This window comes from Diabrotica virgifera, chromosome 1 (assembly GCF_917563875.1).
Source record: "Diabrotica virgifera virgifera chromosome 1, PGI_DIABVI_V3a".
In the NCBI taxonomy this organism is placed as follows: Eukaryota; Metazoa; Arthropoda; class Insecta; order Coleoptera; family Chrysomelidae; genus Diabrotica; species Diabrotica virgifera.
In genome coordinates, this window is record NC_065443.1 from 118,796,214 (window position 1) to 118,898,661 (window position 102,448).

A 102,448-nucleotide genomic window follows, 5' to 3' on the forward strand; every position below is an offset into this window, starting at 1 on the left:
ATGATTAGAAAAATAAAATTTTGGGCAGCTCGGCATGCAAGTTCAAATGCTATCCCGACTGGACTAATAAACCTACTTTTGAGTCGGATATTATTGCTTGTCACTTTTTTGTTATTGTAATATAATTCAAATCCTTCTAACCACTTAAAGTGCTATGTTGGCTATCTGTGGGCAAATTTTCAGCACAATCGATTATGATGTATTTTGGGAATGTAAGAAAATTTAAAAACGGTATTTTACCGTTTTCTACAATATAAAAGTTGATCAAAAACTTGTTTTGAATCAAAATAACTTGCTATAATGCCATATATTAACATTTTTGAGTCCATTCCCTTTTTGCATCAATTTAGTGTTGAAAACACTATTTACTGATTAATATACTGATTTTGACAATGTTTATGCATTTGTGGATGCATTTTATGCACTTTAAAATGCCATTTTTCCTGGCGTCATCCAGAACACAATGCAAAAAAAGTCGATAAGTGCTGTATTTAAAAAATAAAATTATTACGGTGCTTTTTGTTCTAAATGCTCTGGTCTATTAATAAACACATTAAAATTCTAGTTTTATAATTTGATTTAATTTATTTAGCCTACGCTACTGAATTCTGTGAGGTCAGAGATAAGTACACGAAAGTTTTGTTATTGATGCTTACATTCAAACATTTTTTATTTTTATAAAAAACAATTAGGTATTAGGTATTTGTTAAAAGATAACGGATTTAGTGTGTGCACAGAAACCACATAAACAATGTCGTTAAGTGTAAGTAGATTTGAATAAATGTTTTGGTCACAATAATTTTAGGTTATGTTTTCAATACAGTTTTCGTATTTCATTATATATATTTGTTATTATTAATAATTTAAGATTGCAATTAAATAAAGATTGAACTTGTCAATGTTACTGCCTGTATGTTTACTGCCATTGTGCCATTAACCATTTGTTTTGACTTAATAAATCGATTTTTTCTACACTACAGTGTGGTCTGAACTACAGACAGAGACAGAATCTGTTCACCTTTACTATACCTTTTGAATTTTAGAGCAGTGGCGTATCTCTACTTGAGCTCGGAAGAATTTATTCAATCTTTCAATATAATGATAGCTCAGTTCCAAAGAGAAAAAAGTCAAAATTTAGAGTTTGAGAAACTCGCAATCAAAGATTTCATAAGTGTGTTAAAATTAGATTTAAATGATCAAAATTTTTTCTTTACCATACCATTATATTATACCTACCTACATAATAGAATATATACATTCATCTTCTTCAAGTGCCATCTCCGCGACGGAGGTTGGCAATCATCATAGCTATTCGGACTTTGGAGACGGCTGCTCTGAAAAGTTTATTTGATGTACATCCGTACCATTCTCTCAGGTTGCGCAGCCACGATATTCTGCGCCTTCCTATGCTTTTTCCTTCAATTCTCTGCATAATGAGTTGGAGCAAGTTATGCATTAAAAATGCATATTTTGTTTAAAATAAAAAGCTGTTCAACACACTTATAATTATTGTTTATTTTTAGTATACATATACTAAAATTACAATAAAAATGCACTGAAAATAAACAAACCAAGACATGTTAAATGTTACAAGGAGCTCCCAAATCATAATTTACAATATATAAATATTGTAAATCATGATTTCGGATTTACAATGTACATATTATTATGCTCTCTATTTTCTCTCTGTTAAGAGATTGATGCGAACAAAATGATATGAAAATCACAAACGGATTCTTCCAACACCGAGATATCCATAAATATACATGGACACAAAATACCCGAGGGCTGAAATCAATCATAGACTATACAATCATAAGACAAAAGACTAAATTGATTGTACAGGATGTGCGGGTATATAGAGGAGCCACTTGCGGCAGTGACCACCATCTATTAAAAACAAAGCTCACAATAGGAATAGATAGAGCAAGAGATTTAAAAGAAGCTGCAGCGGAAATAGAAAAATTAACAGAAAAGAAATACAACCTAAACAGCTTAGAACAAGAAAGCGTGAGGGATTTATACAGGAGTAGATTAGATAAAAAGTTAGAAACCATGCAATTTACCAGCAATGAAGAGCATTATCATTATATAAAAACATGTCTTCAGGAAGCAGCAACAGAGGCCCTCGGACTCCAAATAAAAAACCACAGAAAAACTCCGTATTGGTGGGACGAAGAAATAGAACAAGAGATTAAAAATAAAAGAGAGAAGTATAAAAAATTTCTGAACACAAGGACCGACGCCGATAAGGTAGAATACAAGAGGGTCCAAGCTAAAGTGCGAAAAATGATATGCCAAAAGAAGAATGAGGCTTGGGAGCAAAAGTGTAACATGATTAACACACATTTAGGAGGACGGAGAAGTACAGAAAGTTGGAAAGTATTAAAATCGCTACGACAGGAAAAGAAAAGAGATATAATATCAGCAATCACACCGGATCAATGGGACGAATATTTTGAAAAACTCCTAAATGAGGACAGAGCGGAATTTTTAAATAACAGTGATACCAGCAATGTAAATATCTTAGCCTCACCATTACGGGTAACAACAAAAGAAGTAGAAGAAGTATGTAAGTTTTTAAAAAATAACAAAGCACCAGGACCAGGGAACATACCAGCTGAACTAATAAAATATGGCACAACAAAATTATATGAAAACCTGGCTAAACTCTTTCAAAGATGCATCAACGGAGCGGAAATCCCAGAAGAATGGAAGATATCATGGATATCCACCATACATAAAAAAGGCAGACGGGATCAATGTGACAACTACAGAGGCATCGCTGTAACGAACTCGATCAGCCGAATATACGGAAAACTGATTAAAAATAAAATCGAAAACGAATATAAAGATATAGAAGCTGAAGAACAGGCAGGATTCAGGGCAGGGAGATCAACGGTTGACCATCTGTTTTGTATTACACAGATTATTGAGAAGAAACTGGCCGTCAACCAGGAGGTGCATCTGTTATATGTGGACTTAAGAAAAGCGTATGATAGCATCCCACAAAACAAACTATGGGAAGCATTAGAGAAAACCAATATAAGCGCAAATTTAATAACAGCGACGAAACAATTGTATACCAAAACTGCATCAAGGGTGAAAGTTGGAAGCAGGCTATCGAGAGGATTCCAAATTAGCAAAGGCCTAAAACAAGGGTGCTGCCTTTCACCGACATTATTTAAGATCTACCTCGAACAAACTCTAAAACTTTGGAAACGCAAATGCAAAAACATGGGATTACCGATCAGCAACAATACAATATACACTTTGTCATTTGCAGACGACCAACTTGTACTAGCGCAAGACTACGATGATATAGAATATATGACAAGGAAATTAATAGAGGAGTACAAAAAAGGTGGTTTGGAAATAAACATAAAGAAGACCGAATATATGTGTATCGGTGGGACACAGCAGGACCTTACACTGGGGAATGGCGAAATTATTAAACATTGCGACGCATATAAATACCTGGGTATGACCATCACCCAAGAAGGAAGCGTAGACCGGACGATAGAAGAAAGAAACAACCAGGGAAGAAAAGCAATTACCCTTCTCAATAGCATCCTGTGGGACCAGTCAATATCAAACAACAACAAACATAGAATATACAATACAATTGTTAAGAGTATAATCACTTACAGCAGTGAAGTATGGCAAATAAAAGAAAGATACAAGAGAAAACTTGAAGCAACAGAAATGGATTTCTGGAGGCGCTCAGCAGGAAAATCAAGATTAGAAAGGGTAACCAACAACAGAATTAGGGAAATAATGAATGTGAAACACACAATAGTAGATGACATTAGTACCAAACAGCTTAGATGGTATGGACACGTACAAAGAATGTCCGAAGAACGACTCCCGAAACAAATCCTAACGTGGACCCCTCATGGTAGACGAAAAAGAGGAAGACCCCGCCTTAGTTGGAGAGAAGGCATAAATCGAGAAATGAGAGAAAGAGAATTGGATGAAGACCTTTGGATGGACCGAAGTGAATGGCGACTAGGCATCGGAAGACGTAGGAGAACGTTTTAAAACCGATATATATATATATATATATATATATATATATATATATATATATATATATATATATATATATATATGTTATATCCGTTTTTACCAACTAACCTTAATAATGAAGTACCTACTTATTTCCCATCAGGATATATCAGGTGTCAGCCATCTGAATCGACGCATCCAGTTTCAATGCCAATGTCAGCGAGAACTACTACGTCCAGGCTTTCTCACAACCTCAGCATTTTGTAAATCATATAAAACCATTTGCCGGTGTTTAATGTTCGTTCGTAATAATTTAGATTTAGTACATGTAACTTTAATTCTTGTATTTTCAAAATAAAATATTTTTTAAAAAGTCAAAAAAGTTTTAAGTGATATAAAAATTGGCGCAGTCAGTAGGATCTGGAAACGTTGTTAGAACACGGAAAGGCCTAACTAACAACGGTGGATTCCAATCCTTTGATTCAGAAACGAACCATCCAAAAGGCAGAGCCGTCATCACTTTGCAGATATCTACGGATTAGGAACACCTGGTGAAGCCCCTGGTAGAGACGCTGTCGAGAACAAGACGACTAGATGTTTTTGGATTTAGTGTAAGTCTAATATTGAATCATCTCGTATATTATTATATTTTTATTATTATTACTGAATACTGTTCGATATTCCAATATTGATTATACTGAAAATCAATAAAGACAACTACATATTTATTCTCATTACTTGACGTTTATACTGTAAATCGTCAATTTTTTTTTATTTATTGTTGTTATAAACGCCTGAAACACGCACTTTTCGCTCATCGGGCGGTTATTATAAGAACATTTTTTTTTAAATATTAAATACAACCACTAAATATTTTTCTGATTATCTTTTAACTATTTGACGTTTATTCTGTTAATCGTCATTCCTTTATTTTCACTATTGTTCTTATATACACGTCTGAAACACGCACATTTCGCTAATCGGACAGTTGTTATAAAAACATTTTCTGGTATATTTTTTATTATTTCTGATTTTTATTTGATATTTAAATTGATTTATTTGACCATTTTTATTTTTACTATTTGATATATTTACTATTCCACATTTAAATTGTTTTATTTGACCATTTTTATTTTTACTATTTGATATATTGATTATTCCATATTTAAATTGTTTTATTTGACCATTTTTTTTTATATTTTTGATATATTGATTACCTATTTTATTTAAATTTATTTGATCATCATGACTGACAACAGTAACACTTCTCGCCCCGCAGTCCCCGTATCTCATATCGAGAATGAACCCGAAGTAGAACCTTATAAACTATCCGAAATATTTTCGATCGTACCCGAATTTGAAGGCGATCAAATATTTTTACAAACTTTTCTAAATGCCTGTGATTATGCCTATAATATGTCTACGCGTGATCAAAAACAGCTATTAGTAATTCACATAAAAAATAAACTTCGCGGAAGAGCAGCGCAGCTCATAAGCTCTAGAAATCCATTATCGTACCTTGAAATCAAACAACTTCTTAATTCCCACTTTGGAGACACTAGAGACCTATCTTCTCTCATACAAGATTTACAGAGAGTCAAACAACTTTTAAATGAATCGGCTCTTACATTCCTCAATCGTGTCCAAGTCCTTAATGCAAAAATGCATGCCAATATCCAGAAATCTGGCCTCACTCCTGAAGAGAAACAAGCCCAAATCATACTAATCGAATCAATGGCGCTCAATACATTATTGACCGGCCTCGATCCAAAAATTGCACATATTGTTCGTGCTAGTAATCCAAAAGACCTTCTTCAAGCTCAGATCCGCATCAGACGAGAGCTACAATTATCTTATTTCGAAATACAGAAAACCAATCGCCCCAATCCTCCAAGACCCAATCAAAATAATCAACCCATTAGAAGACCAAACTTTCAACCACCTAGATGCACCTTTTGTGGACGCATTGGCCACTCAAACAACGAATGTCGCTCTAGACAAAATTCCCAAAATAATTCCCAGAATTTTAACGATACTCGAAATTTCAGTAGCTATCAAAACTTCAATAATGCCCAAAACAATGGCTTTCAGAGGCAAAACTTCAGCCCAAATAATAATTACCAAAACACTAGACCTAATGAACAACAAAGATCTCAATTCACACCCAATCAAAATAATTCACAAATACGCCCTTCTGTAATCCATAAAAACCCCAATTATTCGAACGATAGACACAGAGCTCACTTCGTTAACTATGAACCTGACTATGTTAATGATTATACCTCAGATCCAATTAAAAACTATCACTATGATGATTTTTCCGATAATAATTATCCACCTCCTGATTATTACCCTTCATTCGATCAATCAACCGATTTAATTGATAGCCAAGACTATCAGGATTTTCTCACGGTTCCAAATCAAAACCACCCACCAGACAATGCCATTTCAATCAGCGAACCTTTGTCTCAAATAGAAAATCAGATCTAAACTCTAAATTTGGACGACATGAACCAGTCTCTGAATTTTCCAGAACAGAAATTTCTCTGAGCCCTCCTTTTGCTGTAAACTCCAAAAATCTCTATTATATAACAGACGCAACAAACAAATTTAAACTACTTATCGATACCGGTGCTGGTATCTCCATCTTTAAAGAAAATACCGCGAAAAATTTCAAACCGCGTTTTCCCGAAAGTATTACCATACGAGGTATTACAGACCAAAAACTTCTTGTCACCGAATCAATTTTAGTCCCGTTTCAAAAAGGAAACCCCCATAAGGTATTCATTTATGATTTAGATATTGATTTTGATGGAATCTTAGGCCTAGATTTTTTTGAACACTACGAATGTACCATAGACTTCAAGAACAAAAAATTAGTCACGAATTTTAAAACATTATCTCTTTACAAAGTAGAAACTGAAACTAATTCCCGTAGTAATGATTCCCCTAATCAAATAAAAAATCAAATTAAAATAGATCCTAGATCCGAGCAAATATCCAATTTAACATGTCATCTGTCGAATACAGATGCAATTTTGTATAAAAAAGAAAGTGATAAAGTCCATACCCCCAACGCGTTAGTAAACGTGAATAAAAAAGAAGAATTTCTGTCACCCATAGTAAACGGAAAAACAATTCCCAAAATTATCGATTTTTCCGATACTGAAATTAAATCCTCTTCGAATCACCCTATCCTAAATTTTCTGTCAAACGATAACTTAATAAATTATTGCTCTGATAAAATATACCGAAACGACAACATCAAGTCTCGACTTCCAATACAACATATTAGCAAGGAAGAACGAGAACTAGTAAAAAATCTTTGCTTAAAATATAAAAACAAAAGAGCCAATCAATCTGAAAATTTCGATGAACATCCTTTCAGTATCCTGCCTTATGCAATTATTTGTCCTAATAACACAAAAAACAAAACTAACGAATTTACAACGTACAAACCCATTTTTGGATATACTTCCATTAGACCACCCGAAATATTTTATAATGCTAAAACTCACGAATTTATGCCATACGAACTCAGTTTTGGATATACTTCCATTAGACCACCCGAAACATTTTATAATGCTAAAACTCACGGATTTATACCGTACGAACTCATGTTTGGGTATACCTCTGTTAGACCACCCGAAACACTTTATAATGAGAAAACTCTTTATCAAAGTACTTTAGGGACTTAAGTAATCCTAAAGCCAAAACCCAAAATAAGTTCATTCATTTTCCAGCCCTTTACGTCCACTAATGGACATAGGCCTTCCTCATTTTTGCCCATTGTGCCATATTTTGAGCACTTTGCATCCAACCCCAAAATAAGTTTATTAGCCCTTTCGAAACCCAAGAAACCCACGTAAATTTTGTTACTTTATTAAATAGCAAATCCAATAAAATAATTAAAGTAAATTTTGATAAATTATCTATCATGAATTCTCTTTCAAATTCCTTAGACTCATTTCAGTCATCCACTCCCAGTATATGTTAACCCCAATCAACATTGGAATTTTCTTTCATGAAGAATTTATTTTATTTATTAAGCTCCACAGCCCTTGAAGACATAGTGTTGAGAAATTTAACTTTCCCCACAATTAGTATTAAGTTATTAAGTACATAATAATATTACACTGTACTACTATAATATAGACTATAGACAATATTACATTTATTTTTATTAAACACTTAATATTAAATATTTACAATATACAAATTTTATATAGTCTTTCCATACATTTTTTCTTAACTACTTGTTTCCATTGTTTTCTGTCTAAAGCTTTTTCTTTCCAATTCTCGATATTTATTACTTTTTCGCAAGTCTTCATATACTGTGACATTTAATATCCTTCCTGGTCTATCTTTTCTTCTTGATGTACTGATTTTTGTGATAGTACCATTTTCAACATTCTTTCCTTTCCCATTCTTTCAATTTGTCCTAAATATCATATTCCATATGCTCTGATTGACATTATTATTATTGACTCATTATTTAAGTCTCTTATTCCATACAAAAAAAAAACAAATAGTCTGGCTAATTGACAAGCCAAAGCCAAAGCCATTATAAAATAAAAAAAGGTCTGTTATTATTCTTTCTACTTTATTAATAATTTATTTTCACACCTCTGTATATTGCTTTTGTATTTTCTCTCCCATCTCTCTAAAAAGTCTATTTCTGATTTTTGTACCCATGTTTCACATGCATATGTAGCTGTATGCCTGATAACTGTTTTGTAGATTATAATTTTTGTTTTTCTCGAGACATATTCGAATTTCACTAATGATCGCAACACTCCATACTTTTTGTTTCCTTTTGCTATTTTTGTCTTTATCTTTCCTTCCCCGTGTCCATTTTCACATAATTTCAAACTCACCTGAGTAAACTCTGAAACTCATTCGAACAGAAATTTTTTCATTGTATCTAAGGCGAAATTATCTTCTTTCTTTATCGCTTTTCCCATTATCATGCATTTTGTCTTTTCCTTATTTATTACTTATTTCCTTATTTATTAGAAGACTAAATCTTTTACCTCTTTTCTTTTCTATTATTATATTATTGTTCATTAATCCTTTTAGTTCTTTCTTACTTGTCATTAATAGTGTTAAATCTATACATTGCCATACTTAGATGGCCATGTTAAAAGAAAATATTTCCTGCATCTTTATTTTACTTTTTCTGATTATTCCTTCTAGTATTAGATTAAAAAAAGAGTCATTGATAATTTTTACCCTTACCGTAAAATTGCTTGGTTTATGCCCCTTGTTTGCTATTTCGTTTATTTTGTTATCCATAGGCATTTTTTTTCATCATGACGATTTTAATTAGTAGGCTTATCTCTTTCATTAGATCGTATATCTGTTGCCACTTTACCTTATCTTAGTCGTACTTGAAAAGTCAACGAACAGGACATAATACTGATGTTTATATTCGTAGCACGTAGTACGGATTCCTTTTAGCGCAAACTTTTGGTCTGCCGTCGACCTATTATTTTATTTCTAAATTCTGCCTGATATTCGACCAATATATTTTCCTTATATTGATTTAGCTTTTTCGTATGATTTGTGTCAAGATTGTCTAAACTAACTACTTATAACAGCGCGATATCTCTATTATAGTTGTCTCTACTATAATAGTTTTCACCTTTCATTTCGTCAAATTTTGTGTATAGGACATACCCCTGCTATCGCACACTCTGTTGACATTTTTCTGTTTCCCATGTGCTTTTATCAAGTTATGTATCTCTTTGGGTAGCCTTTTCTCTCCTACTTTTATCATTTCCGCCGATATTTCTGTTATTAGTTGAAAGACTGATAAATTTTCTGCTCTTTTATTTTCGTTCAAATTTCCTAGACTTTTATTGTTTTCTCCCTTTATATCATTTTCTATTTCTTCCTTTGTAGAAGTTTCTATCACTATAAGGTCGTATTCAATTTCATGGATTATTCTCCTTTCTTCTTCATTTTGGTATAGCAGTTGCATAAAGTAAATTTGATAATTTCTCATTAACTCCCTGGTTCATTTATTAATGTACCTACCTTCATCATTTTTCATAATATGTGATATTTTTCTTATATCCTCTTTCCATTGTTCTTGTTCCCTGGTAAAAGGATTTAATGCCTTTTGTTTGGAATCTTTCTTCGACCTCTTTTGAGTTCATCTTCATTGTATTTTTTTTTGCCTTGCACATTATTTTAATCATTGTCCTCAATTCTCTGTATTCTTTTCTACTACAGCCACTATTATTGATTACTTTTTATTCTTATTTTTCCAATTGCTTCTACCATTTTTAGCATTTCTCCATCACATCATTCTTTTGTTTTTTGTTTTCCATTTTTAACTATTAACTAATTAATTTAACTAAGATAACTTTACTAATGTTTAACGCTGCTTCCTGTATGTTTTCACTAAATATTTTCAATCTCAAAATTTCAAACGACAAATGGACCCTCCTGGTATACAAAGACATGCTTCAATATTCAATCAGAGATGTTATCGACAAAAACGACAGAATCTTAGACAATTTATTAGATAGCACTAAATAAAATATACCTCGAATCATTCAAATCTGAACTCCAAACTCACATAAGTCTCCTCAAACCTCTAGTTCCGTTAATCTTAAAAATACAGAAATAATGGCTGATACGAAAACAATACTCTTTCCGAGAAAAACTTGAACTTATTAACGGTATAGGTTCAATATAGAAATCAATAACAATAACCGGAAACTTAGATTCGTCAGATGGCGAATATTTCAATGAATGTATAAATTTAATAAGATACCCCGCGATGAGTATCAAATCGAAAACCTATTAAAAATTCAAATATCGGTTACCACTTCTTTCATTAATAGTTTCAACGCGACAATCCGAAAATTACAAATAGATGAGGAAACTTTCAACAATAATATTAAAGAAATTAGAAAATCAATAATGAATATCTCTGACCAATTCAAATTCTATAAATCTCAAATCGATATGCTGAACTTTTGTGAATTGCTAATGGAAAGTTATTCATTTATCAAAGATTCGTTAAATAATATAGTAAATGCTATAACTTTTGCTAGATTAAAAATATTACATAGTTCAATTATTACCCCGTTTGATTTAATTGAATCGCTTAGGCATATATCACAATCATTACAGAAAAATAATCTTCTCCCATCAATCTATACTTCAAATCTCCCTCAATATCTCGATATTATCGAATTACAGGCCTATCAATTAGACACAAGAATTGTGTTTGCCCTAAATATTCCTTTAACTGATACAGAACAATATACTTTATATAGTCTCTATCCAATACCAATACTGGATAATCGAACAGGTTTACATTCGATATTAAAAAGAACTCATAAATATATTGCGCGAAACGATGATTCTTTGTTATACCTTACAATAAATAGATAGCCTTGAGTTATGCAAAACACTTCGAGCCAGAACCAAGATCTGTTATCCAATCGACAGCGACGCCAAATGCTAAGCCCAACTTCTGAAGCGACAAGAACGCCTTCCTAGAATATGCCAGACTTCCGTAATATTTGCCAAAGACTACACCGTTCAGAAGATCAGCTTGAATTTTTGTAATGAGCCCATTACAATCAAATGCTAATTCAGAGAAGTCAAGTCAGAAATCATCAAAACTAACCACGTGCTCAATCTACAACCCACGTGCGATGCCCTTATTGGTAGTACAAGAGTACACTCCCAGAAATTGATCGACGCTTACGACCATGTTACATACTAAAGTCATCCAGTTCAAATACCATTCAGTTGCTGCAATCACTTCTCAGACAAAATCTTTCCAAGACAAAAACCCAGTATCCATCTAAGCGACTCCATAGACGAAGAAGAGCAAATCGCACTGAATACCAATAAACAGACACTCTGGAAGTTGCTGCCACGCGTCAACTTCCTTCTAACAAGGGGAGCTGTTATATCCGTTTTTACCAACTAACCTTAATAATGAAGTACCTACTTATTTCCCATCAGGATATATCAGGTGTCAGCCATCTGAATCGACGCATCCAGTTTCAATGCCAATGTCAGCGAGAACTACTACGTCCAGGCTTTCTCACAACCTCAGCATTTTGTAAATCATATAAAACCATTTGCCGGTGTTTAATGTTCGTTCGTAATAATTTAGATTTAGTACATGTAACTTTAATTCTTGTATTTTCAAAATAAAATATTTTTTAAAAAGTCAAAAAAGTTTTAAGTGATATAAAATATATATATATATATATATATATATATATATATATATATATATATATATATATATATATATATATATATATATATATATATATATATATATATATAAGAGATTGATGACCATCTTATTAATTTGATTAATTAATTAATTATTTTAATTACTACTCATGAAACAAAACCAAAATTTAATAAAACTTTCCAATAAAATGTATTCTCAGGGCTAATTGATTTTAAAATATCACCTTTAGTTTGTGGCTTCTAGTGTTTCTCGTTGCTCACTTCATCCAGGACAAAACAAGGAAAATAAATGTACTCAAAATCATGTAGATTCTACAAATATTATTTATTTATATCATTTTTTAAACAAATTTTCCTTTAAAAGATTCGGTAGACTGTTCTTATTATTATAAAAATAAAACAAATTTTAATTTTCACCTTTTTAAATAGATTACTTATATCTTCTATGAATTTATGAATTAATGAATTATGCTGCAAAATTAAAACAAATAGGGTATGTAATATAAAACAACTCTCTCCTTTTTACAAATGATCTGACTAACCTTTTTTATCTTCTATACTTCTTATCATGGATTGTGTTATCCTCGGTTCCCCCACACATGCTCCTTCGGATGCTGAGACTATCCTCCTCTTCCAACTGCTTCATCAACAAACAGCACTCGCTCGAAATCTCTCCTCGATTTAGTCTCTGACTCGATACAAACAATATCAATCTTTATACAGTCGAACCCGCTTAATAGAATACCTGTTATAGGAATATCTTTCTTTAAGGAATAGAAATTTGAGGTCCCGAAACGTTTCTACTAGCCACCAATGGTCGGTTATTAGAATATCCCGGTTATAAGAATACTTTTGCTTAGCACGAAGGCTATTCCAATAAGCGGGTTCGACTACTTCCAAGATTTTTTTCTCAGCTCGATATCTTGTGCAAAATTGATAAAGAACCGGCTACTCGTTCCAGACAGAAACTGGAATGTATTCGGATACGAGGAGATTTTACTTCTCGACTCGATCACGATTTCGTCTCTACAGAAATCTGCTTATACGGCCACCAACTTAACCACTTCACACAAAATCACTACTTTCTGAACTGGACTGCTCTCTTCAGATCTTAATTACACAGTAAAACTTTTTCCTTCATCCATCTGAAACTCAAACACTCTACTCCCCTTCATCAGTCTCCTCGCCAATCACAAGCATTATCTCTACACATTACATCCCTACTTTCCTTTCTTAAAAACAAATAGTCTTGTATCCAAAATTTCCCGTCTTGTCAAATTCCAGGAGATACCGAAATTAATTTTTGTCTTACATGCTAGAAAAAACCCTATTTTAAACCTAAACAATTTTATTTACCGTCTTTACTTTCTAGGACTCATTTATAATTGTTCTATTGTTCACGTCAAACGCAAATACATCCACTTTCTAAAACCGATCGTAAAATAGTTCCATTGTTCTTGAATTGTTAAGTCCGTTCCTAGAATCTTAACCACTAATGTTTTTCACTTTCCACGAAACACTGATTAACGACTAAAATATATTATTTACAAATTTTGGCCATATACATGGATGAAAAGTTACGATCTTGTGGTCTGGGATATAAAATGAGTTCGCTAAATTTTCCCCATAAAAATTATATAACAATATATTGTAAATTATTATTTGGGAGTGCTCCTCGTAACATTCAACGTGTCTTGGTTTTTTTATTTCTAGTGGATCTTTATTGTTATTTAGTATAGTGTAGAGTGTAAATGTAGATGGTGTAGTGTAGTATCATACAGAAACTCATAAATATCGACAATATCATACTAAAGTCATCTACATTAAAATGTATAACAAACCAAGACACGTTGAGTGTTACGAGGAACACTTCCAAATTATGATTTACAAATCATTATAAATCATTATTTGGTATTTACAATGTGTATACAGCGTGTCTACTTGAGTTGGAAACATATGGGAAACTTTTTTATTATTAATTTTACGAAAAAAAGTTATTCTTTATAAAAAGTTCTGCATGCCCAAAACCTAAGATTCAATTATCAGATATCAAATTTTCTCAATATTATACGAGGTATGTCAAAAAATATGAATTTCGGCTAGGGGTAAAGTACCTTTATTTCTCTCAATATCGAAAATTCTTATGATAAAAAGTTGTTTGGAATTAAAAACTAAGATGAAATATGCAATTACATGCTTCTTATTGAAAAAAAAATATTTTTCTCAAATTTATGGATACTCAACATCGTTTTTAATTATTACAAATATCATAACTCGTTTATTATTCATTTTACGAAAAAAAGTTATTCTTCATAAAAAACTTTGCATGGTCTAAAATCTAAGACACAACCATGATATATCAACTTTTATTAATTTTATACGAGGTGTGTCAAAAAATATGAAATTCGCTCAATATTAAAGCACCTTTATATTTCACAGTATTTCAATTAGAAGGATGTAATTGCATATTGACACATAGTTTTTAATTCTAAACAACTTTTTTAATAACCGTTTTCAATATTGTGAAAAATAAAGGTACTTTACTCTTGAGTGAAATTCATATTTTTTGACATAACTCGTATAAAATTAATAAAATGTCTGTTGGTTGAATCTTCGGTCTTAGGACATACAGAGATTTTTATAAGGAATACCTTTTTTTCGTAAAAGTAATAATAAAAGAGTTATCGTATGTGTAATGAATAAAAACGAAGTTAGTATCAATAAATTTGAGAAAAATTTGGAAAATATTTTTTTCCAATTAGAAGCATGAAATTACATATTTGAGCTTGGTTTTTATTTCCAAACAACTTTTCATAATAAGACTTTTCGATATTGAGAGAAATAAAGGTACTTTACCCTTAGCCGAAATTCATATTTTTTGACATACCTCGTATAATATTGAGAAAATTTGATATCTGATAATTGAATCTTAGGTTTTGGGGCATGCAGAACTTTTTATAAAGAATAACTTTTTTTCGTAAAATTAATAATAAAAAAGTTTCCCATATGTTTCCAACTCAAGTAGACACGCTGTATACATGATGTGGGAGTGCTCCTCGTAATATTCAACGTGTCTTGGTTTGTTTATTTCTGGTGCATCTTTATTGTGATTGTAGTATAGTTATTAACATTATCTAACTATCTAGTAACATATATACATTACTAAATCTAGTCAGTGAAGCAAGTTATCGGAGAGGCCTTAAAATCAACATTTCAAAAACAAAGTTGATGGTAGTTGGAAAGATTAATATAGATCAAGGTCAGCTTTCTCATGATGGAGAGGAGTTAGAACGGGTGAATCATTTCAAGTACCTTGGCAGCTGGTTAAATGTACCTTGTGACTCTGATGAAGAGATAATAACTATGATCGAAATATCACGGAAGGCTTTTATGAACTGAAAACCAGTTTTATGTAACAGAAACCTGTCGATGAATATTCGAAAGAAGGTCCTAAAATGTTATGTGTGGTCTATCTTATTGTACGGTTGTGAGACGTGGACGTTAAAAACCACAATGCTAAACAAAATAGAAGTATTCGAATTGTGGTGCTATCGACGAATCCTAAAGATATCGTGGGTTTCGCACACTTCCAATGAAGATGTTCTTCAAATGATGAATTCAGAACGTCTGCTCATAAGCATCATAAAGAAAAGAAAAACCGAATACTTCGACCATATAATTCGAGAACCTAAATACCATCTGCTTCGACTTATAATACAAGAAAAAGTGGAGGGAAAGAGATGGATTGGTCGAAAGAAACTTTCATGGCTGCGTAATATTAGACAATGGTGTGGTTGCACAGTAGAAGATTTATTTCGCGCAGCAGCCGATAGAGAGAGGTTTCAGGAAATTGTAAACATGATGACGGCCAACGTCTGAATACAGACACGGCACCTAAAGAAGAAGAAGAAGTATAGTTATTGTAGATAGAATCATACAGAATCTCATAAATATTGGCAATATCATTTTAAAGTCATCTTCTTTCAAATGTATAACATATGTCTGAATTGTCAGTATAAATGAGTCAGATAAAATTAAATTAATAGTTTTTTTCCAAGCAACAAAAACAATATTTGATTAATTTTTTAATGCTTTGTACTTTGATAACAATTTCCAAAGTGGAAATCGAAATGGGTAATAAATTTAATTTAAAACTTAAATTGTGGCTTATGTCCAACTAAAATAGTAAATTACATGAAATGCCATAAGAAAATAGAGAGATTTTGCACCTCTTCTTCTTCTTGTAGTTTCATGGCCTCCACCTCTTAGGTACTTGGCCAGTCCTCGTATTTAGACTAACTCGAAGGAAATCCTCTTTTCAAAGGGTCTGGATTTTTCCGTGTTCCCTTCTTTAAATTCATTGTGATATGATTTTCAAATAACTATTTTTATTTTATATTTTAATTTGAAATATTGTTAAAAATTGATTGATCTTTCTTAAGGTTTGGTCATTAATATTATGTAGGAGATTTTGTATTGAAATGGGGGTTGGACTTCCTATATTAACAAGTTCCTGATACAGGTCAAATTGATTTGTTTTATTAATTGGGCATTCAAGTAACATATGAGTTATACTTCCTATTTGTCCACATTCACAAAAAGGAGTATCACTACAATTAATTTTAAACAAATGGTCTGGTGTGTGACAATGGCCCGTTCGCATTCTAATAATTGATGTCTTCGATGATGATGAAGTGCTTTCGATCCACAAATGTGAATTTGTGGAACCAAGGGTTTATAGAGAAATCACTTTGGCATTATTGATACCATTTGCCTTTAGTTTTAAACTGCTTTGTCCATTCAACTTTAAACTCATTTACAATTTTTTGTTTAATAAAAGGCAAAAAGTCAAATTTATCTATTTTAATGTCTGCAGGAACATTTAAAGTCTTGCCTATATTTGCCAATTTATCAGCCTCTGTATTCCCCTTTATTCCAGTATCGCCTGGAATCCAAGCTAAGATTATATTAAATCCTGCTTCCATTGACTCAATAATGAGTCTTTTACTTAGGTTTACAATATGGTTGTTTGTCCCCCAGGTGGTGTTATGTAATTTTTGGATGGCACTTTTAGCATCTGAAAAAATTATTGCTTCTTTAATATTTTTTTCGATACAAACAGATACTGCCTTGTTAATTGCAATCATTTCTGCAGTGCATATTTGAGTGTGCTCATGTAATCTGGATGCATAGTTATAATTGATTGAAGGTATGTGTACCCCAAAACCTACTGTCCTCGACTCGGGATCTAAAGAACCATCTGTAAATACCCATATGTAATTTCCATATGAAGCTGAAAATTCATTAAGAAATTCCTGATGAGTATAGGTTTCCATTTTTTGTGGGTTGAGAAAATTGTCTGAAATGTTCCCGTAAGATAATTCAGTTCGATCTGAAAGCAGGATTTAATGTTCTCTTTATATAGATTAATAAGGTATTTGTCAAAATTATTTTTGATTTCAATCACATATGGTGGCTCTTGTGATTTCCAAAATCCTATTTTATAATTTACTTTGGTTCCCAAGTCTGACAGGATGTCGTTCAGTGGATTTTTCAGATCAGCTAGGATTTTTAGATAGAACTTAGCGCAAAGTATTTTTCTTCTTGCATCTATTGAAATTTCTCCACTTTCTGCTAACAAAGCATTAGTGGGGGTAGATCTCATACAGCCCGTGATGATTCGTAAAGCTTTAAACTGAATGTTATCTAATATTAAGAGTGGGGACTTACTACAGGGTTTTAATATTGCACATGAATAATCCAAATGGGGTCTTACGATTCCTTTATAAATTAATGAGAGTGTATGGGGGTTTGCTCCCCACCAGGTTCCACATATTGCCCTCATTATATTCAAACCTTTTTGAGCTTGTGTTTCGATACGTTTAATATTTTCAATCCAGTTAAGTCGATTATTGAATATTGTCCCTAAATATTTAATTGATTCTATAATAGGAATCATCTCTCCTTCTATTTTTAACGGAATATTATTGGTGATGTTTTTCTTTTTGTTAAAGATTACTGCAGAGGATTTACCATTGGACAAGGGTAGTTTATTTTCTGTTAACCATTGAGTTATGTGAGTAAGACATAATATATTAGTTAATCTTATAAGATTATTTATATCTTCACCAACTGTTATGAGGGCTAGATCATCTGCATATTGAATTAGCCTGAAATTAGATGGAATAATGTCATGTAGCGCTTTGGTATATATGTTGAATAGTAGTGGGCTCAGGGGCGATCCCTGTGCCAGCCCTTTATCAGTGATGTTGGGTCCAATTATTTGGTATTCCCTATCTCGGATATAAATATTTCTGTAACTTAAGAATTCAAAAATTAGGTTATTATATGTATGGTATTTTTAAATCCACCATTTTTCTATATAAAAGGTAAATATCTATATTATCATAAGCAGCTTTTAGATCAAGGAAGACTGTTAAAACCGCTTTACTCTCAGTAAAAGCATTAAGTACTATGTGGGAAAGCGCTACATGCGCATTACTACATCCACTTTCTTTGCGAAAGCCCAGCTGGTAGCTAGGTAAAACACTATTATGCTCTACGAACCATTCTATTCTATTTTTAATTATGTTTTCTAGAATTTTACCTACACATGACGTTAAAGCGATTGGTCGGTAACTTTCTGGACTGTTTGGACATTTAGTAGGTTTTAGGAAAGGTAAAATTACTGTTTGTTTCCACTGCCATGGTATCTTACTTGTTTTTAATATATTATTGAAAATTTTTATCAAATGGGATTCTGCTATTGTGGGTATGTTTTTTAACATCGAATAAGATACCTTATCCATACCAGTGGCCTTATCTTTTTTTGAGTATATTATATTAGTGTACTCAGTGTAGGTTATTTGCTCAACAGTTTCATTGCTAGAGCTCAGAAGTTTAAACCGGGGATCTACATTGCACGAAATTAAATTATTTAGAATTTTTATTGAGGTTTCGTTATTGAGAAAAGTTACATGGCTATTAGAAAAATGAGTTTTAAATTTTTTAATTGTGTTCTAAATTTTTTTAACTGGAGTTTCCCTCGTAAGTGATCCACAAAATCGTCTAAAGCTAGATTTTTTTTTAATTTGTAATTGTTTTTTAACGAAAGCTTTAATTCTATTACAGTTTATGTAATTTTCCACGGTTTTGCACCTCTTATTTTGCAATTCCGTTATGGTTATCGTTATACTACGTCTGCGCAGTAGCGAATATATGATCCGTTATCGTTATTAAACATAAGGGATTCCGTAATTTACGGAGGTTTAAAGTAGTGCTTATCGTTATCGTTATAGTAATGGTTAAATTGCTTTGTTGCCAGAATGTAAAAAAATCAGTAAAATTACATTTACATAGATTCTAATTTTGATGACCTATAAATTAAAATATCAAAAACTGTTCAAGTTTATGCTTAAAATTACAATAACGTTGTGAAGTGAGGTTATGTTTAAATAACGATAACGATGACACGAAGAACCTACTTGACAGGCTGCAAAAACTCTGCTTTTTAACGTTGCCGTAATCGTTATGCTTAATAAAGTTAACCATAGCGGAGCCAAAATCAGCGGTTATTTTAAGAGGTGCAAAATCTCTCTAATAGCTTCCGAACAAGATGAAACTGAGGTTTAGATTTATGTGTGCAACTGGCTTTACACTAGAGTACTAGAGAAATATGTGGAAATTTACAGAATAAAAATTTAGTTATCTTTTATATTTCAATAATTTTGTTTATTTAGCTTTCACTATATTTTCCGTTTTTATTTTCTTTATATAGTTGTATAACAATTAGTTCTTTTTAATGTATTGGTAAATTTAGTACCATACAAGTACGAATACATTGTTATTTTCGTACTGTTGATGCTTTGACTGGGATTTAATCCCTTTAGTGCACAGTAAAACGTGTCAACCACAACGCAACGTCACTCTGAAATAGTCTATCACTATCAACATTATAACACTTGGTTAAAGATTTGAACAAAAATTTAAAAAAGACGAATACGTGATCATTTGTTTTATTACATATAATGTGTACTTAGCAATGAAGTGATTAGCAAGTACAATTGCGTGCATTCAAAGGTGGCGAAAAGTACAAAGGGCGAAAAAATTGTGAAGAATACAAATCATGGTATGTAGGCAAATTTAACACTAGGAATGGAACAGACCGTGATAGTCGTGACGTCAAATCAATGTTGGCTACTCTGGAAAGGTTTCCAAACAAAACAAAGATCTGTCAAAAATAACACGTGGTGTTTGCCAATTTTTATTTTCGTTTATAATTATTATTATATTGCTTGTAGGTAATTTAATTTTTAAGTACAAAATTACGAAGTTACGATTTTAACTAATGCTCATAGAGGAGAACTAAGTTTTTTAAGTTTCCAAAAGACACTGCCGTGCAAAAACAATGATTATCATTTGATATTGTGGGTGCTAAAATATCTAAAATCATAAATACTTTTCTTGCACACTAAATGTTTTTTCAGCGGGTTTTTTCAGTTTGTTACCTTCACATCATCATGTGGACGACCATATAATCGAACAGGTAATGGATTGCAGATACTTAGGTATGGAAATATCTAGCGACAGGCATCTGTAGCAAGAATCAAAACAGCAGGCAATGAAAGCAGCGAGAATATCTGGTTTTCTGAGGGATATAATCTGGCGGAATAAATATTTGAGCACCAAAAGCAAAGTCCGCATTTATAAGACATGTGTTAGACCCGTACTGACATACGCAGCTGAGACAACAAAGACCAAACAGATAATGAGAACAACAGAGATGAAAACCCTAAGATCCATAAGAGGTATCACACTCAGAGATAGAGTACGAAAAGAAGACACATTGAGAGAGCTAGGCGTTCAGGACGTAGTGAGATGGACAAGAGCGCGACGACGCATGTGGTGGGACCACGTAGATCGGATGGACCCTGAACGTATGGCGCACTGGGCGAAAACACAGAAGCCCAACACCAAGCGACCCATAGGAAGACCCAAAAAACGATGGTACGAGAGTTGGAGCTCCGGATCGCAGCAAAGACTGTAACAGAAGAAACAGGACATAGTCCTATTACAAGAAGAAGAAGAAGAAGAAGAAGACCTTCACATCAGTTTTCTTAATTTTTTATCCTTCACACTAGGAAAAACCTTTCCGGTTATTGCTTTAAACTTCACATCAAAAGAGAACCTATGCACATGGCTAGATTCTAAAGCATTTTCTAAATGTTCAAGTTTCTTTGGGGCATCTCTGAATATAAAAAAGAGAAAACTTGAATACATAGGCTACCTAATGAGGGGACAAAAGTACACATTCCCACAAAATATAATGCAAGAAAAAATCCAAGGACGAAGAAATCCAGGCCGTAGAAGAATGTCCTGGATGAGAAATTTGAGAGAGTGGTTTGGCTGTACCACTAACGAATTGTTCAAAACAGCAGTAAATAAAATTAGAATCGCCCTAATGATATCCAATCTCCGATAGGAGAGGCACTCAAAGAAGAAGAAGGGGCATCTTTACCGATCATAATTTCATTTATTTTCAGAAATGAATGATAATGTTATAAAAGTTGTAAGAACGAGTGATATAATTTGTAATCAATGAATAAGTGCTAAATGTTTTATCTATGTATCCTCCTTATGTAAGACTGAATGATAATGAAAGAACATGCTCACATTCATTATTGGTCCTCTTCAACCGTTAGGTGTCGAGGAAGGTTCACCGAACTTCTGAATAATTGTCTCCATTCGTTTCTGTTCTTCGCCATAAAGTTATAATATCTGTGCAATGTCTTGTTTTACACTTTTATTGGTCTTCTTGGTTTGTTTACTTGTTATTTTCATTATCTGTGTCTTCTCTTTGTTTGCATTTAGTTTTGTTTGCTTTTGAGTACCACTTTTCTACACTGTACTTCAGTTTTCCTGATATTTTTGGGCGAATAATAGGTTTGTTCGTAGTACAATCAGCAACCGTTGCCAACCATCAGACGCATGCGCGTTCGTAGTCTACGAACGCTAATTGTTAACTGCGTATCGCTATATGTTAACTGCGCATGCGTCTGATGGTTGGCAATGGACGCTTATCGTACTACGAACTAACCTAATAACAACCTTCTCTCATTTTTTTTCAGGCTTTCCCATGTAGTTTTCCTTTCGATTGAAATAAATTCTTATTCCACGTCTGTCTGTAAAACTCATACTTGTATAATTTATAAAACGTACCTATGCTTATTTTCTTTTCTTTACGGCTGTCTGTTTTACTTATTTCAACTGTGTCTAATATGTTCGTCTCCGAATCTGCTTTGTATGCCCTCTACTTTATGTTCTATTTCTCTTCTAATTTTTCTGATATGAATTTATAGTTCTGACAGTCGCTTGTAATTTTTTTCTTGTACACTGGTATATTTATTTAATTTGGCCATTCTTTAGGCAGTATTGTTTTCTTCCCTAAAAGATTTGGTATAATAAACTTTTCTTTTGATTTTTCCCTATATCTCTAAACATTTCTGGATTAACTTCATCACTCCCAGTAGATCTACTAATTTTGATTCCTATCTTATTGATTTCTCTAGTTCTTCTACCTGTATAGCTTCTGTTTCCTCAGTTTTGTCATCTGATCCGCCAATTACGTTGGTTTCGTTGTATTCCTTGTATTTTCATTATATCCTTGTCATCGGTGATTATTGTTCCTTTTTTGGTCATAATTTGTTTTAGCTTTATTTCTTTGTCAGGTAGCAGATTTGCAATGTATAAAAAACAATTTTACATTTTACTTACTGTTTTCTTCCATTTTCTCCGAACTTGTCCCAACTTTATTCCAGAGAACATTATTCTCTGTATTGCGAATCTTTCATATTTTTTTCGTGTTTTGTCTTGTATGCAATATTTCTAGTTTTTTATTTTCCTGTATTTCGATTTTTACCTCTTTATTCCAGCATTGTGTCCGTTCCTCTATTCTAGTATTTCGTGTGGTCCCACATACTAGTTTTTCTCTATATATCATCATATTTTTAAAGTTTCCCCATTCTTCTACTAAATATTTTTTCTTATTTCTCATTCTTTGATCGTTATCTTCCATAACCCTCCTTTGATTTTAATTATTTCGTCCTGTAGTTTATGTATACAACTTGCATTTAATTATCATTATGAAGCTCGTTTCGTATCCATCATATTCGCATCATAATGACGATCATTAAATGCTCGTTGTATAATATACTGTTATTTCACTTTTTTAATTTATCAGCAAAAACAACCAAAAAAGATTTACAATTTAACATGTAACTAATTTTTAAGCTTAATTAGAATGATTTTTCTAATAAAAATAGTAAATTACAGATGATATGCTGTCAACACATTCTTTAAAATTAAAGAGAATGTCAACTTACCATGTACAAAGGTGAACACAATTATAAATAAAAAAATACGATAAACAACAATCATTCAAGCTAATTAAGAAGCTACATCAGCGCGGGAAAACATGTTCCAAGATTGCAGCTTAATTTTGAATATTTTGTCGAGATATTTGGCACACATATTCGTAGTAAAATACAGAATGGCAGTACACAGCCCAATTTGAGAAATATGTGAGTATGTGGAAATTATTCTACAATTAAATAAAATATTATAAAATCGAGCCTGTACCGCCATTAAAAAGAGTAAAAAAATACACTTTCTTCAAATAAACTTTTTTATCCCATGCCTAGATTTTGTATCACATTGGAATTACTAAAAATCGATTATCTATAACAAGAAATCGAACTTGACTGACTTTGCAACATTTAGCGCACCTATGATTCACAATATTGTGCCTTCTACCGATGCACTGTTGCCGCACTGTTGAAACTTTCGAAAAAAAATTGATGACGCTCTGATGTAGCCTCTTACGAATAATTATATGCATTGACACCCGCCAGTTTTCAACTATTAAACTGTATATTTACTGTTCAAAAGAATTGTATTATACAGGGTGTCCCGAAAGGATTGGTCATAAATTATACCACGGATTATGGGGTCAAAAATAAGATGATTGAACCTCACTTACTTATATACAATAGTGCACACAAAAAAGTTACAGCCCTTTGAAGTTACAAAATATAAAAATTTTTCATTGAAAATGGACATGTGGCATTCTTATGGCAGCAGCATCTTAAATAAAAATTAAAGTGAAATTTGTGTACCTCATAAAAAATTTATGCCAGTTTTGTTTCCTTAAACCTCCCCAAACTTTTGTGTACATTCCAATTTAATTATTAGTATGGCACCATCAGTTAAACACACTGTTTTTAAAACATTTTTGCCTCTTAGGACTTTTTCGATAAGACAGTGTTTATCGAGATATTTTGAATGTTTATCGAATCCACCACATACAGTAGAACCCCGCAAATCCGAACCCCGCTAATCCTAACCAACGGAAAGTGAAAAAAATTTAAAAATTCAACACAAAAACTTAAAAACATGTTTATCATAGAGAGTAAAACCAGAAAATTACATACTTTAATTAAAAATACATACTTTATATGTATTGCTTATGTAAGTTAAACATAAACTTACTTCGATTTTCTTGTAGTTAACTTGAATCCAAAAATATTGTCCACACTCTTGCGAGAACGTTTTGCAACTCATAATCAATGACAACGAAAGCTTTGAACTATTAGTTAGGCTAATTTTCGGATAATCCGAACTTTTCGGAATTCGAACAGGCTGTCCCCCAATTAGTTCGGATTTGCGGGGTTATACTGTATTTGTATATGGTTAAGTACGATTATAGAGACCTGTTAATAATCTAAAAATGTATTTATAATTTACATTCTTAGGCATATTTTGAAAAAGAAGCCACATCTCGATAAAAAGTGACTTATAAAAAAAGGCTAGGAGGCAAAAAAGTTTTAAAAATACTGTGTTTAACTAATGGTACCACAATAATAGTTTAATTGGAACGTACACAAACATTTGGGGGGCTTAAAGGAACAAAACTCCCACAAAATTTTTATATAAATATATTAAAAAAGAAGCCGCATCTCGATTAAAGCTCGCTTATCGAAAAAATACTAAAAGGCAAAAAAGTTTTAAAACGTTGTGTTTAACTAACGGTACCACAATAATGAATTAATTGGAACGTACACAAAAGTTCGGGGGAGTTTAAGGGATCAAACTCCCCATAAAATTTTTATGGGGTGGACAAATCTCACTATAATTTTGTTTTAAGATGATCCTGCAATAGAAATGACACATGTCCATTTTAAATTAATAATCTTTAATAGTTTTCGATATATTGAAAAAAATCTATTTTCATTTTGTAAGTTCAAAGGGCTGTAACTTTTTTTATGAGCACATTTGTACTAAGGTAAGTTAGGTTAAATCGAACTATTTTTGACTCCAGAATCTGTGGTATAATTTATGACCAACCTTTTCAGGACACCCTGTATATCATCAAAATTTCGCCCAAAAATTATAACTGTTTTAAATGACTTGAATTTTTGTTTTAGTCGCCGAGCTGCCTCTTTATACGATTAATTCAAAGACACACACATATTACCTCACGAAAATGTTCTACTCAATCAGTATTGACCAAAGAAGTAGGAAAGAACGCCGTAGTTATATTAAATAGACCGAAAGTATTAAACTCGATGAATGTGGATCTACAGAAGAATGTATACAAAACACTCATGGATTTACAAAACAAAAAATCCCTAATCGTTATGAAAGGTGCAGGAGATCGAGCGTTTAGCTCTGGTGGAGACCTGGTGCTTCTGAAAGAGGCAGGTTTGAAGCAAGATTGGGTGTATACTAACGAAATGATTATCTACCTCAATGCTAATATGCATCTTATTAGAAACTATAAAATGCCTATTATTGCTCTCATGAATGGAATAACAATGGGTGGAGGTGCTGGATATTCAGTTAACTCGAGGTTCCGTGTAGCCACGGAAAAGACAAAATTTGCAATGCCGGAGGTAAAGGTAGGGTTTCTTCCCAATGCTTCTGCTACTTACTTCTTCCACCGCACCATTGGGCACCTAGGATATTACCTAGCTTTAACAGGCAGTACAATCATCGGACCAGACGTATTGAGGGCAGGATTTGCTACTCATTATTGCAACCACAGCGACTTGCCTTTACTTGAAGAGGAGCTTTTAAATTGTTCTTCTGATAGAAGCATTATTGCAGTGCTTGACACATTCTGCCAAAAAGATATTTCTGAGTTAACTTTACAACCTGTAATGGACAAGATAAACAAATGCTTTTCGGAGTCAACTGTAGAAAGTATTTTTACTAAATTAAGAGATGATGGATCGCCATGGGCTAGAGATACCCTTAATTTAATGGAAAAATACTCACCAAGTAGCTTAAAAGTGATATTAAAACAATTGCAGAAGGGTAAAGGTATGAGTTGGTTGGAATGTTTGAACATGGAGTATAATTTGACTGTCAACTTTTACAAATTTAAGGATTCATATGAAGGTAGGTACATGTTTTGGTTTTCATAACATTTCTTCGTTTGATAGACTTTTATCAATGAATTAGTTCTCATTTGAAGGATTTTGTTTTCTATCAAGGCAAATAATACCATAACCTGTTAAATTACTAACGTAGTACTTTTCCTCTTAGTCGTCGAATGAAGTTTAGACCAGGGCCCATCTGTAAAAATATTAGTACATTTGGATGTTGAGAGGTGACTCATATTGTTTTGCACAAATTGCTTGAAAATAACTCATATAATAATACTTAAAGGTCCGGAACATTGTTTAAATAATCAAAATGTCAAAAAATGAAGGAAAAATTCGATTGTTTTCTTCGTTTTTTGATTATATTTTTAAGAGTATTCATTTCCGAGAAAAGTTGCACTGACATGACATAAAAGTTGAGTAATTAAATTTCCTATAATATCTTCTCTTCTTCACGTGCCATCTCCGCGACGGAGGTTGGCAATCATCATGGCTATTCTGATCTTAGATGCTGCTGCTCTAAACAGTTCGGTTGATGTGCATCCCTACCATTCCCTCAAGTTACGCAACCACGAAATTCGACTCCTTCCTACACTTCTCTTGCCCTGGATTTTCCCCTGTATAATCAACTGAAGTATGTTGTATCTCTCATTACGCATAACATGCCCCAGGTACTGCAGCTTTCGTGTCTTGATGGTTTCCAATATTTCCAGTCTTTTGTTGACTCTTCTCATGACTTCGTTGTTTGTTATATCCTCGGTCCATGATATCTTCAGGATTCTTCTATACACCCACAGTTCAAATGCTTCCAACTTTTAGTAGTCGATGCGTTAAGAGTCCATGCTTCTATCCCGTAAAGCAGAGTCGAAAAAATGTAACACCTTGCTAGCCTAACTCTCAAGTCTAATTTCAGTTCCCTTGCACAAAGTACCTTTCTCATTTTATTGAAGTTTGTTCTTGCTTTCTCTATTCGAACTTTGATTTCTTTGGAGTAATCGTTTGTGTGATTAAAGGTGTGTCCTATAATATAGGATTGGTTAAAAATTTTAAAAATTGTCACCCTTGTTGCAAAATAGCAATAATTGTGAAAAAAACATAAAAAAACAAGTATTCGCATTATACGTTTTTCAACAATTTGTGCTACCCTTAAGACTTTCATATTTCAGCCAGAAAAACTTTATGATATAATAAAACAGTACTGTAGCTTTAATTAAGATCGGTTTAATAGATTTTACAAAATAAATTTTAAAATCCAGCTTTCGCAAAACAGTTCATTTTTTCAAAAGGTTGCAGGACTGAAAATTAAGCAGACAGCAAGTTGAATATTTTTTACATGTAAAATACTGTACTTTTCATTTGCAATTTACAAAATTAAAATAGATTAACTACCACGATGTCAAGAATTTTTTTAAATAAACATTAATTTTTGCTGCTACGCGAAGGACCGCGGATACGTTTCCTCTGATTGGGCATTCCAATTTGATAATGATTGATAAATTTTAATTTTTATTAAATTTCGATATAAATAAATAAATAAATAAATTGGTTTATTGCAAAATAAAAACACATACTCCTTCCTTTGAAATAACACTTTTTTAGCAAAAACTTTCTTTGTTCATATATTTTAACTTAGAGAATAAAAGTTTATTATTTTTAAACATACGCAATTGTTTAAACAATATTTCACAAACAATAATCAAATTAGTTTGATTTTTGTGTAATTAAAATATTAAAATAGAACAAAATATAGAGCAAGAAAATAATATATTAGACAAAGATTGGAAGAAATTTTGGTGGAAATCAACTTGTGTGAATCGAACACCGCTGTCCTGCGCGAAGCACCAAAAATGAATGTTTATTTAAAAAAATTCCTGACGCCGTGGTAGATAACCGATTTAAATTTTGCAAATTCCAAATGAAAGGTACAGTATTCTTCTATTTGTAAAAAAAGTTCAACTTGCTATCTGCCTTATTTTTAGTCCTGCAACATTTTGAAAAAATGAATTTTTTTGCGATAGCTGGATTGCAAAATTTATTTTGCAAAATCTATTCAACGGATTTTAATGAAATTTACAATATAGTTTTATTATATCATAACGGTTTTTTGCTTAAAATATGAAGGTCCTAAGGGTAGCATAAATGGTCGAAAAACGTAAAATACGAATACGTGTTTTTTATGTTTTTTTTTTCGGAATTATTACTATTTTTCAACAAGGGTGACAATTTTTATAATTTTCAGCCAATCCTATATTGTAGGAAATTTAATTACGCAACTTTAACGTTAGTCCCACTTTTCTCGTAAGTGAATACTTTTAAAGTTATAATCAAAAAACCAAGAAAAAAATCGAATTTTTCCTTCATTTTTTGACATTTTGATTATTTAAACAATGTTCCGGAGCTTTTTGAGTGGGAGGATAACTCAATTATTATTATATGACCTAATTCCAAGCAATTTCTTCAAAAAAAAAATGAGTCTCCTCGCAACGTCCATCTCAAAACAGATGCGCCCTGGACTAGCTGTGTGTAATTTGCCATTTGCCTGAGAATGATCCTCACCAGAGCATTCCCTTTAATTCAAAGGACATGTAGAATTTGTCTAATTACGTTATAGTCAAACTAACTATTGTAACAAAAACAACACAGCAATAGAATCCAAAATTTCAACATGATCTTTATTTTTTTAAAATACTTTTCATCATGTTCTTTTGTAAACATTTGTATCTTCCTGCTTGAAATATTCTTACTATCCAATTTTTTTTGTAGGTACACGAGTTGTCCTACAAGATAAAAATGACACTCCTAAATGGGATCCACCAAATCTGGCTGATGTTACAGAAGAACTAGTAGAAAAACATTTTGAACGAAATTCACAAGAAGAATGCAACAAATTAATAAAAGAAATTGAATCTTCATAATACGCAATAAAAGGAAGTACTGAATTACTGAAGAGTTAAACTGAAAATTTGAGAAAAAGAACAAAGCTGATAGTTTCTATTTTTGATATTGATATTCATACATTGTAAAACGTTGAATAAAATAAATCCAAACATGAATTATATATGTCTTGTACGTACTTGATGATGTCTCACTCTACTTGTTTCTGGCTTTGGCAACGCTACTCTTTACTACCATTTACGAAGACCACAATTGTTATCTTCTACAAATTAGGTTTACAGAAACTATGTCTGTATTACCATAAATAGACAATATTTCATTTCTGACATCCTCGTTATAGCTTTGCCTTATCCCTGATACTATGTCATCATCAACAGGGACATTAAAGTTACCATGATGAATATTATGTATATTCACTCTGTGAAATTTCGTTTATTGTACTCTGAAGGTGTTTGTAGAAGATTTCGGCTGTGTCTACATCTCTGATGTTCTCAATTCTCAGGTGCATAAATTGCCATCACATTTAAGGCCTTAACATCTAGTTTAATCTTTTGCTGACTATTCTTTCAGAGACATATTTGGAGTCTTCTACTTGATTTGCAAGTTCCTAATGGTTTACAAGAGATCCTGCAAGGAAAAATATTTGGAAAGCGAGCTGCAGGAAGGAAAAGAACATCCTGGTTAAAGAACCTTGGAAATTGGTTTAACAAAATATCTGTGCAGCTTTTCCGCGCTGCTGCATATATGATAAAGATTGCCATGAGGATCGCCAACATTCGTCACAGATAGGCACATCAAGAAGAAGAGATATGACCCATTTGCCATTCCTGAGTTAGACCACATAATAGGGAACTTGCATAAAATTTTAAATTCTAAAAAAATGTTATAAATCACAACAGATCATAATTTAAAACATGTATCAAAGATAAAAAAAGTTGTTTTTGTGTTCCGTTTGGCCCCTAAAAACGATTCTAAATTCAAATTAAAGCAACTAGCCCAAAACGCGTCGTGACGTCATAAGGTTAATGTTTACATTCTGCACCAACAAAGTAAACAAAATTTTATATATAATTTTAAATTAGACGTTACAACCGTCAGTATAAAATACAATTATGTGACGTCACAAGTGTTTTTGATCGTTTGAACTATTCATAGAAAACTTGTACTTTTACAAAATGGTTTTATTTTCCATACTAGTAAACCTTCTTTGCTTTCCTTCAAAAACTGTATCCAACTCCAATCTCAACAAACCGGTATATATTATATTATTAAATGACATACGATAAATGTCATTAGAATATAAATATTTTTCCCTTATTCCGCGACGATGAGCTGGCCAAAAACCCAAGTAGGTGGAGGCCAATAAACTAAAGAAGGAGAAGAAGAATATACCCAAATATAACCATAAAGTTCTTCTTCTTCTTCTTCCTTTATTCGGTTATATCCCTCGGGATAATTTGCCCAGCTTACAACCATAAAGTTAAACTATGTGATGTCACGGGTCGTTTGAACTATTTAACTATCGCAGATTTTAAATTTGTATTTCTAAGCTATTATGAGTTTTTGAAGCGTGAAAATCTCATTTTTAAACAAAACTGAAAATTGTTCTGTAATAAAAAAATGTGAAAGTTCCCTATTATCGATCAACCCTCGCTTGTATAATATAAAATAAAATGCGTATTAAAAATAAAATTATATTTGCGATAAATAAAGTTTTAATTTAACAATAAACATTTCTTTTTTGGCTTAAAATAACATTCGGTGTTGAATTTTCCTAATTGTACTTGTACCTTAACAACCTAACAATTTAAGCCACCAGGATGTCCAGAACTGATGTTACTTCGGCAAAAATTGCATCTGTTGTTCGTTCTGCATTGATCTAAAAGAAAAAAACTAATATTTTAAAAAAGAAACTGTTTTTCAATTACAGTCGAACCCGCTTATTGGAATAGCCTTCGTGCCAAGCAAAAATATTCCTATAACCGGGATATTCTAATACCCGATCATTGATGGCTAGTAGAAATAAGTGTCCCTACTGAATAGACCTACATAATAATAGTACATATTATGTATGTACCTACATTTACATTAAATTATATGGTTTTAGGTCCTTTTATGTCAATGATACAGCAGTGTAACTTATTTTATTAAAAAACCAAATTACATTTTCTGTGCATAAATCCCTTAATAAGCATGAAATGTGTGCAATATGTAAACATGTATATAATTATCTGATTTAAAATGCATACGCCAAAATTACTTCTCATTTTTTTTTTAAATCTTTAAGTTATACAAATTAGAAAAAATTACATTGAATTGACCCTCCAGAAATCTTCTTATAATATTACAAACGGTTAGGACTTGCCAAATTGAATGGAATATCCACAAAATCGAAAAAATCTTCATCTTTTGCCTCATCTTTCGCTTTAATATTGAGTTGGGTGGTTTCATTGTTTTGTTCTAAATCTTCAGTATCTTCGAAAACCGACAAATTATCGTCAAACGAAACAACTCTTAAAAATATTCGGCCTTTATTTTGTCAAATTCTGTGTTTTTATGAATTGGCACATTGGCAGGCAAAAAACGGATTGTTAAAATATTCAAACTCATGTCGGGTTTATGAATGGACATGGTTATCAGTAAAAGAAAACATTTCTATTCTTGTCTGCCATTGTATTGTCGAAGTCAATAAACCATTAACCAATAAAATTTATAACTGCAACGAGGTAGGTCGCAATAGAAATTTTTAGTTTTAATAGAAACTTTTGTGAGACAAGTAAAAGTAGATATTTTATGGCCTGTTGTATTTCGTAAAAGGGCCCAACTGGTGCGTAATAAAGTATTTATTATCCGAAAAATATAATAACCCATACACAATTTTAATTTTTTTTGGAAACTATGAATAAAAAGTTGTTCGTCCACTTGAATAATATTCGATTAAGCGATATTAATTAATTAAAACGTAGTCCTTTAAGCGGATAAATTTATTAAGGAGTAAATAGAAACGTTTCGGGACCTCAAATTTCTATTCCTTAAACCGGGATATTCCTATAACCGGTATTTTAATAAGCGGGTTCGACTGTATTTTGGTTGAATTTTCTCTAAACGATAGGGAGAGACTGAAAAATTATCGAAATAGTTCTTATTCTTATTGCTGGATTCGACCGTTACTGGATGGAAATTCATTTTATCTACCAAATAAACACTGAGAACTTTTATTTTCTGACACGTAAACATTGTAAACTGACATGTGGTGATTGTCCAAATACTTACATCGGTCAAACTGGTAGAATCTTTGACAAACGCATAGCAGAACATAAAAGGGCTTTCAATAATAGAATCTTTCTTTTAATGAACAGTATTCAAATTCTTCATATTCAAAATAAAGGCCTTAAGCTATCTTCATTAGAGTCTATGGAAACTAATAAATTAAAAAATACAGATGATATAATTCTGCATGACTAACTTGAGACAAACAACTCCCTACTCCTAGTATAGACTCATAATAGTAAAAACCTATCACTTGAGAAAGGCACTCTGCCGAAACAGCTGCAGTGACATTAATTTTTAATCAATTTTGTGAAAATATTGAAAACAAAAGATTTCACTGTTCTATTCATATATTTCTTATTCTATTAACTACTGATACTAACTTAAGGAATATAATTATATTTAATGAATAGCGCTTCTTCCATGAGAAAATCATTAAAATATGGACTTGGAGGAGCCCCAATGGTAAGACTCTAAACGAGATCCACTTTATCATCACGGACAACTAACACATACATACGTAGTGAAAGATGTTACAATCTTAAATAAGTTTTTCCGAGTGCATATTAAACATTAAGTTAAAGAGAAAATGTCCGAAGAAAAGAACATATAACAACCTTAATAGAAGGAATAAGTGAATATCGATATCTCGAACACGACATCAAAATTTCTACCATCAGACCAAAGAGATAGATAGAAGGATTGGTTTAGGCTGGGCAGCATATGGCAGATTGAAAGACATATTCAGAAGTGAAATTCCTTTAAGCCTTAAAAGGAAAGTATACAATCAATGTGTTCTTCCAGTCATTACGTACGGAGCTGAAACACTAACATTAACCAAAGCAAGGGTGTCAAAGCTTAGAATAGCACAGCGGAAAATGAAAAGATCCATTCTAGGAATAAGACTTGCGGATCGAGTGAGAAATTTATAATTAAGGCAAATAACGGGTATGTAAGATATCATAGAAAGAATTACCAGATTAAAATGGAGTTTCGCAGGACATATTATAGCGGGACTGCAGGATGAGAGGTGGACAAAAATACTGTTAGAATGGAGACCTCGCATGGACAAGAGAGGCAAAGGTAGACTACACCAACACTCTGGACAGACGAATAAAAAATAGATGGTAGATGGATGCAATTAGCAAAAGATCGAACTTCCTGGAAAGGTGCTGAGGAGACTCATGCACTGCAGTGGACAAGAGAAGAAGCTGGATAATGATGAATAAAATAAAACGAAGAACAGGTAAAAATAAATTAATGGAATCATCATTATTTCTCTTAGTACCTAGAAGCACGAATACAGCAACTCGAGGAGGAACATAGAACCGGTCAGTCTAGACAGTTTTATAGGGACCTAAAAACAACGACGAGCAACACGACAAACAGCCCAAGATTTACAGTTAAATTCTACGGTTATATCTAAACAGTTAAAAAGTTAGATAATCTCTGACAACAGGGCGACTAATCGTGTAATCTAAATTTACAATCAAGATGCAGTAGAAATAAACAAACCAAGACACGTTAAATGCTACTAGATGTTACTAAATTCCATGTATGTTTCTAGAATGTACACACAGGATATTGAAAACATTCCTGGAATGTCTTCAAAAGCACAAGAATGTCCCCTAAATGTCCCAGGAAAGTCCTCTGTCAGCATTTTAAACATACCTTGAATTTCTTGTTGGAACATTCCATGAATGTCTACGAATGTTCTTTGGACATTCACAGTATATTTTTTATACATTTCCTGGATATAGTCGCTGATGTGACATAACACCTCCGATTTGTTTTTTTTTATGAGTTTTGTAAGAGAGAATAAAAACTTTTTTTACAGTCAGCTCCTATTTTCATATGATTTTTTTGACATGTTTTGTAGTAAATTCAACTCTCTATTTACTACAAAACATGTCAAAATTTACATGTGAAAACAGGAAATGACCCTAAAAAGGGTTTTTCGTCTCCTACAAAATTCATCAAAAAGGAGATAGGAGGTATTGTCACATCACCGACGATACACCAGAAGTATATGTCGACACCCCCATCGAACAAGGTTGTAACTCAATTTACATCTATTTTCAGATTTCAACATAGGCGAAATCAGCAAAAAATTGCGCACACGTCAATATAAACGACATAGTTTAATTCTCAATAGTTTGGATAATAAGAAGTTGTATTTTAAGTAACGTATGCCATTTTACTCCATTTTAGCGCGAAGAAGGGAGTAACACTGGATACTCCCTATGTTAAATATTTATTTTCTTTATACTTGACGATTAACAAGGTTTTTAAATGAGTTACAACGTTGTTGCACGTATGTTTAATTCATAAAGTAATCAAACATATGGTGTATCTCATAAGTCAATTTATCGAAATGTAAATTAAAAAGGATTTACGGACTTTTTTTCCTTTTTGATAATTGCGGTGGACAAAAGAAATAATATAGAATAGTTTTTACTACGTACTTCTACGTAGTACGTAAGTTTAATATTAATGCTACACAAGCATTTTTTGAAATAGCACATTCCACAACGAGGGTGATTCAGTGCATGCCCTTATAGAAAAACGGAAAAAGTCGTATATGCTCCAGACCAATGGATAACCATGATACGATGTGCCAAAGCATCAGGCAAGCCTTAATCTGTAACTGAAATAAATCAGAAGCAAATTCTAAATTTTAACCTATTTAAGGACACACATTATGTTAAATTTTGAAGTAGATTTTAATAGTAAAAGAGTAAAGTAATAAAACAAAATGGTCTAAAATTAAATATTTACATATACGCAATAGAAATGCGAAAAATTTGAGATATTTTATAACATGTTTTCTTCATAGTGATGAAATATTATTGTTATTGTAAAATTTATAATTTCAAATTAAAGTTGTGAAAACTATGAGTTGATATTTTGTTTAAATATACCATAGAAACTAACTTTTTCCTATCTATATTGACGATGACTCAAAACATACAACCTTTTAGTAGCAAAACTGGAAAAATAATTAACACGGAGAGTGTAACATGGTTGTTAGGCAAGTTACAACCTTTTTCTACGAAGAATCATGTTTACTCTTAAGGTTGTATCTCAATCAAATTCAAGATTTTTAATAGTTAATAAAATTAGAAAACATAAATCTCACAGTAACACCTTATTATATTATAAATATCATATCGCATTAGTGTAAAAGAGTCTAACCATTTCGGTATACATTTTTAAAAATTTAAGTTTTCGTATTTTGCCTCTCCTGTAAAATCGCTAAAAATGAGTTACAACCATTTTCGATGGGGGTGTCGATGTGGCCATACCAAATAATACATCCTTGATAAATATAATCATTTTTGTTGCACAAAATCTTGCCATATATTTTTTTCATAATCATTACTACGATGATGATTCATTGTATTGAATTGTACATTACAATTACAATCTGGTCATAACTGACCAATGAGCAATTTTAATTTAACCTAAATTACTACTGTTCCTTAAAATGAAGAGCTTACACCATAGCGTCTCTTATCTTATCTAACAAGATCATGCACTATTCTAACATACACAGGCACACAAGCACTATGTTCTGCTTTACACTATCACCGATCACTCAAACTAGTTCAAAAAGCTTTGTCCTCTTCAATCTTCTAGTTTGCCCAGTAGTATCGAGGAGCTGGATTTCCTCAATATTCTTGTAGGTGCTTATGAAGTTGTTGCTCGTGACTTTCAACTTTTAAAACAAATCCAGCTGTAAAAGATTTATGTACCTGAAGGCTTTTGTATGCTTTCATCTGCTGCTTAGAGTAGTAACTGTGGGACACAGATATGTACAAATATCTATAATAGTAATTTGGTGGAATGCACTTTACTGTAATTATCACATTAATAACAGGACTTACTTTAAATCGTCTCGTCTTTATCCATACGACATGCATGATCAGTGAAATGTATAAATTCCTTTTTTGAAATATGTACTGATTTCTTGGCATCCTTTTACACTACTTACCAAAAGTAAATCTTTGGTAGATGCCCCTGCGCTTGCCAAAGCTAGGTTTAGGATATTATGTATTCGTTTTCTACTATCCATTATCTTAATAAAACAATACGATTACGTTTATCCAAAAATCAGTTATAATAATAAGTAATACCCAATACTGAAAAATATAGATTTCAACTATTCCAAAATTCGGAGCACACTGACCGATATTCTGTTATTAACTACAAATCAAACTATGATTTGGAAGCTTCCATTTAAAATTTCTTTTTTAAACAAATATATCTAAGCCACAGAAACATTAAAAAAACGGCAAGTAAATTATTACCAAGCGACAAATTCTACCTATTTTAGGTAGAAAGAAAGAACTATTTATCTTGTTTAAGAAAGTTACATCTACATATGATTAACTAAACAAAAAATGGTATTTAATTAATGTGCGAAAAAAAGTAATAAATGATAAAATATATATTGTTATGATCTGCTTTCTATTACTTTTATATTAGTTATTATTTATTTGATCAATTATTTAATTAATGCAAATCATACATAAAAATATTAAGAAAAAATCTCAGGGTGCCTTTTGTCAAAAAAAAATTTAATTAAATTCTCTTAGGTTATACTTAGGTTATCCTTTCTCGTGGCTTCAGTATCTCTTAGTTGATCCTTATCGGGATAAAATAGGAAAAGGAAATAAACAGAAAAATCATAAATAAACACATACAAATACCTTTATTATCAAAAGCAATGCTCTATAAATTTATCAATTAAATCCTGTGGGCATAACTGTCCAAAAGAAACTTTTACCATATAAATTAATCTAATTCAGACAAATATTTATCGCTTTGTTCTTGATGCCCTTAATAAAAAACAAGCTAAACAAAACAAATTTGGTATTCGCAAATTACTTATACTTCCTATTAAATTTTTGAAATGTTGGAATCTTAAATGCATATGATTTTACGTAAAAATTTTAACTTCTGATTATAAAGAAAATCTATCACATAGGTTATTGACTGACCTTTTTGATTTACACACAATGATGTCTCCTCGTGACCCAAACAGCTCCTCCTTGTTGATTATGTTAGGCTACCAATCAAAGCCCTCTCCGTTCTCAGCAAACAATCCAGCAGGATACCAGCAACTATTTCTCCAAAACACAAGCCAGGCCTCTTTTTGCCAGTTCAATAAACTCTAAAACTCTCTCCTTTCTTTCTCTCAACGATAATCTCCTGAGACCCAAGTATCATTTTTACTTGGTGTCACAAATAATTTTAATAATGATAATTCTTGTAACTTAGTCTCTTGGACTTTACAGAATCAAAGAGGTATTTTTTCTCGATTTGATTTGTCTCTCATTCCACTTTCAGCTACTCTCACTATCAAAAACAACCACTAGTACTTGCTTCTGAACTACTCACGAAAACTTTTGACTGCTCTTCTCGAATGCCGGTAACACAATGATGTTTTCTTTTCCAAACTGTCTCAACATTCAAACAAAACTTTCCCCATTCCAAATTTCCAAAGCCAATCAGAAACATTTCTCTCTCCCCATTCTTTTTTTCATTCGAAAACCCACTCATACTTTTAAAATTATTCCTACCATCATACTAATTACTTTCGGGAAATTCTACAAAATTTACTCGGAGTTAAACAAAAAGCTTAAAATTCCAAACTTTCTTTACCTTAATTTTCTAAGAACTAATTACCTATGGCTTCTATCTTTCCCGTAATAAACAATCGGTTTAAAATACTAATCCTAAATAGCTTTCACTTCACGTTTATTTACAAAAACGTTTTTTAATATTCTTCATGGAAAAATTCATTAAGGAGAAACCACCTTGCGTTGAAAGCTAACTTCTAATAAATATTTACAAATCAATATACAGGGTGTATCAAATTTATGTGCCCGCGTTATATTAAAAAAATTAAAATTTTTATTCTATCTTGGATTGATAAATTGAAACACAATAATATTTATGAAACAGTTCGTGAAGTATGCTGTTTGCGAACGCACGCGATATTTAGAGCACGAGCGACAACGGAGCGAGTGCTGTACATCGCGTAAGTTTGCAAAAAGTACTTCACGCACAGTTTCATACAATATTTTATCTACTCTTCGATAAAAAAAAAACTGCAACTCTTCGTCACTGGAATTGATTTCTATTCCACAATTTTTAGAACTTTGACATTTAAAAATCCTAACTACTTTCAAACCACAAAACTGTCAAAAATTTTGTTGTAAGTCATTGCTCATATTGTCATCACCATGACAACACGAAAGTTAAGGATATTTGAATATATGAAAGTGTGCCAAAAAACACATTGAAAGTGTGCGAAAAAGTAAATCCCATTTAAAATACATTGTTACTTCACGCACACTTTAAACCCTTCACGCACTGCTATCTATAATGACAGTTTTCACAAACTAAAAACTGATACATAATATGACATAGAGTAGATAAAAAATATTTTTGGTAGGGTAAAATTTCTTAAGTATTTTAAAAACTCTAGATGTTGTTTGTAAAAAATCACTAAGCGCTCAAACCTTTAAAATACAATCTAACAAAAACTTACTAACTAAAGGATTAAAATGGGATAGGTACCAAATGAAAGTTGTTCTTAAATTTACAAAATTCTAGTCGCTTGGTCGCCGAAAATTGTTAAAAAAGTCAGATTTCAGTGATATATATAACTCAATATCGCCTAAATTGTCGTTTAGTAACTTTTGCCTTTCAACCGTCGAACATTGTAAATAATTAAGTTTCGGGAGTGCTCCTAGTAGCATTTAGCGTGTCTTGGTTTGTTTATTTCTACTACATATTGATTGTAAATTTAGTATAGGTACCTAGTGTTTGTTTGAGTTCCTTAGTTTAATTATAAAATTATTAATTATTGAATACTGTAATTTTTACCAAACACATTCATTTATAATTAAATTCATACATGAGTATATAAAAATTTATGAGAAGTCCGATGTTGAGCAACCAGACTATGAGGAAGTACATCTGGAAGGAAGCTGAATTTAATGCAATGAAGAGCTTAGATAGAGCTTAGATAGATAAGAGCTGTGAGAGGATACGTGTTTCGATACTACAGTATGGACTTGAAAGGATATTACAGAAGGATATTTAGAATAGGATGGTCACAAAGGAAAACGACCATGGAAGTATTGCATATAATTTCGTATTCTCTCAATTCTCTGCGGAACTGGGCAGAGAATACGAAATAATATACAATTAAAGTAGGAAAGTTACAATATGTGGAATACGTAATGTAGCGATATGAAATGCTAAGATCGATAATACAGGGGAAGGTAAGAGGAGGAAAGAGTGTGGAATGATGGATGGTTTTCATGGTTCAAAAATTTAAGGGACTGGTTTAAACGCAGTTCAGCGGTAGATAGAATAAAGATAGGGACGATGATATCCAACCTCCGATTGGAAGACGGCGCTTAGAGAAGAAGAAGCACTTATGGTGGTTCGGGGTTGCCACCCCCGGTGATGGGATTGATTAGGTTGAAACACTAAATACTTGAATACATTTATTTAACTCACTATTACCGTAACTAGTTGGTGTTGGATGGATGGACACCTTCTTCTTCATGTACCATGTCCTTTCAGAACGTTGGTTACCATCATAGCTATCCTAATCTTATTCACTGCCACCCTAAATAGCATGCTTGTATCAACACCATACCAATCTCGCAAGTTCTTCAGCCATGAGGTTCTTTTTCGTCCTGGACCGCGTTTGCCTGCTATTTTTCCTTGCATAATATTTCGGAGCTACCTATATTTGGGACCTCTCATTACAAGTACTTCGGCTTTCTCTGCTTGATGCTTTTTATGATCTCAGTAGTCTTGCTGAGACGTTCTAGTATTATGGAGTTTTGAATCTTCTTCACCCAGGAAACTTTTAAAATTCTTCTATAGCACCACATTTCGAAAGCCTCAAGGCGATTTAGATCGATTTTATTCACAGTCTAGGACTCGAAACCATTAACCCTTAAACGCCCAACCTTTTTTAGGTTCCATGTACGCCCAAGGGTGGGTAAAAAATGTCCACCTCGAAAATAGCTAATATATTTATTGAGAGTTGTTGAAAATGGATTAAACTTAAGAATCTTATGCTTAATAAACACAGCATGTTCTAAAATATTAATATAAACAATTTACAAACCTTAAAATTACAATGTACATCAAAATTAACATACCAGTAAAAGCCAGTAATTCAGATTTGTCGATTTTCTCCATATTCTTTCTTTCAGCCTCCTCACTGGCGGATAATTATGTAGATTATGTAACTATACATCGATAATTATATGGATTATCTTCCCACCAACGAGAAATTATATAGAAACCTTTAGTAACAAGTTTTGCCAAGGGTGTACTTTTTATGCCCAGCCATATTTAACTCAAGATGCTGCTTTTATTTTCAAAAATATTGATAGAACCAAATTAACATTCGATAATGGGTTGTCTTTTTAACAATAAATAATTTAAAAAAAAAATTAAACACGTAATAAATATGTTACAAGGGAATACGCATTAGGTGGACATTTTTTACCCACCCTTGGGCGTTTAAGGGTTAAGTAAGACCGAGAACACGTAGCAGCGAAGTAGGCGGATCCTCAATGCCAATTTTAGGTCTCTGTTACCTTGGACATCCTTCTAAAAGCGGCTCTAGCCTGCTCTATCCTAGATTTAATTTCGCCGTGACTTTCTGCGTTACAATTTAATTGCTGTCCAAGGTAAACGATTTTGTCAACTTGCTCAAGTTTGGTATTATTTAAATATATAATAGACGGTTTTATATGCTACTGTTTACTTATTACGAGTATTTTGGTTTTCCGTATGTTCAGATCCAGACCTGCCTCCCTACAATTCTCAACGACACTATCAAGTAGTGTTTGCAGATCTTCTTGACTAGAAGCTAGGAGTACTGTATCGTCCGCATATCGCATGTGACATATGGACACCGTCTCGACTCTAACCAAGTCTGGTTCTGAATAATGAATAATCTCCTATCTTTTCACGTATACATAAATAAATAATTGTATTTGTTTTTTATGAATGACTATTTTTAATGTGACCGTGAATTACTAATAGCAGCATTATTGCTGAGTGGCTGTTTTCAGAATGTGACCTAGATTACATAAATCAATGCCACCCACTTATGAAATCCAAACAATGCATGTGTATAATATGTACCTAAGACTTTTAAACTTAAATCGATTTAATACTTTTATTTTTTGGATGCTAATATAAATCGTTTACACACTGTTTTTAAAGAGTTTTCCAAAAAAATAGTCAACCTTCCTGTTGCAGATATGGCTCCCAAAATCGCTCACCTAATCCGCAAAATCCTCTAAGTCGGCGACCACAGTGGAGGCGGTTTCCACTTAAGGTTAAACCGCGCGGACCCGCTTTTAAACGTTTTCAAAATGAATGCACGTCTTTAATTGTACACGAACATACTTTTCGCTTTTACTAGAATGAGAATTTAGTTTATTTCCTCTTTTTGTGGCGCGAGTTCAGTGATTTTACAACCCGTGTTGAGCTGCCCCCCCCCCACTTGCAAAATTTAAAAAACAAATAGCCCTGATTTATGAGCTATTTATGAGCTTTCATATTCCGCAAACTAAAAATTTTGAGCTCGTTCCACTGAGCAGGAATTTAATACTTTAGTGGGGGGGGGGGGTTGAGTCAGCCCCCCCCACTACTTAAAAATAGGAATACTTAATCGGTTTTTGCCGCAGAATTACGAGCTATTTATGAGCTCTTGAAATTATATAGTTTCGATTTTTGAGCTCATCCCTTCACCCCCAAACAACCCTTTAATTGATTTAACTTAAGAGAAAAATGCTGAGAAAATTAAAATACATATATCGTATTGCGGATATAATTCCTATAGCTTATATACTCTAAGAATAAACTATTAAATCACGTGCATTTCGATTATTGAGCTACAACCCCTTCGCAAGAAAACCACCCTATCTTCCCGGCTTAAGAGAAAGTTGTACTTAAAATGCATTAAATTAATTATTTGGCGACTACATATCATTTAATAATTTATAAGCTCCCAAATTACGCGCATTTAGATCAGTAAATTGCAATTTATTTTGTATAGTGCAGTCACTGAAGGTAAAAATCAACGATTACCTTCAATTTCGGTGAACCTTCATCAATTTTCACGAAAATTGGTCAGTGGTTAGAGGATACCTCAAGAAACGAAAGTGACATGGTACCACCTTGCGCCTTTACCCTGAGGGTGGATACCGCCCCTTCTCGGGGGTGAAAATTATTTTATAGAAAATAACTGCACAAATCTATAAAAGAACAAATTAAAAGCAAAATTTATTATATAAAGTTATTAAAATAAGTCGATACTTTTTAAGTTATTAAAGATCAAAGATTTTAATTATTCGTGAAAAAAATGCATGTTTTGAAGCGGTTTTTCGTAAATCACTGAAAAACTGTAAGTTTTTACAAAAAAAGTTAATAGTAGTTTAATTCGTATAGCTTATATTTACTTACTTTATTAAAATTAACCCCACAAATTAAGAGAGGGACAAATTCTAAGCAAAATTTGTTATATAATGTTATTAAAATAAATCAATACTTTTTGAGTTATTAAAGATCAAATATTTTAATGTTTGTGAAAGAAAATGCATGCTTTAAAGCGATTTTTCATAAATAACTTAAAAACTGTAAGTTTTTACAAAAAAGCTTTCATCACTAAAATTGAAGCTGATAAAAAATATAATAAATTGCTGACTTGAAAAACCCTTTAATGTTAATTTAAAGTAAGTTATAGGTAATTAAATGTATAGTTTTTTCTGCGATTATTCAAATCTAAGGATTCAAGCTTAAATAACGGGAAAGAGATGCATTTTATAACACTTACTAAATACTTGTCAAAGTACTTAGAAATACCTATCAAATGAGCTCCAGAAAAAGTTGATAGCATCAAAATTTATACTCCAAATTTTTACAAAAAATGATTTTTTTTAATCACTCTGTTAATTTTTATGATATCAGGCACATCCAACTATTTGAAAGGTAATTTCAAGAGCTATAAAAATGTATTACATTTAGGCCCGATACTTTATGTCTCGATTAACAGCCGGTTAGTTCACCGGAAATTAATCGTTACCTCTTTATGGTCTCTTTGCGTTGTAATAAATGCAATTATAAGTATTATTATTATTCTTATTTATAATCATAATAATACTTGTAATTGCATTTATTACAACGCAAGAGACCCTAAAGGGGTCCCGATTAAACTCCGGTTAACTAACCGGCTGTCAACCGAGACATAAAGTACCGGCTTAATCTTTCAAATACTTTATTTTTTAGGATAATAGGTTAAAGGGCTCCAGTTACATTGTTCTCGTAGTAAAATTTAAGCTTAAACGTTTCTATCTTCGTTATTTGGATTCATACATAAATCAAAAGACAAGTAAAATCTTTGTTAATAAAAAAACTCAAATTTCGTTATCTATTATTTTTTACGTCAATCGAGTATTGTTGGAGTTATTATTTTAAATATGATCTATAAAGTATTTGAAAGATTAAATGTAATACAGTTTTATAGCTGTTTACATTATAAGTACAGTCGGAAAAATGAAAGAATACCCATGAACGAACATATAAAACACGCTGTATTTTCCTGTCACCGTGTCACAAAGAAAATTGTCCAACGCAAGTACATGTAATAATAATTCTTACATGTACTTGCGCTGGACAATTTTTTGTGTGACACGGCGACAGGAAAATACAGCGTGTTTTATATGTTCGTTCATGGGTATTCTTTCATTTTTCCTACTGTATAAATTTTGATGCTATCAACTTTTTCTGGAACTCATTTTTGATAGGTATTTCTAAGTACTTTGACAAGTATTTAGTACCTAAGTGTTATAAAATGCATCTCTTTCCCGTTATTTAGGCTACGGCTCCACGGGCGGGAAATTGACGCTAGCAGTAGCAGCAAAATGAAGAGTGATAAATGAAACCAACAACGATAATACTGGGCGGCTCCACGATGCTGTAAACTATCGCTCAAGATCGGTAAAAGACGCGTCGTCAAGGTCATGTCGCAGATGGATAAGTCCAGACCCATTTTTACAGTAATTTACAGGGGCGGAGGTAAATATCTAAATTAAGAAGGGTCAAAATATTTAGATGGTCGAATTGAATCCCGGGAATCGTAATCCTTCCAATTACCTTTTAATAGCTTTTAATTTGTAATTATTTTATTGCTTATGCATTTATGATAATCAAATATAAAATGTAATACATACAGTGCGCTCGAATAAGTGTTACCCCCTTATTAACTTATTTATTTTTATCACATAAGCAAAACACTGGGACAGGTCGATTTTTAAAATAATCATAGTATAATATAGCATCAATGTTTCGAACTTTACGCGATGCCTCTTCAGGTGACAGACATAACTTTGATTTTTTAAATGGGAAAGTACATCATGTGACACCTCATTTAAAAGCTTTTGAAATACTGATTACAAAAATGGATAATACTTTTACCCTATTTGAGACCGTAGGCGCAAAATTTTGATCGAAATATTTTTAAACGCATTCATTTTTTTTTAAATCCTGAGAAAACCAATAAGTATTTTTGAAAAATTTAAACACAGAATGAAAGATTACATTAATACGGGGGGCTAAAAGTCCTTAGAATAAACAGGAAGTTTCATTTTTTTTACCCCTGTGACTTATTAAAATAAACATTATAGAAGGTCTCAGGGGCTTTTGACCCTCGATAATACTGTAATATTTAATTCTGCGTTTATTTTTTTCAAAAATATTTATTAGTCTTCTCAGGAATGGCTTCAAATAGCGTTTTCACAAATCTTTAAAAAATGACGGCATGATGACAAGCGTTGATTTTTTTGTGCGCAGACAAAAGAAAAATGTAAAGCATTTTTAAAAACCCAAGGGGACAACGTAGTGACGGAAATTATGGATGACCACAATCATTGTGAATTAAACGAAGATGTGCTCAATCGTCAAATGTTAAGTAACTCCTTGAAGCGAAAGACCGTAGAAGATGTCAGTGGACCTATGAAAATAGGTGATATAAAAATTTTGCATGAGGAATTACGAAATGCGATATTAGTACTTTGACTACCAAAGATGTGGAATTGGTCCGAAAATATGTATAACGCCCGACGATCTCTTCTGCCTAAATTACCAAAAAGTATGGAAGAAGCTCATAAACATTAAAACATTTCTAGGTGAAAACCAACAAAAACGAGGATTTTCTAATGGTAAACGACATAGAAAACCAAACTATTATGTTTTCCTGTAACAGCATTTTACAATTTTTAACAGGTTTGGACACCATTTATGAATATAGATGGAACTTTTGAATATTGCCCAAAGTTCTTTTAAGTAAATGTTCTCCGTCCATGGTCTATATATATTCTCCATTGCAAGATAATTCGAATGGAATTCCCCAGATTAAGAGACTGGGCCGATATCAAGCACAAAAAAATCTGGGGAATTCCATCCGAATTATCTTGCAAGGGATAGTACCTTTGGTTTTCTTCTTATTGCCAAATAGACAAATACGTACATAATACCCCTAGACTGGCATTTAAATACCTTAGCATAGATTTAGCATGTCAATGTAGGATATATTTTTTATTATAAATATATAGGTATACATTTTTGTAACAAAACTATATGTTATAAAATAATTTATTGTTTTCTCATTCCTAGAAAACATTAAGTACACCGACCAAGCCCCAGATGGCAACGGGAATCAATTTACCCATCTTCGGAAATCAACTCGGCCATTGTAAAGACGGATTATAAAATTCTGGGGTTCAACTAGCCGATTTCTGAATCCACAATCCACTGTTCAACTGCAGTATTGTGTCTTGTCGCTCGTCAAATAAGAGCGCCCGCCTGCAGTGCATCCATCGCAGGCCCTTTATCGCCGACTCTGCATGAAACCACTACAAACCAAGATGCGGCCAGATGCGGCGCTATGCATGTTGTAAATTGTCGTTTCGTGGAGCCAAGATTTTACAGCTGTGCTGCTGCCGTAATTTTCCCGCTACTGCTAGCGTCAATTTCCCGCCCGTGGAGCCGTAGCCTAAAGCTTGAATCCTTAAGAGGAAAACTGACAGAGCGTGTTGCGACATTATGAGTGAAATAAAAAAATGTAACAGAAAAAGATACAAACTGAAGACGCGATTCAACCCAACGTGAAAAAGATTAAACCCAAGAAGATATGGAGAATGTTCTGTCAAAATTTGGTATTTATGACCCTTAAAATAACACCAATTGCTAAAATTTATTAGCCTGTGGATAGTGTGGATGTCTCGTCAGCCGAGGGTACGATCAGTGGCGTGGTAATTTTATGGTCAAACTACGTTTTGTTCTAATTTTTATCATTGTGAGAATTAAAAAAACCAACTAATATTTTTATCTCCACCACTGAGGACGGTCAACTTTTTGGTTGCCTGTATTCTTCGGGACATATTCGGGACATTTTATCACAAAGTAAATATTACTAATTTTACCGTCTTGTAGGGTATCTGCGTTCTCTTTCTTTTCCACTATTATATATATTATATCTCTCTTTGCCGACGTTTAAATTAGGACCCACTTGAAGCTCGCTTCAACACGCGCCTCGACCTCGTCGTGAGAATTCTCCATTAGATTTGAACAGTCGCAGAAAAAAATATACATTTAATTACCAATAACTTATTATTAACATTAAAGGGTTTTTCAAGTAAGCAAATAATTAGGTATATTTTTTATTAGCTTCAATTTTAGTGATGAAGACTTTTTTGTAAAAACTTACAGTTTTTGAGTTATTTATGAAAAATCGCTTTAAAGCATGCATTTTCTTTCACAAAAATTAAAATATTTGATCTTTAATAACTCAAAAAGTATTGATTTATTTTAATAACATTATATAACAAATTTTGCTTAGAATTTGTCCCTCTCTCGATTTGTGGGGTTATTTTTAATAAAGTAATTTTCACCCCCGAGAAGGGGTGACATATACCCCAGGCTAAAACCGCAAGTTGTTTTTGTCAATTCGTGAAAACGAATGGAGATTTACCGAAATTGAAGGTCATAGTTGATTTTTACCTTCAGTGACTGCACTATAGAAAGAAAATGGCAATTCAATAATTGAGATGCGTATATTTTGCGAGCTCATAAGTTATTAAACGATATGTAGTCGCCAAATAATTAATTTAAATTATTTTAAGTACAACTCTCTCTTAAGCCGGGAATATGGGATGGTTTTTTTTCGAAGGGTTGTAGCTCAATAATCGAAAGGCGCGTGATTTAAGAGTTTATTCTTAGAATATAAGCTATACGAATTAAACTACTATTAACTTTTTTTGTAAAAACTTACAGTTTTTCAGTGATTTACGAAAAACGCTTCAAAACCTGCATTTTTTCACGAATAATTAAAATCTTTGATCTTTAATAACTTAAAAAGTATCGACTTATTTTAATAACTTTATATAATAAATTTTGCTTTTAATTTGTTCTTTTATAGATTTGTGCAGTTATTTTTTATAAAATAATTTTCACCCCCGAGAAGGGGCGGTATCCACCCTCAGGGTAAAGGCGCAAGGTGGTATCATGTCACTTTCGTTTCTTGAGGTATCCTCTAACCACTGACCAATTTTCGTGAAAATCGATGTAGGTTCACCGAAATTGAAGGTAATCGTTGATTTTTACCTTCAGTGACTGCACTATACAAAATAAATTGCAATTTACTGATCTAAATGCGCGTAATTTGGGAGCTTATAAATTATTAAATGATATGTAGTCGCCAGATAATTAATTTAATGCATTTTAAGTACAACTTTCTCTTAAGCCGGGAAGATAGGGTGGTTTTCTTGCGAAGGGATTGTAGCTCAATAATCGAAATGCACGTGACTTAATAGTTTATTCTTAGAGTATATAAGCTATAGGAATTATATCCGCAATACGATATATGTATTTTAATTTTCTCAGCATTTTTCTCTTAAGTTAAATCAATTAAACGGTTGTTTGGGGGTGAAGGGGATGAGCTCAAAAATCTAAACTATATAATTTCAAGAGCTCATAAATAGCTCGTAATTCTGCCGCAAAAACCGATTCAATATTCCTATTTTTAAGTAGTGGGGGGGGGGGGGCTGACTCAGCCCCCCCACTAAAGTATTAAATTCCTACTCAGTGGAACGAGCTCAACATTTTTAGTTTGCGGAAAATGAAAGCTCATAAATAGCTCATAAATCAGGGCTATTTGTTTTTAATTTTTCCAAGTGGGGGGGGGGGGCAGCTCAACACAGGTGATTTTTCAATGAATATGTAAATATGTATTTATGTAAATTACACCAGTTTTTAGTTAAACGATACTCCACTTTCTCCAAAATATAATTAATAGTCTCTTTAGTCATTCTCATATACTGGAAGAATCGTTCATTATCTTCTTTTAATTTTTGAACTAGATGATGATATTCTCCATAAATTAATCTTTTTCGATTAATAGGATGTACACCAACTCTCTTTCTTTTCGGTATAGTCTAAACAGAATCTAAAGCAATTATATCGTCATCGGAAGACGACATTTTGCTACAAGTAGTAGACACAACTGACAAATTTGAACGATCTCTCTCGCTTTTACCCGTCTTCACTGTGTTACCATATACGCGCGCGAAATCCGCGCGGTTTGCCCGTAAGCGGAAACCGCTTCCACTATGTGTGCCGCCTAAGGCTCTTTTATTTTTAAAATTAACGTTCTCCTTTATATACCCACGAGCCGACACTGAATTAAACTAATAACTTAGTTTTGGTTGCTTTTAGACCAAGGCATTTAGGAAAAACTAAATAGATTTTTTAATACAGCAAGTATCGATTTTCAACTTTTGCATTATGTGCGGGATGACGTCAGGAAAAAGTATGCAATCTAAAAATTGGTGAAAATGCATAATGCATAATTGCATTGACAGTGCATAAAATGCGTCCAAAATGCATAAACGTGTGAAAATCAGTATATTAGAGACGATAATTTGTTACTCGGGGGTTGTTGGGATCGTTGAATAAGAATACTTTCTCAGAACTGACACCTGGAATACCTGGTGCCCAGGATTACTGCTAAGGCACGTCATCTACAGTTTAGAGGGTTTTTTGTACTAAATCAATGCAAACAGATTACTCGGGGGTTTTTTAGTTCGCTGAACACGAATATGTCATCAGAACCGACCCCCGGAGCTCCTAGTGCCCAGGATAATTACTGAGGCACGTCATCTTCTGCAGTCTCGAGATTCTTCGGCTCTAAATTGATGAAAATAGATTACTCGGGGGTTTTGGGGTTACTGAACATGAATATGACATCGGAACCGATCTTCGGAAAATCTAGTGCCCAGGGTGGGTGCTATGGACCTCTCGGGCACCACGTGCTCCTGATGTTGGTTCTGATAGTGTATTCGTGTTCAGCGACTCCAAAAGCCACCGAGTAATATGTTTGCAGTTGAAATCAATTTAGTCGAAAACCCTCGAAAAACTCCGGAAGATGACGTGCCTCAGCAGTGATCCTGGACACTAGGTGCTCCGGGAGTAGGTTCTGATAGCGTATTCTTGTTCTTCAGCTACCCCAAACACCCCAGAGTAACAAAGTATAGCCTTAATATACTGATTTTGACAATATTTATGCATTTTTGGGTTGGATGCATTTTATGTACTGTAATTCAATTATGCATTTCCACCCATTTTTCTATTGTAGATTTTCCTGAGGTCATCCGGAACACAATGCAAAAAAGTCGTTAAGTGCTGTATTTAAAAATAAATTTATTCCGGTGCTTTTTGTTCGAAATGCTCTGGTATATTAGTAAACAAATAAAATTCTAGTTTTATAGTTTTATTTAATTTATTTAGTCTACGCTACTGAGTTCTGTGAGGTCAGAGATAAGTACACGAAAGTTTTGTTACTGTTGCTTATATTCAAACATTTTTAATTTTTATAAAAAAACGCCATTAGGTATTTTGTTAAATGATAACCAATTACCAATTTAGTGTGTGCACAGAAACCACATAAACAATGTCGATAAGTGTAAGTAGATTTGAATTAAATGTTTTGGTCACAATAATTTTAGGTTATGTTTTCAATTGGGTTTTAGTATTTCGTTACATTGCTATTAATAATTTAAGAACATTTAATTAGTTGTACTAAATAAATATTGAGAATATCTATGCTACTGACTTTATGTTTACCGCTATCAAACAATTTGTTTTGGCTAGTAATAAATCGATTTTATCTACACATAGTCTGGTTACGAGTTACGACCTACTGCCTGCTAGCCTACTGCTACTGCTACTGCTACTAGCTTAGCTAGCTAGCAAAGCTAGCACAGCGTACAACACTATGCAGAACATAATCTTTTCATCTTTTGAATTTTAGAGCAGTGGCGTATCTCTCCTTGAGCTCGGAAGAATTTATTAAATATTTCAGTACTTATAAAGATAGAACAGTTGACTCAGTTCCAAAGAGAAATAAGTAAAAATTTAGAGTTTGTTAAATAAGTTTGTTAAAGATCAATTTTAAATGATCAAAACTTTTTTATTATTTCTTATATCTTATGGTATTATACATACATAATATATTTATGCATTAAATTTCATATTTATATTAAAATAACAAGCTTTTTTAATTTATTTTCGATGTTTCCTTATGAATTTAACACACTTATAGTTGATGATTTCAATATACCTATACTAAAATCACAATAAAGATGCACTAGAAATAAAAAAAACCAAGACACGTTGATTGTAAGTTGCAGTGGATGACCATATATAATCAAACAGGTAATGGACTTGGGTGTGGAAATATCTAGCGACAGGCATCTGTGACAAGAAACAAAACAGCAGGCAACGAAAGCAGCGAGCATATCTGGTTTCCTGAGGGATATAATCTGGCGGAGTAAATATATGAACACCGAAAGCAAAATCCGCATTTATAAGACATGTGTTAGACCAGTACTGACATACGCAGCTGAGACAACAAAGAGACAACAAAGACCAAGCAAATAATGAGAACAACAGAGATGAAAACCCTAATATTCGTAAGAGGTATCACTCTCAGAGATAGATTACGAAACGAAGACACATTCATAGATCGGATGGCCCTTGAACGTATGGCGAAATGGGCGAAGACACAGAAACCAACACCAAGCGATCCATAGGAAGACCCAAAAAATGATGGTATGGGAGCTGGAGCTCCGGATCGCAGCAGAAACTGTAACAGAAAAAACAGGACATAGTCCTATTAAAAGAAGGAGAAGGGGAAGAATACGTTGATTGTTACGAGGAGCACTTCCGAATCATTAGTTTTTACAAGTTATTTACTTTGTAAATCATGATTTGGGATTTACAATGCACCTATGTACATTGTAAATCATGATTTGGGAGTGCTCCTCGTAGCATTCAACGTGTCTTGGTATGTTTATTTCTAGTGCATCTTTATTGTGATTGTAGTATATTGTATATCATTTTAAAGTCATCTACTTTAACATGTATGTCTCAATTGTCATTATGAATGAGTAAGATAACAAATTAATAGAAGATTTTTTTACCAAGCAACAAAAACAAAATGTGTTTAATTTATTAATGCGTTGTAGTTTGATAACAATTTCTGAAGTGGAAATCGAAACAACGAATAAATTTAATTTCATACTTAAAATGTGGCTTATTTCCGACTAAAATGGTAAATTACATGAGATGCCACAAGGATAAAGAGACTTGGTGGTGGTCAAATGAAGTACAGGGAAAAATAAAAGAGAAGGGAAAATTATATAAAAAGTGGCAAGAAACCAGCTCGGACATAGATCTTCAAAACTATATGGTCGCCAAAAAGGAAGCGAAAGTAGCAGTAGCAAAAGCTAAAGCAGAAACGTATTCAAACCTATACGATCAACTTGATACCAGGGAAGGCGAAGCAAAGATATATAAAATAGCCAAACAGACACCAAAGAAAGCAAGAGATTTTAATCAGATTAGATGTATCCGAGATGAAAATAATAAAATACTAATTCACGAAAAGGATGTCAAAAAGAGATGGAGAAAGAATTTTGACAGTTTATTAAATGAAGAATTTGACAGACAGCCAGTGGAGTTAACGGAAACAGTAACAGCAATTGTTACCAGAATAACAAACGAGGAAGTGGCTCAAGCGCTTCAGAAAATAAAGAAAGGAAAAGCAGTCGGAGCAGATGATATTCCTGGGGAAGTATGGAGAGCATTGGGAGAGACAGGAATAAGTTGGCTAGCAGGTCTATTTAATAGAATTATGGAAATTGGACAAATGCCAGACGAATGGAGAAGCAGTATATTAGTACCTGTCTACAAAAACAAGGGAGACATACAACAATGTACAAACTACAGGGCTATAAAACTACTACTTAGCCACACCATGACAATATGGGAGAGAGTAATTGATAGACGGATACGTGAAAAAAACGAAATATCCGATAATCAATTTGGCTTTATGCAGGGCAGATCAACAACAGATGCAATTTTCATTGTAAGGCAACTGATGGAAAAATACAGGAATAAAGAGACCAACGCTCATATGATATTCATTGATCTTGACAAAGCATATGATAGAGTTCCTCGAGATATTCTGTGGTGGGCACTCAATAAGAAAGGAGTCCCTGGCGAATATGTAAAGATTGTGAGAGATATCTATGAGGGAGTAACGACTAGTGTTAGGACAGGTTTGGGAGAGACTGATCAATTTCAGGTGAAAGTAGGATATCACCAAGGCTCGGTGCTTAGTCCTTAATTTATTCTCATTAGTTTTGGACCAGATAACAGCGAAACTACAGGGTAGTATTCCATGGTGCCTAATGTATGCTGATGATGTAGTGTTAATAGGAAATAGTGAAAGAGACTTTGAACAGTGTAGACAAGCTCTGGAGTAAAAAGGTTTAAAATTTAGTAGGACAAAAACAGAGTATTTGGAATGTTCATTTAAAGATGGAGTTACTACAAATACAATGGTACCTTTGGATGGTGAAATGATTGTGAAAAGCAATAGTTTTAAGTAACTAGGATCGGTATTACAGAGTAATGGAGAAATAGATGGAGATGCATGCAGTAGAATTAGGGCTGGATGGATGAATTGGAAAGAAGCGAGTGCTGTGTTGTTTGACAGAAAAATTCCAATGAAGCTGAAGGGAAAATTCTATAAAACAGCCATAAGACCGGCTATGATGCACGGAACTGAATGTTGGGCAGTGAAGAAGAAAGAGGAATAACGAATGCATGTGGCGGAAATGAGAATGCTTAGATGGATGAGTGGAGTGACAAAGAAGGATAAAATTAGAAATGAGTATATTAGCGGAAGTCTAGGTGTGGCACCAATTGATGCCAAAATGAGAGAGCATAGGTTAAGATGGTTTGGTTATGTTTAACGTCGAGCCATTAATCACCCAATACGAAGAATAGCTGAAGTGCAGATTCCTGGAAGGAGTAGGAGAGGAAGACCAAAGAAGACCTGGGGGGAGACGATAAGGCAGGTAAGGGTAAAGGGGATTAACATTGATATGACCCAAGATAGAATTGTGTAAAGAAATGCAATTAGGGAAGCCGACCCCGCATAGGGATAAGGCAAAGAGAATGATGATGATATGAGATGCCACAAGAAAATAACTTCAGAACAAGATGGAACTGAGGTATAGATTTATGTGTGCAACTGGTTTTTCACTAGAGAAATATGCGAAAATTTACAAAATAAAAATTCAGTTATATCTTTCATAATTCAATATTTCTTTTTATTTAGTTTTCACTCAAATTATCGTTTTTATTATTACTTTCTAAAGTTGTACAACAATTAGTTCTGTTTAGATGTATTAGTAAATTCAGTAGGTACCAAGTACGAACATTCAGAGTGCACGTTCAGTAGGCACACGAAGCTATACATTGTTGTTCTCTTGTTGTTGATGTTTTGACTGGGATTTAATCTCTTTAATGCTTAGTAAAACGTTAAAATAACAACGTAACGCCACTCTAAAATAGTCTATCAACATTATAACACGTAGCTAAAGATTTGAACAACAATTTAAAAAAAGACGAAAAACAATACGTGATCATTTGTTTTATTACATATAATGTGTACTATAGCAATGCAGTGACTAGCAATATAAGAAGGAGAGTACAATTGCATGCAATCAACGACGTGGCCGGAACTACAACGGACCAAAATACTGTGAATAATGCAAATCATGGTATGTAGGGAAAAGTAACACTAGGAATGGAATTGCTGATTGAGAATCGAAAGATAATATTATAAGAGTTGTAAGAACGAGTGATAGAATTTGTACTCAATGAAGAAGTGTTAAAAATGTTTTATGAATGTATCCTCGTTAAGTCAGACTGAGTGATAATAGAAGAACACTCCCGCATACATATTTGGTTCTCTTCTACCGTCAGGTGTCGAAGAAGGTTCGTCTAACTTCTGAAAAATTGTCTCCATTCGTCTGTTCTTCGCCATTTGTGTTAATTCTTGTAAATAGATACCCTTTGTTGGTATCGCTGTTTTAATGTCGCTGTTTCACTCTTTTATTGTTCTTTCGTGCCTTGTTTCCTTGTTATTTTCATTATCTGTGTCTTCTCTTTGTTTATATTTAGTTTGGTTATCTTTCAATTCGAGTTCCATTTTTCTGAACTGTACTTAAATTTTCCTGTGACTATAGTATAATCGACTACGTTGTTTTTAGAAAGAGACGCTTATTGAATTCGAACCTCTGCGGTCCCTCAGGTGTGAAACTTATTTTAACCCTTGTGTGCACACCCAACTTTACCAACGTTGTTACATACCCGGGTACCCCGGTGCCCACCTCTCTTTTTTTCAATTTTCTCATTATTTATGCAATTGAAACGGTTTCGTTTGGAATTGAAAATGCGTATCCCTTGCACGGCATCATGTAACGTTCCAGACAAAAATCAAGGAGAAAGAGGGATAAAGGCACTTGCAGCCGCGTACCAGGATAGTGGTAGAAATATTGCCATGAACAAATATTTTACCACATTACTTCTTGATAAACACTTAGTTTCATGGAAGTTAACTTTAGTGGGCACTTTGAAGAAAAATAGACCTTGCCTTAGTTACATTCTAAGTGTGATGATTCCAAATAAATCGAGATAAGTATACTCTACTATTTTTGGGTTCCATAAAAAATATCGATGTGCTGCTACGTACAAGTGTTGCCCAAAATCGGTCTTCGTCTTGCAGTCTTGGTCTTATTCTTGCGTTTTCGCAAGACCAAGACCAAGGCCGCCTAATTTAAGCAAGACAAAGACCAAGACTTACCGTGCAAGATTTGAGCAAGAACACGACTAAGCCTGCAAGACTCTTGCGTCTTGCAGGTAGAACTGAGGGTCGTTTTAGAGAGTATATTAGTTAAACCTAAAGCAAAGAAGATTTAAAGCGACGAGGAGCATGTAACATCGAAATCATCAAAATCATATGACCTTGAACCTGTCAAAAATTTTATCGAAAATCATTCGACCCCTTGTGTCCTCAATTATGACCAACTGAACCTTCTTATTAGCAATATTACTGGCGCGAAGAATCCTATTGATATCATTATTCAAGATTTTACTCCCGACCTAATGCGATTACACCATATGTTAACTGAAGTTTATACACAATTGAAAAACAGATCATCCAAACGTTTTATCACCACTCTCAGAAAGAAAATCCTACGACACTTGGGTAACGAGGTCTCTGAATCCGAGGGCGAGTCATCTCAGGTTAGCCAGTAAACTTACCTTTTCATATAATAAAATTCACTAAGCTACTGGAGTAGAATATAGATAAATTTTTCCATCGACTATCAACCTTTCAAATACTTATTTCTGAATTTTCTATTGCGATTTTATCTGCTAAGCTCTATGCAGTGCTCAAAGCTATCATGGATATGAATTCTAATGACATTTCTAATTCGGTTAACTTAAGTGACTCACTAAGCGCTCATCAAACCCTTAAACAGATCTATCCCAAATGTCCTATTAAGAAACGCATAAAATTCGAACTGATGCAGGCTCAAGAAAACGCTAGACGAATAAGATTTTTATAGATACCATCCCACATTGGCATTGCAGGCAACAAAAAGCCAACCAGTGCGCTAGTGAGATTGCCGTATGTGCTAATATAGAAAAGATGAGTGCCGAAATACCGCGAGTGATATAAAAGCTTACATTAAGAATCGTGTTTTGTGCAAGTAGACATACCTAATGTATAAGTAATTTATTGGGCACTAATTATTCAAGGGAAAATATTGTAACATTTCTAAAATCCATAGGAATATTTTATAGAATTTAGCTTTGTATTCTGTAGACGCCGCTAATCACCATTAAGGTGGATGCGGCTATACTTTCTGTATGTATGTATCGGTTTTAGAACGTCTTTCGACGTTGTCCGATGCCTAACTTCCACGTCCTTCTATCATCCCATTGGCCATCTCTAAGATCCCTTGTACTCATTGCTTTGGTTACCCCTTCTTTCCATGTCTTTTTGGGTCTTCCTCGTTTTTTGCGGTTTGGTGGTACCCACTCCAAGATCTTTTTGGGCAATCTTTTGTCTTCCATTCTTTGAACATGACCATACCAAATCAACTGTTTCCTCTCAATGTCTGTTGTTAAGTAACCATCTATTCCAATTCGTCGTCTTACTTCCTCATTTCGAATTCTTTCCCTACGGGATATACCTAACGATCTATCCATTTCTACAGCTTCTAATTTTTTTTTGAAATACTATAAATAGGCTATACTTTCTAAATAAAAAAAAATAATTATTAAGCTTGCTGCCATACTTTCACCATGTGGACAAGTCAAACCACAGCTCAGATGTTACCTGGGGCATATTAGTAAATAGCCCAATAAATGACCGTTTTGGAGTATTATTTCCAGGGGCAACTCCGAATTGCATGAAAATTTGGATTTAGGTTCTATTTACCCTCCACTTCAAAGTTGAATTTGTGCCGTTGGTTGCTTTTACTTGGGGGGTGACATTTACCCCTTCTCGGGGGGTGAAAAACGGGTCTTCAAAATAAGGCCGGAAATGGATAAATTGACTTATTTTAAGCACCTTTTGTTCTATAAAGTTTTTTACGTAAGTCAAGATTTTTCGAGTTATTCGCGATTTAAAATGTTGATTTTTCGACAAAAAAACTACGTTTTCAGACCGTTTTTCTCAAATAACTCAAGAAAAATATTTTTAGCAAAAGTGTAGCCTATGAAAAAACGAAAAAAAAATAGTGTACCAGTAAAGTGTACAAATTGAGTAGAAGCAAAGTTGTAGTTCATGAAAAATACGTTCTTATTCGTCTAATTTCAAATCGAATAATTCAACGCGAAATCACCGCAGAAAGATGAGTTTTTCGGGAAAACCTTATTAACATTTTTAAAGTATCGAAAAAAAGCTTATTATTTGTTTTTTACAAAAGTTTCTTCTTCTTCTTCTTCAGCCTGTGTTCGTCCACTGCTGGACATAGGCCTCTTCCATTTGCTTCCATCGATTTCTACTCTTGGCAATTCTCATCCACTGTTTGCCCGCGACTTGTTTGATATCATCTGCCCACCTCTTCTGCGGTCTGCCTACTCCTCGCCTGTTCTCTCTTGGTCTCCAGTTTGTTAGTCTCTGTGTCCATTTTTCGGGATTATCTCGGGCAACATGTCCGACCCATTGCCATTTGAGCCTTGCTATACGTTCTGCGACATCAGTAATCTTTGTTATTTCACGAATGTCGATATTTCGAATTTTGTCTCTCAAACTAATCCCTAGCATGGCCCTCTCCATCGCTCTTTGAGTTGTACTGAGCTGCTCTAAGGTTTTCTTTGTAAAAGCCATGGTCTCCAGTCTTACAAAAGTTTACAGCATCAAAAATAAACGAGTTACACTGAAAAAAAGTTGGCCCCTTTTTTTGTAAAAAAAAATCGTGAAAACCTCCCCCTATTTAGCACCCTAAATGAAATTAATCGTTTGGCTTTACCATCTATTTTAATTGTATGTGTATTGTTTATATGATCTGTAAGTTTGATTGGTTTGAAGTGCTTATTTTTGAAAACATTTGGTTTTATATTAAAAAAAAAATTCTAAAAATTTTTGAAAAATTTCATTTTTTCAAAATAACTTAAAAAGTATTTGTGATAAGAAAAATCTTAAGGAGTAAAAAAATGTAGGTTTTGCTATTATAAATATGCTAGTTTCATTTTGTTTCTCCGTAAGACAAAAATTGGTTAAGATATGGCTGTTTAAAATTTGCATACACTCGTGATTAGTGACCCATTCAAGCTTTCTCAATTATAACCCTTTCAAAAATAAACACTTTAACCGGTGAGACTGAAAGATCATATAAAAAATGGATAGCTAAATAAATTGTTTGTAAAGCGGTAGCGATTAATTTCATTTGGGGAGCTAAATAAGGCGAAATTTTCATGATTTTTTACAAAAAAAAAGAGGGAAAACTTTATTTTGAGCGTAACTCGCTTATTTTTAATGCTAAAACTTTTGTTAACAATTAAAACAAAGCTTTTTATAAACACTTTAAAAAAGTTTAAAAGGGTTTTTCCCGAAAAGTGCTTAATTTTTCGGTGATTTCACCGTGAAATATTCGATTTGGGATTAGACGAATAAGAACGAATTTTTGATGAGCTACAACTTTGTTTGTATTTGATTGATAGACTTTAGTGATACACCATTTTTTTGGGATTTTTATAGGCTACACTTTTGCTGAGGACATTTTTTTCGATAAAATATTTACTTTTTGGGTTATTTGAGTAAAACCGTCTGAAAACGTAGTTCTTTTGTCGAAAAATCAACATTTTCAATGGCAAATAACTCGAAAAGTATTGACTTAGGTAAAAAACTTTATAGAACAAAAGTTGCTTAAAATCAGTCAATTTATCAATTTCCGGTCTTATCTTGAATGTATGTTTTTTCACCCCCGAGAAGGGGTGACTGTCACCCCCCAAGTAAAAGCAACCAACGGTACAATTTTAACTTTGAAGTGGAGGGTAAGTAGAACCTAAATCCAAATTTTCATGAAATTCGGAGTTGTCCCTGAAAATTATACGGTATCGCCGAATTTCCCGTTCATTTACTGGGCTAAAAATACTTTAAACATCCATGCTTAAGTTAGAATTTTCAATCGATGTTTCCTTGACGAATTACTTTTACAGGGCTTTGATCCTCATATTTTTGTAAAATTATATCTTGGTGGTTAGCATGTAAACTTCACGTAAGAATTTATGATGATTGGTAAACCAATCGGAAACTAGTTATGTGAATGTGATGTAGCCATTTTTAGGGATTTTAAATATATACCTTTTATAAAGGATATTACTATTTTTTTTGTATTACATGGTGTACAGCCAACTACAGGAAAACTTTTTCCTTGTGGATTTTTAATAATTATTAAGATAATTAAGGATAATTATATACAGTTCATACCAAACCCTTCTTTCAGTGCGTCAACGATAAAATGTCGAAATATACTAACCTAGAGTGTCAATTGTAATTTTACCCCTTGACATTGTGAAAGTCTCCAACTATCTGTTAACGAATACATAATTTTCTGAGTTCTATGTATAAAAGTCACAAGAGAGAGAATTCGACAAACCATGATGCATTAAAAGAAGGGTTTGATATGAACTTTACATTGAAACTTGCCAATTTTTAAACGCTTTTCTTTACTGCAATAGTTTGCATCAAATCTTTAGACCTTAATTTGACTGACTTTTCTTCAAAGCAAATGAATGAAAATTTGCAGACATATGAATTCGCGGGAACAATACAAGAATAGTCAATAAAAAATTTTTTGTTTATTAAATGTTTAATTAAAAAAAACGATTTTAATGGAAAATGCTCAAATTCTCTTGTTTTTTACAATGTTGAAACTTGAAACTTTTACGGATTGTAGCTAATGATATGAACTATACATAATTTCACTTTTTACGTAAATTATTGTTTACGTTATGCTTCATAAATAAACAATAAAGTTTCAAATTTTGAATGCTCATATATTTGTTTATATATAAATCGGCGTTTAATCGCGTCAAATTTCAATACGATACGAAACAAAACTTCAACCAAAACTCGAATTCAAAAAATTCGTGTTTTTATCGTAGTCTTAGAAAAACCACCGGTGGAGACGTTTTGTGCTACAATTATTAACATTAGAATTCGTTTTTTCGTATTAATTAATTAAACGCTTTTCTTTAGTTCAATCGTTTGGGTCAAATCTTTGGACGTTAATTTGACTGCTTCTTCTTCAATGCAAATGACTAAACATTTGCAGACATACGCATTCGCGGGAACAATACACGAATAGTCAATAAAAAATTTTTTTGTTTACTAATTGTTTAAATAAAAAACGATTTTAACGGAAAATGCTTAAGTTTTCTTGTTTTTTACAATGAAGAAATTTGAAACTTATACAGATTGTAGCTAATTATATGAACTATACATAATCTCACTTTTTACGTTAATTTTTTTACGTTATGCTTCATAAATAAACAATAAAATTTCAAATTTTTTGCCGATTCCGACTACTTTTCATGTTTGTATATCATATGTTTTATACATATTTTAATACACATGACGATATATTTTAATGTTTGAAAAGTGTAAGACTAAAAAGTAAAAAATAAAATATGAAAAAACTATTTTTAAGAAACGCTTTTCTTTAGTTACGAGTGACTAAAATTAAACATATAAAAAAATTAACTAAAAAGCAAAAAATAAAAAAAATTGAAAAAATCTAACACTTTTCTTTGACGAATGCGTTAGATTTTAAAAATTTTTTTTTTTTGCTTTTTAGTTGATTTTTTTATATGTTTAATTTTAGTCACTCGTAACTAAGGAAAAAGGTTTCTTAAAAATATTTTTTTCATATTTTTTTATTAGATATTAAACTGTATATTTACTATTCAAAAACATTCAATTATATGTACCTATATCATCAAAATTTCGCCCAAAAATTTTAAACGATTTTAATTTGGTTTTAGTCGCCCAGTTGCCTATTTATACGACTAAGTAGAAGAAACACATTGATTACCTCTCGAAAATGTTCTACTCAATCAGTATTGACCAAAGAAGTGGGAAAGAACGCATTAGTTATATTAAATAGACCCAAAGTACTGAACTCGCTGAATGTGAATCTACAGAAGAATGTATACAAAACCCTAATGGACTTACAAAACAAAAAATCACTAATCGTTATCAAAGGTGCAGGAGATCGAGCGTTTAGTTCTGGTGGAGACCTGGTGCTTCTGAAAGAGGCAGGTTTGAAGCAAGATTGGGTATACACTAACGAAATGATTATCTATCATAATGCCATTATACATCTTGTTAGGAACTATAAAATACTTATTGTTGCTCTCATGAATGGAATAACAATGGGTGGAGGTGCTGGATATTCAGTTAACTCGAGGTTCCGTGTAGCCACGGAAAAGACAAAATTTGCAATGCCGGAGGTAAAGGTAGGGTTTCTTCCCAATGCTTCTGCTACTTACTTCTTCCACCGCACCATTGGTCACCTAGGGTATTACTTAGCTTTAACAGGCAATACAATAACCGGATCAGACGTATTGAGGGCAGGATTTGCTACTCATTATTGCAACCACAGCGACTTGCCTTTACTTGAAGAGGAGCTTTTACGTTGTTCCTCCGATGGAAGCATTAATGCAGTGCTTGACACATTCTGCCAAAAAGATATTCCTGAGTTAACTTTACAACCTGTAATGGACAAGATAAAAAAATGCTTTTCGGAGCCAACTGTAGAAAGTATTTTTGCTAAATTAAGAGATGATGGATCGCCATGGGCTAGAGATACCCTTAATTTAATGGAAAAATACTCACCAAGTAGCTTAAAAGTAATATTAAAACAATTGCAGAAAGGTAAATGTATGAGTTGGTTGGAATGTTTGAACATGGAGTATAATTTGACTGTCAACTTTTACAAATTTAAGGATTTATATGAAGGTAGGTACATGTTTTTGTTTTCATAATATTTTTTTCGTTTGATAAAACTTCATCAATGAATTGGTTCTTTTCGAAGAATTTTTTTTTGATCAAGGCAAAAATAACATAACCTGTTAAATTACTTACGTATTACTTTTCCTTTTAGTTGACGAATGAATTTGTTTGTAATTAGCCATTTGCCTGTGAATTATCCTCACTAGGGCATTCATTTTAACCCAAAAGACATGTAGACTTTGTCTAATTACGCCAAACTAACTGATGTAACAAAAACAACACAGGAATTAAATCCAAAGTTTCAAATATAAACTTAATTTTTTTTTAATTCTTTTCAACATATTCTTTGGAAATATTTTTGTATCTTCCAGCTTGAAATATTCTGAATATCCAATTTTTTTTGTAGGTACACGAGTTGTCCTACAAGACAAAAATGACACTCCCAAATGGGATCCACCAAATCTGGCTGGTGTTACAGAAGAACTAGTAGAAAAACATTTTGAACAAATTTCACAAGAAGAATTCAACAAATTAATGAAAGACATTGAAAAATCATAAACCGGAATAAAAGAAACTACTGATAAATATGAAATATGTTTTCGAAATATGTACGAGATATGTATCGAAAATCGATAGATTATCTATATTTTTTGATATTGATATTTATACATTGTAAAACGTTAAATAAAATAAGTTGAAACATGAATTATATGTTTCTATGTCTTATACGTAGGTACTTGATGATGTCTCATTCTAGTCTTGGCAAAGCTACTTTTTGCTACCTTGTACGAAGACAAGAATTGTTATCTTCTACACATCAGGTTTACGGAAACTATCTATTACCCTAAATATACAATATTTCAATTCTGACGTTCTCGTTATATCTTTTAAATAATAAATAACAAAATTCAGTTTGGCCACATTGTGTGAAGACCAACTCTGCTCAGATATCAATAGGATCGTAATTTAGTCCAGACAAATTAATATATCTTTTTACTTACAAAAATTATATGTTTTAATCAAATAATGTTTCAAATATGGTATGCACAATAAATTAGAATTCGGTTCCGCTAATGAACCTGTCTTTTATCTTTATAAAAGTAGAAAAAAAAGTTTAATTTCTCTTGCTTAATATTTATCGTCTAATAATTTTAACTGTACTAATATGCAAATGTTTACTTTAAGTTCAAAATGACTAATTTACAATGATTAACGCGATGTTAAAATACTCAAATTTTTTACCCATGTTTACCAAACATTGGTAACGCCACTTTTTTTGCGCATTCTGACCGAATTACGTTTTTACTATACTTAGTGTTTAAATAGAATTCAGTGGCCAATTTGTATCATATCTGAGACAGTATCAGTTTACCGGTTACAGATTACCGGTTACAGATAACATATTACAGATGTTTACATTTGAAAACCCAGTTTTTAGCGTTTGAAAAGCATGTATAATATAAAATAAAATGCCATTATTAAGAATAAAAATATAATTGCAATAAATAAATACTTAATTTAAAAATAAACATTTCTTTTTTTGCCTAAAATAACATTTGGTGTTGAATTTTCCTAATTGTACTTGTACCTTAACAACCTAACAAATCAAGCCACCAGGGTGTCCAGAACTGATGTCACTTCGGCAAAAATTTCATCTGTTGTTCGTTCTGCATTGATCTAAAAGAAAAAACCAATATTTTAAAAAAGAAACCGTTTTTCAATTATTTTGGTTGAATTTTCACTAAACGATAGGGAGAGACTGAAAAATTATCGAAATATTTCTTATTCTTATTGATGGATTCGACCGTTACTGGATGGAAATTTATTTTATCTACCAAATAAACACTGAACACTTTTATTTTCTGACATGTAAACATTGTAAACTGACATGTGGTGATTGTCCAAATACTTACATCGGTCAAACTGGTAGAATCTTTGACAAACGCATAGCAGAACATAAACGGGCTTTCAATAATAGAATCTTTCTTTTAATGAACAGTATCAAATTCGTCATATTCAAAATAAAGGCCTTAAGCTATCTTTATTAGAGTCTATGGAAACTAGTAAATTAAAAATACAGATGATATAATTCAGCATGACTAACTTGAGACAAACAACTCCCTACTCATAGTATAGACTCATAATAAAAACCTATCACTTGAGAAAGGCACTCTGCCGAAACAGCTGCAGTGACATTAATTTTTAATCAATTTTGTGAAAATATTGAAAACAAAAGATTTCACTGTTGTATTCATATATTTCTTATTCTATTAACTACTGATACTAACTTAAGGAATATAATTATATTTAATGAATAGCGCTTCTTCCATGAGAAAATCATTAAAAGATGGACTTGTAGGAGGCCCAATGGTAAGACTCTAAACGAGATCCACTTTACCATCACGGACAACTAACACATACATAGGTAGTGAAAGATGTTACAATCTTAAATAAGTTTTTCCGAGTGCATATTAAACATTAAGTTAAAGAGAAAATGTCCGAAGAAAAGAACATATAACAACCTTAATAGAAGGAATAAGTGAATATCGATATCTCGAACACGACATCAAAATTTCTAGAGACCATCAGACCAAAGAGATAGATAGAAGGATTGGTCTAGGCTGGGCAGCATATGGCAGATTGAAAGACATATTCAGAAGTGAAATTCCTTTAAGCCTTAAAAGGAAAGTATACAATCAATGTGTTCTTCCAGTCATTACGTACGGAGCTGAAAGACTAACATTAACCAAAGCAAGGGTGTCAAAGTTTAGAATAGCACAGCGGAAAGACTTGCGGATCGAGCGAGAAATTTATAATTAAGGCAAAGAACGGGTATGTAAGATATCATAGAAAGAATTACCAGATTAAAATAAAGTCTCGCAGGACATATTATAGCGGGACTGCAGGGTGACAGGTGGACAAAAATACTGTTAAAATGGAGACCTCGCATGGACAAGAGACGCAAAGGCAGACCACACCAACACTCTGGACAGACGACATAAAAAATGGATGGTAGATGGATGCAATTAGCAAAAGATCGAACTTCCTGGAGAGGTGCTGAGGAGACTCATGCCCTGCAGTGGAAAAGAGAAGAAGCTGGATGATGATAAATAAAATAATACGAAGAACAGGTAAAAATAAATTAATGAAATCATCATTATTTCTCTTAGTACCTAGAAGCACGAATACAGCAACTCGAGGAGGAACATAGAACCGGTCAGTCTAGACAGTTTTATAGGGACCTAAAAACAACGACGAGCAACACGACCAACAGCCCAAAATTTATAAAAGACGATGCAGGAGAATTGCTCACAGACGACGAAGAGATAAGCCGCCAATGGAGAAAGTATTTTGAGCAACTCTTAAATAGAGAAAACCCCACAACGACAGGGCAACAAAGACAGTACCAGTTAGCCGAACCTGAAATACCAGGGCCCACAATAGCTGAAGTAAAGTCCGCAATTTCATCCCTAAAAAACCATAAAGCCCCAGGCCCAGACGGCATACAGGCGGAACTGCTAAAAAAGGGGGAGAAAAACTACATCTTGAGATATATCATCTTATAAGAGAAGTCTGGGAAAGAGAAGAAATACCGAAACACTGTCATGAAAGCCATATAATACCTATTCACAAGACGGAAGACAAACAAATTATGTCGGAACTATAGAGGAATATCGTTAATCAATACAACATACAAAAGTATATCCATAATACTGTTTAGAAGACCAACTCCATACGCAGAGGAAATAATAGGCGACTACCAAAGCGGATTCAGACCGGGAAGGTCGACCATAGACCAAATCTTCGTCCTACGTCAGGTGTTGGAAAAAAACTGGGAATTCAACCGCGATGTAAACCAAATCTTCGTGGACTTTAAACAAGCTTACGATTCTGTTAGCAGAGAAGCATTGTGGGAGACTATGGTAGAAATGGGAGTACATGGAAAGCTGGTACGATTAGCACAGGTGAGCACGGAAAACGCTTCTGCACGAATCAGAATTGGCAGCACCACGTTGGAGGAATTGCTCATTGACACCGAACTTGGACGAGGAAATTCTCTCACCCTCCTGCTGTTTAACTTCGCACTGGAACATGCAGTAAGGAATGCTCAGCCACAACTGACAAACGGATTTGCCGCCCAAGGATGAAAAATACTATTAGCCTTTGCGGATGACGTGGACACAATTGGACAATCCACCAGAGATGCAAAAGAAGTTTTCACCCTATTCGAGAACGGAGCCAAGGAAGTTGGTCTTAAGGTCAACGAGGACAAGACCAAGTACATGGTGGTTACGAAGAACCTAAAACCAAGGTTTAGACAAAACATGGAGCGATCATAACATCTAAAAATAAATACGAAAAGGACGTGCCAGCCAGGATCATTGCAGGAAACAGGGAATATTACTCATTAATGACCCTACTTAAATCAAAAATACTCTCAAGACCAGCAAAAATAAGATTATATAAGACAATAATTTATCCCACAATAATGTATGGAACCGAAACATGGACTCTGAACCAGCGGTAAACGACAAAATTACTGGAACTTGAAACAAAGATACTGCGGACTATCTACGGGCCTTGCAGAGAAGAGGCAACAGGAGAATGGAGAAGACGACACAATGATGAACTCCAGACAATATATGGAGATGAAAACATAGTACGCTACATTAAAGCAAACCGAATACGACGGGCGGGTCGCGTGCTAAGATCGAGTGACGAAAGACTTCTGAACGCCACATTCTGGGAAAGGCCCAATGGCAAAAGGTTAGTTGATCGTTCAAAAAAGACATGGAAGGACGCAGTGGTCGTGATCTACGCAAAATGGGAGTACAGCAATGGGAAATAACTGCTTAGGACCGACAACAATGGAAGGAAATAGTAAACGCGGCCAAGACTCACATAGAGTTGTAGAGCCAAATGATGATGATGATGAAGTTGATCATTATTTCTCACCTTGATTAACTTGGTGGCGTAGTGTTCCAAAATCGCATTGGTGTAGGTATTGAAGGTATTCAACCTCTTCTTAATCGTCTCAAGGTTGTCGTCGACCCTTCCTGAAGTCTTCGCCCTTCCCAGTAATCTATCGGTCAGAGTTTGTTCTGACGCTTCGAAGAATATGATCATGTTGACGGGTGCTACATTTTCCTCGAACAAAACTCCTTGGTCCCTTTCTCTGGGATATCCGTCAATGAGGAATCCCTTCGAGGTTGGCAGGGCTTTAACGATAGCGTTTCTAATGAGCTCTAGTACTATCTGCATGGGAACTAGTTCACCCCGTTCCATTATCGCAGAAAGTTCTTTTCCCCTTTCGCTTCCACTCTCAGTCTAAAAGAAAAGAAAATTATGTAGTATAAAAACAGATTAAACTTGCTACACAAAAATCGTAACAATTATAACCGGTGGTCGGATGTCAAAAATTGTATATTTACAAGTAAAAAATTATTAATTAGTAAAATATGAAAATACAGGGTGTAACAAAAATACAGGTCATAAATTTAATCACATATTCTGGGACCAAAATGAGTTCGATTGAACCTAACTTACCTTAGTACAAATATGCACACAAAAAAGGTTACGGCCCCTTGAAGTTACAAGATAAAAATCGATTTTTTCCGATATGTCGAAAACTATTAGAGATTTTTTAATGAAAATGGACACGTGGCATTCTTATAGCAGCAACATTTTAAAAATAAATTATAGTTAAATTTGTGCACCCCATAAAAATTTTATGGGGTTTTGTTCCCTTAAACCCCCCCAAACTTTTTTGTACGTTCCAATTAAATTATTATTGTGGTACCATTAGTTAAACACAATATTTTTAAAATTTTTGGGCCCCTAATACTTTTTGGAAAAGCTAGTTTTTATCGAGATATTTTGAATGTTTGTCAAATCCACCACATATTTCTATATTGTTACGTACGATTGTAGAGACCTGGTAATAATAAATATGCAAATTTTTTTATAAATTACAGTTTGAGGTATATTTTGAACAGTAATAGAAAAGAAGCCACATCTCGGTAAAAGGTGCCTCATCGGAACAATACTATGAGGCAAAAAAATTTTAAAAACATCCTGTTTAACTAATGGTACCGCAATAATAGTTTAATTGGAACGTACACAAACATTTGGGGGGTTTAAAGGCACAGAACCCCCATAAAATTTTTATGGTAACATATTAAAAAAGAAACTGCATCTCGATTAAAACTGGTTTATCGAAAAATATTAAGAGGCAAAAAAGTTTTAAAAATATTGTGTTTAACTAAGGGTACCACAATAATAATTTAATTGGAACGTACAAAAAAGTTGGGGGGGTTTAAGGGAACAAAACCCCCATAAAATTTTTATGGGGTGCACAAATGTAACTATAATTTATTTTTAAAATATTCCTGCCATAAGAATGCCACGTGTCCATTTTCATTAAAAAATCTCTAATAGTTTTCGATATATCGGAAAAAATCGATTTTTATCTTGTAACTTCAAAGGGCTGTAACTTTTTTTGTGTGCATATTTGTACTAAGGTAAGTTAGGTTCAGTCGAACTATTTTTGGTCCCAGAATATGTGATTTAATTTATGACATGTATTTTTGTTACACCCTGTATATAAGGTTGCGTTTCGGTTCAATTTGAGTCTGTAACCAATCTCCTATACGTTCTTCAAGGTTTACCTGTTATTAGGGAAGACTTTGTGAGAGGAATTAATTGAAACGACGCTTATCATCTACGTGAAAATTGTATTAAAAAAATATTATACAGGAATTAAAAAAATATTGCAGAAAACTACATGTTTTGTTTTATTAGTCTCACAAAATTATCGCATCTAAAATATTATCTCTTCATCGCCCTCTTAGTTATTCTGTATTTTTTCTTTGTTATGATAATTATTCTAATGGCCCTCTGGTAATTTTTTTCTATTAATGTACATCGTTAAACCATTTCAACCATTTTGAATATTACTCATTACTATCCAAAAGCTTAGAACTATATAAAATTTAACGTGAAGTAAAACTCCCTGGTGTAGTTGGTATATTTAATAAAAATTTAAAAAAATTTTAAAAATCCAAAAGGATTACGTTCAGAACATTTTCGGACTTATCAGTCCACCATCAGTGAACTCCCTGTCCTTGCTAAATAGCCACAATGCCAAACACTGGTTAAGATGTTTGTGCCAACCACATATTAAAATTTACAAAAGAATTTGGCCTAGATTTGATGCCAATGGATTACTACCAGCAACATGATGCTCTACTGTATCACATTAAGAGATTTTTTTAAGTGATTAGGTCTTCATTGAACCACGTTTAGTCTGTCAATATTTAACAAGGACAGGAAGTTCACTGACGATGGACTGATAAGTCCGAAAACGTTCTGAACGTAATCCTTTTGGATTTTTAAAATTTTTTTAAATTTTTATTAAATATATACCAACTACACCAGGGAGTTTTACTTCACGTTAAATTTTATTTAACTAGATGATATACAGCCAACCTTCGGGTATTATCCCGTTTTATTTATCTTAAAACTATACTTTTGCCAGAAGGAATAAATCAGCTCATAAGTTTAGCTGATGAGCATAAGTTGTTCGTATGGGAAGGTCGTGTACAGATGCAATATTCATCATAAAACAGACTACAGAGAAAGAATTAGAATACAAATGGCCCGTATTCCTATGTGTTATTGACTTGAATAAGACATTTGACAGATGAATAAGGTATTTTAAATCGTCTATCCAAGCTTACTGAACTTACAGATATAGTTGAAGAAGTCCCAAGTTTTTTATAAACTCCATTTAATTTTCGATTCTCTTTTTAATTTTCTCTCTAATAGTCCAATGATGAGGTTACTAACGAGGAAGTTATAACTACGTTAAAACAGATAACAAAAAATGAAAAAACTCCTGGAGACGACGAAGCAAAAAAATGAATATAACTGTAAACTATTTTGGAGGCAGTTAAAAGCTTAATGAACGAGTGTCTCTTTAGGGTGTTATTTCAACCTCTTGGCAAAATGCTCACGTACTTTTACTACACAAGGAAAGAGACAAACAGAAAGTAAAAAATTACAGACCTGTTACCATATCCGTACAAACTGCTTACCAAAATAATTACTAACAGACTATCAAATAAATTCAATAGTTACCAGTCTATGGTTGTAGTATCATAGAACAACTACAGATAATAAGAACACTTATCTAAAAGTGTAACGAATACAACAATTAACGTCTTCATTTGGATTTTTTTGGGTTTTCAACACAACACTCACTCTTCCTAATGCTGGCTAAGTATTTGTGTGATCTAAGTATACTCTTCGACACTTTTGATGTCGCTTCCGTATCTAAGACTTTTGGAATATATTGGTTTGTTATCATTATTATTTTATATAAATTCATGTTTAAACTGATTTTGGCAGATTCTTGATTAAGCTCCTTTAGAATGTAGAGTACTTCCTCTGCATTACTGCTTATGGGTACTATGTCATCAGCAAACCGGCGAGTAGGTTGGAAGAAAAATTAAACCCATAATAAAACAAAAATCATAGACTTACCTCTGCTCGCAGAAGATCTCCACTGGATAAGTGAGTGAATCCATATTTTTCGACTATTTTATCACACTGGGTGCCTTTACCTGAGCCTGGTCCCCCCAAAATCCAAACTATTGGAACGTTAAGAGCTGGAATGGGTGCCTATAAATAAAAAAAAAATATGATATCCATTGTCACCGTAATTATGGAAGATTATCTTTTAAATTAGGTATTATATATTTCGGAAACTAACCAAAATATACATAAAAAAAGTATTTGGTGTTTTCTCTTCCAGGTCGAAAATCGTCTTAAAATTGATTTGTGTTTCATTGTTAGAGCTGAAAGTAAAAAATGTGAAATGAAATAATAGTACATTATATACCGCGGGACTGAAGTAGTACATTTAATCCTGAAGGTAAAGTTTATGGCCCGACCGCAGGGAGGGCCATAATTTACCTGAAGGATTAAATGTACTTCAGTCGCAAGGTATATACGATACTTTTCGTACTTCCGGTATGATTTTATTAATTATTTCAATAATTTCAATCAGTTTTTTCTCTCTTCAACTCATTTAATAAACTGTCTTTAAAATAAGTTACCATAGTAACATTGCGTTGTGACAGTTATAATTTAGAAACATTGTCATTACTAGTGTCATTGTAAAGAAACATTGTTATTGATAATTATTGGTATCATGAGTGAAGAAGGTGTATCTGATATTGATAAAAGAGCAGCCGAAGTAGGTGAAGAATTGTTACCACCGAAATCTAGAAAACTATACGAGCAGCAGTACGATGCTTTTAAAAAGTGGTGCCGCTTAAAAAATGTGAGACAACCTACTGAAAATGCGCTGTTAGTCTACTTCGATGATAAATCAAAAGCGGTTTGTGCCTCAACTCTCTGGGCACATTACTCAATGCTGAAATCGGTTATTAACATTAGAGAAGATATTGATATAAGTAAATTTCCAAAATTATTAGCTTTTTTGAAGAGAAGAAATGAGGGATTTAAGCCAAAGAAGTCAAGAATTCTCACGTCTAAGCAGGTAGATCAGTTCTTACGGGAGGCTCCGGATGATAAATATTTAATGTTTAAGGTAAATTTGGAAATTTGTTTATATTCAGAAATTTTAAGAAATCAATTTTTTTGTAGGTTGCACTTATTTTGGGCGTTGCGGGAGCTTGTCGTGGAAAAGAGTTGGTTGATTTAGAAATCGACGATGTGAGAGATTTGGGCGATTCCTTCCTAATTGCGATTAGAAACACCAAAAATAAAATTGACCGAAATTTTGTGATCAAAAATTCAGAAAACAGTGCCATCAGTTTTGTGGCGATATTTCGGAAATATGTGGCATTGCGAAAGACAGGGACAACTCATTCAAAATTTTTTGTTCAATACATCAACAAAGAATGTACTACGCGAGTAGTAGGAAAAAACATGTTTGGTACAATTCCACGGCAAATAGCAGCTTTCTTGAAATTAGAAAATGCGACGTCTTATACGGGACATTGTTTTAGACGCACATCTGCGTCTTTGTTAGCTGATTCGGGAGCAACAATAGACGTGCTGAAGAGACATGGAGGATGGAAATCCTCCAACGTGGCCGAGGGATATATTGAATCGTCTATTAAAAATAAACAAAAAATTTCAGATAAAATATTTGGTCAAGTCGCCGATTCGTCCACTATAGTTATGCCACAGTCCTCATTCTCGCTTCCTGTTTCCGCAGGATCTTCGAAACAAACACCAGTTCAATATGAAAAGGACCTATCTGTTACTCGTCAGTTACCTGCTGCATTAACCCAGGAAAGACTGGTCAATATGACGAACTGTCACAATATTAATTTGAATATTAACGTTAATTACCATTCTAATTAATTATATTTTTCAATAAAATATCCCTTAAATTCGTTTGTTTGTGATTTAATCGTTCCGGGAGTTTCGTCAATATTTAATCCCGGAGGGATTAAATGTGACACTTTAGTACCTGTCACAAGGGAGTGAAGTTGTCACTTTAGGCCCGGAAGTACGAAAAACATATTTAAGTAGTCAAAAACTCCTGGCAAAACAAATGGAAGAGGCAAACATCGAAATTACACAAAATACAACTTACTATTAAAACAATTCAGCCACCTAACTTAAGCAGAAGGGGCAATTAGTCGTTTAAAGGCTAAGATTTGATCACATACGGCTGACACATAGACACCACATAGCCTGAGAACCTACACTCTGGGCCAAAATTAACCGGCCACCTTAAAAAGGGGTCATTTTTGATGTCTTATATCTCCTAAACCTGTTGTCCGATTTAAGTGATTTTTTAATATGTTATAGCCTTATTCCTGGTCAATATCGTTATAATAATATTGTTGCTAAACAGGTAAATTTTCATTGTATACCGGGTGTACGAATCAAACTGTGTTTTTTTCTTAAAGTTTGCATCACCCTGTGGAATATTCTGGCATTTGTTCTGAAATTAAAACCTAACTATAGTCTCATGCTTTTTCAATATTTTGTTGTTTGATTGATTCGCTTATGTTGGATAATAAAAAAGTTAGTTGCTTTAACAACTAGACATGTTTTTATCAATACAGGGTGCTTTTAAAAAATTTTGGCAAAGTTTAAGGGATAATTCTGCATGAAATAATAATGACAGTTTGCTTTATAAACTTATGTCCGCAAATGCTTCCTTTCCGAGATAGGGGGTGTTGAAATTTTTCTGACAAACTGACGATCTACTTATTGCTTTAAAACCGGTTGAGATATGCAAATGCAATGTGGTGGGTTTTATGACGTAGTTTTTGCGTATTTTTTGACATACAATTAAGAATTTAATATTCACCTTCGGCGCGCATACGGGTAATAAGAGCCATCATATTACCCGTATGCGCGCCAATTGTGAATATTAAATGCATAATTGCAAATATTAAATGCAAATATTAAATGCATTAAAATGGTGAATATTAAATGAAAATAATAACTACGTCTTAAAACTCACCAAATTTCATGTGTATGTCTCAACCGGTTTTAAAGTACCTAATAAATAAATCGTCAGTTTGTCAGAAAAATTTCAACACCCCCTATCTCGGAAAGGAAGCATTTGCGGACATAAGTTTATAAAGCAAACTGTCATTATTTTTTCATGCAGAATTATCCTTTAAACTTTGCCAAATTTTTTTAAAAACCCCTGTATTGATAAAAAACATGACTAATTGTTAAAGCACTTAACTTTTTTATTATCAAACATAAGCGAATCAATCAGACAAACAAAATGTTGAGAAAGCATGAGGCTAGGTTTTCATTTCAGTATCCTACAAATGCTAGAATATTCCACAGGGTGATGCAAACTTTAAGAAAATAACACAGTTTGATTCATATACCTGGTAAACAATGAAAATTTACCTGTTTAGCAACAATATTATTATAACGATATTTTCAAGGAATTAGGCTATAACATATTTAAAAAATCACTTAAATCGGACAACAGGTTTAGGAGATATCTTCTTCTTTTAGTGCCGATTCCTTTCGAATATTGGCGATCATTCTGGCTATAATTATTTTATTAACTGATGCTTTAAATAGATTAGTTGTTGTTGTGGAGAACCATTTCCTCAGGTTCTTTAACCATGATATTCTTCTTCTCCCAATTCCTCGCTTTCCAAATACTTTACCTTGAAGGATTAACTTCAGTAATCTGTATTTAGTGCCGTTTCTCATTATGTGTCCGAAATATTCTAACTTTCTCCTTTTAATGGTATACATCACCTCTCTTTCTTTGCCCACTCTTCGTAATACGGTCTCGTTGGTTATCTTGTCCGTCCATGATATCCTTAGGGTTCGCCTGTATAGCCACATCTCGAAGGCTTCAAGTTTTTTATCCATTGCTTCAGTGAGTGTCCAGTATTCAACTCCTTAATACAATATTGAGAAGATATACCATCGTAGGAGCCTTATTTTTATCTCCAGTTTAAGGTTGTGACTTTTAAAAAGTTTGGCCATGTTATTGAATGCACTCCTAGCCTTCTCTATTCTACATTTTATTTCTTATTTCTTAGGAGATATAAGACATCAAAAATGACCCATTTTTAAGGTGGCCGGTTAATTTTGGCCCAGAGTGTAGTTTTATATAGTGTATCGAGTACGATCAAGAAAAAAAACTTTATACAAGATCTTACGAATGTGATCTTCTGCCAATTAATGTACTAGATTCCTACCTTCGGGAAACGAATTTTTATTACAAAATTTAACTTTTTATTTATATTCTATTTTTTTCCTATATTGTAAACCATAACGTAATGTAAACTTTATAGTGGCAAAATTGGCTCCCTGTCAATAACCTTGTAGTTAAGACACAATAAGCTAAATAAAAAAACTACACAAAATTAATAGTACCTGTCAAAACAATATTGAAAATATAAATATATTTTGAAATTGTAGTAATTTATAGCGTTATCGGCAGCCAAAAAAAATAACCAATCGCTTCGGTGGTGTTCGGTTTTCTTAGAGTTATCTAAACTGTGCAGTTTAGTGAAAAATCGCTAGTTCTCTTGTTAAAAGGGTATCGAAAACTGATTAACACGAAATTCTCAAAAAAAGAAAAATATGGTATTAATAATTAATATTGACCGTGCGTTGTAGTACCTACTGTGTCTACTAAATACAATGTAATATTTATAGTCGAGGAAATGAAGCTGAAAAAATGGCAAAACATCGCATTTTTTTCGTCCAGCATCGATTTGTACAAAAATTTGGGATTATACTCACTTCGCCCTCTAGTTCATTTTCTATATTGAGCCGTTGTACGCTTTTGGTTTTTTAAGGGTGAAAACTACCCCTAATTGTAAAAAATTATAAAATAATATTTTAAACTTTAATATTGACAACATTTGGTTCTTATTAGTTACATAATGAATATTTTATGCTCTAAGATATACTATTATAATATTTCAACCTTTAAAACCGCCCTGGTTGGAGATATATATAAAAAATTTACTTATCCTAAAAGAATAATTTCGGCTTGCATCGATTTACATAAAAATTTGGGATTAGGATCATGTGACCCTTTACTTCATATTATATATGATGCTTAAGGGCGCTGATTATTTTTAGGGGTGTAAATTACCCCTTATTATCAAGAATTATATAAAAATATTGTAAACTTTAATATGAGTAAAATTTGGTTTTGATTGGTTAAATAATGATTGCTTTATACTTTAGGATATATTATCATAATATTTCAACCCTTAAAAACCACCCTTAATAACATTACCAGTTTTTATAAGTAGATATTTTAATAGGTCTATACAAAAAAAAGTAGAATTAAAGAATTACAAAACATTTATTTACACACAAATACGAATTTACAAATATGTACAAATACAAATAAAACTAGTTTTTTAGTCATCTTCCAGTATACGAACCGGTTCTGTGGTATTATACATACATTGAAAATTATCCATAAGCGGACTATCCGAATTTTTCGAAAAAAATAATTCGTTTTATAAACATAGCTCCTTCATTTTTGTCGGTGAAAAGTTTTTTCAAAAATGATTTTTGTACTATTTTTTAAGAGTTATAAGATTGTGTAAACCAAATTGCGTAAGATCCCTCAGTTTTTAATTAGGGTGGGTTTAAAGGGCTCGAACAAGGGGGTGTTTGCTCGTAAATAGAGGTTTTAAACAGTTATATCTCGCTAACTGTTCACTGTAATAAAAGTTTATTTACAAGTGAATTTTAGCTATTAAATAAGCTACAATTTAGTAAATTATCACTTTTTTCGTAGCTCCAGTATTTTCGGAGATATTTTGGAGTAAAAGGTAAAAAATGGGAAATTCAAAAAAATTAATTTTGATTTAAACTCCAATTTTTCTAAATTTAGGCCTTTTAAGTAGGTCAAACTTCTTAAATGTATTGATAATACATATATAAAAGGAATTACAGAAAGGTGAAGACCAATTTTTAATCAGGAGGCTAATTAAGTCGCTTAATTTTCAGACTAGAAACTTTTCATTACTTTTTTTTGAAAGGACTAACAGTATACTTGAAAAAATATTATTTTAGTTTTCCTCGAAAAATGCAAAATTTTTCCGTTATTTTGCTTTGAATATTTCAAATTATGCATTTCACGAAAAAGCTAACTTTTAATATGCCGTATCACGGTTTGTATTGGTCTAAGCATTATTACAGAAAAATAATTTGGTTTATGTTACTAAAAGATACAATTTTGATATACATAGTTTTTTTGATTAAATGCATATTTTTCGAGGTATTCTCAAAAAACCCTCTAAAAAAGTCGATTTTTTCATCGAAAAACTGTTACTTTCAAGCGCGAATAACTGGAAAAATAAGAGTTTTACGAAGAAAATATAAAAAACATTTTTTTCTTATAATTACTTTTTACATCGATTTAAATAGTTAAAATGGTATAAAAAATTCCCGCCACCGAGATGGGGTGGCAACCACCCTCAAGGTTTTAGCGTACCGCGGCATGATATGGAAAATGATCCTTGGACTATTCCCTACCTTCTGTGAAAATTTCAAGTAAATCCATGCTGGACGAAAAAATTGAGAGCCACAATGCTTCATTTTCTCGACTATTAGTATTGCTGAACATTTCAAGTGAACATTTTTTCAATAAGTTTTTAATTAAATATCTTTTAGGAATATTTTTAATATTTTTAGACACATACTCCATAAACGTCAGTTGCAATGCGGGGATAAGCTCTCGAAGTTTTGTCACTTGGGACAGAGAGCAATAAACCTACGCCTATCTGATGATGACTCCAAATAGAGTCGAAAATCGTCGATTTAGAGTGCTGGTTTGCGCTCTCTGTTCTAAGTGAAAAATAAGACAGTTTTGCCTTCGCATTACAACTGAATAAAAATGGTATACATTTTTTATTTAATTGATTATTTCATTCATAGGAGATTCTGACCAATGGAAACCTACAGAAATAAAAATTAAACTGATAATTTTTGATAATATCCCGTCGTCAAGTATATTGCGTCAGATGCCCTTCGTTGCTACGAAAAAATACATTCAGTGATATTAATGACAATTAATGTTTTAAAAATTTTAAAAGTGACGACTTTCAACCGTCAAATATTTATAACTGTGTGTTTAATTGTACTAATTTGTACTTACATAAATAAATTACAATAAAATTTTGATTTTGAACCGTTTTATTTATGAAATAATCGCAACAAATTGCACTCGATCTCTAAAATTATTATCAAATTTTTGCGGGTCGTGAAATTAAAACTGTCAAAGTGTAGGGGAGAGTTGGACAAAACGGGATACCATTCTTGTTTATTTTTATTATGGAAAAAATGTTAAAGAAATTATCATATTATTATTTTTTATAGGTATAACATTTATTGAAGCACACAAAAACATATTTTTAGCTATTTTTAATGACTGGAAAATAGTAAAAAAAATATTTATTAAAGTCCTGCACATCCCGTTTTAGCATACCACGGTTGGATAAAACGGGATGGGTTCACAATATTTAATTTTTTGCATAAAATTATCTAAAAAGTATATTTAAGTAGATATAAGACTACAAAGCAATAATTTACCTTTGAAAAAACAATATCTTCAGTAGTCAGAAACTTAAAAATAGGCCTTTTTGATGTTTTATTGCAAAATGGGAAATAAGGCCTTTTATTTACGACTAGATACCTATATCAGAACAAAAGTCACATAAAAATATGTTGTTCTTTTCTGCAGTATGAGAACACGCTTTATCGCTATTTAAAAAATTAATGGGCCAACAAATAAATAGGTGGATAAAACGGGACATAAAAAACTGTATCTATCCCATTTTATCCAACTTATAAGTGTCCCGTTTTGTTCAACTCAGACATTTTTCAAAACAAAAATGGCTCCTGCCTAAACGTGAAACTAAAATTAGATAGACTACACATGAGAATATTCGTTAATGAGTGCTTAATTAAATGTAATAGTCACCGGAATTATATATAGATATGTAGGCAATATAATATAGAAAACAACGCACTTAAAAGTACAAAGTACCAAAAAAAATAGAGTCAAACAATTCTAAACACAACTTTTCATCAAATAATGGCATCGAGGTAAAACGAACTGAGAATGTTAAAATGACGACCGAGAACAAGTTTTCGCCGTTGTGCGATTGATAGCAGCACTAGTTGGGTCTCTAAGCTAGGTATCCCGTTTTATCCGACTATCCCGTTTTATCCAACTCTCCCCTACTACTGATTATTTTTTAATGATTTTAATTTCCAATCATGTAGCAAGATTTTTCATGTGTTTAATTCTGCCCAATCAGATTATTATACGGGGCACTTTCTACCTAGATTAATATACTGGGAATGTTTTTAGGTAGATTGTTTCTGTTTATTTACAACGAGTTTCCTAGTCTTACAACTGTCACATTCAAGAAAATGAACCATAATAAGCTTTTAGTTCTTCATCTAATGCCAAATTATCACGACGACAATAAAAATCGACAATTTTAAGCGCTCGAGTGTATTTCGGTAAGATTATTACATAAACAAAACTGTATTTATAAATAATTTCACTTAATATTTAATTGAAAACTGCGTCTGAATATTTGCTAAACTGTGCAGCAGCGGCGACGCGTGACTTTTTCTAAAGTGTTACCAAAACCAGATGCAAAAAAATCTTATTTAAAAAAATGAAGATATGGCTAAATGTATATATAGCTTTAATAATATCATTTTGTATATCACTAGTATAAACTAGTACAATCATCATGGTGGTAGAAACCAACAACAGTGATACTGATTATGGCCCTCGGAAGCCAAGATCTGGCAGGGGAGGAAAAGACAAGGCCTCTCAGGTCGTTAATCAGTGAATTCCTTGTCACAAAAGCGGAGATGAGAGAATAAGACTGTCCAGTACTAAAATTGGAACCTGGAATGTTCAGAGCATGTTTCAGCCTGGTAAGATGCACAATACAATTCAAGAGATGAACAGGTTGAATATTGATATACTGGGTATCAGTGAAGCCAGATGGCCTAACTCAGGCTGCTTCTCAACAGCAGAAGCTACAATATATTATTCAGGTAGCGATGATAACCTACATAGACACGGAGTGGCAATAATTGTTAATAAAATATCTAATAGAGCAGTGAAAGGGTTTGTCCCCATCTCAGAAAGAGTCATGTTACTACAATTAGAGACATCTCACGCCACGTTGAACCTGACACAAGTATATGCTCCTACGACGAATGCCAATGAAGAAGAACTAGAATTATTTTACCAGCATATCGAAAAAGCACTGAAAAAAACAAAAAGCAGAGAAATCACGATAGTCCTAGGTGATTTCAATGCAAAAATTGGAAAGGGGCAAAGCGGAAAATGTGTAGGAAAATATGGTCCGGGAAATCGCAATGAGAGAGGTGATCGTCTACTACAATTTTGCCAAGACCAGAACTTCATTATCACAAACACAGTTTTCAAACCACCCAACAGACGACTGTATACATGGCGATCGCCCGCAGATTCATCGGAGAAAGTAGTTAGGAACCAGATAGACTACATTATGATAAACGAAAGATACCATAATGCTGTTAAAGCCGTAAAAGCATATCCCGGAGCAGACGTGGCCTCAGACCACAACCCACTTATCGCCAAAATTACACTCGCACTTAAAAATATTAAAAGAAATCAGAGAACAGCTACAATAGACATAAGCAAGCTAAAAGAACCCAACGTAAAAGAATGTCTTCAACTCGAACTGCATAAGAACTGTAGAGATCTGAACATAGACACCAATGACATTGACGAGCACTGGGAGCAACTAAAACATTGCATACTAGAACCTTGTAAAGATATACTAAAGACTTCCACAAGGAGAAAAGAGGAATGGATGAATGACGAGATACTGAATATGATGGAACAACGGAGGCAATATAAGAACAAAAATGACAATAGATACAGGGAGATTAACCACGAGATAAGAAAGATGATAAAGCAGGCAAAAGAAAAACACTTTAAAGAGAAATGCAAAGAGATCGAGGATCTCCAAAAAAGATACGATCTATTTAACCTACATAAGAAAGTCAAAGAAATGGCTGGACTAAGAAAGCAAAATCTAACTGGTGCACTTATGGATAGACACGGGGTCGCTATAACAGAGACCGATGAGAAAGTACAACGTTGGGCAGAATACATCGCTGAACTGTTCGATGATGAAAGAGGGTACCTGGAACACATAGAACTTACTTCAGGAGAAATAGGTCCATATATTACAACGGAAGAAATAATACATGCGTTAAAAACAATGAAGAACAGAAAAAGCCCAGGACCTGACATGCTTCCTATCGACCTTTTAAAAATTATAGATGAGCAGCATATTGATATTTTAGTGGTACTCTTGAACAAAATTTATAGCTCAGGCACATTACCCAAAGAATGGTTGACGTCGATCTTTATTTGCCTCCCTAAAAAGAAAAACGCACGAGAATGCGGCGACTACCGCACCATTAGTTTGATGTCCCATGTGCTAAAGTTGCTACTGAAAGTCATCCATAACCGAATATATCATAAACTAGACATAGACATTAATGATACGCAATTTTGGTTTCGCAAAGGCCTGGGAACTCGTGAAGCTCTTTTTTCACTTAACATACTTATACAAAAGTGCCTGGACGTCAATCAAGATATATACGCGTGTTTTATTGACTATAATAAAGCATTCGACAAAGTACGACATGAACAATTAATGCATGTTCTGGAATCAAGGAAGCTGGACTACAATGACCTCAGGATTATATCGAATTTATACTATAAGCAACGAGCAAAAGTACGTGTTAACGATCAGCTGTCGGAGGAAATTGAAATCAGACGTGGAGTGAGACAGGGATGCGTGTTGTCGCCGGTTCTTTTTAATGCCTACTCGGAAGAGATCTTGAAAAAAGCTCTGGATGGTGAAACAGCTGGAATAAAGGTAAATGGAGTTCCCATTAACAACATTAGATATGCGGATTAAACTGTCATCTTAGCTGAAACTATTGGGGATCTTCAGAGGCTGGTGACCAGAATAGCAGAGTTTGGAGAAGAATACGGGCTAACAATGAATGTCAAGAAGACAAAGTTTATGAGAATATCGAAAACTCAAAGAAATAACGAAAATCTCGTCATCAACGGATCCAATATCGAACGAGTCGATCAATATGCATACCTTGGAACAATGATCAACTCCACAGGAGATTACTTACAGGAAATCAAAATCAGGATAGAAAAGGCTAGAGCATATTTTAACAAAATGAGGAAAGTGCTCTGCACAAGAGATTTGAAGTTGGAGCTAAGAGTTAGGTTGGCTAGGTGCTACGTTTTCTCGACTCTGTTTTATGGAATGGAAGCTTGGACCTTGAATGCTGCATCAATGAAAAAACTAGAATCATTCGAGCTGTGGGTGTACAGAAGAATTCTGAAAATATCGTGGACAGAACACGTTACAAACAAAGAGGTTCTGAGAAGGACGAATAAAGAAATGGAAATCCTAAATACCATCAAAACAAGAAAATTGGAATATCTCGGACATATTACACGTGGAGAGAGATACAGCTTGCTCCAATTGATTATGCAGGGAAAGATTCAAGGAAAGAGAAGCATAGGGAGACGCAGAATATCGTGGCTGCGCAACCTGAGAGAGTGGTACGGATGTATATCAAATGAACTTTTCAGAGCAGCCATCTCTAAAATACGAATAGCTATGATGATTGCCGACCTCCGCCGCGGAGATGGCACTTAAAGAAGAAGAAGTATAAACTCCCGGAAAAACAGTTGATGTTTCTAGATGTTGGCAAAATTTTTGATCTTTTTGACAATTAATGTTAACAATTCCCTGTAATTGTCTCGAATTTCAGAGCCGTCGCCCTCAAAATGACCACGAAACACTAATTCTTGTTTGGCCAAAAAACATACGGTATCTCTTATAAGTGTGCTAAGGATATACCTATCTATTTTTTTTAAGAAACTCATTATGTTTAGCAATATTTGCTTTAAAATCTTGGCAAGGCTTGACTAAGAGAACTTTCGATTCTTGTTTTGCCAAACTAAATCAAATTGGGTATAAATCTTACATGTAGGTAACTGAAAAATTTCATGTCTCTTTTTTAAAACTCTAAAACTATTTAAATCGTGAACCTGGTCCACCCATTTTTCTGTAGAAACCAGAAGACATGGCCAACAATACAGCCTATTTTTCTTGCAACCACATAACCAATGATTTTCACTGTATTACCAACTAAATTTAAAATATCGAACTACTTTTTTTGATTCCTTTTTTAAATTGTTTAAAATAGGTCTTTCATTTTCAATAATCTCATTTTTTTCTTCAATCAGAATTACTTTTCAAATAGTTAATCGATTACGCCGCGACACTCATCCATGGTGAACTGTACGCACACTTTTTATAGGTACTGTAAGCAAATTTAAATCTGGTAACAGCCCTACTGATATACACAGCGCGCTTACGCCCGTCGCTCCTTCAAAATTTTCAGACACTAGCCGGTCCCGAGCCTCCCCAGCGACAGCGAGATAACCATTCATTGTAACCACAAATGAGACTGGTAACAGAATATAATAAAGTGCAACTGAGTCACATAAACTCGCCAATATTTTCGTGTGTCTACGAGTAGTTGGCTATTTACTGAATTAGGTACTATTAACACATAATATAATAATATATTTCTATTGGTAAAAATATAGATAAATAAAATTATTCATCATCATAAAGTATTTATTTGCAAGATTTTTAACTGTTACCAATGGTAACTAACAGTGGTTACATGGACGGTTTGCCAGTGCTGTTCCCTTTGACAAAGACTTGAATTTATAATGTAAGTATTAAAAAATAATCTATTGAATATCACACGATACTAAGAATAAATAGGAAAATAATGCTCCAATTTTGTTCTCAAACTTGTTTCCAATCGGCTATTGCCAGGCAACAAATTTTCGAAAAATTGTCGCATTATTGTTAAACTATTCTCTCTCTTGTGATATTAATGTTGATAATAATTTTTGAGAATTACCCGTCGTCAAATAGTGCGGCATATGTCCTTCGTAGTTACGCAAATTTCAAATTAAATAAACATTCAGTGGTATTAATCACAATTAATATTTTACAACTTGTCAAAGTGAATACCATGCGCAGATTTAGAGCTCTTGTGTAATTATAAGTGATTATTTCATTCATAGAGATTCTGACCAATAGAGAGCTACAAAAATAAAAATTACAGCGGTAATTTTTTCGATAATTTCGATATATAAACAAATTTGTTATTATGACTTTTTTGAGGAATGATCTATTAAATGAAAATACTTTCATCTCTTTGCAACTTCCGGTTATACCGGAAGTTGCTTATAACTAGGTTTTTTTAAATGGGACACCCTATATATTTTTACATTTTTGAATTCTCCTCAATATCTTCTTTCTTAAAATATGAGATTTTGTAATACTATACCGGGTATTTTAAAAGATATTTACGTTTTTTTATTAATTTCGTGGCAATATTCACACCCTGTAGAATTGTAATAGTTTGACATTAAAAACTCTGCTTACGTTCAAGTGATTTCTAATATAGTCTATTATTGTTAAGAATCATTAGTATAGCTTATTTTGAAATTTTAGTATACAGGGTTGATCGAAACTCGGAATGAATATTTTCTGAGTTTTCTTAAATAGAACACCCTGTATTTTAGTATTGTAATGAAATGGTATTTCATAGTACTTTCTTATTTTATAAGTATTCCCTATACCTAACTACTTTAATTTGTGAGTTATTGGTGATTAAAGCTAAACATTAATTGCAACAAAAAATACGTAAAATTTCATTAGGTTGGCCGTGAAAATATTCAATTACAAATAATTTTTCAGAAATAAATACATATTAATCCAGACTGATCCTTAAAATTACCAATAATGGTTTCGCTATCAAAATACCTACGTAGTTAAGATTGTTGGTGCGACTAACAATTAAGCACAAATTAAAGCAGTTAGGTTTAGGGAATGCTTAAGAAATAAAAAAGTACCATACAATATCATTTCAATACAATACTAAAATACAGGGTGTTCCATTTAATAAAACTCAGAAAATACCCATTCCGAGTTTCGACCAACCCTGTATACTCAAATTAAAAATTTAGCTATACTAATGATTTTTAACAATAGTAGACTATATTAAAAATCATTTGAACGTAAGTAGAGTTTTAGTTGTCAAACTACTACAATTCTACAGGGTGTGAACATTGCTACGAAATTAATAAAAAAAACGTAATTATCTTTTAAAATACCCTGTATAGCATTACAAATCCTCATATTTTAAGAAAGAAGACATCGAAAAGAATCCAAAAATGTAAAAATATGCAGGGTGTCCCATTTAAAAAAACGAAGTTATAAGCAACTTCCAGTATAACCGGAAGATGCAAATAGATGAAAATATTTTCATTAAATAGATGACTCTTCAAATCCCCTTAATTCAAATTTTCTTTATTCTTTTGCCTTTAGTTCTCGAGATATTTCTAATAGGCCAGTTATCTGCCTCACCCTGTATATTATTTACTTATTTTATTGGAAATTATTTTTTTCCTTCTTTTATCTGCTAAACATGGCCTATAAACAAAGTTTGTGCTTAACAAAATTGACTTTTATTTATTGCACGTGACACACACACGTGACACGAACATTTTTGTAATATCGACTTGAGCAAAAAATGTTGAGCAGTCTATTAGCCCCTTTAGATTATTACTTCTTTTAAGATTATATTGCATTCCTTATTTATTTTCTAACTCTACGTCCCTGAGAGATCTTATCAAAGATACCTACTATAAAAATATCGAAATCTTATCAGTGAGTCAAGCCCAAGACTTAAGTTACATTACGTAATAGATAAACCAATTTGTTTAATTTTAATTGTACTTTAAACAACCTTTCTAACTAGATCCGTATTTACTAAATAAACAGTATTATAATAACAGAAAAACAAACTTACCATTTTAAACACTGACGTACAACAATCTACAAAAACAATTACTCCTAAATTACTCCTAATTGAAGTGAGCTAAATACAACTACTGCAAGGCAAGATTATCTCAAATTAATTCACTGCACTGGGCTTTAATCCCAGAATAAATCTACACTAAAACACGAACATTTTTTGATGCTCGCTCGTGAGCTGTGACATTGAAACACAACGATGTTGATGTTCAGGTGCCAATAATTTTTATAATAGAGGAAGCAGGGAATTGTGAACTTGACATTGATGGAGTGAAATAAAAAAAGAAATATTTTGCTTATTTTATCAAGCAGAAATAATTAACACGGTATTTTTAGCCGATAACAAGTGAAATTATTATTGTCTACAGTCATTGAAAAATGTGATATTTAATATGTTACACTGAGAAAACTCTAACACCCTTAAAGTTTACAGAGAAAACTGTAGGTGGACAAAAAAAATAATTGTAGGCGAAGAAATGAAGTATTTGTTGTTTATTTGGATTTATATGACTGCGGACACTAATAGAATATAAAATAGTAATAAACCTACCAAATTTTTACAGTTGCATCTATATTAATGAAAGTTTTTGCATTCGATTCGTAAGAGTCTTAGGAAACTTTGTGAATGAAAATGATGATGACGAAATGAAAATTGCTTTATTGAACACAGAAAATGGGTTTTCCAAAATTAGTCGAGGAAATGAATTGGCTCGCAATTTTTTCGTCCAGCATGTATTTACTTGAAATTTTCACAGATAGTAGGGAACAGTCCAAGGATAATGTTCTATATCATGCCGCTGTACTCTAAAACATTGGGGGTGGTTAACACCCCATCTCGGGGGCGGGAATTTTTTATTACATTTTAACCATGTAGATCAATGTAAAAAGGAATTCTAAGAAAAAAATGTTTTTTACATTTTCTTCGTAAAACTAATATTTTTTGAGTTATTCGCGCTTGAAAGTAACAATTTTTCGACGAAAAAATTTCTTTTTTAGAAGGTTTTTTGAGAATACCTCGAAATATATGCATTTAATAAAAAAACTGTAGATATCAAAATTGTATCTTTTAGTAACACAAGCCAAATTCTTTTTCTGTAATATCTTTAAGACCAATACAAACCGAGATGCGGCATATTAAGAGTTAGCTTTTTTCGTCAAATGCATAATTTGAAATATTAAAAGCCAAATATCGGAAAAAATTTGTATTTTTCGAGGAAAACGAAATTAAATAATATTTTTTCAAGTATACAGTTAGACCTTTCAAAAAATAATAATAGAAAGTTTCTAGCACGAAACTTTAGCGAATTATGATCAAAAAAAGGTCGGCACCTGCTTTTTTCTATGAAAAAATCAGTGAAAACAACTCCCTAACTACCCTCCTAATTAAAAATTGGTCTTTACCTTTCTGTAATTCCTTTCATATTTGTGTTATCAATACACCCAAGAAGATTGACCTATTTAAAAGGCCTAATTTTAGAAAAATTGGAGTTTAAAAGAAAATAAATTTTTTGTAATTTCCCATTTTTCACCTTTTACTTCAAAATATCTCCGAAAATACTGGAGATACGAAAAACATAATAAACTACTGAAATGTAGCTTTTTCAATAACTAAAATTCCCTTGTGCATCGATTTTCATTACAGTGAATAGTTAGCGAGGTATAGCTGTTTAAAACCTCTATTTACGAGCAAAGACCCCCTTATTCGAGCCCTTTAAACCCACCCCAATTAAAACTAAGGGATCTTAATGAATTTAGTTTACACAATCTTATAGGTCTTCAAAAATCCTACAAAATCATTTTTGAAAATACTTTTTATCGACAAAAATGATGAAGCCATGTGAATAAAACGAATTTTTGTTTTCGAAAAATTCAAATACTTAGTCCGCTTACGGATATTTTCAATGTATGTATAATACCACAGAACCGGTTCGTATACTGGAAGACAAGTAAAACCTATTTGTATTTGTATTTTTGTATATATTTGTAAATTCGTATTATTGTGTAAATAACTGTTTTTGTAATTCTTTAATTATACTTCAGCGATGTTGATGTTCAGGTGCCAATAATTTTTATAAAGAGGAAGTAGGGAATTGTGTACTTGACATTGGTATGGTATCAAATTAAAAGAAATATTTTGCTTATTTTATCAAGCAGAAATTAACACGGTATCTGAAGTCGATAACAAGTGCAATTATTATTGTCTGCAGTTAATACTGTTAAAAAAGTGTGATATTGAACAGGTTACACTGAGAAAACTGTGGCTTTAATGTACTTATATGTTATGGTAAAAGTAGGTAATCTGGTAAATGAAATTACCGGTAATTGTATACAATTACCAGAGTCGACGGTAAATGTAGGAAATATTCTTTAAAAAACATTTATTTCCTACTTTTACCGGTAATTGTATATATTTTCCAGAGGATCTTGGTAAAAGTAAGAAATTATATTTATAACGATCCACACGCAAGCGGAATGCCATAATACATAACTGTAGCAATCATAACAATCTATTTGAATCTGGGTGAAACTTGCCAGAAAAAATATAAATTTCCAAAAAAAAAGGTTTAGTACTGAAACCTATACTGTCAAAAAAATAAATAGTACCTAGATATCAAATAGATTTAATAGATATGCAAGCCCAAGCAGATAATAAATTCAAGTTAATTTTGTCTACCAAGATCACTTACAAAATTTGTACAATTACGGCCGTTGAAACCTAAACGTGCAGAAGAAGTTGCATTAGTTCTTCTTGGCATATTTTGTGTCTTTGGAGCTCCTAGCATTCTTCAAAGCGACAATGAACGAGAAATCTCCAACATAATTATAGAAGAACTGTGCTGCATGCAGGGCTGCTTTATCCATTAGGCAATATAGGCAGTTGCCTAGGGCGGCACATTATGAGAGAGCGGTAAAAATACTGTACAAAAAATATTTCTATATAAAAATTATGAATCTAGGTTCTGTCATAAAAGAGTATCTCTTTCAAATTACTTTACCGCAAGGAAGCCAAAAACTTGTGCCCAAATAAAACATATAAAGAAATAAGAAAGAGAAATTTAATTTGACGAGGGGGCCGATGATGAACTAAACTTTTCAGCTAGTGATGAGATGAAAATCCACACATTCTATGTTATAATTGACACTCTGATAAGAGACCTGAATAGACGTCTTGAATGTTATCGACGTATTTATCAACGTTTTCGTGTTATTAACAGATTTGCCAAAATTAAGCAATGAAGAAATGATTAAAGAAGCTGAAAATCTGATACAAAATAAAGACGAACAAGATACATCATTCATACATGAATGCATTCACTTAAAGGGTCATTTTGATGCCACAATAAAATTACCAATTGACGTATCTTAATATTTAAAGAAGAGTTGGTGCAGTAACTGAAGGTGGATATGAGCTATTACCTCTGATTTCGTTGAACCTCCATCGATTTGCATGAAAATTGGTGGGTGGTTAGAGGATATCTCAAGGAACAAAGGTGACATGGTGTCAACTTGAGCTTTTACTCTTGGGGGGTGGATGCCACACCCCTTCTCGGGACTGAAAACTGTTTTATTAGAAATATCCCCTGAAAATTAGAAATTTTATTAGAAATTCGATAGAGGGACAAATTCCAAGCAAAATTTGTTACATAAAATTATTAAAATAAATCAATACTTTTTAAATTATTAAAGATCAAAGATTTTAATTTTTAGTCAGAAAAATGCATGTTTTTTACCGATTTTTTATAAATATATAAGATTTTAAGGAACTATAAGATTATACAAAAAAGTTATTATTACCAAAATCAAAGCTAAGAGAAAACGAAATAAACTCACTACTGGAAAAACCTTTTAATGTTAACTAAAAGTGAGTTATAGGTAACTGAATGTATATTTTTTCGTCGAGTACCCAAATCTAAGTATTCAAGCTTAAATAACGGGAAAATGATGCATTTTATAACATAACCTTATTAAACATTTGTCAAAGTACTTCGAAATATCTATCAAATGAGCCCCCGAACAAGTTGATAGCATTAAAATTTATGCACCATATATTTTTCAAAATTTATCTTTTAAAATTTTTTCCAAAAAAGTTATTGTTTTTTTTAATAACTCTGTTAATTTTTACGATATTAGGTTTACCTAAAAACCTTTTGAAAGTTAATTTTAATGGCTATTAAACCACGTTGAATTTAATCTTTTAAACTCCTTACTTAAAAAAAAAAATAAAAGGTTAAATGGCCCCGGTTACATGGTTCTCACAGCAAAATTAAACTTTAAACGTTTCTATCTCGGTTATTTATTACCCTACAGAAATAGTAAAAAGGTAAAATACTTAATTCAGAAAAAATTAAAATTTGGTTATATGTACATATATTACTTTTTATACGTATATTGAGTACTTTTGGAGTTACGTAATTATCATTATCAAAAGAAAATGAAAATTACGATAATTTTAAGAATTATAATTTTTTTAAATATCACCTTTTTTTCAAAAATATGCATTCTAAACCGGTCAAAATTGTTGAAATCATTACTTATGCTAATATAAAGAAATTCTTCTAAGGATTACTGTAAATTTTGATTTTTGTGAAAATGAAATGGCGTATGTTTTATTTTTCACTTTTCCCTAAAAAGTTCTAAAGGGTTCTCTTATTTTCATCATAACTTGCTTAACTGTGATGCTATTAACTTCTACTGGAGCTCATTTTACAGGTACTCTGAAGTACTTTGACAAGTGCTTAGCAGGTATATTTTATAAAATGCATCGTTTTCCCGTTATTTAAACTTGAATACTTAGATTTGAGTACTCGTCGAAAAAATATACATTAAATTACCCATAACTCACTTTGAATTAACATTAGTTTAGTTCTTTAAATGAGGAGTGTATTGTGTATTCAGCTTTTTATTATCTTCAATTTGGGTAATAATAACTTTTTTGTAAAAGCATACAGTTTTCGAGTTATACTTGAAAAACAACTTTAAACATGCATTTTTTTACGAAAAAATAAAATCTTTGATCTTTAATGACTCAAAAAGTATTGATTTATATTAATAACTTTATATAACAAATTTGGCTTAGAATTTGTCTCTCTATCGATTCATGGTATTATTTCTTTGACTCCCACTTAAAGGGGTAGTTTTCACCACCACGGTAAAAGCGCAAGTTGGCATCATGTCACCTTTGTTCCTTGAGGTATCCCCTTACTACTCACCAATTTTCATGAAAATCGATGGAGGTTCAACGAAATCGGAGGTGAAAACCTTCAGTGACTGAACTAAGTGGATTGAAAGATATTTTTTCTACTGGCGTGCAAAAAGTCTACTTTTCCGCACGCGTTTTAGTTTGAAAAGTTTAACTTTTCCGCATTACTTTTCCGCACTGAATTTATATATTTTAATATGGCCTTAAAATAATTATAATACATGCAATAAACTAATATTTAGATATTATTTACTAATTTATTTCAAATGTATCTTATTGTGTTCATGTTTTAATGAAATTAGCGCGACAATTCGATGAAATAAAATTATTTTGACATAATTTTCGAAAGTCAAATCAGTAGACAATAACAGTGGTTTTGCTATCCAGTGGTCATGCTAACCAAATATATTAAAAGTTTGGTTTTGACAACCTTGTCAAAGAAATAATTTGTGTATATATTTTCATATTAATTCAATTAATTGATTAAGCTTTGGTCATTTTTTAACGCTCGTAGAAAAAATATTGTTCCTAACTCTTGCAGAAAGTCTCTTTTCCGCACCGACTGCTTGCCGAACTCCACTTCGCGTCGTTCTGCAAACTGCAATCGCGTGCGTAAAAGTATGACTTTCCGCACTTGTTAGGAAATAGTATATTGTGCAACAAGTGCAGAAAGATACTAATTTCTCACGAGTTTGAAAAGTTGCGGTACGAGCGCAAGCGAGTGCCGCAATTCAAACGAGTGAGAAATTATCTTTCTGCACGTGTTTCACACTATACTTTTTCTACAAGCACAGTTTTTCCTAAAAATAAAAATCACAATTTCCAAACGACGATTAATTATAATAGGTACCTATGTGATAAATTTTAAACTGTATTTAATTAATACCTACTAATCAATTTAAATTCCTTATAAATTGCACAGAAATCAGTTAAAAAATTAATGCACTGCCTTAATTTGTTTAAATTTAAACAATTATTACACATTATTGACATTATATTTATGCAGTCACGGATTTACACAAAACCTACTTCATTCGACGTCTCTTGCACAGGTTGCTAAATCCTTATTAGTTATTTGATAATTATAAAATGTTTAATAAGAATAAAATTGTAAAATAAAACAGTTGTAACATCCATAATTTAGTTTCTATGCTATAGTTAAATATAATAATTGTCTTATAGGTTATATATTTGTCTAAAGTTTAACCACGGATGTAAACAGAATATAACGTTACTCAGAATGCGGTAGTCCACGGATGTAAACAGAATATAACGTTACTCAGAATGAGGTAGTCAACTGTGCAGAAAAGAACTTTGCGGCACAGAAACGTCACTTTGCGGCACAGAAACGTCACTTTTCTGCACACTAATGTCAAATATCTTATACTGTGAGAAAATATCAAGTTTGCTAACATAAAACCGTGCAGAAAAGTGCACTTTGAATAGTGGTTGTAGAAAAATAACTATTCCCTAATTTTGACATTGCTTTGCACATTTATTTGTGCTTCCCAGTTGCCAACATGTCCGCTGAAAGGTCATTTACGAAAATGTCAACAATTAAAAATATTTTCCCATTAAGTATGACACAAGAACTTGTTAACAATTTGTCGATTTTGTCAAGAACAATTTTTTTTGAAAAGCTTTTTTTTGAAAAGAAGTTTTTTCAATGAAGAATAACATTTTTTTCTATTATAGGTATATAAACATCGTAGTTTAAATCCATTTTTAGTGTGTTCTTGTTTAAATAAAAATTTCTGCAATTTTTTCCGCAAAAATGGTACCTGTTTGAAAGGCGGCTACTAGAGAATTGCCTAGGGCGTCAATTGACCTAAACGCGGCCCTGGCTGCATGTGGAAAGATTTGAAGATAGTGTACGGTAAGCCACGACACAGTCAGTCACAACGATATGTTGAACGTGCGAATAAAGACATTAAAAATATACTAAGTTCCTGGTTGGAAAGCAACCAAACAAACAAGTTATCGGACGGTCTTCGATCTGTACAATTCGCCAAGAACCGAGCTGCTTGCCCGTCTGGCATCAAGTATAGTTCGTATAAAGCTATGTTTGGGAATCCTGTCAAAAACTTTATCACTGCCAGAAGATGCTCTAGAAAATATTTCCACTGACGAGGATTGGATTTGGAAGTAAGAGAACAAGTGGAAGGAATCAGTCGGGTCCTGATTCTGAAGAGCGTGAAGAATCAGAAGTGGATGAATCAAATAAGCTTCTAATAGAACAAGAACCAGAAAACAATCATCAGCGAGTGAATCTAATACGATTGTAGAAGAACTATTTTCTAATCAAATTTCGGAGAGGCGAGATTCTGTTATAATTAATCGGACACTTGCAAAGGAAGGTCCTGAAAAGCAAACGAAGAAAATGCTTAAAACATCAAACTTAAAATTTCCCCTGGTAATGTCGGTGATACGGTAAAATCAAGATTACCAGATGTTGACAGGGCACGAACTGATTCTTTTTATTAGTCTTTAAAATAAAGTATATGATTACCTACTGCCAGAGTTGTAGGTAAAGCAGAAATCAATTTACCATCTGCACTAAACGTGCACTGTACTAAACCTGTTCTAAATCCGAACCAACGATCAAATATACTCTACAAAACTATACTAATCATTCCTTAGCTATGCCCATACCATCGAAATTCGTATATCCCAGAATAAATTTACACTAAAGCACGAACATTTTTAAAACTCGCTCGTGAGCTGTGACATTGAAACACACGATGTTCAGGTGCCAATAATTCTTATACAGGGTGTTTCATTAATAATTGTCCATATAGTAACTGGAGAAACCTTAGCACAAAATACGAAGATTTAACCTAAAACACTTAAATAAAATGTGGTTCCTTACTGAGTTACAGGGTGTTTTATCTAAAAATTTAAAAATTATTTTTGCTCAGCATTTTAAAACTTTTCGACGTAACCTTTTCATACTTGGCAGAAAGTGCGACTACTAGACACCCTACTAAATTATGGTAAACAAACGTTTCTAGCTACTACCAGAGGCGTACGACAGGGGATGGTGAATGGTTGACCCTTCTCAAATTCTACGCCATTGAAGGAATTACTATTTTAGTGCTATTTTTAGATTCCCCAATATTTTCTACGTAAATAATATACTCTTCGTTGGTAACGATAAAGTCATTAGTTTTCGAGGTATTTGAAGTTAAATATGAAACAGCACAGTTATTTTGAATAATTTATGATATGATTCATATGATTAAAATTTAAAAATTATTTTTACCCAGTACTTTAAAATTATTTGGCGTATCCTTATCATACTTGGCAGAAAGTGTAGGTACTGTGCACCCTACTAAATTAAGATAAATAAACGTTTCTAGCTACTACCAGAGGCGTACGACAGGGGATAGTGGCTGGTTGACCCTTCCCAAATTCTACGCCACTGACGAAATTGCCATCTTAGTGTAATTTTTTGATTTTGCAATACTTTTTATGGAAATAATATACTCTTTATTCGTAACGATAAAATGATTAGTTTTCGAGATGTTTGAAATTAAAAATGAAGCGACACAATGCATTAATCAAAATAACCGTGTCGTTTCATTTTTAACTTCAAAGATCTCGAAAACTAATGCCTTTATCGATACGAATGAAAAGCATATTATTTTCATAGAAAGTATTGGAGAATCCAAAAATTGAACTACAATAGCAATTTAGCCAGTGGCGTAGAATTTGAAAAGGGTCAACCATTCACTTTCCCCCGCCGTACGCCTCTGGTAATAGCCAGAAACGTTTGTTTAACATAATTTAGTAGCTTGTACAGTAACTATACTACCTGCCAAGTATGAAAAGGATACGTCGAATAATTTAAAAATGCTGAGCAAATATAATTTTTAAATTTTTAGATAAAACACCCTGTAACTCAGTAAGGAACCACATTTTATTTGAGTGTTTTAGGTTAAATCTTCGTATTTTGTGCTAAGCTTTCTCCAGTTACTATATGGACAATTATTAATGAAACACCCTGTATAGAGGAAGTAGGGAATTGTGTACTTGACATTGATTGGCATGGAATATAAAAGAAATATTTTGCTTATTTTATAAAGCAGAGATTAACACGGTATTTTAAACTGATAGCAAGTGAAATTATTATTGTCTACAGTCATTAAAAAAGTATGATAATGAACATGTTACACGGTGAAAACTGTAGCTGCCTTAAAGTTTACATATTAATCTGTGGTAGTCTAGTCGTCACAGACGAAAATGCCACAGAATCTCTAAAAATTACACGAACTATCCGAATAAGAGATAAAAACAGATAAATTTTATAGAAGATATAGAGAAATATATTTTTACTCACTTCCTTTGGACAATAACATTTTTTACAATCTTTCGGACACGGCATCTTAACAAACTTCCACAGTTATTGATTGACTGACATTAATGACATTGACAGGAATATTTAGTATAAATACTCTTTGACGCAATTGTCTGACAATACCGAAAAAACTCACGGAAAATCAAGGGCGGATCCAGGGAGGGGGCCATGGGGGCCATGGCCCCCTCCGAGAATTTAGAATAATATAAATTTAAATATTTGCAGTTTAAATGTTTTTAATTTCAAACACATATATATATATATATATATATATATATATATATATATATATGTACAAAACAGGGGATAAACACGTTTTCTGAACTAGAATTGAAAAAAAGAAGTAACGGAGAAGCTTCAAGAATGACTTTTGGGTCCGACCAAATAAAGCATTCAGCTGGAAACTCATTCTGCGAAGCTCTTAGAGCAGCTGAAGATAGAGACCAATGGAGAAACATTGTTAGGAATATTGGAAGAAATCACGATCCTCAGTAATGGGGAAACGACAAGAGAGAGAGATTCACAACAAAAAATATATTCAAATTTATTAATTTTGTAACGCAAACAAATTAATTAGTTTGTAAATTTGTTTACATACTGAGAACTGTCAAAGCGTATGTATTTGACTCGCTATTGGTCACTGCGCGTGTGCCACCTTTATCGCCAATGCCATATCGTGATTCTATTGTGGTTAAAAATCTGTAACGTAATGAAAATCTGTATCATAATGAAGTTCATCATGATACAGGTAGTGAAATCATAATTGATATATTATAGTATGAGAATATTATAGTATGAAAAAAATATCATTGCAGTAGTGTAGAACTTCATATTGTAAGAACAAGGAATATGAGAGAAATTTAAATATGTGAGAATATACAAATTTAAATTTAAATCCTATTTAAAAAAATTGTCTACCTGTAGTTATTAATCACCACGTAGTTATTAATCACTGTAGCACTGACATAATGATTTGAATTAGACTGGGAGGCTCATTAAATCAGCTTATATTTATTATAATTCTAATAAGAAGTAGTAGTCCATGTGGTGAGACCGCTTCCGTCTAAAAAAATTTCTGATTCGATTTCTTTGATGATTGAAAAATGTCCCCTTTAAACAAATCTGAAGGGTGCCGGGCGGAATTTTTGGGCAAAAATTGTTTAAACAATTTTGCCCAACCCGAAAAATGCCAAAAAATCGCGTTTTTGGATTTTAAATAGCTTATAACTTTAAAACTATTAACTTTTGAGAAAAGAGAAAAATGTCAAGAAACTTATTTTATTTAGAATATCCCAAAGGATCTAGAAAAAATATTTTTCGGAGAAAAGTAGGAGATTTTTTAAATAGAGCTCGCCGCACCGGCAAAAAATTGGATAAACACGCATACTTAACAATTAAAAAAGAACGGTATAAATTAAGGTTAGACGCAATCACTCTTCAGAATCTTGAAGCTGAATGTTTAGTCTTCAATTTAAGTATCCGACAACCTCAAAAATACTAATCTAAATATGAGTTTTGAGGCCTCGAAAATGCGTATTTTCGCATTTATCAGATTTTAAATTGCTTATAACTCGAAAACTATCAATTTTTGAGGAAATTTACAAGATACCTTTCTTGTTTAGAATGACCCACAAAACTTAAAAATATATGTTCCAGAGCAAAAAAAAGTAATATTTTGTATTTGTTTAAAAAAATTGTTTAAACAATTTTTGTCCAATGATTCTGCCCGGCACCCTTCAGATTTGTTTAAAGGGGACATTTTTGAATAGGAATCCACAAAGAAACCGAATCAGAAATTTTTCCAGACGGGAGCGGTCTCACCACATGGACTATAGTTATTGTACCAGTTGATAAAACGAGCAGATATAAAAAAAGAGTACAGGATACTTAACGAAAAAGAATAACGAAAAAGGTATAGTATAATATCTTTTTATCTTATTTATACTATTCAACAATACACTTTTATGATAAAAACATACACCTCACGCTAGTTATATACCTACATTTATAGATTAGTACGTTTATTGCTTATATTTCTGCCTTTATATTAACTACTACTTAGGGCTCACCTGGAATAAAAACTGTAGTCCACAAATAAAAAAATAGAAAATACTGAAGTAGGCACTGTGAGATTTAAAGAAAATCATCAAAACGCGAACACGAGTCTCGGATTTGAATGGAATCTAAAAATATTTGGAAGCCACGGGCCAAATTTGTGGGAGTAACTATCAAAATAAGTTTTTTTATTACTATAATGGAGCCCTAATTTATTCTGATGACGCAAAATCGCGCGAGGTGTTTTTTACTTTTCACCTGTTTATTGTAGTATTTAAGTGGTTTCCAAACGGCCAATATTTTAAAGCAAAATTTATGTTTTTTTAAATATATCCAGTGTTTTTCAGGCCAATCCAATATAACCAAAGATCATGGCCGGCGATAAAGGGCATGCAAGTGACGCACTGCAGGCCCCTGTTTTGGGGGCGCCAAAATGAGCTTTTCTGTCTGCTGGTGTAATATAAAATACTAATTTAAAAAACCCAAGCTTGTCGATTCTAGTTTTGTAGGCACCTTCTACCCTAACGCCGAGACTGCCACATATTCTAATATATCCTGACAATAATTATATAACTTGTGTCATGATTATAATTGTATATTGAAAATCGATCATTTTTGACGAACTTGAATTTTGTATTTAATTATTAAAAAATAATCTGTCGAATATCACACGGTAGTAAGAATAAATAAAAAAAATGCTTCAATTTTTTCGAGCCATCCGGGCTCTCATGTCTATTGCCAAGCAACAAGTTTTGGAAAAATGGTCGCATTATTGTCAATTTATTCTCACTCTCTTGTGATAATAACTTTGAAAATACTACATGAAAATATTGTCAGGACAGTACGTAATTTTGCATCATAATTTCATATAAAACCCGATATTGGTTATATAGTGGAGTCATAGGTTTTCACCTCCGATTTCGTTGAACCTCCATTGATTTTCATGAAAATTGGTGAGTAATTAGAGGATACCTCAAGGAACAAAGGTGACATGATGCTAACTTGCGCTTTTACCCTAGGGGTGGATGCCACCCCTACTCGGGGGTGAAAATTATTTTATTAAAAATAATACCATAAATCGATAGAGGGACAAATTATAAGCAAAATTTGTTATATAAAGTTATTAATATAAATCAATACTTTTTGAGTTATTAAAGACCAAAGATTTTATTTTTTCGTATAAAATGCATGTGTTAAATAAGGTTTTCACGTATAACTCAAAAACTATAATCTTTTAGAAAATAGTTGTTATTAATGAAATTGATAATAATAAAAAACTGGATACATTACTCACTCAAAGCACTAAACGAATGTTAGTTCAAAGTGAGTTATTGGCAATTGAATGTGTATTTTTTTCGACGAGTACTCAAATCTAAGTATTCAAGCTTAAAAAACGGGAAAACGATGCAATATATAAAATGTACCTGTTAATCATTTGTCAAAGTATTTCGGAATACCTATCAAATAAGCTTCAGAACAGCTTATAGCGTCAAAATTAAACAAGTTAGGATGAAAATAAAAGAACCCTTTCGAATTTTTTAGGAAAAAGTGAAAATAAAACTTACGCCATTTCCACAAAAATTAAAATTTATAGTAATCCTGACAAGAACTTCTTTATATTAATTTGACTGATAATTTTGACCGGTTTAGAAGGCATATTTAAAAAAAAAAGATATAATTTAAAAAAATCATGATTTTTAAAATTATTTTAATTTCATATTCTTTTGATAATAACTCCAAAAGTACTCAATCTACGTAAAAAATGAAATATACCCAAATTTTAGTTTCTTCTGTGTCAAACATTTTACCTGTTTTTCTATTTTTATAGGATAAAAAATAGCCGAGATAGAAACGTTTAAATCTTGAATTTTGCTATGAAAACCATGCAACCGGGGCCATTTAACCTTTTATTTTTAAAAAAGTAAGTTGTCTAAAAGATTAAATTTGACTTGGTTAAATAGCCTTTGGAATTATCTTTCAAACTCTTTTTAGATGAACCTGATATCGTAAAAATAAATGGAGTTTATAAAAAAAAATAACATTTTTTGGAAAAATTTTTAAAAGATAAATTTTGAAAAAAATTTTTTGCATAAATTTTAATGCTATCAACATGTTCGGGGGCTTATTTGATAGATATTTTTCAGTACTTTGACAATGTTTAATAAGTTTATGTTATAAAATGCATAATTTTCCCGTTATTTCAGCTTGACTACTTAGATTTTTTTACTCGCCATAAAATTTATATTCAATCACCTATAACTCACTTTTAGTTAACATTAAAAGGTTTTTCTAGTAAAGGGTGTATTTCATTTTTTATTAGCTTCAATTTTGATAATAATAACTTTTTGAAAAAACTTATAGTTTTTGAGTTAGCGATGAAAAATCAGTTAAAAACATCCATTTTTCTCAAGGAAAATTAAAATCTTTGATCTTCAATAACTTAAAAAGTTTTCTACAGGGTTTACCCTTTTAATGTTTTAAAAAGTTTTCATTTATTTTAATAACTTTATAAAATAAAGTTTGCTTAGAATTTGTCCCTCTATCGAGTTATGGGGTTATTTTCAATAAAATAATTTTCACCCCAAGAATGGGCGGCATCCACCCTTAAGGTAAAAGTGCAAGTTGGCACTATGTCACCTTTGTTCCCTGAGATATCTTCTAACCACTCACCAATTTCCATGCAAATTGATGGAGGTTCAATGAAATCGGAGGTAACAGCTCATATCCAACTTCAGCGACTGCACTAATAGCCTGATCAAGTAAAATAAAATCAAAACTGGTTGAGACTTGGGACTTTTTGTACACAACTTACTTTTTTTAGGTTTGCGGTATGAAGGTTTTTACGATTTTTTTTTTCTGCAAAGTTAAAGGGAAGTGATTTCATTTAAGATCTGCTACATTAAATTTGATCTTAATTTTTTTAATAATTATAAACAAAGCTTAAAAAACAAAGTTGCAAAAAAATTATTGTTTACATTGTAAATATTATAATGACGATAATGATGATACATTTACCGATTAAAATAATGATGACAATGCATCAATTGTAATTGAAAATTATAATGATAGGTTTAGTAAGATGAGTAAACCACTTGCCAAGAAACAACAAATGTAAATGTGTATTCAACAAAAAATGGTCCTAGAAAATCTCTTTTTTAATATCTGAAAAATTATCAAGAATACAAATGTCGAAGCATTTCAAATTAGAACAATTTGTAAACGCTATTTTGAAGAAGAGTTTCATTGAAATTTTTATGTCTCAATGTATTTTTTTTGAAAATATGTGTAAAAACAAAAAAATGAGATCCTAAAATGGTATGCTCTATCAGCAACAACTGCGTTTGTGCAGTTGAAAAAATATCTAAAATATAAATTAATGAATATTTTTCAACCATTTTTTTTGCTTTATATTGACTCAATTTTCATGCAAACTAAAATATTTATAGTGCTTATTTATAATGCCAATAACACTCTTTTGCAAATTTGTTTTTTAAGCTTTGTTTGTAATTATTTAAATAAATTAAGGGTCAAATTTAATTTAGCAAGTCTTTTGATTTCAAATTAAAGCTTCAACTTCGCATTTTTCTTTCAACCTGTACCGAATTATATTATGTTGATTTACGTGTATTGTAATTTTACTTGACTAGACTATTAGGTATTAAAACTTTTAGATACTGAACTTTGTATTAAAATTAAAATGAATAAAATAATTCATAAACCATCGAATATAAGTACATATAAATAGGTCAAAGTTAGCACAATAACCTATAACTGCAATGTAGGTCACACAGATTCGCAACCTCAAAATTTTTACCCGATTTTCCAACACTTATTAAATCTAATATTTAATATATAAAAGTTTTAAAAAAGTTAGAAACTTACATCAGATTCATCCGACGTCATATTCGAAAAACAAATTCACTGCTTTCTGTTGTAGAATTCTTTTTTATTGAGATCAATATCACAACCACTAGCTCTCTCAGGGACTCGGCAAGGACAAACGGCAAAAGGACTTGGGGTTGGTTGGATTTGGGGTAGTGCCAGTGCGCATTTTATTGTACCATGTAAAAGTTTGTTTGACCTACAGAATAGGGTTATTTATTTACAAGAAAACTCGTTTTTATCGATTATGAGAATAAATTATTAATACAAAATGTTATACAGGGTGTTTCATTAATAATTGTCCATATACTAACTGGAGAAACCTTAGCACAAAATACGAAGATAACCTAAAACACTTAAATAAAATGTGGTTCCTTACTGAGTTACAGGGTGTTTTATCTAAAAATTTAAAAATTATTTTTGCTCAGCATTTTAAAACTATTCGACATATCCTTTTCATACTTGGCAGGAAGTATAGGTACTGTACAAACTACTAAATTATGTTAAAAAAAAAAAACGTTTCTGGCTGTTTCCAGAGGCGTACGACGGGGGAAAGTGAATGGTTGACCCTTTCCAAATTCT

General features: G+C 32.6%; 3 protein-coding genes across 6 annotated transcripts; 2 read left to right on the forward strand and 1 right to left on the reverse strand.

Moving 5' to 3' along the window:
- Window positions 1-615: 615 nt before the first annotated feature.
- On the forward strand, window positions 616-29,742 carry LOC114324149 (3-hydroxyisobutyryl-CoA hydrolase, mitochondrial). The gene is made up of 3 exons (XM_028271893.2): window positions 616-763; window positions 25,725-26,700; window positions 29,448-29,742. The coding sequence occupies exons 1-3, from the start codon at window positions 752-754 to the stop codon at window positions 29,597-29,599; spliced, it is 1,140 nt and encodes a 379-aa protein (XP_028127694.2). The 5' UTR covers window positions 616-751; the 3' UTR covers window positions 29,600-29,742.
- A 1,586-nt stretch (window positions 29,743-31,328) lies between these two features.
- LOC114324152 (adenylate kinase isoenzyme 1) lies at window positions 31,329-101,979 on the reverse strand. 4 transcript variants are annotated; one of them, XM_050643221.1, is made up of 4 exons: window positions 97,999-98,145; window positions 71,389-71,526; window positions 67,801-68,172; window positions 31,329-31,458 (listed from the first exon to the last, which is right to left on the reverse strand). In XM_050643221.1, the coding sequence occupies exons 1-4, from the start codon at window positions 98,074-98,076 to the stop codon at window positions 31,387-31,389; spliced, it is 660 nt and encodes a 219-aa protein (XP_050499178.1). In that variant the 5' UTR covers window positions 98,077-98,145; the 3' UTR covers window positions 31,329-31,386. The 4 variants fall into 4 exon arrangements, with proteins under 4 accessions (XP_050499178.1, XP_028127699.1, XP_028127698.1 ...); XM_028271898.2 differs by lacking the exons at window positions 31,329-31,458; window positions 97,999-98,145 and adding exons at window positions 64,320-64,521; window positions 101,867-101,979; XM_028271897.2 differs by lacking the exon at window positions 31,329-31,458 and adding an exon at window positions 64,320-64,521 and having other exon boundaries at window positions 97,999-98,139.
- On the forward strand, window positions 50,763-63,550 carry LOC114324151 (3-hydroxyisobutyryl-CoA hydrolase, mitochondrial). The gene is made up of 3 exons (XM_028271895.2): window positions 50,763-50,919; window positions 61,875-62,850; window positions 63,251-63,550. Exons 1-3 carry the CDS (start codon window positions 50,908-50,910, stop codon window positions 63,400-63,402), a joined length of 1,140 nt encoding a protein of 379 aa, XP_028127696.2. The 5' UTR covers window positions 50,763-50,907; the 3' UTR covers window positions 63,403-63,550.
- Window positions 101,980-102,448: the final 469 nt, after the last annotated feature.

Excerpts from the sequence above, each read along its gene's own strand:
- LOC114324149 (XM_028271893.2), top strand. Across the intron at positions 26,701-29,447 it reads ATTTAAGGATTCATATGAAG|GTACACGAGTTGTCCTACAA; the intron begins GTAGGTACATGT and ends TTTTTTTTGTAG.
- LOC114324151 (XM_028271895.2), top strand. Across the intron at positions 62,851-63,250 it reads ATTTAAGGATTTATATGAAG|GTACACGAGTTGTCCTACAA; the intron begins GTAGGTACATGT and ends TTTTTTTTGTAG.
- LOC114324152 (XM_050643221.1), bottom strand. The coding sequence starts at position 98,076 with ATGATTTTCTTTAAATCTCACAGTGCCTACTTCAGTATTTTCTATTTT. Across the intron at positions 68,173-71,388 it reads GAGATCTTCTGCGAGCAGAG|ACTGAGAGTGGAAGCGAAAG; the intron begins GTAAGTCTATGA and ends CTTTTCTTTTAG. Across the intron at positions 31,459-67,800 it reads ACGCCACCAAGTTAATCAAG|ATCAATGCAGAACGAACAAC; the intron begins GTGAGAAATAAT and ends TTTTTCTTTTAG.